This window comes from Ammospiza caudacuta, chromosome 5 (assembly GCF_027887145.1).
Source record: "Ammospiza caudacuta isolate bAmmCau1 chromosome 5, bAmmCau1.pri, whole genome shotgun sequence".
NCBI lineage: Eukaryota > Metazoa > Chordata > Aves > Passeriformes > Passerellidae > Ammospiza > Ammospiza caudacuta.
In genome coordinates, this window is record NC_080597.1 from 43611987 (window position 1) to 43728312 (window position 116326).

General features: G+C 40.4%; 4 protein-coding genes across 9 annotated transcripts; 1 reads left to right on the plus strand and 3 right to left on the minus strand.

Moving 5' to 3' along the window:
• Positions 1-18801: 18801 nt before the first annotated feature.
• On the plus strand, positions 18802-48880 carry CPM (carboxypeptidase M). 3 transcript variants are annotated; one of them, XM_058805558.1, is made up of 10 exons: positions 18802-18866; positions 19933-19995; positions 20557-20713; positions 35703-35800; positions 43020-43192; positions 44662-44846; positions 45098-45268; positions 46081-46233; positions 47284-47432; positions 48102-48879. In XM_058805558.1, exons 4-10 carry the CDS (start codon positions 35786-35788, stop codon positions 48339-48341), a joined length of 1086 nt encoding a protein of 361 aa, XP_058661541.1. In that variant the 5' UTR covers positions 18802-18866; positions 19933-19995; positions 20557-20713; positions 35703-35785; the 3' UTR covers positions 48342-48879. The 3 variants fall into 3 exon arrangements, with proteins under 3 accessions (XP_058661541.1, XP_058661539.1, XP_058661540.1); XM_058805556.1 differs by lacking the exons at positions 18802-18866; positions 19933-19995 and adding an exon at positions 20308-20410; XM_058805557.1 differs by lacking the exons at positions 18802-18866; positions 19933-19995; positions 20557-20713 and adding an exon at positions 21605-21696 and having other exon boundaries at positions 48102-48880.
• Positions 48881-49997: 1117 nt separating this feature from the next.
• MDM2 (MDM2 proto-oncogene) lies at positions 49998-67166 on the minus strand. Of its 4 annotated transcripts, none has more exons than XM_058804654.1 (11): positions 67053-67166; positions 66450-66519; positions 64088-64162; positions 63595-63728; positions 63384-63433; positions 62074-62141; positions 61830-61923; positions 59112-59272; positions 57971-58126; positions 56582-56659; positions 49998-55162 (listed from the first exon to the last, which is right to left on the minus strand). In XM_058804654.1, exons 2-11 carry the CDS (start codon positions 66513-66515, stop codon positions 54593-54595), a joined length of 1452 nt encoding a protein of 483 aa, XP_058660637.1. In that variant the 5' UTR covers positions 66516-66519; positions 67053-67166; the 3' UTR covers positions 49998-54592. The 4 variants fall into 4 exon arrangements, with proteins under 4 accessions (XP_058660637.1, XP_058660638.1, XP_058660639.1 ...); XM_058804655.1 differs by lacking the exon at positions 67053-67166 and adding an exon at positions 66610-66623; XM_058804656.1 differs by lacking the exon at positions 67053-67166 and having other exon boundaries at positions 66324-66511.
• A 15466-nt stretch (positions 67167-82632) lies between these two features.
• On the minus strand, positions 82633-88824 carry SLC35E3 (solute carrier family 35 member E3). Its single transcript, XM_058805232.1, has 5 exons — positions 88381-88824; positions 88183-88293; positions 86491-86649; positions 85482-85564; positions 82633-85083 (listed from the first exon to the last, which is right to left on the minus strand). Exons 1-5 carry the CDS (start codon positions 88768-88770, stop codon positions 84897-84899), a joined length of 930 nt encoding a protein of 309 aa, XP_058661215.1. The 5' UTR covers positions 88771-88824; the 3' UTR covers positions 82633-84896.
• Positions 88825-89642: 818 nt separating this feature from the next.
• Positions 89643-111323, minus strand: NUP107 (nucleoporin 107). Its single transcript, XM_058805070.1, has 28 exons — positions 111235-111323; positions 110427-110512; positions 109349-109438; positions 108498-108613; positions 107516-107651; positions 106896-106999; positions 106276-106403; positions 105876-105924; positions 104573-104644; positions 104005-104093; positions 103140-103218; positions 102070-102183; positions 101099-101189; positions 99880-99956; positions 99324-99383; positions 98838-98983; positions 98677-98725; positions 97511-97580; positions 96945-97063; positions 95279-95317; positions 94698-94848; positions 93591-93697; positions 92554-92656; positions 92215-92375; positions 91897-92022; positions 91114-91227; positions 90663-90830; positions 89643-89971 (listed from the first exon to the last, which is right to left on the minus strand). The coding sequence occupies exons 1-28, from the start codon at positions 111240-111242 to the stop codon at positions 89864-89866; spliced, it is 2760 nt and encodes a 919-aa protein (XP_058661053.1). The 5' UTR covers positions 111243-111323; the 3' UTR covers positions 89643-89863.
• Positions 111324-116326: the final 5003 nt, after the last annotated feature.

Below are 116326 nucleotides of genomic sequence, written 5' to 3' on the forward strand. Positions count from 1 at the left end.
TTATACCAGGATTCCTGATTTATGTCTTTGAGCTGTTCTGTGTGTGTATAAGTATATATACTTGTGGAAAGATGCAGAGAAGGCAGAGGACTGCTGGTTAAACAAAGTGCCTCAAAAATGTCCAGCTGACCAACACCCAGATTAGATTAATGTCTAAAAAAGGTTATAATCTGTACATTCAGGTGAGTATTTTATGATATGTAATACAAGAAACATCTGTGGCTCCAGCCAGCTTTTTGTGAAAGGAAGTTCTGATTACAAAGCTGTCATAGCAGTCTAATGCTAATCTTTGTATTTAATGGAAATTTCAAAGAAAGGAGAACACTGAACAGTTTTTATCCTCTGGGGCTGGGAAGTGATGTGAATTGCAACCCTCCAAAACCCCAGAGACCCAGAACGTGATGATTCACGGGAGTAGTATAAAAATAGGGAGATTAAAATAGTAAAATTTCTTTTTGTTGGTATGTTAGTTTAGGTCTATATAGTTCACATTTTCTGGCTACACAGGCCTGAAATATTTTGAAAAATGCAACTACTTAAAAATCATATAAATAGCAACTGAGGCCATTGTATAATCCCATAAAACTATGAACTTGGTTTTATACTGATGAACAGGGTTGTGACACTGTAAAAGGGCCCTGGTAAGAGCTAGGCTCAGGAATTTTATTCCACCCAGATCAGTATCTTCTACAGGAGGATGATAATTAAACCCACAAAAGCTAGGGCATGAGTTTCTGCTTTTTATTAACAGGAATCTCAGCTGAGAATAAAGCTGGTGATTTTGTCTGAAACACTGAATTCCTGATCCTGCTGTACAGACCATCCTTCTTTCCCAATCCATGTAAAAGGGCCAGCATGAGAAGATGGATGGGTCTGACATGGACAGTCTTCTGCCTGCTACCCTGCACACCCTGAGAGCTTGCCTGACATCAGTGCTGTGTGCTGCAACTCTAGTCTGTCCTTGAAATGCCCTTTGCACTGTGGTTTCATGGGGTTACTGGAAAATGGTCCTACAGATGTTTTCCTGAGTGCCTGTCCGTGCTCCAGAAACCATCTCAGTTACAGAGTGTTAAAGACTCTTCCAAAATGCTTTTTTTTTCAGGGTGTAAAGGCTTTAGGGTGCCAGTGAAGGTCTTGTGACAAAGCAAATCCTGACATCCTTCTTCAGATGTCATTTAGATTTGACTTAGTCGAAACTCCCACTAATTTCACTGAGCCATTTGAGATTTGGCACCAGACATTAGCACATTGCAATCAGCTGTGAAAGCAGCAACAGAGCTGAATCCCATAGAGTAACATCAGAGTACCATACATTATTTCCATCCAAGTAAAAAGGTCTTCCGTGACTTCCTTTTCTGGCCAAATCTAAATCTAAACACATTATTCATCTGTGCACAAGTCTGTTTGCTTTCCAAGCCAAAAGGCACTAGAAAAACAGGAAATAAGATATAAAACTAGGTTGCTCTGCTCTGTTAATTTGTCAAAGCCACAAAATGTGTTTTTCATTAGCTTTCAAGTATGGGGTGAAATGTTTAGTGCATCTGTCTACCCATCCATCCATCCATGCATCTTATTTTTTCTGAGCAGAGGAAAAGTTCAGCACAGTTTTCAACTATATGGCTTAGCATCTTTTGTTTAGAGAAAGCAACTGACACCAAAATTTTGATTGCATTTTGATCTTACAGATTAGTTTGTCCTTGTGAAATGGGAGCAAAACAGAGTCAAGAAACTCATGTTTAAATGTTTGGATCTGTTGGTGACAGTCTCAATGGTTCAGGAGGCAAAGTCCTTCCTAAATGCCTTCCTAAGAGCAGCTGAGAGAAAAGGGGAAAAAAAAGAAAAATCTCATCAATTTCCAAGTGTACTGCTTTACTCCCTAGGAAACAGTGTTCACCCTTTCCACACCCCTTAACTTGCCAAAGCTCCATGCAGTGAGACCCTCCTATATCTCTTAATCTACTGACTGGGTTTTTTAGAACTGAATGAAATTATTTGGTGACTGATGACTTTTGGTAGACTCTTAGAGAGGTTGTAGAGATATGTGTACTGCATTTAAACCTTGGAAACTCTGGCAACTTTGGCAGCCTGTGCTGAAAATAGAACTCCAAAAATTCAACATTGCTGTTTAATTTTGTAAACTCCAAAATTGTACAGATGTGGGAAATGCTCATCACCAAGTCTCAATACACCCAAACACTCCAATTTTAAACAAATAATTTTACTAGAAATACATGGTGGTGTTTCACTTACACATCTATATTCACTGTGTTTGTAAGGACTGTATGCGAGAGATCAGAAAGTCCCATATACTTGTAAGTATATTAATTCTAACTATAGACCTAGGCAACTCTAATTCAAGTTTTCCTCTTAATTTAGTAGTCAACTGTGTGTTGCTAAATACCATACACTCCAAAGAGTGTCCAAAAATCTTAAGCAATTCCACTATTCTTCACAGAAGCAGAGTTTCAAGATAGAACCCAGGACCAAAGCCAAAATATGTCCCAAATTTTACCTAATTTCTGCGGCAGGAACACAGTCTTTCAATTGTAATTAGAATGAGTTCAAATGTGGTGTTGTACTTTGCCCTGGATTTTTCAAATCTGAACCATCATCTATTGAAGACCACATCTGTTCCTAAGGCTGGAAGATCACCAGATCATGTGAAGAACTTTGATATTCACAGTGGACCATGAACACCCTCACCCAAAATCGTTACCCTTCAGACCAGGGCTCAGATATGACCTCAGCTGGGAGGCCTCTGAATCCTTGGCTTTTCAAAGGTTCTGAAGGTTCAGCCTCTGGACATTTGCAGAAACACTTCAATTTTGACAGGGTTCAACAATTTGTTTTCTGTCTCGTGCATGAACTGCTTGTGCCTCACCAGCCTTCAGAAACAAGAGTTTCTGTGCTGAGCTGTGTCTGGGGCTCTGCTCTCAAAGCCCCTCTCTCATGCACCAGTAGGCACAGTCTTGGCTGCTGTTTCCACTTGAATCATGGTGACACTATCACCCCTTTTCCACAGGATTGCCCCAGAGTTGCAGCTCTCTCCTTTGCCTGGGAGCGTTAACAAACTCCTATTTCACATCTCTTTTAGAGACTGCCTAACCACTAATCTGTGACTTACTCCACCTTCCAGTTGAATCTGTGTCCAGTGAATATAAGAATTAATCATTTCTGATGCCTGAGAAAATACCCAGACAGAGCCTGGCTTTGTGGGCAGGATGCAACTTGTCTGTCTCTTGGCTGTACATGAGCAACACAGGAGCCATAACAAGGCCAGTATGGGAAGGGAACCTGCCCTGGGGGCAGCTCCTGTGACACTGGACAGAGACCAGTTCTCACCAGCTGCTCTTTTCCAGACAGTGGCTGAGACATGCCACTGGCAGCAGTGGGACAGCTGGAGAAAGCTGGGAAGAAGGACACTGAGGGGGTGTGGGAGGGTGGGGGTGGGCACCAGCACCAGCTGGAGGCAGCTGGAAGGGGCTATAAGGAGAAAGCATATCAGAGGAATGAGTGTGCCCACCTTCCTCCCCATCCTCTGCAACAAACACAACAGCGTGGCTGGACCTGCTGGCTAGGGAGGAAGGATTTCAGAGTCTTGCATGTCAAAGAAGGCAGCACTGGTGAAAGCCACTTTCTGTGCACTGATTAAACCACAAACAGCTTTCTGGGAGCAGTTACTGGAGCTGAGGTGGATGCCCACCTGGGCAGCACTCCCCCTTTCCACCAGCATTTTTGCTACACTTGCATGTTTCCTGCACCACTGGGCGCTGAGCACTCAGGTGCTGAGCACACTGTGCAAACACTTCCACACTTTCCAGGAGTGCTCCCTAACTGAGGATGTGTCTGCCCATTATGTTGTCTCTGTGATTTATCATTTTCCAGACTGAATACCCTCATCAACATCCTTGTGTTCTCAGTGAGATGTTATGTGCTGGGGGAGGCTTCAGCAGAGTCCTCCTTCCACATTCCTCATTAACAGGCAGCCTCTTTCTTTCTCCCATGCAAAGCAAAAGTTCAACTATCAAGGAAAAAATCTAACTTCTAGGACAAATTGTAAACTTTTGCAGCAAAAAGCATGGACAATTAAGTCCAGTGACTGATTCTTTATTACAGACTTTTCACTCCAGGTTCATGCATGGGAGGTCTGGATTCGTGTGGTGCCTCAAAGTGAGCAAAGGAGCTTAGAGAATAAGGGATTAAATCAAAGGGAGGGCTTGGTGGTGGAAACCGTGGGAGGGAAGAGCATGTGGGAAGAAAGAAGGGAGGAAGAAAGGGGAGGTAGGGAGGTACAGGCAGTGGAAGAATAGAAATAGGTTAGTGGGTGATTGTACAGATTGTGTGAATCATCATGTGCTGATCTCTTCTTCCACTCTGTTGACTGCTGGAGCTATCATTTAACATTTTTTCATGATGTCTTACTGAAAATAGAAGTAACTCTCCTGTTTCCAGAAGGTGAACTGTTGAATGTTAAAGACTAGAAACCAGTAGGTTTTGGAAGAGATGCGGCTTCTTAGTGATCTGAAAGTAGAGCTGAACTGGAAACTTCATTAAGAAGTTTATGTCCTTGCCACCTGGCAGATTTCCTACTTTTTAAAGAGGTGATTAGAGTTCCATAATGTGTTTTGTTAAATTGCAGGAAATTATTATTTTTAATGTGGCATCCCCAAAAGAGTTCTTTTGACTGAGTTTTATTTTTTCGCTCTCATAATTTGAGATGTGCAAATATCAGTACGTGGAATTTGCAATTGGAGCCAAGTGCAGAATTTTCCTGATTTAAATGCACCATCTACTAGGCATCTGAGCACTTTAGTAAGGAACAGGAAGACAAGCTTCAAGGGTTTGTCTTTCCTTGTGGGCTGCAGGACTTGGCTAGTTCAGAGGATATATCTGTCTGAAGACTTTTCTGGATCTGGGCAGGGAACTCTCGTACTTAATTTTCCACCACAAATATCCCCCTTGAGGTTCATTCGTCTGTCCCAGTAGTGTTGCCAAGAAGAATTAATTGAAGTAACATCTAACAGCATTGTTGGACACTGTGATTTTAATTTCCAAAGTGACTACAGTAATTTTTTTCAGCTGAGCCTTGTTGGCAGACATCTTGTTAGAAATGATGACTCCTGTTGTTGATGGTATTTTCAAGTATTGAGGCACCAGCTGTTCTAGTTTGGAGGATTTCAATGAAATCTCTGGAGGTAAATGGGTGTCCAGAGCCATCTGACCCTGGCAGGATATGTCTCTCAAGGCCACACAGCCCACCTGGAGTCCCTCCAGCCACACATCAAACAGAAGGTGGTTTTATTTTGCTTCGGCTGCCAAGCGTAGCAGCAGCCCAAAGGCAGGTTTTACTATGTGATTGTATAATTTCCTATACATCATCATTTAGAGGAAGCTCTCTTGACCTCAGTTTTGCTGATGACCACCAGGGTCATGTCAGGCAGAGGAAAAAGCCCCATTAACTAGATTACACGGCTGTTTCCGTAACACATCCATGTGTTAGGAGGAGCTCTGTACGTACACTACAGGGAGATCACCAGGCAAAGCTCCTGTACAAACCAAAACAAGTCAAGCCCACCCAGGTACTGCTGATAAGGCAGAGCAGAAACAGCCTCCACAGTCTTTGTGTGTCAGATTTACCTCCGTGACTTTGGAATGAAGAGTTCTGGAAACCAGAGATGTGTGATCACAGAAGCACAGTTCATGGCATATTTCCAAATAAAACCAGAAGAATCATCACTTTAGAGCATTTAAATTATTTATGTCTTCTTCATCAAGCTGGTTTCTCTAAGAATGCATTTCATCTGTATCTCATTTAAAAAGGATAAATAACCTATAGTCATGACTGGATGGATAATGTTGCGTGGGCAACATTCTCATGACATCCAACATCAGCCTGTAGAACTGCTGTAATCCAGACCTGGAATGGTTCACTGAGCAACAACAGGCCCTGACTTTGTTCTTGCTTTTTAAACCTGATTGCAAATCCCTTTTTTATTTTTTCCCGAATGCTGTTCATCATACCACTAAGACTGGAAATCTTAATTAATTTATCAGTTATAATTTATCTCCAGGGAACAGTTTCATGCTGTGAAATTTATTTCCAGGGAATAGTTTCACAGTTATGCCTGCTGTCAGAACATTTCAAACTGGAGATGTATCAACTAAAATCATATCATATATTCCTCATAACTGTGTGTGTTGTGACAAAAAGATAGAAGAGAAAGATTTATTGGAAGGAGATTGCCAGATGCTGTCCAGAGAGAAGAGAAAGCCATTAGCTCTGAACTGGGTGAGTCCCTGTTCTTTACCAAGCCAGTAAATTCCAGGCATTGTATCAAATGTTGCATGTGTATTTGAAAGTTTGAGAGGGAGACAATTAATAATAAAATATCTTAACTGGATGGGGATAGAATTACCTTCAAAAGAGGGTTTGGGGGTTTTTGTCAAATTAAAGCACATCTCATTATATATATATACACACACATAAAAAGATCTTCAGCATTCTAATTATATGTTAAAAATATGTCTTTCATAATTTATGGAGACTGTGAGTTTTAGAAATCTGTTTCCCTTTTATGCCCTTGCTACTGCTGGAATAACCTAGAAACTTTGAGTTCCTAGCTAACAGCTAGGTAGCAATCAGCTAGTGGTCAGTGCAAGTAGTTCATATGAAAGATCAGGCTTGCTCCTGAGCTGACCAGGCTGCTGTGTCTTCCACTAAACACACAGACCTTTCAGGACAAGAAAATTAATTTTCTGCTCTCTGTTCTTGGAGTAAAAGGCACAAAAAAGAGAAACCACGTGAGAAACTTCCAACAGGAATATGGAAAGCTATACCAGCCTGGAGAAATATGAGCATGTAAAAGAAAACCTCCAGAGAAAGGAATTATCGAGACAGACTCATACAGAGTCTGCCTGAGGCATTCGCAGTAAAAATTTAATCATTCTTAAGTGTTCACCATTCTAGTGGAATTTTGGGGTGAAAAGTGAACAAGAAGTTCTTGGAAGCTGCTGCATATTAGGATCTTTTTTATTATTAACTGCTAGATATTGACTTATCCAACAGTATGATGAAGAAATCTGTATACAATACATCTATTCTGATCTCAAAAAAAAAAAAAAAAAAAAGAAAAAAGAGGTACATGAAAGAAAGAGAACCATTTACTTTTATTGAGGTCTCTTTTTTTAATCTTTTCATTTGCTGATTTATTTTTGCAATCATGGAACCTGTAACATGACTTCCAAAAATTTTGGAAGAGAGCAAAAAAGTTGTTAGCAACTTTAGGCAATTAAAATGAGGGATTCAAAGTAAGCAAATCTGAGAGCTATCACAAGAAAAAAAAATGTTCAGGCTTAATGACAGTAGTGCTATGAGAACCTTATATATGTTTTCAATTAAATATGTGAATACATGCATAAAAGAGATCTGAGAGAAGTGGGTACATCAGCTGCACAATAGCCAGAGGAGAGAATTTAAAATGAGAACCCAAATAAGCGCTGTTGATTCTGAAGTGGTTAAGAGCTGAGAGAACTGTGGGGATAGCACTATGAAAAAGAAAAAGTGAATCAGTTAGTTATAGAAGTGCTTATTATGGTAAAAAAGTACTTGGTGTAGCATCATGTGTAGTTTTGTAGTACTGAGGTTAGAAAAAAAAGTCACTTTGTACAGGACAATACTGGGGATATTTTAAAATGTTTGTGGGAGGAAACTGATGGAAAGGAAATATATGATTAAAGCCACAGGCTGTGTGTTTTGGACAGTTTTTTGAGATTTGGTTGTTTAGTTGGTTAGGTTTCTTGTTTTGTTTCTCCCTTTTATTTTTTGGCTAAAAGAGCCTAATGGTTATTAGAAACATACAACAATAGTAGAAGAAAAGTGTGTTGCCATTGGGGTCATACAACTGAGAACTGACTTGCTCACTCAGGGTGTGGTAACCCAAAATATGTACTGTTTTAAATTTGTTGTTTATCTGTCAAGATAAATTAGAGCGAGAGAAAACTTTCTGGATGGTTTTAATATCCAGATATTGCTGTCCTAAATTGCAAATCAGTGTAGAATATCTGTCAAGTTCCACACCTACAGCTACCAGATGATTGCTTGTAGTTTAATTCAGTCATATGTGGCCTTATAGATTGTTTAGAAGTGGATGAGTAGTGTAGGCCAACCTTGCAATGCAAAAAGTGACCAAAATGTCTGTATTTGTAGTATAATCTCCATGATGGATCATGATTACAGTTACAATAATCATGGAAATGACCACCAAACTCCATCAGCTAAAGGCAGTTGTGTGTTAACTTTAAACTAATGCCTTTAGGTACCTGCTCAGCTACTGAGGTACATGCTAAAACATCCTGCCTTTACTGGATTCATCAGCTAGGTAACTTTCCAGAAATTACAAATTACTCATATTGCAGCCATGGTGGGAATCCCTGGAATCTCTCCTAAAGGTGGCTTCCCACGTCTGCAGGCATTTTCAAATTGAGCTTTTTCTTTTATTTTAATTGTGACAATGACTTTGTTAACTGTGCAAGTTGCTTTGACGATAAAAATGAAGTGCTTGGCAAGAGGAGCAGTTGATTTTGGTACACCTTAGCTCGGGGTGACGGGCCATCCGCAGGTCAGCAGCTGTCACTGCAGCACCGGGCAGGAAACAGCAGGAAACTCTCAGGAGATCCTCGGCTCAGCCCTCATCAGAAGCTTTTATCTAAAATGATGTTTGCAAAGTCCTTTCTGAAGGGGAAGCTTTGGTTGCCCTCACTAATACTGTGTGTAATGTCAGAAATACTGCCTGCTGTCAGACAGGGGATGGGGAGCCAGATGTCTCCTTGCACTGCTTTCTCTTGGAGTCACAGACTTCCCTGATCATCCTTGTTTTTCACAGCACCACGTTTGTGATGCAACAGGACAGATCTTGTAGAAATTTCCCTTCAAAGAAAAAAAAATATTCTAAGGCCAAATTCATGTGTACCAGAATGGAAAGGCAGTGATGGTGGGAAACAGCATCACAAAGCATATAGTCAGAGAAATGGAAACAAAACTGCAGTGTCCCAGACCTCAGAGCAGTCCAGATAGCATCAGTGAAAGGACAAGATTGGCTTGGAGTGATGTGCATCCCAGAAAGACAGGACAAAAGCCCTACTGTAGCTTATTTCTGTGAGCACAGAGCACTAACACAGTAACAGCTCGTACCAGAAGGCAATGGTGCTGTGTTAGTGGCTTACAGGCAATATTAAATTGTTCAGAACATAGATAAATACCCCTGTAAAACAGAGTGATTTTGGAAAGTGAAGGGTAAGGGAGCCTGATGTGTCAGTCTTCTCAGGAAATTTGTTCAAAAGGCTGTCTAGAGAGTCCTTGTCATTACAAAGATGTGCAGTACCCAGGATCAGCTTGAGGCAGCCCACAAGCCACTAGAGACAGAGATGAGTATTTTTTGATGAGGGACAGCTGTCGTGTGACTCTTCACTCAATGTGTTCATTATTCAGACTCATTTGCACCATAGTTTGCAAGAGCCTGGTGTTCCCAAGTTATCTTCAGCAGTCTCAGCATGACATAAGAGTGGATTCAACAATGTTTCACAGGAAATTTGAAGGGCCACCTTAACCTTTTGTGTCAGGACCTTATCCTGTACTACTGGCAAAATATTCTTCTCAATTGTAACAACACTTTTTGGCAATTGCAACAATATTTTAAAACTAATAAATCCTCCTGAATAATATGCTCACACATTTTAAATCCCCTGTCTGCATTTTTCTTTCTTTGCCTTACCATGCCATTTGTGCAGCTACAGTAACATCAGCAGAGCTACAGCATTTATTACAGAATTAAGTTCAGAGTACCTGTAAGAAAAGACCAAATTGACTACACAGCAGTTTAGACAAAAAGCAGAATTTTCAGCACCCCACGCAGGGCTGTAGTAAACATACTCTCTTTTTCTGTGTTTGTTTGCAGGATGTAACCACAGAGTCTCTATATGCTTCTTGTGTATTAGAATTTAGTGTCTCATTTTCCTAAAGCGTTGGGAAGGTAATTTTGAAATGTTCATAAAACGTGTTTTAAGTGAACAGAGGAATTTTGATGTTTGCTTAAATCTACAGGCTGAAAGACCCAAAGGTGAAACAAGGCTAATTCGAACTCTGTTCTGTGCCCTGGAGCAGCCTTACACTAGCAAGATAAGCGGTTTATTTGATGATTCAATTTAAAGTCTTTTCTAACTGTAATGAAGTGACACTATCATTCTGTGATAGGAGAGTTTGTCATAGGAAATTTTAATGAAAGGCTCTTTTGTTCTGCCTTTACTATTTGTAACATCTGTCAATTTACATCATGCACAGCCTGAGTGTATTAAATAGAGATGAATCTAAGGTTCCATTTTTTTAGTCTAAGTAGGATTTATTGAGTTTGTCCTTTTTACAGAGAAAAGAATGAGTCAAGATAGCCAGTTCCAAGAATGCATTTAGTCTCAGGGTCTGAATTCCATGATTTACAAAAAAAATTGGTATATTTGCTTTGGGTTTTAATATTCTAATATTTTTCCTTCATTAATAATTAAGTATTTTTACTTTAGTGTTCTGATATTGTCATTTCTCCACATACATCCAGCCATTCTTTATATTCTACTATTTAATATAAATACTTTTTACTCTGAGTATCTCCTTCTTTATGAAACCTATTCTCAATCTGTTTCAATTTACTTCAGGCCTTACATAAGTGCTTCTATGTCTCAGGAACTTGAGGGCTCTTGCTTTCATTTGTGGAAACTTGAATTTGACCAACTGCTTTCTTTGCAAATAAGGAATAAGTAACAACAAGGAGCTTAGGTCATTAGTCATGAGCCATGACATTAGAGGGTGACACTTCACAGGACAGAACACTTGTTCCTTGTTTTGGATTTTTTTCATGTGGAAAACTAGATTAAAAGTCCCTTCACGAAAAAAGTAGCATAGAAACCTAAAGTGTCCCTGCAGCTTTTTCCTGGTTTTTCCTTCACACTCCACAGGAGTCACCTCCTGAAGGCTGAGGCCCTTTGCCAATCACCTTGTCAATGCCCCCTTCCTTACAAGGTGATCCCAGCTGCCTGATTTCCCTACCCTGATTCCAAGCTACCAGCCCTGTTCCCCAGCATCCCAGCAGTCAGGTGATCACCTGGGTGGTGGCTGAAATCTCTTTGCATATCCCACAGCTCTCTCAGAGACAGGGACTGAGTGGTTCCCTCTTGTTCCACCTCTTCCTCCTGCTCTTGTGAGGGCCCTGCTCTGTTCTCCTTTGCTAAACAAACTCTCTTGTGTCCATTTCTCCTGGTGGGAAGGGGTGACTGATACCAGCAGGGCTGGTGCTCCGGGGCAGCTGCAGGGCCTGGGGCCAGGGTTGCAGCAGCTGCAGTGCCTGTCACTGCCATCAAATCCAGGCAGATCCTTTTCCCTTGGGGACCCTGAATTAGTGTTGAACTGGGCTCATGGGCCAGGGCCCAGCACACTGCAGTGATTTGCGTCTCTCTGGAACTGCCAGGCTGGTGGCATCCTCTTCCAAGTGTTTTCCTAGTTTTTCTGGATCCTGCGCTTGTTCAGGGGACGTTCCAAAATGCTGGAGGTACCCAGTGTCCTAGGCACACCCGCTGCCCACACTATCCCATGAACTCATCCTCTCAGAGCTGTCCAATCTCAGGGCAGATCTCTGGGTGGTTTTCTTAAGTAGGTGTTCAACAAGACCTGGAGCACAGTCAAAAGACACAGCAATGAAACTGCTGGTTTGAACATCCCAAGGATATTTGACATTTGCAAGAGCTGTAGTAACTAGCCTGGAGGAGAAGGGAGGTGAGAGGAGGTCTCCCCCATGGAGTATGTCCCTCACAGTGGGAAGAAGTGGAGAATAGGTAAAAAGGTAAGACTTGTGCATTGAGGGAGCAGTTTAGTAATTGCAATGAGGTAAAAGATTATGATGATGATGATGATGATAGTGATGGAAAGGAAGATAAGAAGTGAGAGAGGAATAAATCCCAAGAAAGACAAGTGATGCAGAGTGCAATTTCTCAGCACCCACTGAGCAGTGCCCAGCCAGTCCCCCAGCAGCGATCAGCCCTGCTTGTCCAAATTCCCCCCACCCTATATACTGAGCAAGACACTCTGTGGTGTGGAATACCCCTTTGAGCAGTTCAGGTCAGCTGTCCTGGCCATGCTCCCTCTGGCTCCTTGCGCACCTCCTCTCTGGCAGAGCATGGGAAGCTGGAAAGTCCTTGACTCAAGGCGGGCATTCAGAAACTACTAGAACATCATTGTGGAATCAACAATATTCTCATACTAAATCCAAACCACAGCACTGTGCCAGCTACTACTTGGGCATGGTCTTTGCAGAATGCCAAATGATAGTGGACATATTATCTGCATCCCAACCAATAGATCACTGCCAAATGTATGAAAAATGCTGATTTATTACTTTTGCACACTCTTCAATTACTCTATATACATAAATGACAACATAGGACAATGCAAAACTGAGTCTAGAATCTTGGATGGAGCAAAAGAAAAATCATTTCCAGTTCTTTAATTCTCAAATTCTCATGGATCATCTCTATTTTAATACAAAACTATGCAAACTCTACAGAAGGCAGACATTTCCAGAACAGTAGATGCCCCAATATGAAAGCTCCCAAGCCTATTCCATCTCCTACGAGACAGTAGACATCATCTTAACTGTGACTGAAATCAAGACAACCTTGGTATAAGTTTAAAGTTGTTGAACATATGGTTGTGTGATTTACTGGCTCAGATTCTCTATTTACAGCTGGGTAAAGGCTGGACAACACATAGAGATCTTTTATGTAATTCTAGATCTAGACAAAAGCACCAGAATTACCAAGAGTAATTAGGACAATGCTGGTTGGAGAGGAAGAAATAAATTTTGGTTCTTTATAAGGAATCACGTCCTAGATATAAATTTACTCAAGGAATAATATATTTTGTGTTTCCACATGCAGTGAAAAGAAATAATTCTTTGTTTAAAGACAAAGACAGAAGTTGGATAAAGTGGTCACATATTTTGGTTACATTTGGTCTACAAGGCCAAATTTAAAGGTCCAATCTCAAAAATTATGAATCTAAGGGAACCAAGAAAAAATTTAAAACTGAGTTTAAGTTAATATGACCTACATCATAGGATCAGGAAATGATGCAAGTTCTGTTGACTCAGATTCTCCTTTACATTAAGTCTAGTCTTTAAAATTATAGTTAAAAGAAGAACTCTCTTCAGTTCACATGAGAACTGGCTAACATTCCAGTCCTATAAAACATCTGTCTGTCGCCATGAATCTAAGATCTGTACCATGACTCTGTAAACCAGCAATCACATTAAGCTTATACTGTAGTACATTTGTAATTGTGATAGTTACTCTGCAATAATGCCAAATCCTGAAGCACAACAGACCTACGAATATTAGGACAAGGCGAAATAATTAATGTTCAAAGATGGCAAATATGGGAAATGTAAATTTTTTAATGACCAAATGTCTATATCCATGGCAATCCATGGAAATGTTTGTAGTATACAGTGGAATTTGAAGTATCAGCCAGTAACAAGATAGTTTAAAATATCAAATACTTCTCTCAACAGTTCAATCATATCAGACTCCCAAGAATTTAGGATTGCATGGGAGCAGTCCAAAGGAGAGGCTCAAAAAAGCTACTCTCTGTATAATGAAAAGATCAGATCAAGGCTCCATAGATAAGCATTAAAACCCTGTAGGATGAACAATAATTAAAATTATATGAACAACAATCAACTACCAAAAAGGTTTTGTCAGTCTATGCAGTTCATGCAATATTCAGCCTTGCTATCTGTTATGGGGATTTGAATACATGCCTTGAAATGAGGATATCTTTCAAGTTATCTTAATTTAGAGACCTCCTTCAGGGTCTCTGGGGAATTAATGTTTTTCTTGTGTATTTTCAGGCTTCCTGTGTGTGAGACTGCCAACAAGGATTACTAATGCAAATTACATGAAACTACTTTTTCTTAAACACTTGAAATCCTCGTTCCCCTTACAGAATTTTATATTATATTTACAGAGCCATATACTAGCAAAATAAAAATTGAGATATTGAACCCCATTGAAGATTTGTCTCCTTCTGTATCTGGTACAGGAAATTGCTCCAGCCTGGGAATTGCTCAGATGTCAGTTTGGTGCCTGATGACTCTGCTCAAGCCTACTGTAATGTATGTTGTTTTGAAACATCCATACCAAAGATGTGCCAAGAACACTAAAGTGTCCCTTATCCTATATATCTTCTCTGTGTGTGGATTTGGCAGAAGAGATTGCTGAGGGGTTACTTTTAGGGAAGAGTTGTTGTAATAAAACATTTGTTTTTTCATGATCTAGTTTAAGTATAAAGCAAGCTCTCAAAAGTGTTATTTATTTGCAAATAAATAACATTGGAAGTTCAATTATATACAAATTCAGTGAACCAAGACAAAATTAAGGCTTACCTGGTCTTTCTTGCTTCATATAAAACCTTGTCTACTTTTATAGTTTTCTAATAATTCTGTAAAAGATTAACTAGCAGGGAAAAAATTCTCTGCTGTCCGCAAGACAACTTTCTTCATCCTGATTTTGGATTTTCTGAGTAAGATATTCAAGACCTCAAATAAACTACCTTCTAATACTGAGTATTGGAAGATCCTTGCTGTACAGGTTGTGTCTTGATAAGGGCTGCTCTTTAGCGAGCTTCCCTAGCCACCATGGGAGCAGCTTTTCTTTCACTTACAAGGATTTGTGAATGAAAGTTATTATTTCCAGTGCTCTTTTATGCAGGCTGTTGTGTCTGTAAATACTGTCTGGATCAAGACAACATTAATAAGGTTTATGTCTTGACAGTCATCTGGGAAGGCTCATGTGGCTGGAGGAACTATTCTTATATTATCATCATTTTCTAGATAAAACAGGCCACGGTATAAGACTATGCATAGCAGAGGCTTCCATATCTGTTAGAGGGTTCTTTTTCTCAAATTTCAGTTTAATTGGCATTACAAGACTGCTTGACAAGCACTAATTATTCTATAGTTACATTCAGCATTAATATTCCCATGCCATTAGTGGGGGAGGGGAGTGACAGCACTTCATGTATCTCTAGGGAACGAGCATTGCCAGGAGAGAGGCAGAGCACAGCAGTCTCTCTCTCTCATAAGCTCAGCTTGTTCTTCCAGAGACACCCTCTTTCGACCTGTGGCATCCCACATGTGCCCCCCCTCAGCCAGCAGTGCAGCCTCAGCTCACTCTCCCTCTCCAGGAGCCATCTGGCTCTTGTGCTCCCCCAGCAAAGGCCAGCGCCTGCACGGATTGGGCAGCTGAGCCAGGTGAAAACAGGGATTCTTTCAGTGGTCTGTGTGTTTGGGTTAGCTTCCAGATGCACCAATTCCCCAATCCCACTGACCACACAGCTGCTCCAGGGCTCACACTGGCAAAAGAGAGGCAGCAGGGCAGCCTCTCTCAGACACAGCTCCGTTTTAGGTTACTTTAAGCTGGTTACAAAACCACACCCATATCTTCAGAGAAATGGAGCCTACACAGAGCCATATGGCTCAATAAAGGACAGTCTAACCAGTGCACAGCCAGTACAGATTAACCGAAGAATTCTTGCCATCTGCTTTCGCTGCGGTCCAACAAGTGGCATGTTTGTTTATTGCACCACTAAACATTCATTTTTAAACAGCCAATCAGCAAGTCTATAGCTATTGTATATCTGGAAAGCTCCCCTTTCATTTCTTTCCCAAAAGAAAAGGGTTAGTGCCAAACATCATAACATGCACTTTTCACTGAGATTTCAGTGTGCACTGTTTACTCAGTTGTCTGTGTAGAGGCCTATTATGCATAAATCAGTGCAGAGAAATAAAGGATTGGTTCATTACACAATGAAATTTTCTAAAAAGGATCCTAATTTCCTGTTGAAGAAATGGCACCATTGTTTACTTGAAACACATATGCTAAATAGCCTGGAGGAATTTTGATTTTAGGAGACGGACTTGCCATCATTATAAGTAAGAGTGTTGCATTGTTCATGACAATGGCAATTAAAACATATTTTAATTTGAAGGTAATTAGCAAAAATGGCAAAACGCTATTTCAAAGCTTGACAAATTTTCCAAATAGCTAAGGCTCAAATGAGTCCAGTTCTTGGGATAATTTTCAGATTGCTCAGAAGTATTGCTTAATATCAACAAGAAATCAGCTATGAAGAATCTCTGTAAATTGCATGGTATTAACCGCAATGCATTTCATATACAAATTAGCAGACCTGACAAGATGCTATGTCAACATCTTAAATCCCTCAAATTTTGTAACCCTGAGGTCAGATTAGCAAGATGTTAGTGAGCAGAAAGACTACTCTCAGCCCTTTTCCTTATGAACTCACCTGCAAAATCTTCTCAATTGCTCTTTCTCAACCACACTATCTGCAATTCTTCCACTTCCAGGCCACTCTCACCTCTATGGACATTCCTCATCTTCCTTCTTTTTACTTCCCTGAGATGCATCTGTGCCACTCAACCCTTCTGGCTTTCCTATTCTTAGTACCATGCCCTTGCCTACCGAGGGACATGTGATTCCTCAGGTGTTCTGCTGTTCCAAGGATAATTTATTATCAAATTACATCTAATTCTGTGTGGACTGTTGAAAGGACAAGTATAAACCAATTTAAGAGGAGGAAGATAAAGCTGAAAAATGCTACAATTGCATTATAATACCCAAGACACATCACTCAAGACCTTTGTCTTGAATGAGATCATGTTTCCACTTTCAAGCCCCTGTGGAGCAGAACGGACCTGTTCTACCATAGCACATGACAGCACATTGTCATACAGTAGCTCAAAATCTCTGCTGTGTGCAGATCCTGCTGTTTGCAAGCTGGGATGAGTGAGAGGACTGCCAGGCAGCTGGTTGTGGTTCCAGATTCTCCAAGGCTTGTCTGGACAGCTCTAAACAGTACCAGCTGCTAATAGTTCCCCCTGGGATCATTTTCTAATTGCAGATTACGAGACACAGCAGGGCATCCCTTTCTTCTCCAGGGGTAATTCTTATGCTGGGATGGAGGGGGAGGAGATTTTTGAACCAAATATGCTGAGAACTGTCAGCGTGGTAGAGACAACTAATTAGTTGGTGAATATTTGAGAGATTTCTATATTTTAGTGCTCTTTCTTACAGGGAATCTATCTAATCTATCTATATTAATAATATCAGCCTGTTAATTCACCAGTGCAGATATTATACATCAGAATGGTTTCATTGATGTTTATTCAGGTGATTTGTATCTGGGTTTATGCTAATCCAGGGCTGTGCTGTCTTATCAAGTTGATATGTCTGTGTCATCACTTGTCTGAACTCACTTGAGAATTGTGATTTTCCCCCAGAGAAATCTGATTATCAGGTCCTTAATGTTACATCAATGTAGAGAACATGTGGCTGTAGTGTGTATTCCTAGGACATGATTTCAGATGAGAGTTTCAACAGCAGTGGTGATTCGTAAAAACTTAATCTTTGTTAGTGACGTCTTTTTGAATTTCTAGCCAAAAATATTTTGACACTCAGTTATAATGCAATGCACCTATTTTTTCTTACTGATCTTTGGAAAGTGCAGGAATCCTGCATGAAAGATGTCAAAACACTGATTAAGATTTCAAATTCCAAGGCCTCCTGTGTGAATGGCTCTCCAAAGCCGCATATTTTTCCAGAAGATTCTTTTTCTGCCGTTACCCATCTCATCCGCGCCGATGAAGCGTCGGTGCTGGGTGGAGCCCAACCCTCTGCGAGAGGAGCTGCTGGTAGCTGTCTGTTGCTTGGGCAGGAATTTCTGTGCCTGTCACTAGAGGGCAACGCAGCCGCTCCCAGCACCGCGCCGGGGGCCCGGCCCTGCGGACACCGTACGTAAAAAAGATTTGCGGGTTTTTCTCCGCAAATCCCACGCTCAGGCGCTAGCCTAAATAATACCGGTTGAATACTTCTGGATGGACGGTCTGGAATGCCGCTGAGAGGAGAATGATGCTTCCTAAAGCAGGAGGAGTTGGCTTCTGTGTGTGTCACCTCCTCAGGAGGGTCACTGCCCGCTGCTGACAACAGCTGCGGTCACCTTCGGACACGTAGTCCCTGACTTTGGGCCACTGGTGCTACGGGAGATTTACTGCTGGTTCAGTTTCACTAAAAGCAGGATTTGATCTTTGATCTTTGACTTTTACCCACAACTGTGTCTACCAGAACATTACTAGCCCAGGCTGGCTAAAACTGACCTTGTGAAAAGCGATTCAAGTTTCTCTTTGAATTTTGTGCAGGCTGGGGGGAAAAAAAAGTTTTAGATTCTGCCACATGTAACTCAAATATTGCCAAAGAGCCTGGCTTGTCTTAACTCGCAAGCACCTGGCACAGAAACAATCTATCATTTTGAACACTCCTATATGCAGTAATGCTCTCATTTAACCATGACTGTGCTGGCTACGTGTGAGGGTGGTGTAATTTCCAAATGAGATAACGCTGCGCGATTACCCAGCATCAAAGGTGACTTCAGTTATTTCACTGAGGTTTTTACACCCCTTGTGATTTTTACTGCCTTGCCAACACCCTACTCTGTCTCAAAGTTAGAGTTCTCTGATTTCATGTGATTATCTTGGGAAGGTTTCCAGGTAGGTTTATGTGGGATTACCACCTGAGTGTATTTTCTTCCCCGCTTACTCAAGTGGTGTGACCAGATCATCACTGAAGGAGCCTATAAATATGTATATTGTAGCCAAATAAAATATGAAGCTCACATACTCGACTTCTTCCTCCTGCTTCTCTGGAGACATGTTTGCAGCGTAACCCCACAGTTTCTCTCCCATTTCACATAGTAGGTAACTATAACCAAAATCAACTATTAACTTTATATTTTTTACAGAATGTAAAAGACATCCATATTTAAGTCTCACAAGAATTTTGTTTTGTGAATAAGAGAGAGAGGGTCTTGTCAAGTTATAAAAGTTAAAATGAGGTGGAGTCAGTGTATGGGAGAAAGGCCCTGGGTCTGTCCCCTCCCTCAGAATACCATACTACAAGGAACCCAATCCAGCAGAAATATAATATTACACATCTCTTTTAATCAAGTAGCCTTATAATTTGCATACATCCCTTGTTGTATGTCATATATGATTTGGAAGTCCTTCCCATGAACTAAGTGAGGTCTGGATGTGGACATCTTGCATCTTCAGATATATGTTCCTCTGGTACACTGGGATACTACAGATAGTTGCATAAAAATATAATTTCAAGCTTTATTTCTTAAAACTTCATGGTAAAAGAAAAAAGGTACTTATAAATTTAACAGTAACATTTTGTTTAACAAGGACTTCTGTTAAATATAGTGTCTTCTATTTGGAATACAGGACTTGTTATTTGAGGTTGGCTCTTAGGTTCATTTCCTTTATTATCCTTTTCTGACATTAACCGGCATAGTAAATTTCAGAAGAAAGCAGATGAAATCCCACTGGTGTTATAACTTTTTTTCTCAGTAAAATTGTACAGAATTTACAAGTAGCTGCATTCTAATACTCAGCTATATCCACATTCATATTTTAAAATAAATGCAGACACTATCCTAATTTTTGTTGCTGGAAGCCAGCTTAACTTTCTTTCTCTAAGTTCTTTTCAATCTTCAAGACAACAAAAGGTGCTGAAAGAGCCTTTGTGGTGAATTCCAAGACCAAGATATCCCCAAGGCAATGTGGTTAGCGCAGAACCAAGAAAAGCACTTAATTCTGTAGATAGAATCCAGTCCTTTTAGTAAGCAAATACAAGCCTATTAAAAACCCATCTTTAAACAAAAAAGCCAAAGTAAAAATAGCGCAAGGTGGAAATTTAGTTGGATTTATAGGCAAATTCTCTCACGGCTTATGCAGCAGGCTTTGTCTCTGGGTCCCCCAGGCGCTGCCGTTCTGATCACACGCCACGACCACACAGGCGCTGAGGAGGAGCTTGGATTTTATTGTGAGTCGGAACAACACCAAAAGTCAGAACGTGAACGTTCGCACCCCTCCCCAGGTCGTTGTTTGGGGTTTTTTAATCCCTACAGACACCGCTCACCCCCTGCGGTGATAAACGAGGGAAAAGCAGCAGGGGCAGTTGCGGGGAGGGCAGCGCCTGACGGCAGCCGAGCCCCGCGCAGGTGGGAGCTCCGGCGAGGCGGGAGCGAGGGAGGGGACGAGCGACAAGGGGCGGGAGGGAGAGCGGGAGGGACGTCTGTAGTGCCCGGGCCGGGCCCCGACCCCTGGGCGGGCCGGGGCAGCTGAGTGGGTGGAGGGCGCGTCACTCAGGGCAGGGCCAGCGGGGATGGCGGCCCCCGCCCGGCGCGGCGCGGCACAGCCCCGGCGGCAGCGGCGGCAGCATGCGGGCGGCGGCCGCGGTACGGGGGGCACCACCTGCTCCGGCGGGGCAGAGACGGGGACGGGGACAGGGAGGGAGGGAAGGAAGGAAGGCTGGCTGGCTCTCCGCGGGCTGGCCGCTGCCCCGGCGGTGCCCGCGGAGAAAGCTTCATCTGTCTGTCCCTAGGACGCGGTGGGCATCCTCATCCTCTGCCTGGCTTCTGCGGCGGCCGCGCTGGACTTCAAGTACCACCACACCGAGGAGCTGGAGGAGTTCCTGAGGGGGGTGCACGCCGCGCACCCCTCCCTCACCCACCTGCACAGCATCGGCCGCTCGGTGCAAGGTAAGCGCGCTGGGACGAGAGGAGAGACGCTTTTTGTTCTAACTAATTCGGGGCAGGTGTGGGTGAAGGTGGTGTTTCGTGGCTGCTTGCTGGCGGCGGGGCTGCTCTAACCAACCTATGAGAAGTTTCGTGTTCCTCTTGCTTAAGCGTGAATAACACACTCTGGCTGAAGCATCGTACGTGTCATCAGGGTAAAAGTTCTGCCAACACTTATGTTTCTGAGAATTGGAAACGTCCTGAGTGGCAATTTCAGAAAGAGGGCCGTCTTTATGGAGCGTAGAATGTGTGGGACCCCTTTGCCAAGTGCCCGTTCTGGGAAGGACTATAATTAAAGAAGTGTGTTTCCTAACTTGTAGTTGTGTTAAAAATACCTTTTGATACAAGCTCCTGTGGTGTAGATGAAGAATAGGATTTCAGTCTCAAATGTTACAGCAAAATGTACTGAAATCAGTACTTACTTTTCTGACCTTATATTGATATTTTAATTTTTGCCCCTGTGATTTCTTACCATAAATTTGGGGAGAAGTGGCTAATTTTTCAAAAGAGATTTAAAATATTAAAATCCATATGCAAATAAACACTAATGTACATTTTTTTTAATTCTAAGAAAACAAACAAAAAAAACCCAAACTGCTTTACTAGATTTCAGTTCAAGAAACTAAATCACTCTGAGAAGAGCTATAAAACTAGATAGAAAATCCATTCTTTAGAAACATCATCTGTTCCTCTAATCCCATTTTGTACCACTGGAAGGAGACATTTGTAGCATCTATTATCAAATCCATGCTTGTGATTAAAAAATAAAAATCTGTATTCTTCTTTCTAGATGATCATGAACACATTGTCATGCCTTCTCACTTGTTTTACCATGTATCTGAAAGTAGAAGAGGAATCTTAGTTATTTCAACTGTGTTGGTTTTGGTTTCATCAAAGGCAGAATTAGATTGGATTATGTTATTCATCCATGCAAGAGGTTAATTCCTGTAAGTACAGTTCCCTCCAGTGCAAACTAGCAATTATCCACATCCTTATTTTCATACCTTTAGAGAACTTAGCTAACATTCTGATGATAGGAATAGATTATGACTTTTCTGCCAGAAACTCAGCTGGCTTATCTTTGTGCAGGTAGGCAGAAACCTTTCATCCAACCTGAGAGATTGGAACTTTGGCTTTTACATATCTAGATGCCTGAAAGCTGATAACATGAGGTGTTCAACTTGTCTGAGTTCCACCAGCATGAAAACTGGAAAATCATCATCTCTTGGTTGTGATTGAGCAATGCACTGAAACATCATTCAGATTTTGATATATTGCCTTCTACTTTGCCAAACTCTGAGAATTGTGTGGGCTCTCCTCGTTGTTATTCTCAGTGCCACGTAAAGCAGAATGGCAGTGAAAAATGTGTAGTGCTCCTCTAGTCTTTCAGTTTTTTCTAAAAGTTAAGAGATTTCTACCTTTGTTGAGAAATGAGCCTTCAGAGTCATCTGCAATATGGCATGGGACAGTACTGAATTAGGGTCTAATTTGGCGGGTTTTTTTGCTCATGGTAAAAGAAAGTTTTATGATAACAGTGGTTATAGAATTCTGGTGAAAATGAAGTTTCAGTTTTGGTCCATGGGTTGAAGTTCTGTTCCTCTATTCTCAGTTAAGCTGCTGCAAGCAAGGCTGTCTGTGCGTGCACACGCCTGTGTGGGTTTACTAGTGTTGTCCTCCTGCCAGTTAGCTAAACCATGGTAGCTAAATGTACTTCTTGATGATGAGAAACAAAAATTAATTTAAGTACTATAAAACTGAGATCAGTGTGATGTAGTAAGTTGATAGTCCTGATATGAAAATTCTTGGTGATGAATACAATATCCCATGGATCAAAGAAACACCTATAAAGTCAACAGACATTATTTTACTATTAGCATGAATGGCTATTGTTGCCATGTTATTTGTTAATCTATGTTCAATTTTATCTAATAATCTAGTATTTTATACTGCCATCTAGACTTGGATTATGAAGAATGTGAAGTAAAGGCTTCACTTTTGGTCGGTGTGTGTAGATTCAGAGCTCTGCAAGGATATAAAAAACCAGCTCTTAGAAGTTGTGGAGGGTGATAGGGACCTGTGTATTACCACTTCAGAAAGTGATTGTGTGTAGTTCTTTAAGAGAAGTATCTAAACACTCTTCATGTCAGAAGCCTCACCTGCTTGAGGCAGATCATAAAGTAATTTAGGTCTAGAGGCTATCTAGTCTGAGCTCCTGTTCAAAGCCAGGCTCACTTGAAAGTTAATTATGGTGCTCAGGGCCCTCTCCACTCTACTTCTGAATATCTGCAAGGGTGGAGATTCCACAGAGTCTCTAGGTACCTGAGCCACCTTGCAGCCCTTCAGCTGCACAGCTGCAACCCAGCCAGTCTGCAGTCTGTACCTGCCTGGGATTGTTTTCTTGAGTTGATAATCCATACATGGGGTTCTTTTGTTCCAGGTGTAGGATTTTGCATTTATCTTGGTCAAATTCCATGAGTTTGCTGTCAAGAAATTCCTTCAGTTTACCAGGGGCCCTCTGAATGGCAGCCCTGGCCCTGATGAAGATATTAAACAGCATCAGCCCCAGTACTGGCCCTTGAGGAATGCTGCTAATAATCTGCTACCTCTTGAACCAACAGTTGTTCAATCCAGTCAGCTTCTAGCCTACTTTACTGTAGTCTAATCAATAATCCCATATCCATAATCCCAGCTTGTTTACAAAGACACCATGAGGGTGACTGGACACTGGAACAGGCTGCTCAGGGAGCATCCTTAGAGATATTCAACATCTGTCTGAACTCAGTCCTGGGCAGCTGGCTGTAGGTGGCCCTGCTTAAGGAGAGGAGTGGGACCAGGTGACCTCCAGAGGTCCCATGCAATTCCTGAATCTGTGATTCTGTTGAAAGCCTAGCTAAGGTCAAGACTGAATGAATAGGGTGCTTTGCTGCCTTTCACTAAGTCAGTCATTTCTGCATAAAACTTTAACAGTCAAGTGTGATTTGTTAGGGATAAATCTTGAGGTGAGATTTACATAATGTGTTTATTTGATGCATGTAGACTGTAATAGCGGTGTGCACAGCAGAATCTGTACCAAGATCCTCAATGGAAAACAAATGGAAAGATGCCAAATTTGTTTTGTAGTGGTTTACATCACCATATAGAAAATCCCCCCTGCCAGATTACTCGGAGCACCTCTGCCAAGTTACTGAAAACAATGTGTTTTAGACTGGCAAAGGCCTGTTCAGTCTCCAGATCTGATTTGGAAGCTATGATATTTAGTTATTGTATCTCATCTGCTAAGCTCTTATCCTTAAATGAGGGGTGAAAGGAGGTTAAAAGATGCAGCTTATTGGCTGACAAAACAGAGTGTTATCTTTTGGTCTAATTTAGTAGGTATCATCACATCCCTCAAGATTTGTAGGTAATTTGGTCTGTGAGAAACTGATAGAGTCTTAGCAGCAGGTAGGCAGAGATGTGTGATGGCCCAGAAAACACCTTAATTCTTTTACATTGTTTCAGGTGTGTTGTTGAATAAAGTTATAAAAGCTTTTTGTCAGGAGTTCAGTTTTCTGATATATCCAATATCCAACGTCAGAACAGAGTGTGCACTCTATAATAATAGAGGAACCTGCAGGGCTGCATCAGTCTGGGATGGGAGAATGGGACCTAGTGTAATCAAATTAACCCATCCTGCCTAATGCCACCCCAGTGAGAAACAGACTGACTCTTAGCAAGCAAATCTTAGAGTGCATTACCAAAAGGAAAATAGTCAATGTACGTGTAGGATCTGTGGCTTTTCATTGTTCAAGATACAGTGCTGTTGTTATTCTTTGAAAAGAAAATGAGGGTGGTGGGAAGCTGACTTCAGGATTCTAACTGAACTGATGATCTCCTTAGGAGGACAAAAACAGCCAGGTATTGGAAGAATGGAGGAACTTCTGTAGTAGATCCACATTCTAAAAAGCCTTTTCAGATACACTCTGGATTGAGATAAAGTGATAGCATGCTAATTACAGCTTGGTTTAGATCTAGGTTTTCTGGAGGCCAGTCTGCATTTTTAGAATTCCAGTCGACTTTGGGACAGTTGTAAACATCCTCAGGCCAGATTCTGCTCACTGAGGGAAAGGTTGTGTATGGTTAAAGTACCCCTGTCTTTACTTAAAGAAGTTTCAAAGTTGACTTTGTATATTAGTGTCCCTCTGGCAGGTTTCATCACTGGAGAGACAAAAACTAAAAGAAACTGACCAGATTTTGTTCTGGTTCCACTAGAAATTCTCAGAAATACCTTGCAAAAGAGCTGTCCTGAAAGCTTCTTTGGTTGAGAGCTCTGTGGCTTAGTCATCCAAATCTGATGCTTTGTGAACACCAATACTCAGTTGCTCTCTCTGTTGCCCTTGGACAGACACATTCTGTCCATTAATCTTAAACACTTGGCTAACTTTGGGGGGAATTTTTTTGTTTTGTTTTTAAGTAGTGAGTCTTGCTTATTAGCATTTTGCTGTCCCTGCTGTGTGAACAGGAGAGGCTGAAATGTGCAGGGTGTGTGTGTGTTTGCTGTGGGGTTTATAGCTCAGGAGTGCAGGACTGGCCCGTGGCTGTGCGCATGGGTGGTGCTGTGGGCTGCAGGGAAGGTGTGCTCAGCAGGCCAGGTTTCCCAGTGATAAGGTGCCTGTTGGAGCACTTTGTCCCCTTCCTGCCTGCATTCATGTGTTTTTCTCCTTGGGAAACAGGAGGGAATGAGCATGCCCAGGTTTCCATCTGATAAGCAGCTGTGGCTTTGGCAGTAGGGCGTGCTAGGGATTGGGACTCAGGTAGCGCTGTGTGCAACATGTGCCTGATAATAGAGTCGGTAGAAAACCTGGGCACTTAACCTGTCCATCATTGCTCACCAGCATCAGTGGAATGTGTGCCCAAGGTGTGCCAGAGGTCAGCTCAGACCTCCTGACCCCTCTGACTCTGTGCTGTTGATACCCTCAGGCATTTATGGGTGCCTGATACCTTTAGGCATTTATGGTGAACAGGGGAGTGCTGATTTAAGGTTCACTGCACTTCAGTGAAAATATTTAATAATAAAAGGCCAGGTGTTATATTTGTCTCATCTACACATAAATAGTGTATGTATGTAGCTGGGAACTCATTTTAAGTTATTTATTGTGATGCAGTATGGAAGAAGCCTGAGTTACTGCCATCAATAGTAAAGTGCATTGTAAATTCTATTGAATTTACATTACAGACTTTTATGTTCTGGAGGTTTTTACTTTTTTTTTATACTAGAAAACAAGTTTTACTGCTGGGGAAAACAAAGCTGAAATATGTTACCCATAAAATGTTTGTTTTATTGTTTCATTGGGAATTATTTTTGGTTTGGCTCAAGGGTTCTGGCAGTGCATAAAAATAGAATGGGAAGGTTTTATACAGCCCACTGTACTTCGAGGTGAATTTCTTGGTGTTACCCATTATTAAATGCTAGTGCCAGTGTTTTTAAAAGTAGGAAGAAAAATGAAAGGTAACAGAGAGAATTCTTTTTGTCTTAAAAGTAAACAAATTACCTAGATGAAAAATCCATAGCAAGTGTGTTGTCTTTAAAGACTACATTGTAGTTATTTTTTTTTGTGGTTACTTTATGTGAGGTATATTTGTGTAGAGGATTGTTACCTTAGGTTTGTTCCATTTGACTGCTGCAGATGACTTTCCTCCTGTCTTCAGTCCTTGATAATGTCTCTTTTTCCTTTCCCTCCTCCTTATCCCCACCCCACAAATTTCCTTACAGGCTTGTCATGCAAGCATGGTGTGTACAGATGATATAAACATCGAGGCTTTTCAAAGTTTGTTTTTAGAAACAAGAATGAATGAGGCATTTTCCACTCTGGGGGCCCCATGATGCAAATAATACTAAAGTTGCTTAGCTCCAGTCCAGAATTCCATGTAAAAATGGGCATTCTAAAACTTACTGTGATAGTTAAATTCTTATCCATGCTTGCTCACCTCTGAATTTTTTTGCCTGTTATGGGTCACGTGTTCTTTCATGTCTCTCCTCATAACCATCTTGTTCTTGTCTTTGACAGTATGTGTGCCATATAAATGCATGTTAATAAGATTTTAAGTAGGTTTACATGTTCATTTTAGTATTGCAAAGGTCTTTGGGTTCACAGATGGGCTTGATATTAATAGCCTTGTAATCTTTATTTGCAGCACATAATGTCCTTCACTGTGATGGGAAGAGGAAATAAAACAGAGGAGGAGTACTGGCTCCTTCACGGTTTATCTAGTGAAAACTAAATCATGACTTTAAAAACAAGAAATATTAACTTGTATTCTTAAGTCTTCAGCTCCAAACTGAGCTTTGCTCTAAATCATGTGTTTAAATAGAAGTCACCATTACTATATTAGCTTTAGATCTTATTTGTCCTAACTGAAGCTAAAAATTCTTTAAATGCTGAAATATAGATTCATATACATTATCTGACTGCATCCTCTAGCAGTTTGACTGCTGTGGTGAGACTCAAGTAGTTTGTGTGCAATCAGTCCTCCAACAGCCTCCAAGACTAAGATTTTATCTGATGATAACAAGACCTAACTTTTCTTTCCTGTCAATACAACTATGCTTTTTATATGGGTCATTTATAAAAAGCATATAGTTTGGTCAGCATCAGATGTTTAAAAGATTGATAAGCTCAGACATTCCTCTTGGAGATGCAGTCACTGACTCTGCATTCCTATTCTCTTGCAGTGAAAGTAAAATTATTTGCTTAAGTTTTCTCTTCTTTACACTTGCTGTGAATTGGTCAATCATTTTTGTCCTGCCTTCTATGATGTCTCCTACTTAAATACACTTCTTTCAGAAAATTTTGGAGGAAAGTTTGTTCATTTGTTTTTTTCCTGTGGAACATGCTGCATCAGAGATTTCTGTCCCAGCTTAAATAAATAAATAAAGTGTGAGGGGAATCTATCCTAGCAACATAGATCAAACATTTCTCATATATAAACTGTTATCTAGTATTGAAGTTTTAATGTTGTAACTTCAAAATGGAAAGATCTGATCTGTTTAGAAAAAGTACATTGTTCACATGAGTAGCATTTATTTAGATTCAGCCTTTTGAGAAAAATCTCTGTTTTCCTGCTTCCTCTCTACCTTTTGCTTTGCAGTTGTCTGGTTGCAGCATATATGTGTCAGCCTTTTTTTCAGAGCAGTAAAAGTCTTAGGGCTGCAGCCATCCTGTTTCCCATCAGCAAGACTTTGCAGCTTTCTGTGTTTGTTTAGAGACAGGCAGAATTGACTACTGGATATTGTAACTCACACCAGTGAAGTTAGCAATGCTCTGGAGCTTGTGTAACACAAAATCAGGAATTGCAGCTGGTGGATGCAGTATTCATATCCCTTTCTGGTGTTGAGGAAGTAAATATGTAAGATATTTTTCATGTTTGAGGGTTTTGTTTGTTTTAAAACTTAAGTAAAATATAGAACTCAAGGTATTAACAATGGTGCACAATGGACATAAATTAATGGTTTTTCCCCCTCACTTGTTATAGAATTCTGCATTCTGGAGCATTGTGCATACATTTTTAGCCCTGTAAATGACATATGATCCTAATCACAAGCTTACTTAAAGAAATAAAACTCTCAGCTTGTATCTGAGTTTTACCCAGATGGTCAATTTGTCTGCATTCTCCTTTTAGCTTGAGAAGAACTTAGTAACACATCCCTCCTACCCCACTTCAGACAATGACACTTTTTAGTAGCAAAGTGTTTCTGGTGCCTTTCCATTCACTTCCCACAAAAGAAGAAGAGCAGTGTGCCCTGCATCCCTTCTGCCCAGCCTTTCTGCCTTGGACCTCTGGCTGTGGATCCTTGAAGGAACCAGTCTTGCTTATTTTCAGGGCTACCTAATTAAAGGTTTGCTGTGTATAGCTATGGCATATTGTGTTCACATAAGTACATGGAGACCTACTTATGATACATTAATTAATTGTTTGCAAGACTTCTTACAGTGAAACATTTAGTTCATTAGACAGTCTGCACATGTTTTTGTGTAGAAGAGAGATCTAGATAGTTTTTAGGGCTGGGATTTTTTTTAAATGAAATCTGAATGTGCATGTGATTTCTAAACTTTCTGGAAGTTCTGCTTTTGGATCTTTTTATTAATTAGAAAATTAATTTTAAGAAGTGGACATGGAAAAACATAATGCATTGGACTGGCTGTAGATCTCTTCCCCTCACAGCTGAGAGAACACTCTCCTTGTAAAACTGTTCACTCTTATAAGCTGTGCAGTGGCTCAAATGTGAGAAAGAGGGTAGAGGATGTTTCTAAGCAGATGATTCTGCAGTTTGATATCTAGGACTTACTTGTTGTTATGGAAAAGGTCAGACCATGGCAGTCAGAGGCACTTAATTAAATTACTGTAGCTGCTACGTAAGGTGCTGAGCTCACAGTGGATCTAGGACAGTTGAGTTACATTTCCTGTTTGTGCCTGGCCAGTGTGTTCTGCATCCATGGCCTTGCAGTTACCTGGGGCGTTTAAACAGAGCTTGAGCACATCTGAAAAAGTAACATTTATCCTAAATCTAAAATAAAAGCAAATTTCATTCTCAATAAAATATGTACTCCTACTGTGTCCATTATTACGTTTTCCAAAGAGCAGCTAGAGAAAATTAGGGGAATAAGGGTGGCACAGATGCCTTCCCTGCTCTGCACTTCAGCAGTGTGCAGCCAGGATGGTTCTGATGAAGCATTTTTCCTGATCGTGGTGTGCCGAGAGTACAGAGCTTGCTTTGATACACAATTGCATTAGGCTGATCTCAAAATCCCAAGAATAAACAAAGACCATCATAATGTGTTTGTTCAAGAGGCTAAGGACCAAATTACTTTACTTTTTGGGGGTAAGACAGCCTGATCCTTGGTTGCTGCCTTGTGTCTTTGTTTCCTTTCCTGAAAGCTGCTTGCTAGTGTTTCTAGAGACATGTGTTACCTGGTTTAGGAGAGAATCTGGAAATGCTGGTCGGACTAATGTAGCTTGTTAACTAAACCAGAAACAGATGATCATGGCACAGACTGGATTAGTTTTTAAAAATTTATCTAGTCTCCATTTTTCCGCCTTTATTGAGTTAAAAGGGTGGGGGGAGCTACTCAGTGTCTGGATTTGTAGGAGTCTGCTTGTCAGTGTTGAGATGTGTATGGTTTTGAGCTTCCTGTTCTTGAGGCAAACACAATGTCTGAGATCTGACAAGGATTTTTAGGGGTGTAGCAAGTCTCTTGGTGACGTACTTCAGTGAACTCAAATCCTCAAAGTGCACCAGTAACTTCTCAGCCACGTATAAGCCACGGCCTGTAGAGTGCTCCTTCTGTTACCTTCAAGTGGCAGAAATAGTTCTACATCCTCTGTCTCTGGTGGTCAAAGTGTATGCTAAACAAAACTATTGAATCTGGATAAATTGCACTTTAAAAGAAACAACCCCCTGTCCCTTATGACCAGCTTGTGTTACAAAAATCACTTTATTCATGATGATCCAATGGTACTATTGGTAATATTTATTACTTTCAAATATACAATAGCTTTTCTGAAAATTACTAGATGCATACCAGTTTCATAGCTTTATCAGAATATAACATACACCTTTTTAGAACTAGGTTTAAAAACCCTGTGGTGATAGAAACAACAGTTGGTGAAAAGGGAAAAATAATCTATTTGGTTTCTGGGTGTAAATACGAACCCGGTTAGTGTTAATAGTAAAAAATAGCCTGCTCAGACTTCTCATCTTCTTAGTGAGCAATACAGAGTAAGGTTATTATATCTTAATTTAAAACCAGTATTCCCTCTGTGTTTTCTTTGTCTTTTACAAATTTATTTTTATTTATTGATTTTTTTTTTCAAATAACCTGTAAGCTACTATTGTAGAGACTATGTTCTGCATTGGCAATTTTTCATTTTTGTATAAAGATTGTGTTCAACTTGATTATGAGAACTGGAAATGGTACAGTGATGACTCACATGTACATAGGAAAGAAAGGGTTGCTGTTCTCATAAGATCCAAGTCTTGTGAAAGTGTCCAAAGCAGCTATGGATCCCAATCAACCAAAGATTTAGTTAAACGTTTAGGAAGATAAGCAAGCATGTGAACCATGAATTGTTTTGACTCCCTTCTCGTCTCACGTGCTTTGGATACAAATAAACAGTATCTAGTGTTTTTTAGAGTAATTTTTATTCCTTGTCATGTTTATTCCTTCAGTGCTGTTTATATGGTGCTGACTCTAATTTAGAGTGACTGGTGTTATCTCTTGGAGTAGATAGGAGCTGATTAAAGAGTGAGAAATTGATATTTCTGTTTACTTTTGCCAAGAGAGAGCGCCGTAAGTCTGTAACAAGGGGTCTGTGGAAGAGCCAGAAGTGTTAAGTTTAGCAGTGGCCCCCACATAGTGATTCAATTGCTGTCAGTGGCTGTAGACAGTGACAAATAATAAACCTGTAGCCAAATGTTACCTTGGGTGCTTTTGGCTTTTTTTCTGCTTACTGAGCAACATGCTGAATATCACCAGACATACCTGGTTGCTGTATGTGATTGATCTCTATCTCCTTATTCTTTAAAATAACTTGAAGACTTTCTTATATTTGAAGTGTTCTAGCTCTTCTTGGCATATTAACTTTGTTCATTACTAATGCCAGTGCTACTACAGGCCAAGTCTTTAGCTAATCCATTCTGTCTCAGTATACCTCACAAAAGAATTTGATGTTCAGTTGTTCTTACAGATGTTTATCTGATTTTAGCTTCAGGTATGTAGCTTATTTTGGCAGTGTTTTACTCGGTCTGGCTAGATTAAAATCACATATTTGTTCATATTTTTAAGGCAATACTGCTACATCAGTCATTCTGGTTAACCATTTCTGGTTATACAAGTAACGTACTGGTACTTCAAATTCTCTTAGAATCTAAATCAAGCCATGTGTGGTTTTTGGCAGTCCCCTTGCAGAAGAAAAGTTCCCAAAAGGCATTAGACTTTCCAGCTTGAATTGGTAATGACAAATCAGAGTGCCTGAGGGCAAGGGTGCTGCTGATGGTAGTTTAGCAAAAGGAATTACTCCTTGAAGTACTTCATTAGCTGTGGCAGTGTTTTGCTGGAAGACAATGTTGCCCTGAGGAGGCTCATCTGCCTGGAGAAGAAAATGCTTAGGGTGGAATCTTGTCACAGAATTCTAGCACTTGAAGGGTGGCTATAAAGAGGACGGATCCTCTATCTTCTCAAGAAGCCGTGTGCAAAGAAGCAAAGGGCAATGGGTACAAGTTGCACTATGGGAGGTTTCATCTCAATAGAAGAAAATTTTATACAGTGAGAAGTTGAGATTTTATACAGTGAGAATGACTTCCCCAGAAATAAGGTAGAGTCCTCCCCACTGGAGGTTTTAAAGATGCAATTGAACAAAGTGCTAAATAATCTTATCTAGGTTTCCTTTCCCATGTAGGGTTGGCCCAGATGATCTCATCCTTCTAACCTGGGCTGTTCAATGATTCTGAGATTTGTTCTATGATTTAATTGCTCTGGGACCTTGCATTCTAATGATAGTTAATCTTTCTTCCCCTCCTCTCTGTCCTGCACCTTTCTAGGTGGGGGCTGCCTCAACACAGAGCAGCATTATAGCAATTCCTGCCCATGAAGCCAATGTGCCAACCCAGCAGGACTGTAGTCAGTCTATTGCTTTTTCTTGGTCAAAGTGGTCCTCCCTGCAAACTCTTGAATCAGTACTCTAGCCTGACTGCTACTGACAGTGGGTCTGAGCCATTCCCCAGTCTTTTCACTTCATTTCCTAGCCATAACTTTCTTTGAAATTAGGAGTTTTTCATAAATGAAACTGTAAAGAACAAAGTGAAGAAAAGCAGAAATAAAATTCAGAACAAAAACAGGGAGCACAATCCAGATTCTAACGTCTACACATTGATTTGATTTCTTTCCCAGTAGATCTGGAGATCAGTTTCAATTCTTCATTTTAATTACCAGGTTTTTTACATCTGCAGGATATGACACTACATTGTGAACTAGTGGCAATGCTAGAAAAGTTTTTAAAAAATTAAAAAGGCTTCTCAGTCTACTAGAAGCTGTGTGGTCTGGCTCTGCTCCAATACAAGTCTTGTTACTTGTCCTGAGACACAGAGTTAGAAATACACGTTTGTCTTCATCACTTGAAATATAGTTCACTAATTAGCTGACGTCAGCTTTGCTTTGGCAATTTGGCAGTGAGAAATGGCTTTTCAAAGCACGAGAGGAAGCTTAGCTGTTCCCTTCAGGTACCAAACCAGTTATCTAGGCTTTGCTGATTAAAGGAAACCATCCATATGCTGAATCTTTTTACATGCAGTTAATTACAGCCGTATGGAAAGAAATCTTACATCATCCCTCCCAGATACACTATCCAGTACTGCAGGCTGAGCAGACCCAGGAATGTATTTTAATTGTTAATGGAAGGTTTAGTACTTCTTACAAGCTGGAAATGCCAGGAAATAATTGGTATCTCAGTTCATGGAAGTGTTTATTGTGCGGATGGCCCTCACACAAACTCTAAACAGTCTGAACACTAATGCAGGAACAACCAATTTACATCAGTACTTAATGTTAGTCTATACTTAGCTCTTCCTTGTGTTTCCCATGAGTGCAATCCACAGTGAGAGCAGCAGGAACAAGTACTGCTGATGGCAAGACACTGGAGGTATTATTTTTTAGTTTGATATCAGAATACGCTATTATTTGTAGAAAATCTTAAATGATGGAAACATCTAGAGCACTTTATCTCTGTGTGGACTCTTTGCTTGAGTGTGTGTGATGAGCTGCATGTTGTAGGGTTGCAGCAGCCGCCTTTGGGCTGGGCTGTGGCAGAAAGGCTGCAGTCACTGCTGTGAGCAGGTGTGCTCCTCCTGGTGCAGAAGCCCACGTGGCAGCTGGCACCAAGGAGGGATGTCTGAACTTGCCTTCCAAAAGAGGGAATGGGAGCTGGGAAGCAGGCCTTAGAGGGCATAAGGGCGAAGAATCATAGGAGCATTCTGGAAGGACTCCTTGGTAATTCATTGCAAGTTGCCCCAGGATACAGCTATAGAGAGAATGACACATTGCAGAATTGGAAAATTGAGGTTGTTGTCCACACTTGATTATGAATAACAGTTTTTTCACTACCAGGATTGTTTTCAGTTCCAAACATATGCTACTGCAGCAAGATTTGTCATCTGTTTTCGCAGAGCTGCAGGACGGTTGAGATTAGAGGGGCTCTGGAGGTTTTGGAAGGGAGAAGGGCTAGGGTGAGAGGATTTGTGTGTTCTCTTTCTTTCCTTTTTGAACAATAATGTGATTAAAAGTTAGTGTCTTTGGGTTCTCCACTCTGCAACTTGTCAAGGCTTACAGAAATCAAACTTCTTCTTTTTTTATGAGACAGTGGTTCTACATACAGCAAGGCCAAATAACTAGCTTTCTTTCTTACCAAATCAGTTGCCACAAAATTATTTTTAAAAGTATGGATTGCTTGCTCACATTGTCCTTTAATGAAAGAGTAAGTAGTATCATCTCACAGCTTCGTGCATGGCGTGGTTACAGGGGTTGAACAACAATGTCTTCAAGAGCAGCTGTGAAACCAGGGGATACTGAGATCGCTCTTGGTTGAATCTCTCAGCACTGTCTTGCTGCTTCTTGGTCCCAAGACTCTGATTCTGTTAACTGAGAAGTTAGTTTGGCAACCACTGTCTTCAGTTTTGCCTCTCTTACATGTTTCAGTGCATCATCCAGTGTTGCTTTGTCCACTCCAAGTTTTTCTCCCATTCCCAAAGCCATGACCCTTGTGGTAGAGCTGCTGTGAGCCAGTTGCACAGCTGGAAAAGAAAACAAAAATGCTGTGGCATGTGCATGACTACAGTGGTCGTGCCTTTGGGAATGGGAAGCTGGTACGCTCCAGAGTTTGTTTTCAGTGCAGATTTGATGACCCACAAAGCCTTAGGAAATAGGGCTTTTTATAGCACTGCATGTAGCAGTTCCTGTGTTCTGTCTGTCCTGCCAGCAGCAGTGGTGGCTGGGCTCCTCTCAGGCAGGCTGTGGGTCCCAGCAGGACCTGTGTGGAGCTGGGGGCAGCTGCCACCCTGCAGGGCCTGGGCATTGGCAATCTTTAGCCTGTCACTGCTTTTATCAAGTCACTGGTCCAGTTTCATTGCTGCCATCTGCTGAAACTTGAGTTTTCCACCTCACTGAGCAGACTAGTGGGAAGCACAGATTTGCAGATGAGGTCTGAAATGCCACAGTATCACTAAAAATAATAACAAAAAATTTCCTCTCCTCACCCTTTCCCCCTGCTTAAATGTGGACTTCCAAAACGTATGTATGTATGTTTATTTTGGTGCTTAAAGTTCAGCTTCTTGTGCAGCTTTAGTGGTCCTAACTAATACTCTTGCTGTAGCTTTTAATTCTTTCCCTGCTGATGTATTTGAAATATGTCTCTGATACTGCTCTTTCTGGTACCTCCTGTTTTCTGAGTAGTAATGCATGAATATGTTTAACCTTTTTGTGTTGTCTTTAGTACAAAACCAGATGTTCTTTCTTTGCGATAATGAAAATTTCTGTATATATTTCAAAAAAGCCTTATGATTTAAAATTTGGGGGGGGGGGGGAAAGAGTGGTGTTATTTGCTAAATTTAATTTGAAAATTGTTTTTTACAAAAAAAAGAAGAGCCTTCTTTTCTAGTCCTGGTTAAATGCTTTAGAAATTGCAGGGTTTATTAGGTACTTGGGCAGAAGGCAAAACATATTTATTCCTATAACTAATATTGCAAATATTCATAGAATAAAAGAACCCCACAGTCTACTTTGATATGCTATATATAGGACTGAGTGGGCACCAATGAAATACGAGGATTTGTACAATGGTCTTAATGACCAACTCTTTTTATTCTTCTAAGGCTTGTATAATTTTACACATGTTTTGAAAAATGTCTTTTCCCCTTCCCCTCCTAAAGGTAGAGACCTGTGGGTTCTTGTTCTGGGAAGGTTTCCAACCCATCATAAGATTGGCATTCCAGAGTTCAAGTATGTTGCTAATATGCATGGGGATGAGGTACGTTTCAATTTTTGCAATGTCATTTATACCAAATACACTGTACCAGAGGTTCAGAGTGAGCTTCTCTCAGGCATGTTCTTTTTATTATTGAGATATTTCATAACTCAAGGAAGACAAAATATGTGTGTATTTATTGAGGAATTTTCAGATAAATAAAGTTCCCTTGTTTTGGTGGAAGGGCCTTAGGAGACCTTACATCATGGTGCAGAGTCCAACAATCCTACACTCAAGACCTCTCTTAAGGAGAGAGCTTTGTCTTCTCCACCTGAGCAAACCCAGAGGCTTTACATTTCCCAGCAACGAGTCAGATGCAGTAGTTTGCTTGTACATTGTTATTGCCTAGGCATGAAATATGACTGATAGAACTCTTTAAATACATCCTAAGATTAAACAATAATTGCTGTGAAGCATCAAATTATTTATTGTAGGAAGAAAATTTATCTTGGAAACCTTAAGCTAGGAACAGCTAGATTCACCTGAGATAACACAGAGTACAAAAGAAAAAGCAATGCCAGAACAATAGACTTGCTCTGGGAAGAATGCCCACTTATTAATGATCAAGGAGGAATTGTGATTATGAGCCTACCTGGTGCACTACCTGAATCTGAATCAGAAAGAATCAAAGCTTTACTGTTCTCTATAATACTTTTTTGCTTTATATTTCTTTTATTCTTTGCCTTTACCTGATTGTATTAGTCATCTGCAGGATAAGTTTAAACTGCACAATATGTTTTTATGCAGCCTTTCATGTGAAGGTTAAATAATTTAACAGGAGTAGCAAGGTATATATATATATATATACATATGTGCTAGACTGTGAATTGCCAAATTAAGAAAGGTGGATGTAGTAGAAGGTGTATCCTGTGCAAAGGGTAACGTGTCAGGAGTTATTGCTGTGTGTGAGCACTTGCACGCCTACGGGCACTTGTGACATTATGTGCCAAGAATTTTCCCCAAGTTAGACTAGTTTCACCTTGTTCAACACTGGCCTTGCTCAAAGTGCTGCTGGGAGTTTGACTGCTTGGGAATTTAACTCTGTGTGGGAGGAGGCTGGTTCGTGGTGTCAGGTGGGTACCTGTGTTACCGGTGCCCAAGGTAGGGTTTGCAGCTCCCGGAGCACACCTGGTGTGCTCACCAAGGTATCCAGAGGCTGAGGCTCCATCCCACGGTCCCTGCAGGCTGCTGGAGGGCATGGCACACCTCTGTCTGTAATCAGCCAGCTTTGGTGGGGAGGAGGTGGAGGGCAGGATATGATCTCATCCAGGATGGGCTGGCTTGCAAATCCAATATTGCTGGACTGCAAAAGGCCACACGTACTGAAGTCTCCCCAAGGAAGCACCCCTGTCATTATCACTGCTGGATGTGCATGAGGAGCTTTGGCCATAGGAACACACATTGTTTGCACACCCACAGGGCTGGGAATTGCTGGGGTTTGGCAACTCAGATCACTGCCTAGGATCTGAGTTTTTTATTGACTTCATGAGGAAATTAGGCTAGATTTTCTTTTAAAGTCAGACACAGTGCCAGATGGTGTGAGCAGGGTTGATCCTTGAGCTGCCTGGCTAAGGTGTCCAACATTCCAGTTGTTTGTCTGACCAAGCTCACACCTAGGGAACATTCCAGAAATAGAGCTATTCCTCCTTTTCAGACCCTCATCATGATTTTTGCTATATGTGGTTTTTGGGTACATACAGGTGAAACAAATAAACATACAAACACAGTTGGTGTTTGGGGCTTTTTTAAATCTCATCATAAATGTGTTTCAGATGGCAGGAAATTAATTCCTCATATAGAGAAGCATTGGAGAACTTGAATATTTTTTCCCCATAATCTAAGATTTTGCTGGACTAGTCTCTGGGGATAGATTCAACTACCCCTACAATATATTAGGCAGATAAGCTTTGCACTAATTATACAACAAGCTTCAATTTGTGTGCCAGAGTCTTTCATAAATTGAAATTGTGGGATTATGGCTTTATTGATCCAGTCAGGCCTTTTGTGCTTCAGTGACGTTTTCCACAAAAGATAAAAAATTAGAAGTTCTGTTCTCAAGTGTTGTTTGGTGAAGCTGCCCTTCCAGCCTGTTATGATCATGCATATGACACTTAACTTTGACTCAGCTGGCCCACTGCTCCAAACACATAAAAGTTGGGGTGGAACCTGAATTACATGTGTGTGGGCTGTTCACACGTGCTGCTGGAAGAAAATCTAGGTTATTTGGAAAGCTGCCCAATAGGGAAGTTCTAATAAAGTAATCTGAGTATGCAGTACCATGAGAGGAGTATTTTTTTTCAGAACTGAAAAGATTTATTTTTCTAAGCAAGTTTATTTTTCTTGATACTGTAAGACATAACCAGCCAAGATCTAAAAGAGTGTAGTTTTGTGTTCACTGTTGCCAGATAGAGTGAACTTTTGCCCCAGATCCACTGAGAGGCAACAAAAAACTTCTCCTATTCTTTATGTTGCCTGCATGAAGCTGGACACCATTTTTAGCAGTACTTTTTGTTTAACCTGAGCCAAATGAAAACTGATTTAAGCTAACTTTAATCAAGATGGTGGTAACTGACTGCACAAAATGCATAAGCCTGTGAAATGTTGTTGAAGTCTGCAGGGGGAAGGTGAGGGAGAGGTTGCCTGATCTTCTGGGGCAGCTCCCATTCTGAATTAGACAGGAGCCTCTCTTGTCCCAGTCTTGTGCTCTTACTTGAAAGGCCCTCTCTTTCCAAGTCACACACCCCTCCCTGGGGAGAAACTCCTTCTGCTCAACACCAACCACAACCAAACCCCCAGATGCTCCTAAGTCACGAATGGAGCAAAACCATTTGGGCCCTCTGTGCCAGTGACTGGAGTGCTTTCTATACAAACAGGATCTAGCTGGAGGGCTCTTCCTGAGCCATGGATATCACTGCAGGGAAACCCCTTAAGGAAAAGCACATCTGAACAAGCTGTAAACTTCCTGTGTGCTTCTGCTCTCCCCCTTTCATGTGCTGATATATGGCTTTAGCTTTCTGCAGCTGTAGTGTAACTGTGTCATCACAAGATAAACTCTTTCTCAGGATGGCAGTGCTGATATCAGTCCTTTTCTTTTAAAGTGTCCACTTCTCATCACTTTATTTTCTCAGTATATGAAATAGCAACAGTGCAAATAATATTAAATAATATCATCACTTACTTATAATAAACAATAGTTTATTTATAATAATATAAATAAAACACTAATATAAATAATATAATAATATCGTAGTATAAAATATTATTAAAAATAGTAGTGTTTTTCCTTTTTCACTGTGTGAAACTGAGCCTATACTGATAGGTCTGGACTAGCCTATGTGAAAGGATATGTTTATCTGCTGCCTTATCTTGTGAAATAAGTTAAAGCAACTCTACCCTATTTTCCATGTCATCATAGGCACAGTCATATCCACAGTAGGGTTTCCTGAAATATTAGAGCTTAAGTGATTAAGGGCTGGAGTAGATTTATTTGTGATTAATATAAAATATAATGGAGTCTTAAAAAATCATCAAACAATAAGCTAATGAGGCTTGTGCAGAATTTCTTACACTTATTTCTAAAAAATTAATGGAAGCTGCATTTACACTATCAAAATACCACTGTTGAAAAAAAGGATGTTTTTATCATCTGATAAGAAAAAATCATTGCACAAAAAGAATACTGCATGTACTGCACAACTTATAGAATACTTGCATATACTGCTATAAGGAATCCTAAGTCCATATTCCCGTGTCCCAGTCCTGTGTGATATGTTATTGAAGTGATATGCAGGGAAACAGCATTTGCTCTAGGAAAACCCCCACTGTTTATAAAAACATTTATTGTATAGTAAACTGTTTTCCACCTAGCTTCAGTATTAGCTGATGTGATGTGAAAAAGGTCAGAAGCACCAGAAATTTAAAAATTCAAATCAATCAAATCTCATTGCTAACAACAGACTTTGAAAAAAGCTGGATGTTGCTGAGGTCTATTTCAGCACATTTTAACTCTGCCTCGCTGCAGTTACTTTTTCCTTATCTTTCTTCACACTCTTCTGAGTGGGAAAAGAAAAAGCTGCCCATGTCTCACCCAGGTAAATCCTGAAGCTGGTGGAGTTTGTCCAGGTGGTAACAACTTGTGCCAGTTACTGGTTCAGAAGCATTTCCTTCAGTGATAAACCAGAGAGCTGCAGTTCCTGTCGCACATGTGGTGTTTTTCAGATGGCCATAGAGATTGCTGCTGCAGCAATGAAGGGATGTGTGCCAAACTTGGCACAAGCCAATGGTGCGTTTTAGCCAAGAAGGGCAGCCCCAGTGGGGTGTGTCCCAGCAGTGCATGATAATTAGAGCAGCACAAGTGTTAAAAATAAATAACGTTCTGCAAGTGTAGCGTTTCAGTGGGAAGCCAGGCTGGCCTGCTGCTCACACTGAGCTTCCTTAGGTGGGGTTGTTGTGCCTGGTACGCTGAGCCTGGCCTGTGGAGCAGCCAGGGCTGGAGCAGGGAGCCAGGCAAGGCTGTGCTGCCCTGGAACAGGTCCTTCCTGACTGTTTGCATCTTTCTTTCAACATCGTTCAGCTTAAAAACCAGGCCATGTTTAAGGAAACAATTTTAATAATAAAAATGGGCAGAGTCCATCCACCCATAGTCCCCTGGTATTAGGTCTCTGTCATGTGGTAAGAGCACTGCTCTAAACCCAGGGCTGCTGCAGTAAAGTGTTACAGCACAGGTGCAATTGCTCCTCACCCTAATCTCCTGACTGGCTGCTGCTCAGGCCTCTTGGGTAATCCTGTGGCGCTGAGCAGGGTGCTGACACAGCCCTGCCAGCAGGCAGAGTCAGGATAAAGGATTTGTGTACAGAAGCAGCAGTTGCACCCTTTTCTGCAGCATTGATCCATGTCCTGACACACGCACGCTTCTTCATTCGAGGCTTCCCCGAGGATCACTGGAAGCCTTTCCTGCTGACTTTCTCCCTTTGGGGCACAGGAGGAAGCTGACAGCTGAAAGTGCACAGAGAAACTCAATGTCTAATTGTATCCCTGAGGTGGGAGAAAGGGATTTCCTTTGCTTTTCTGTCACCCTTCCTGTGAAACACAGTAGCACAATCTTCTTTGGCATCTCATCTCCCCTGGGATACTGCAATCAAAGCTGAATGTCCATGTCCTCTCAAAGCCCAGAACACATTCATGCTGTCCCCTGCTCTTCTCTCTTTCTTCGTATTAAACCTGAGGCTGGTAAAGGTGTCTGTCCAGTAAGGTTACTGTCAGCAGCCTACCTTCAGTGTTTCTAGATCCTTTATTTGAAGCTCTAAAATAAAAGTGACTCATAATTCTTATCCAGAGACACTCCTGACCTCTGTAGCAAAAGGGTAAAGCTGGACTGAGCAGCAGATGCTTTCCAAGGGCTGATCAGAACTTGACCTTGAACTTGAACTTTTCCAGAAACAAAAATTTCCCCTCAGATACTTCCAGATGTGCTTTCCCAAGCAATGCAGGGTGCTCTGGACCAAAACAAAACCACCCCTCTGTTACCACACCAAAACAGTGGTAATAAGTATATTCTTCTCTCACGGTGTAATCACTCAAGTGCTAGCACTTCTATGATAATCTGAACTGCCTAATGTCCTGAGTACAACTACAGCTATACCAAGAATCCTATAAAATAGTTTGTAAAACACTGTACATGTAACTAAATCTGGGATTAACTTTTAATTGCAAATAATATAATCTGTGAAAATCTGGTTATCTTTCATTCTTTGTAAATATTGTTCTTTTCAACCACATTCTTTTGTTCCTTTTCTTTTCTCCCCCTTCTGCTCCTGCTTCTCTACCCTTTCTTTTTGGGACTTATTTTGGTCAGGCACTGAAGAGCAGTACAGCAGGAGAAGAGCACTCTGCCAGGTTCCCAGGCAGCAGTCCAGTCTTGTCTCTGTGGTAGAGCTGTTCTTGCTGATTCTGAGTCTGGTAACTTCATCTCTCATGCCCAGGGCCATGAGTTGGCTGATTTCTCTCCTCTCCTGTCCTCTCCTCTCCTTTCTTCCCCCACCCTTATAAAGTTCCCAAGATGTCTATCACCCTTTTCAAGAGCTTCCTGTACAAGACAGGTTCTGTTGCATCCCTTCTTGGATTTCACAGAGTGTACTTATCAAACCTGCAGAGCAGTCTGTTTTCACATACTCAGGTGCTGGTTTAGATCCTGTTGTGATATACCAGGCTTTGTTCTCTGAGATAAAGTAGAGATAAGTTATCTCTAGAACTCATCTGCTTGCAAGTCTTGGTTTGTTCCCTTTCCAGACAGGGTTTAGGAACCTAAAGCATCCTTGAGGAATGGGTCACAGTGCTGTGGAAAGTTCCCCTGGAAAGCAAGGCTCAATGAACACTAGCACTGCTTTCTGGGGTAGAATAGAATTGTCCTTAACTCTTGACACTATTTTGCCTAAAATCTGATAGACTAAAGGGAGATGTCAGGTTTCATGACTTACACAAACTTACATGAACAAAAATGTTTAGCTTTTTCTCTGCAACTACCTCTCCTTGATCCAAAGTCTGTATCCAAATGTCTTTCCATGTCCTTTTCTAAGGATTTTTTTGATTTCCCCAATGCACATGCTCGTGGCATTAAAATAAAGCAATGTAACAGAAGTATCTAGTGGCCTCTTTGATCTTGTATTAATATTGACTTCCATAAAAGAGGATCAACAAGAAAAAATCGTGCTCTGTGGCATTCTGGAAGATGTGGCAGACTTGTCCTCCCTTCCTTCTGAAGCTCCACTGCCAGGTGGTGCCACACAGTGCTGGCACTCGTGTGTGGGGTCCCAGTGCAGAGCTGGGACCCTGCAGTGGGACTGAGAAATTGCAGAGGAGTGTTCCCAAGCCCACATGATGTTTATCAGGCAGCTTCAGTTTTTGTTATAGCTGTTCCTTATCCATGCAAGATTTAAGCAGTGCATCTGACACCGTCAGCTTCCCATTATACAAAAAGGTCTGGTTGATCTGGGTTTAAAACCCTTGTGAAAACCCTCTAGTGATTCCTTTAATCTACTCAGTGGCTTTAAATATATTTAGGGGAGAGCATAAAACAAAGTAATGTGGATCAGTGTGCTCTCATATGCCTTGTATGTCTGTGTAGTCCATAAGAAAAACCTGGAAGTTAAGGCAGTGGGTATTTATTTATTTATTTTCTTCTTCCATATCAGACTTAAAGTAAATTTTGTGCTTCTTTACACAGACTGTTGGGAGAGAAATCCTGCTCCATTTGATAGATTTCCTGGTGACCAGCTATGGACGTGACCCAGTTATTACCCGCTTGCTCAATAATACCCGGATCCATATCATGCCAACCATGAATCCTGATGGATTTGAAGCTACAGAAGTGCCTGATTGTTATTACACACCAGGAAGGTAAGGGTGGCTTAGGAGGGTGGGAGAGGTAAAATAAATGGGTGGGGAGTAATAATTGCAGCTAGCCAGAAGACTGAATCACACTTGGTGGAGAGCAGAGTCTACAGGATGTGCTAGGGCTAATTTTTGCCTTCTGAAGACACATTGTTATGGCATAGAGTTTCTGGAAGTTTGAGTCAGACTGGTGTTTATATGTGGTGGAGCCAGAAAAAGATTGGTCAGAATTGGTGTAATGACCTCACCTTTTAGGCAGGAGACCCAGATTGCGAATACAAGCACAATTCCCCATTCTGTAGCTCCTTTAGAGTGCTACAAGAAAAGAAGGAAAATTCCACCCACAGGGATCTGTTTCAATTGGAGAATTCTGTAACCCTTCTTAATGTGAAAAGGTGTGTCTAAGTTTGTTGAATGGACTTTAGCCATGTGTTTAAAAATAATGTTGGATGTGGATTTAGTAAGAAGGAGGAGTTACACAAGCAGAGCTGGCTATAAATAGGTTCTTTGCTAATAGTGATGGTAGGGAAGAAAACCTACACAGAGGAAAATATAACTTGACATTGCATCCTGTGCTGCTTTTGCATTCTTTATTGTGACTATTGCAGAGACCAAAAAGGGGATGAGAAGCTTAACAAGCTAGAAGAGGGAAAGAGACAGTGAGAGAATGGGAATAAAAGCCCAAAAGACAGATTTGGGATGTGCAGAAAAAGCAAACCCATGAGCTGGAAGTTCTCTTGGATCACTGGCCTTGGCAACACCAGAAACAAGTGAAAAGAAAGTTTAGGTAGTTTAGTTCTTCTTTAGGTGACCAGTGTAGGCCCTCCTTTTTATTAAGAAAAAATGTATTCCTCGGCAAATAGATGGGACTTGTATGGAGGCGGGTATTTTTTATCCCCTCACTGTCAAATAGACAGAGTTTAACAGACTGAGCTCAAAAATTATCACAGTCAACAGTGAATACCCTCTTCATTCCTGTGCTGACCTAACTGAGAGAAAAAGCAAGAGAGTATTTGAACAGGCTGGGCATTAAGGGTCAGGGAGAATAAATGCATCCTGTGTTTGACTCCATTTTTTTCTGTCTGTTGAGAGTGAGAACAGCCCAAGGGATACGGCCATTCAATAGTTACCTTGGGCCTCTATACAAGCAGGAAAAACACATACAGGAAGAGGACAAAGTCCTTCTGATCTGGCTCTGGTTTTACTGATTCAGTTATGAGTAGGTGTGCATTCTGTGTGCAAGTTAAATATTCTCTGTTTCCATTTAGAAATGTTTTATTGTGGCCTATGAAAATTCCAGTGCTGCCAGAAAGCAAACTGGACTCCACCACTGTAACGCTTGAGAAATAAAAACTGGTCATCTTCCCTGTTCCCTGAAAATACTAGCACACCACAGACCTGGAGAAGTGGGAGGCTGGTGATGTGGGAGTATCCACAGGCAAAACAGAAATGGGAATGTCTTCTCTCTTTCTAAGGTACAATGGGAATAGAGAAGATCTGAACAGAAATTTTCCCGATGCCTTTGAGGACAACAGGGCCAGCATTCAGCCAGAGACTCAAGCAGTAATGGACTGGATCAAAAATGAAACGTTTGTTCTCTCAGCTAACCTGCATGGGGGTGCCCTGGTTGCCAGTTACACCTTTGATAATGGTAACCCAGGTAAGCTGCTGGCAAACTCTGTTCTCCCACAGCTGACTGGGTTTAGGAATATTGGCTGTACCAAAGGGAAATTTATAAGGATTCCTGCAAAGTTCCTCTAGCTTTTGAGCTGGGATGGGCAGAATTTTATAAACCCCATCAAAACTCACTGCCTAATATGGCCTTTTGGGAGATGTTTACCCTGCATGTAAGCCAACACTGTGTGTTTCACCAGTAATGAGAGTTGCACAATGGCTATCTTCACTCTGCAGTTACTGGCTCTTTGAAAGGCTATAGCAGATCTCCAGATGATGATGTCTTCATTCACCTGGCAAAAACCTATTCTTCCAACCATGCCAGCATGTACAAAGGGACGGGCTGTGACAGCAGGCAAACCTTCCCAGAAGGCATTACCAACGGGTACTCTTGGTACCAGCTGGAAGGTAAGAATGGCATTGATATTTCATTCAGCTGCTCCTGGTAAGGTGTTTTCTCACTTTCTCCTGCCATCTCTGATGATGAAAGGGCAGTGATGTTAGTCAGAGTAGAGGGCTGATGAGGGAAGCAAGTCAACTCATTCATGCAGATTCTGTGAGCAGGACCTGGATGTTTTCAGACTCCTCCAGCCAGCAATTCCACAAGTGAATGAGGCAGGCACTGCTGTTTGCCTGCTTCTGTGCCCTTGCTTAAGGCCTGCAGTAGCTGTATACATTACATACATGCGCACACTCTGCTTGGCATCAAGATCTTTCAGAAAGAAAGCCAATCTTCTATTCATATGTCGTACATTTTTAAATGTTTAATTACAAAAATAAAAGTTTTCTTTATTGTTTATGTGTAGCCAGATAGAATATGGGGCTTGTGCACTGTCTATGTTGTTTTCATTGTATTAAAAGACCTAAAAGGGTCTTGGAATGGCTTTGGCAGTGGCAAATCCTATGCCAGCCTATCTGTCCCTTTTTAGATGGAAAAGCTTGAATGAAGTCAAAGACCCATCCTTTCTCAGCCACAATCATCATCATTTCCAAAATGAAATATGTTTTAGAAAACAACACTCTATGAGTAACTAGAGTTAGTAATTAAGTTGGTTTTTCACAGGAGGCAGTAAATACAAGTGTGGCATTGAGGCATAATTTATGTGAATTACTTTTCTTACAGGTATGATGCAAGTACCAACATTTTAACTCTCCTATTTGTCTTTTATTTGACCTTAGTGTTTCTTTGCAGCTGAAAACACTTTTATTTCACTTTTAAGGTGGAATGCAAGATTACAACTATGTCTGGGGACAGTGTTTTGAAATTACACTGGAGCTGTCATGCTGTAAATATCCTCCAGAAGACCAGCTGGGAAAGTTCTGGAGAGACAACAAAGTTGCTCTGATCGAATATATCAAACAAGTACACCTAGGTGAGTATGGGAGTGGGGGCAGAGAGAAAACTGGGGCCAGCTTAGAGGGAGCTCTTCAGCAGCTGGGGCAGTGTCACAGCTCACAGGGGACAGATCTGGTGGTAACTTGGGAACTTCTGAACAGGAACTGCTACAAAGCCAGGGTGGGTGAGGCAGGAGAACTTACAAGTGTGTCAGGTGAGGGGATACTACAGTGTGCAAGGGGTTAAAATGTGCTGGGGCAGGAGCAAGGGGCTTGCCCTGGGAGCTGTCTGACCATGCACTCCCCTCCTCCCCTCTATTCCTGAGCACCCTTGGGACAATAATAATTTCAGTGGTCTCTAAGTGTATGTGTGCCTCAGCACTCATGCCATGGGTCTTTGCTGTTTGGATTTTGTAAACTTGAAAGGCTTCTCTAGGCGTGATCCAACTTCACATTTGGAAGAGAACTGCTTAGTGAAGCTGTGGTGCTTTACAGTGAGTTGAAGGGTTTGCACAAACCTGTTGCTTATCTTGCATTTTTTTACCCTAAATATCTGACTGCTGTTTTATCTCTCCCTGTGTTGCCTTGAAGATGGTGTGTGGGAATTAAGGGAAACTACTTCATAAGCAGACATTGTTGGTATTCTGCCTTTGGGAAATACTAGACAAGAGGCTGACTTATTTTAAATCACAGAAAAGAAGGGGGGGATGGGTGTGTGTGTAGGGGGGAGAGTGTGTGTGTGTGTGCGCAAAAATTGCCAAACCTGTAGCAAAGATTGAAGCCCTTCAGTAAAGGACATACAGTAAGTGTGTATGAATGATACCTTCAGCAAATGAGATTTGGAATATTAGAAGATTACAATGCTGCTTTCTAACTTAACATGGGGGTAAACTATTAACAACAGCCAAAGATTTTCTGGTTTAATTCCCTTGAGCAAGGCCGAAGTGACTAGGTGCTAATACTAGATGTGCTGAAAAGTGGTGAAATAGCCTTTGAGGGCATCCAGCAACAGAACAGTCTGCCTTTCTCAGAGAAGGAGGCTTACCAGTTACACTTCATGATCTTTCCCTCCTCTCCCTTTTTCATAGGTGTCAAAGGCCAAGTTACTGATAAGAATGGGAATCCTATTCCCAACGCCATCGTGGAAGCCAAAGGAAGGCCACATGTCTGCCCCTACAGAACAAATCAACACGGGGAGTACTTCCTTCTCCTTTTGCCTGGGACATATGTGATCAATGTGAGTACATATGTGATCAATGTGACTATGCAGCCTTACTGAAGTATTGTTTCCAATTGCATTGAGGTCCTGAGCACAGTGAGATTGCAGCCTTAGAGGTGGGTGAGCTGAGCTGCTCAAGTCATAGATAGGAGATGTAAAGACTCTTTAGCAGACTTTAAAAAAAATGTATTTAAATATTAGTCAGCTGAAGGGGAGTTGTTTGATACAGTCCTCAGTGTCCAGAGCTAAGCACTCCTTGGACCTTGGTGGTGGAACCAGCTGGGATGAGTCTGGAGCAAGGCAACAGGAGCTTGAGGTGTTTGAAACAAACCAGGAGCTCTTGCAGGGTGAGAGGGTGGAGCCTGGGATCTGCAGCAGGGGCTGACACCACCATGGGTGACTGTCACTTCCTTGTGCCAAAATGGTTTCCCTGTGGAAGTCCAAACATCCATGCCCTGTAGGCTCTGCCTGCTGCCAAAGGCTTATGCTTAAGCATCGCTGCAGGATTCTGGCTCTTGTACAGCAATAGTCTTACTGCTATAACATGAAAACTTTACTTTTCCCAGTCCACATTCTCAATGTATCTTTAGAATATTTTGCCCTGTACATTTAAAGTGTAAATATTAATTGTTTCACACTTGAATTCAGTGTTTCAAACCAAGGAAGAACTCTTGTGTTTGCTCCTAGGCTACTGTACCAGGATTTAAATCCATGCTGAAGACAGTGGAAATACCTGACAACACTGGAAACTTCAGTGCTGTGAAACAGGATTTCTCTTTCCCAGAGGTCTCAGATAAGATCAGCTCAAAAGTTGCTTCATGTCCCAAAACTCCCCTCTACCAAGAGCTCTCACGGGCTTCGGCTGCAGTAAAACCAACTGTACATCTCTTGGTTTTAATGACCGTTGTGCTTGCAATTTTCAAATAAAGTCAGGAATGACAAAGGCAAAATCTTCCTGCACAAATGTGGCTTTTCAGAGAAGGAATTGTATATGCAAAAGAAAGTATGTTTTTATAAACCAGATTCTCAGATTCACAATCGTGTTTACTGTATTTTGTAAAATACTGGTTTGACAAATGAATGTTTTACTTTACTTATAGTAGACATATTTTTAATTGTAACAGACTATCATATTTTTCTATGTAAATATTTTACTCCAAAGAAATTTCCTACACTCTATGCTGATAACTGTAGAATTTTGATGCAGAAAATACAAATACATTTTGAAGATTTTTCCCAAATTCCAAAACATTGTGAATTGTACTGCAATGTTTCATGCAAGCTCAGGTACCACACGACTAAGTCATCAGCTCAATACTAATTTCTCATAATAAAGCCACTGCTATAAATGAAGAATGGCATTTCTATATATGCTCTTTCTTACCTGGGCAGATGAGATGGCTCAGGGCTCAAATGAGGTAAAGGCCAGTGACACAGACATGTTTTAAGACAAGAAGATGAAAATGAAATTTGAGTATATAGCAAAGGGCTGTGCTGTGGAAGGTAGATAATAATCCACACCAACAGGGAAAAGGGAGGAATTTGTGGCTCTGAAAACCATGTTCTCCTATGGCAGAGCTGCTGAAAGCAATGTGGAAAGAGTCACTGACAGCTTTATACTGTGTCCATTTTTAACTGAATTTGTTGTGGCAGAGAACCACATACAATTCAGAATTCTTTGAATAATTTTAGCAATGGCTTTATACTGCTTCAACAGCCTCACAGCCCTGCTGCTGCACTGTTGGGACTGTTTAACAGCCTTGCCAGGAGCTGACAGGCACGTCAGCAAGGCACCAGCCAGCTCCAGTCACAGAGGGTGCTTTCAGTGCCCCCCTGGCTAGGCTGTACTGCAGGCAGGATTAGCAGATTCCTTTTGCCTGGCCAGTTGTGAGTCATTTTCAGAGCCCTTTGAAGCTGCCCAATTAACAGAAAATTTTTCAAGAAAAGCCAGTTAGTACCATCTCCTGTGTTTATTTTAAAGCTTTATCTGCCAGTAATTTTCTTGAGCAATTTCAAAAGTAAAGCAGCAAAGATTATCTTTGGAAACATCAATCTTTTCCTGTATACAGTAAATAAAAAATGCAGGAATTCAGTTAATCCTTTAATGCCTTTTAAAATCTCTCCTGAGGCATTGCTGCCTGTCACACCAAGCCCTTCCAGCTGGGCTGTGGCACTTGGGCACCAGACATTGCAGTGTGCAAATTCACTTCAGAACTTGAAACAGCAATGCCAATAGCAATGAGGGCTCTGTGCAAGAGACTGGTGTTTGAGTATTTCCCTCATATCCATTTGCATTTTCTACCTTTCCTCACCCTCTGATCCGCTGTGGGTTGTTTACCACACAGAGAAGTAATTATCCACTAAATCCCATCACTGCTCCTGCCACTTGTAGCAGGAAGAACGAGATTCCTTGAGTTAAAATCTCCCAAACCAAAGAAATCTGACAGAAGTCAGCAGTCCAGCAGCTGAGTGGGGGCAGAAAGAGCCTGTGTAGTGGTTCACAAAAGTAAGAATCTGTGTGAAAGCAAAGTACCAGAACTTCTAACAATCAAGTAACTGACATGAAAAAAAAAGAGCACCATGGAGTATATAAACAAATCTTTATTTAAAGCTTTTAAATGGAACACAGTATTCAATTTTCATCAGAAAAGGAAAAACTGAAAACTGAAAGATAAATGCAAGACACGTGGAACTTCTTGCAAATAGGTCTATACTGTGTGCAATTGGAGTGGATACTTGCATTTTAATGGTTACTGACTGTGGTCATACGTGCACTGGGTAGCTGGAAAGCAATGCACCAGGTCAAGCTCTTGAAAGCATGTTGCATAGTTATTTAAATTCACTATGAGCTACTCTATTCAACAGTCATCCCAGCTATGTGTAGTCAGACAACAAAGACTCTGGTTTTAGAAAAGCTATTGGTATTTTAGGTATAAATTAATCATCATCCTGACAGCCACTACTGTGGCTCAAGACCAAGAACCATCCTTTAAAAGCAGGCTGTTAAGCTAAAACATCTACTCAAAAGGGGAGCCACCACCTTTTTAAGTATCACTGAAAAATTTCACATGTATAATATAGCTCTAGATACACCAAAGAACCATTCACTTGAAGCTTTCAGTGCATCTATGCTAAAAAAAAAAAAACCCTAAGTAAACCCCCACACTGTAGTTAAAAGCAACAATTTTTCATGTTCTGTAAGTGCAATCCACTATTAAAACCTCAAGCTGGGTTTTGTGCTTTGCTTGTGCAACCTTTAAAGCACAAGCTGTGCCTTGGACTCCGGTGTGGAGGAGCTGGAAAGGCAGGGCAGGGCAGGTAATCCCCTGGAAAGGAGAGGGCTGATGCTCCAGCAAGGACCAAGGCTGCCCTACAAGCCCCTCCGTGACAACGCTGCCTCTCCTCAGGCCCCATCAACTGTCCAATATAATCCTCCCCACAGGGAAACCTCACAACAGCAAATGCCCCTTTTCAGGCCAAATGTTGCACAACAAAATGCTGTACCTTCCTGGGAGAACTCCTGCCCCACCGTGTGTGTGGTAAGTTAATGTGCTGAATAAATTACCTGCTTTAAAATTATAAACTCTACCTAATGTTACACCCCAACACAACAGCAGCCTTAGATTAAGATGGAGAAGAAAAAAATCTTCACCCATATTTCCATCCTATTTATTCAGTTTCATTAGGGTCTTAATAATTTTCTAATCTTTCTTTTCTAAGATACATTTTTCTGAAACAATTCTTCTTATTGCCACTCTGTAAGAACGAGGAATTTTCCTCATATTAGTCATAAGAGAAAAAAATCTGAAAAAAATCTTCATGCCCACAGACACTTCAGAGACAGCAACATTTGAACAAATGTACAGCAAACAGACCTCTGATAAAATCGTACCACACTCTTAAAAGGAATGTAAGCTTTTCATCAGTGAGCATTTTGAAGCACCTTTACCCTTTCTAAATCATCTGCTAAGGGGAGAGGCACAGGATGACACTGCTGGAGTGAGGTGGATTTCAATACTAATATAATGGCAATACTAACAAATAGGTAAATAGTTAAAGACTTGTATTTAAACAAAAAGTAGGTTTATTGTACTTTCTAAAAAAAATAATTGCAAGTTCTTGCACCATTTGTAGATAACTATTGTCTACCTGATGTGCAAGAAGGAAGAGACTAAGAAAATTACTGAAAATCACATACAGATGCATCCTCACAGTCATGTGTCCAAAGGCAAAAGCCATTTGCACCTTTGCAAATTAACCTGAAAGCCTCTCATCATCATCCTGCATCTCCTGGACCATCACCCCAACGTTACCAGCACCCAGAAGCAGTCAGTCAGCTCCTTGCCTGTACTGAGGGATGCAAAAGCATTCCAAAGGAAAGCAAAACACCACCAAAATATTTTCACTAAGCTGAGGTTGGACCAGCACCTTCTCTATTCAATAAATCTTGTTCAGGTTCAATGCAGAAATTGTTTTAAGGAAGGAAAAAAACCCCATAGACATATATCTCCCTTCTCAATATAATACGAGTATTTCTCTGAATTTTAATGCTACATTTCTTAAAATAATCCTCTTGTGCCTGTGATTTACTAAATAAGCATATTTATATAACTACACATGTAGCAGTAGACTAATTCAATAAATTAGAGCTCAAAACATCAACTGTGAGCACAAGTATATTTACAAACAGCAATAAATTATTGATTAAAGTGTGTACGATATTGCATAAGGATCTCTGACGTTTTGTACCAGTGTTTAAGGGCCAGAACAAGCAGGGTGCTCACTGCTCGTGCCCACACAGGAGACAGGGTGGAGGCAGAGCCAAAGGAGTCCCCACAGGAGCCACTGTGCCACAGCCCCGGGCACCAGCCCTGCACTGCACTGGCCTGCCAGTGTCCCCTGCAGGAACAGGCATCAATTCCCATCACTTCCACTTGGAAGGCATGCACCCACACCAAACAATTCAAAGTTGCACTAGAAGTCATTAAGAAAAATATTAGGCCATAGAATGTAACTCAAACCAAAATACTGACACAGTGATTTGCAGATGCAGAAATGAAAATGGCCCATTTCCTCCCCATTGTAGGGAGTGGAAGGTATTTCCAGGGCTATTCTCTGCAACAGAAGGCATGTGACTGGAAAGGATTGCCGAGAGGGATGGCACAATTTGTCCCAACAGGAAGAAGATAAGGACAGCTGATCCCCCAGCATGCAGTTACACAGCCAGGGCAGCCACTGCAGAGAAGGCATCGTGCTGAGACAGGGGAAGACACGGGAGACAATGCAGGGGACAAAGCTTCATAAGAACAAGATGAAACTTTTTAGGTACAATTCCCATGTTATTGATGCTTCTGCATATACACATCTATAATTATCTCTCACCTGTAGGTGCAATGAAGAGCCTCTGCAAGCCTCACAGCACCTAAGTTTATCAAATCAAAAATTAAAAAAAAATTACCAGGAAGTGCAAAGTAAGGCAAGTAGCTCTGTAATAGTATCTCTCTTTGAAAAAACTAGCTATCTGCCCAAAGGCCTTCTCTATCTGAGGCTGAAGGATTATCAAATCCTACAAAACCCATGAAAGGTTTCTGCTGATCAAAAAGCTTCCAAAAACTTCAAGCTACCTGATGTCCCTTTACAAATTGCAGGAGGCAAGAAACTTGCAAGTAAGAACGTGAATGAATACAACTGGAGTTTATATTTTGTTTGCTTAAAATGAACTATGTTAGAACTTTGGTACACCACTTTCTTTCACTAGCAACAAAATAACTCAAAAAAAAAAAAAGTATGAACAAAATGTGAATGATCCCAATAATTCAGTCTTTACCTATAAAGTTACTACTTTTCAACCAAGTCACAATCAAAGATTTACTAAGTCTTTCCTGTATCCCCTTACGTCCTTTTCCTGAGTACTTCCAGGCATTTGCAGCCCTGCAGTTAAGGAGGGCAGGAGGAGTCTCTGTGCCAGCTCACAGGCATCAGCAATTTCATACTGCTGGTGTTAGGGAAGCAGTTGAGCCTTAGCCTGTAAGATGGTAACACTGCACAATTCCTGCACTTGGACTACATCTCCACTCTGGGCACTCCCCTGTTTATCTGCCATTCCCTATTGGTCACACAATCAGCAACCACATGTAAAAATAAAAGGTACTAAAAATATACAAGTCCTCTTGTAGCATAGTTTTCCAAAGGAGTAAGAATCACTCGCAGGGTACAGAAACTCCTTGTGAAAGGCAGCCGAGTGATCTTCACTGCATCCTGGCTCCCACACTGTACCTTGCCTTAAGGCCCCCAGAACTGAGGCAGGCAGCAAACTCCCTGGGCACAGAACTGGTAAGTTTCACCAAGTTTTTGACAAAGTACAGTGAGGAGGCAAGAGCTAAAAGCAGTAAAGGACAGGTCTAACAAGACCAACTTTGAATGGCCAAGCACCTTGCAAAATATTTCCAGAATTCTCAAGATACAGATAAGAACAGTGAGTTGGAAAGACTACTGCACTTAAAGAATGTGAACTGGAACTGCACAGCTTAAGTGTTTCTACAGGTGAAGGGGAATTTCTTTTCTATTTTTATTACAGTGAATGTAGTAAGGCAGCTGAATATATTCTGCTAAGTCAGAAACAAGTGCAGAAACAGAAAACAACTGTTCCCTACTACTACCTGACATGAGAGCTCATAGCATATCCTTCATTTATCTTGTCTGTTGAGACTTGTTTCACGTGCACATAGGCAGAGGAGTCTGACTGAGCCTTATGTTTTCACCAAGCAACAAAAACTGGAACCTGGATAATCATATATTTTCTTAAATGAGGAATTTGCAGAAATACATACTTCAACATGTCTCTCCTCCAACAATTATTGAATTTGGGGTTTTAATGCACGTATTTAATTCAATAAAACAAATTTCACTAACTTGCATGGAACATTAAAACAATTGGAGAGGAGGTGGTTTAGAGGATCTGGTTACTTCTACTGAGAGGGATTTAAAATCTCCGAGTTGACTTCTGAGCATTAGGCAAACCTCTTAATAACTGCAGTGCAGTTATGTCAGCAATTATTTTTCACACAGAACGCAAAGAGACACAAAATATTAATTTTCCAATAAGCATACAAAAATAATTTCTTACTCTCTTAACCAGTTTCTGAAGTTTCTTTTGCTGCTTTCCAGTCAACACATGTCTAACTAAAATAAGTTAGCACAATCATTTGTATGGGCTGCCTGCACACTGGGCAGGGTTTGTTCCTCTTCTTGAGCTTTTTTGCACAGGTAAAACATGACATGAGGTGTCCCGTTTTGCCATGTACTATGCAGCCATTTTTAGGTCTGCTCTGACATATGACACACGGCTCTATGCTGGTAACAGGCAGACTGGATTCCATGCTTTCCTCTTTGTCTTGCATTTCTCTCTTCTCAGGCTCCTTGAAGTCCTCCTGACTGCTACAGAACATGCTGCTTGATGTTGATGGCTGGGAATAACCTTCACTTTCCTGGGACTCAGAAAGCTGTACTGATTTATCCTCATTCTCATCCACAGCTGGTTCTTTATCTTCAGTCATTTTTGTTTTCTTGCAATCAGGAACATCAAAACCTTCTCCAGACTCTGCAGGAAAGGAGGTTTCTAATTTGCTGTTTTCCAATTTCTCACTCTTTTGATCTGGAAGCCAATCCTCACGAAGGGCCCAGCATCTGTGGCAATGTCGTGGAAGTGGAGGATTCATTTCATTGCATTCGGGACACTTCCAATAATCCTTTAGAGAATCAAAGGTTGGAACAGCTTAAGCTACTTGGAACACTTACAACTGAAGTATTCAGACATTATAAACAATTTATTACTGCCAAAATAATTATGTTGAGCTATCAACTTGTTTACAATTTTAAAATTCCATTGAGTGGTTTTGGCCCCATTTTACAATTCTATATTAAAATGGTTCTTCTTTTAAAAGGACTCTGGCTTTCCTTTGTTTTGCAATAGGTTTATGAATAGAACAATTCATTATTTCCTACGCAAAACTGCAGAAACCAGACCACAAAATTCTTCAGAGGCCCTCATGAAAAACTCGTTAAAAAGGTCATAATTTCCCTTTTTTTTGGCTACGGACTCCTGCGACGGGAGCTATTCCAGGCGGAGGGACGGGACCCTTGCCCGGCGGCCGGCTGCGCTGCTGGTGCACAGCGCGGCCGGGAGAGGGCGCTCCGACACAGCGGCAGCACGGAAACGGCGGCCAAGGCAAACAGAAGGGGGAAAGGGAAAAAATAAAATGGCAAAACCAAGCGATGCATCAGCCTCTCACAGGTTACTCCACGGAGTACAATGAAAATAAACCACTGTTTCGTTAAAAATAAATTTTGCTTTTAAGTACAGAGACCCTTCTTAGAAACAATGCAAGCTGTATAGAAAATCAAAACAAAAAAAAAACCCAACCCAAAACTTACTTAGGCAAGTCCTGAAAAAAAAAAAATCAGTAACATCAAAAGCTTATAAAACAAATTTTAAATCCTAGAAGTAATGTACAGGTCTCTTTTCCTACACATAAGCACCACTATCTTTTCAGAAGGTGGCCAGCCCTGTCTTTAACACACCAAGTCCCTAAGTCCTACAGACTATCATGGGACTGGAACACTTCACAGTTCCACAAAACAGCTTTAATTCAAGTATCAAATGTGAAAAATATAAATAAGGTGATAGGACACACTAGAATTAAAATGCAGTGTTTTTTCACAAAAACATCTCCATATTTTGCCTCAAGACTGTCAATTTCTTCCCACACCTCAAGAAGGGTCTCACAGAATGTAGTGAAGGCATGTACATTTTTAAATGTACATGACCAAGATTAATTTTTTTCCATTTTGTTCAGAAAGTCAGATTTAGGCTCCAAATAATTTTCTTCCATTAAGTCAATGAAATGGTAAATTAGTGTGGGATTGGGGTTTTTTAAATAGATTAGGAAATTTATTACCCATTTAAAAAAAACCCCAAGATTCCTTAATAATCACATGTTCCTTAATAGACACAGTAATTAAAATATTGTATTGGAACCTTCACATAGACAAAGTCAATTTAATTATTAAAAAATCACTGGTAGCAATAGAACTCATCTATACTTCTTCATCTATTCCATGTCAGTTTACCCAATTTACGATGCTTCACCAGACAAGTTTTTACTCACAGCTAGAGAAATCTCTGGATCTTCATCAAATGAATCAGCATCACTATCTTCATCCTGGTAAATAGTCAGCTGATAAACCTGGTTTAAATTTAAAAAAAAAAAAAAAAAAATGTATATAGAACTGGCTTTTGGCATTTAATTAAAAATGCAAATATTTTTAACCTGCTAAGATTTTCAGATAGCGAGCTACTGGAGAGTCTCCAGGGATGGACTATTAAGATTATTAATGGATTAGAGGAGCTCTCATGTGAGGAAAGCTGAAAGAGCTGGGAATGTTCAGCCTGGAGAAGGCTCAGGGCAGGAGGTAAAGGATGGCATCAAGAACACACAGCCACGCTGTTTTCAGTGGTGTCCAGTGGCAGGACAATGGCAACTAGCACAAGTTAAACACAGGAGGTTCCCCCTGAGTATCACCTTTCACTGTGAGGATGAAGGAGCACTGGCATGGCTTGCCCTGAGCACCTAAGAAGCCTCCATCCCTGGAGATATTCAAGACACCTGGACATGGACCTGGGCAATCAGCTCTGCCTGAGCCAGGGCAGGTGGGTAAGACAACCTCCAGAGGCCCCTTGGAACACCAGCCATCCTGCAATTCCCAAAACTACTGCCTGGAGCAGGGGCTTTCCTCCTCCAAGACACCATCCTCTCTCAGGGTGCAGCTCTGCTCTACACTACAGTTTGGTGTACATCAGTACAGTCAGTCCCATTCAGCCTCTCAGCTACCACAATCATGTATGTCCCTGGGGAATTCTGCCTCTGGTACTCAACTAATCTTGCTATGAGCTGATTAACCTCTTTAAAGTAACAGAAAACTAACCCAGGAAGAAAACCCTACATACATTCTCACTTCATTCCCGTCATTCTAGAAATCTCTTGAAAATTGCAGTAATCACAATTTTTCTGTCTTTCTGCCTACTAACAAAGATTCCTAAAACTTTGGTTCAACATCTCTATGAAACATTTGGACATATCCCTTTGGAAAGAGTTACTCAGAAAGGTTTCCTTTGGTCTCAAGGGTTGTCAAATCTCAACATGTACTTCTAGAATTAAAAATGCAGTAAGGCTATAGTACACATGCGGCCACTGACTTCAACAGCTGGTAAGAGCAGTTAAACACCCAGACTTTTCTATCCAGCCCCTTTCAGAGCCTGCAGAAAGCCTCAGCACCATTTCAGTAGCTGGCTGGTGAGTTGTAAAAAGGTGACCCAATTGCACCAACATGTATTTTGATTTAATGAACAACTGGCTGCAGACTGTGACACCAGCACATGCAGTTTGCAAATATACCTGAAGAGTTCTCCTTGGAAACTTGCAGGAATTTTTCATGTTGAAATTCCTTTTCCTTCTCATCCCCTCCCCCCAGGGTCAAACAAGGAAAGCAGATAGTACCTCATCATCTTCATCAGTGAGCTCCTGCCCTTCTTCATTATGGCTGTAATCTTCTGAATAAACAGACTCAACTTCAAACTCCACACTGAACTGGTCTGATACAGAACCATGGTCAAACCAATCTGAGTTTTCACTTAATGAACTAGCATCAAGATCCTGAGGAAAACAAAAAAAGAAAGCACACATTCAACCTCACCAGTCCATATACACAAGACTACTGATAAAACAACTCTCAGGATAAAACTGTACTACTCAGTATAATTAGCTATGGAAGAAAAAGGACCAGCTGCTGTGAGACACAGTACTTTTTATGAGATAAACAAATTATAGGGGGGTAAAAAGAAAGCTAGGCCTGGAAGCCTTTTGCTGGCTCTAGTAAGAAACTGCACTCAGCCTACAGGCAGCTGAAAGGCTGCAGTCATTATTTCAGAAAGTCCCTCCTAAAAAGTGAAAGAACAGATGAAAGAAGATGGTATCTTTTGGCTGCATGTCATTCAATTCCCTATTCTCATAAACTTTGTTTAATCTGAAATAATTTTTTAACATCTACAAAACATGAAGATTGAAAATACAGTATTAGTGCTGTCAATTGAGAACACAGTATGTGACCAGGAATACTGTTAGTTCAACTCTTCATGACTTAATCGAACCACAAATTTGCCCTGGTATTGGCTAGAAACAATACAAAACTTCTGAATAATGGCATGGCAAATTAATACAATGCACCATCAGCACCCATTCCACTGGGTAGTTACCAAAGCTGTACCAGAACTAACACCCAACTCTGAATTATGGAGTATCTATGACTCTTTTTGCTTAGCATTCTAAGAAATATTTATTTTAAAACACAAAATATGTCTGACTTTTTTCCATACTGTGCCAAATAGCGAGAATCTTGGTTTTTAAAGAATATTCAACATTAATATTTTTTAAAATTTCACTTCAGCTTTGCCAGAAGACCTATGAAAAACCCCACTCCACCCACACGTCTACTTTTCTTTCAACCTCTTTTCTTTCCTCACACACCACTGAAGGCACTGCCGCTTTTAATTAAGAACACTGTTTTCAGATGCATGTTTGCACTTGTGGCATCTGCAAAATTTGTACCACAAAAATACTTTACTTTTCTATTTTGACTTACAGGAATGGAAAGAGAATCTGTTGAATCACTGCTATTGCTTCTTTCACGGCACAGACCACTGACTACACACCATGAGAGACTTTCATCAAATGTCACCGAAATGTTCTCTGACTTGTGTCGCTTTCTTCTGTCACTGTGCAGGTCATCTGAAGAACTTTTTTCTGAGCATAGTCAAGAATTTTTTTTATTACTCAAAAACATCTATGCAATGTGCAGTTTTGAATTTTCTAAACAGAAGCTTAAAACACAATTTACTACAAAGAAATCTAGTAAAGTACAATATTACAATTTTTTTTTTTTTTATGGGGCAAAAAGGCACTAAGACTTATTTTAAAAGACACAACAACTCTTACATCCACACAGTGTGAAACATTTCTGAAACCAGTATTTCAGGGGCTGGCTTTCCCCACTTGTCTCATCAGTACACTTATAAATGGCAGTCTCCACATGGAAGACAACAGCAAATTTGGAAGAATTTTTACTCCACACACAACATGTTAAACCCTTCCTAATTTTTAAGAAATACAATTAAAATCTTACTTGTCCTCACTCCCTCTATAGGCAACAGACAGAAAGGCACTTTAAGAGGGCTTTTGTCCACCCCAGAATTTGTGGGGAGATAGTGCAATTAGCTCCCAGTTCACAGGCATCCAGAACACCTTGTGCTAAGCAAGGTAAGTTCAGGTTCAAGTTTCAGACAACTCAACATATTTATCAGTGCACTATATGTAATTGTATTTACCCAACAAGATTTTTGTAACAAACTCTTAGAACTTTCATAGCACCCTAGCAGGAAAACCTTCAAGACATACTATGCAAAAGCTGAACTCTGAAAGCATTGCTTTAACTCTGCTTACTAAGCATGCTTAGTTTGAGGGCAAAAAGGCAATGCTTTGTAAACACATCGTGTTTTGGAACAATCACCTACAGCAGCATGAGGACTAAGGGCACACCATTTTAGGGGTAGGCAAATCAAAATTTAGCTCCATTGACTTCTAGAGCATTTGGTAAAAAACAATTTTATATAAAAATGTGTTGCAAATTCAGCATGTCAGCACAGGGGAGTGAAAACCTCCCAAGACGTCAACAACTTTTGGTTCAACAGGCCTTGGTACAAGCCTGCTGGCTCCCCTGCAGGTGCCTTTTGCACCCACCCTCTGTTGTCCACCTTCTCCCTCGCCTTGTAAATCACACTGTGACAATCCAAAAGTCTTCAAGTCTTGAATCTTTCATTATTAAAAAACAAAAAGGAAAAAAAAAAGGAGAACAAAACACTTGTACATACTTTGAGACTTCTCTTACTCTCCCTTGGTGCTTCTTGGCTCAGCCCCTTTCTTTTCTTTTCTTTTTTCCGCCCTGAGAGAGCCCCACCAAACTTGGTGCCCCAAGGCCCAAAGGTTGCTCCTGTCCATCGTTGTCCTCATTTAGTTGTCATGGCTCCATGCCGTACTGATACTGTATCACCACAAGGTCTCTATACTCTATTTAAGGGGCTCCAAAAGAGCCACTACTATCCCAATTTAACAAGAATAGTGGTTTAAAAGGAAGATTTCCTATAAATTAGAAAAAAAGTGTATATAAAAACACTATATTAAAAGAACTCTTAAGGTTGTAACAAACTAATAAATGGATGCAAGGCAAGAGTTAATAATCAAACCTATAATAAGTAAGCACAACCCAGGACCTTATGTGCTCTGTGCCATGCCTAAATATTACAGGTTGTGATGTTTAACCAAGACTTTCCATCCTTTCATCAGTTTTAGTTACAACATTAAAATGTTCTTTTAATTTAGTGCAAACCGCTCAGCAACGCAGCACTGGTTTGGGACTGACTTAACATAACAGTGGCCTATGAGGGACACAAAAAATACTACTTGAAAGATGAGGAACAGAAAAATGCTCCTGAGCAAGTGAAGAAAAGGAAGTTCTATGCAGTGACAGAAGGTTATCACTGCCCAGGTAAGTGAAATCACCTAGTCATGAGGCAAGACAGTAAGTGATGGAACAAACTAATGTAAGAAATTCCACTGAAGAATATTTACATAGAACTGTAGAGAACACTTCCATTGAGAAACTAAACCAGGTTTACAATGACCAGATTGTTATTGCTACTAGAAGAAACATTCTGTGTTTTGAAAATGTATTTGCCAGTGATTATTGAATAACCACAGTAAAGACAAACGGGAGGCCAATATGACACTTAGGTCACCAGATGTTTTAACAAGTGCTTAATGAATGGGGAGGTACCTGAATATATCCAAAATCATCCTGTGTTATTACCACACCTTTGATGCCTCCCACCAGTTGAAATCCAAAGAAAACTGGCATTAGTGAACAAACAAATTTTCAAATTTTGTGGCTGTCTACAGAGGGAATTGAAATTAATTTGATGGTATCAGTAGATTACAAACAAAAGTGTTCTCATAATGAAGATAACACAACTGATATAAGTTCTGCTGATGTGAAAAAGTTTAACAGAGCCATGGAGTAAGTTATTCCATCATCTTACTAACAATTCTAGACATCCAAACTGTAAAATGACATTGGAGCAATGCAAGAAATTGTGTTTTTCTTTCAGACTGAAATTTTGGTTTAGGTAAGCAGAGAAACATGAGTAGTATTTGCAGCATCTTCCAAGTCAGCAAGGCAAGAGAATGTAGCTTTTCCCTCTAAGTGGCCATGCTACTGGAAAGCCCTGCACCATAAATCTGCAGATACCAGATTCACTGTGTGTCCTCCTCCTAGAAGATGTAGTTGGTTGGGAAGTCAGGCTTGATGAAGTCTGGTTCTCTTCTAACTCTTGCCTAGATTCCTGAAAACAGAAATACTGAGTAAGCCTGAGCATAAATATGAGGTAAAATTCAAGAATCAACTTACTAAATTAAACCATTGCTACGATCATGCAAAACTGAATAGAATGTACAACTCAGAATAATTTATTCAAATAAAATAAAAATGGCACCTTAACAACATTTTCTTCTTCAAGCTGAGATGTGGCATCATCCTCAGGTGTGTCACCAAGAGTAGAGTCTGAAACCAAACCAAAATAATACTTATAATACAATATAGCAGAAAAACTCAATTTCAGGCTGAAAAAGTAAATTCTAAGTAAAACTTAAAATCCAGACATTTTGCAACAATGGAAAAAACACACTGCTCCTTTGTTTTCCAGGTGTGTGCAGCACCTTCCCTGCAACATTACTGAAGTGGAAACGTGGGGAGAAAGAAGAAATGTCAACTGAAAGCAGCTCAGAATTCTGTTACAAATGGCTTCAAATGAAGTCTGTGCATAAACTGTGATTCTGCAGATATGAAAGAATATAAGCAGGAAATGTAATTACTTGCTCCTCTCCAAAGTGCTTTTTACTACTTATGGGAACCCTGAGTTAGAAAGACATACAATAGAAGAAAAATTAGTTATTGTTAAAGATATATGCTTAGTAACTGACAGATCCTGAATTAATAAAGAGTCTTTCCTGAAAAAATAACTGGAAGATAAATTTAAGTTTGCAAGCTTAACAATGGGGATGACAAAGAGAGCAAGTTTCCCATCTTCAGCAGTTGAACACTTGCCTTTAGGAAAAACCAGAAACAAAGGGTGTCTTTAAAGAGATTTAGAGGCCAATTTACAAAATGGTTTCCATTGTTTAACTTCTGTTTCAGACCCCATATTAGGCAAAAATTACAGCTATACTGAGCATTTTTATACTGCAGGACTGTGTGTAACAACTCTGCATTCAAGGAGTGGCTATCTGCAACATCACCACAAAGATACTTTTTAAAAGTATACAGCCCATTTAAAACAGGGCTGAGTATAGCTCAGAATGACCAGTCCAAATGTACTTCACATTCAGTTGTGAAAATTAAAACAGAACTTTACCACAAGAAAAAAAGCCTTTGCCCTAATTTCATTGCTGGCATAAGTTTAAGAAGTTTATTTTTCATATTCAAACCTTGTACGTTGTTGAGGGCTTTATCAATAACAAATACAAGCAAATTACTTAAGTTTGTAATTTAGTAGCCTTTTTGTTCAGCTCTGTGTTTTTTCTGGTTCTAGTCCAATAAAATTACCCAATTTTTTTGTTCTACTGAGGAAACAAGTGTTTGCTTTGGTTCACCATTTGTGATTGCTCTGGACTATAGTGAGCAAAGCCAAACAGCTAATAATGGAGAGCACACTGCTGTCAGATCACTGTCTGCAAGATTCATCATGAAAATTCTATTTTCCCTACTGCTGCTTCCCAAACAAATCACCCTCCTAAGCTAGCTTACCTTGTTGATTGATTGCTATCAGATTTCTGGAAATCATTGAATATAGCCTCCTTAAATAGGGATAAAGAAAGAGATGATACAAGTTAGCTACACGTAACCATAAAAGAGAGCTTACCATCTTTGAAGATGCGGAGAGTTAAAAAAGGGACATATGCATGATGGTCTTCATTATTTCCCAACCAGACTCTCAGAAAAGAATCCCATTTTTTACCTGTGTTCTTTTACTGAAAAGCTTGTTACTCCAAATAACTCCCCCAGGAGATCATTTGCACAGTGTACAATATGCTGCTGTTTTTCATCATATAATTGCTTAGACATAATATATTGTCCAATATAGAATATTACCTGTGAAATAAATTAAACACAGATGTTAAATATCCAGGTTGTTTCTTAAAGTGTAAGAGACAAAGCATATTAAATACATTCAAATTTACTCTTCAAACTCTGCCTAAAACTCTCTTTGAGCTGACAGATTTTCATCCATCATTCCAGAAGAACACTACTATTCTACTGACCACCAGAAACTTTTGTTCAGATTTTTGAGAAACTTGCTAAATACCCAACTACAAGTCAGCAGGAGAATAAACACTGTCTTATCTCAATTTCTAGACAAGCTATGAAAAACACTGCCCTCCCATTTACCCAACCCAAAACAATCTATCTATACTCACTGTAGTCTACCTTTAGTGGTTAAAAGTTCTCACCTCCTTCATAGTAAAAGTGTCCTTTTCAGCACCAGCTAACTTTAACAATTTTAACAACAGTGGCTTTGGCTTAACCTGTGTATGAAAGGAGAAAAAATACACTAATTATTCACAAAAAACCCCCATTTATTTATACCAGCTGTCTTCCTCCTTCTGTATTAATCTGATATGCAAGCATACAACTGCATTAAAACCTATCTTCATTCAAGTTTTTCACCTTGCAAAGTTCAAACTTAAAAGCAAATAATATGAACCAAATCATACTAAACTTCTCATACACTGTTCATCTTAGCTCAAACCCCAGTTCTGCACTGTCCCCTGGTTTCAGCTGGGGTAGTTAATTTTCTTCCTAGTAGCTGCTACAGGGCTGTGTTTTTGATTTAGAGGGACAATAATGTTCCCAGCACACTGAAGTTTTTGTTGTTGCTAAGTAGCTACACTAAATCAAGGACTTTTCAGTGTCCCATGCTCTGCCAGTGAGGACATGCACAAGCCCTGAGGGAACATGGCCAGCACAGCTGACCTGAACTGGCCAAGGGGATATTCCATACCACAGAATGCCAGGCCTAGTGCTATGAACATGGGAGTTGGCCAGGGGGTTAAACCTCAACACAATGGTAAATACAAATTCCTTAACTGGAGCTACAAAATTTGTTTATTAGTTCCAAGTCCAGGGCTAGGTCCTGGGGAACTCAGCTTCACTCCTTTAACCATTACCACAACTCCCAAAGGGGAGGGAGGATGGAAACAGACCTCTGTGACAGCTAGGTCCACAGTGCAAGTCATAAAACACTGGTCCATCTCTTTCTTAGTCTCTTTCTGTGACAGTTTCTGAGGTTTTGGTTTTGCATTTGCCAGCTGGGCTGCTTTACCTCTCTTAGCTGGGACCAGCACACCCTGTCCCTTCTGTCATACCTCACTCACACCCACCTCCCACCCAATGTCCTCCCACCCAGTCACCGTGCCAGCAGTTTAATCTGCAGTCACTCTATGACAATTTCCAAGGCAGAGGAAGGAAAAGTTAAACAAAATCACTTCTCCCATACATACATACACACAAACTGCACTGTCCCACACAGCTGAGCCAGCACCAGTGCAGCAGATGAGAACAAGCTGCAGCAAAGCCTGTGGAGCCACTGATGCTCCCAGAGCAGTATATTCCAGTCACCTCTTTAACAATAGTGCAACCATTCTAAAACCGGGCTAATATTTAGCTATCCTGATATATTACATAAAATAAAATGTAAAAAATAAACACACAGAAAGTAAAAAAAAAAAAACCAAACCAAAATAGGGAAGTGTGAACAAAATATCATGGGACAAGGAATTAATGTTTGAGGAAGGGTGGAGGAGGGGAACCACCCTTCATTCCATTCCAAAGATCGACTAAAACCAACATAAGTCTCAGTGAGTTAACAAGATATTAGCTGCAAGAATTACACATTACAAAAAAAAAAACCGCTAAGCTCCTGGGCAACATTAGCTGTCCATTCACCCCCTCCTAAGAACTGAATTATTTAGAACATGTGTCACATATACTAGTTTCATAAAAGAAGCAAACAAAACCTTATTCAAGCACTACTGACAGTTAAGCATAGCAAGGCACAGTTTCAAAACTGAATCCACACCTAAGCCCACTTTTAATCCCCAGCCCTCTCCTCCTGTCTCCTCCAAGTTCTGCAGCCTTGCAGCTCTGACAGCAGACAGTACTATCACAATATGATGGTATAAAAAAAAAGGAAGACACAAATTTAAAAAATCAATTTTGAACAGTACTGTTCTGCAATTTCACTTTTTTGAAGTTCTACTGTCAAATCCACACTTTTAAGCTTAACCCTTCTACACAAGATAATTCAGTTCAACCATCATTGTACATATGCATTTCAGGTGTAAAAGGCTTCAATCCTCAGGAAAACTAAGGACAAAACAGCAGAACTATCACTGTATTATGGAAAGTCTAGAAATGCAAAGCCATAACACAAGTCGAAAATCTTCCCATTATTTCACCAAGAGTATGTTTTGTACGATGGAGATTTTCTAAAGCTCTTCAGCTACAGGATCTTTAACAATTACCACCCGAAATACTTACAACTATCAAATCTGATCATAGGATCCTTTTTATTAAAAGAAATCAAAAACCATCAAACGTCTCCAGGAAACATTCTAGACCTATACCATTACCCTGTACTCTCAATAACGCTGAAGGTTTGCTTCCTACAGAAACAAAGAGAACCACCTTCTCTGGCTGGACTTCCTGGCTTTTCTCCAGCCATCGCTCGGTAAGCACAGGATTCTTCTGAATTAGCCGCTAAAAACTCTGCAAAAAGCACGCAAAACAACCACGCGCCCAGCAGCTACTGACCAGCGCCTCTTGCTCCGAAGCGGCGGCAGAGGGATCCGTAAGGGAGGACATCTTGGTATTGCACATTTGCCTGCAGTGAAAGGAGAGTAAGCTCAGATCGCGGCACACAGCGACACAGCTCGGGCGGGCGGCAGCCGCCAGGCCGGCGGGGCCCACTCACCCGGCGCCTGCTCCAGCCCGCACGCTGGGCTCCGGCGGCGGTGTCGGTGTCTGTGCCGGGCCGGACCGGGCCGGGCCGGGCCTTATATAGCGCTGCCCAGAGGAGGCAAGTCAGGGCTTAGCTCCGCCGCGGCCCGGCCCGGCCCGACATGCCTGAGCATGACCCGCAGCGCCGCCGCCGACTCACCGAGGGGGGCGGGCGGGCGCCACTGGCCCGCGCTGACTCACCGCGGCCGGCGGCGTGGGGAGACGGCGCCGTAGAGGAACAGCGGCGATCCCGCGCCCCGCACCCACCCGCCCGCCCGGCGCGGCCTGCCTGGCCTGGCCTGGCCCCGTTCCTCCGGCGGGAGCCCCTCCCCCCAGCACCGAGGGCCGCACGAGCCACCGGCGAGACCCCCGGCGCCCCCTCAGCCCCCGAGCGCGCCGCGATCGATCCCCACGCACCGCCAGCCACGCCCGCTCCGCTGCCCGGCCCGCGGCGGGTGGAGCGCCGGGCCCCGGCCGGACCCTCTAGCGCGGCCCCGGCGCGCCGCGCACGCCGCCCGCCGCCATGTTGGTGCCCGCAGCGCCCCCTGCGCCCGCTGGCCGCGGGAAGCGGCCCCGGGGAGGGAAAGGCGGCCCCCTCCCGCCGCGCACCGGCAGCGACGCAGCCCGGGCCGGCCGCCTCAGGCCCAGCAGCGTCTCTGGGCACCAGCTCCGCTTCAGCGGCCGCCCATGCCTTCTAAGTTGGTTTCATTTCCAGAGGTAGTTAAGAAATGAAACTAAGAGAAAACTCTGCATCCAGAGATAGTTGGACGTTGTCGTTCTATGCTCTTGTCATCTCCCATTCTACAATTTTCTGAATCTTTCAAATGTAAGGCGTTTGGAAGTATGTTACTTTCACAGGTACTTATTAGTTGTTACACTTCAACTCGAACTGGTTAGTTTTTAGTCCGTCTTTTCTAATTCTCAGGTTTTTTCTTTGCCCATGACGTTTTGAAATTATTTTTGAATAATGAAAAGCTTTTTTCAGAGAACATGAGTGGTGCAGACAGTGTTTAAAGATAGGCTAGAGCAGAGGGAGTGTAATGCTACTTTTCCATGACAACTAACTTGTCCAAACAAGCAGTGGATAATTGCCTGGACTTGTCTGAGCTTCTCGGCAACCATGGCACCTTGTAAAAATTCCACAACGGTTTAAATCCAGATATTTGTGTGACGACGGATTTTCAAGATGACCTTGTTATCTCTCTAGAGCATAAAGCTCAAGGTCTAGTGAGGGACAGCCGAGAAGCTGCCAGAATTTTGCAAAGCCTGGTCACCTCTTTTTAGTGCTGGGATTTGAGGGCAAACAGAAATCTCTTTCTAGTATAGTCAAGAATGTCCTGCAGCAGGCAAAGTCTGATATCTGCTCTTTTCCACCCAGTACCCCAGTTCCTCAGACCCTTAGCTAGCTAATTTCATTCTTAGGAGAAAACTCCATCTACACAAAAATGCAAGAGGAAGGAAGTGAATGGCTACTAAATACCTCAACTACTGATGCTCAATCTTGTCCTCATGCAGACTTCACAAAAACTATAATTCCAATGCAAAATGTATTTTACTGAACAGAAACCGAACCAAACAAAACTGTTTATGTAGTTCTCCCCAAGTTATCACATTATTGATCCTCATCTTAAGCACAGTATCATTTTGCTATGGCTGTGTGGCAATTAAAAGAGCTTTTTAAAATTAGCAATAAATTTTCTGTAGTCCAAGACTTGCCAAACTCATAACTGACTTTCTTTTTCCACTTCTCTACCAGTAAGCATCTTCTGACCAATGGCTTTGAGTCTGAGATTATTTAAATAACAACTTCCCTTACTGATTCATTAACTGCTAAGGATAAAAAAAACCCAACAGTTTCTGTCTAGATTTTTTATCAGCCTTCAAGGACAATCTTATCTCTTTTCTCCAACAGACTAAACTTGAGTTAAGGGAGATTGCAAGTAGGCAAAATATGCTGTCTGTGGTAGGATAGGGAAAGGGGGATATTTACTGATATGCAGTGCTGCAACACTTGTTTGTCACTAATACAGTTAGTGCTGCTATGTGATCAACATACATAATTATTTTCTTGTGCTTGATTATTCAGGACAAGTATAATTTAAAAGTTTTACTTAAAGGGTGAGTAATAAGCTTCTATAGTTACAAGAGCTGACTTCTCCACTATTTGAGGGTTGTAAAAAGAAAAGGAGATACCACTACACCTGTGTACTTTACTTACAGTGCTACAGAAATTTTCTGGAGTAGTTAAGGCCCAGCTGCCTTAACTGGAGATACTCACTTTACACTGTGGTTAGCTAACATTGTATGAAACCCTTTTTAATATAAACTCATATTCTAATTGTAGACATTTTACTGTTTAATGCTTACAAGCTAAATTATTTCCTGAGATGGATCTGGTCTACTTATAGGCACATGTGCCAGAGGAAAGGCAGGCCCCAGTGCTGCAGGAGTGTCCAACTCAAGTGAATGGACAGACTATTAAAACACTTCAATTTCTGATTTTTGTTCCTCACTGTATTTTTTTTCTCCCCAATATGTCCTACTTACCCTTTCCTGGCAGCTGCCTGTTCAACATCCAGCACATGCACAGTATGGTCCTTGCCAGATGCTGATTGGTGGCCAGGGTTTGTCAGGACTCATCTCCAAGCCATTTGCTCCTAATCAGATAGAATAATCTCATACTGTCTGTGAACTGCTCCCAGACAAAAAAGAAATAAATTCAGAGCAACCCTCCAGGGCTTTGCATCGTGCTGATGTATCCTTTCTGAAGCCTTAGGCTGCATCTCTATTACTGTGGCATAAAGCTGGGATCCATTGTGTGCTGCAGATTGCCAGGCACCTCAAGGTGAAAAGACAAAGGAAGGAAGATGCTGAAATGCAGCTGGAGCATGTGTTGCTTGATGTGGCTTTCTGCCAGCTGCAGCTGTGACCCCTCGTGCCAGACAGTGGGTCAGTACAATTCTGTACAAATACAAAAGAAAGAACTTTGTTGCTTTCTTGAAACGGCTGTTGTGTAAGAAAAAGCACAATAAGAGATCCTCATGCCAGTAATAGCATATTTGATTCAGGGAAATTATATTTCACAATCTAACACCTATCCCAATGGAGAGATCTGTCAGCACCTCCACCAGAAATTCATACTAGAAATGACACTCAGGTTCTACTAAGTGAAAAGCAGATGCAGCCTTCCTGGGAGCAGGTTTGGACACACAGGTAGGAATCAAGAGCATGGCTCAGCAGCAGTGGGAACCCAAAAACCAGATGCAGTGCTGTTGCAGTGGTTTAACAAGGAACACTAAACTCTCCTTGCTGTCCAGCTTGTGTTTTCCTGGTGTGCAGGAGCCATGTTTGAGTTTCCCTGGGCTGCACTGCCCTTCCCAACAACCCCAGTTACTCTGCAGGCTGGGTGGCATGGCAGGCATTCTACACCTTCACCTGGGTGCACACCCTGGGCTGTGGTGTCTTATCACAGAATCACAGAATATTCTAACTTGGAAGGGAACCCAAAAGGATCATCAAAGTCCAGCTCCTGGCCCTGCATAGGACACCTCTGAGAATCACACCATGTGCCATGTGGGTGCTTTGGGTACATGATCATCAGTTTCCTACATTTCCATAACTTCAGATGTTTATTTTGAAAAATGTAAAATTACTTCAGGTGTACTGGAAAAGAGGGTCTCAAAAATTATTTTTTTTTTCTGGCAGCTGTTCATGAGCTCTTACCTCCCTCCCACACACACTCAGTTCAGGTGTGTCTGCTCTCCAGCACGTTAACTACAGCTGCTTCAAAACCACCTGGACGTGGAATAATCCCACATCAGAAAACAGCAGCTCTTCTACTTTTGTTTAATTGGTGTATTTATTCCTTCATCCATCTGGGAGAGCTTGGTAATCTGTCTGCCCAAATCTGATTCCTATTTAGCAGAGCACAGTCAGCCACAAGCACAGTTACATGAAACAATAGTGTATGCCTTTTGAAGGGAAGCCAACTGGTAAAAATACAAACCAATTATTTTGAACTTCTGCTCAATATCTAACACAGAATGAAAGGGTTGGGTATTTTTTCACACTCTAGTTTTCTGTTTAGTCCTCGCTTTTGAAAGAAGCTCATGGAACAGTTCTAAAGAACTAAAAGGGAGAAATTTCAGGAAAAGACTCCTCTTACTATCAAACAGTTTTTGTTAAGCACATCACTGAGTGAAGAAACAGGCTTTTCTTCTTAAGCAGGGGTGAAGTATGTGACTAGGTTGTGACCAAATCCTGCTTTACTAAACTGTGAAAATTAAACAATCCAATGATCTCTCCTTTCCTACAAATACTTGATTGTATGTAATTAGATCAGAAAACCCCCAGTATAATCATGCTCATCTGCCTTATGTAATCAAACTAGGATGATGCCAATTCAGTTTAGAATTTTTCTTTTAATTCAGTGCTCATTTGTCATTCAAATGTGCTGTTCAGTCCAGCACAAAAAAACATTTCTGTTCAAGGGAGTGGCACAGAAGGGTGTGTGGGGTGTGCACAGGCTAATAGGACTCATGTGAAACACTGAGGTTTCTTTCACTCTGAAACTGAAATGTATTCAGGGACAATCTAGATCCAGAGAAGCTGAGAGCAAACACAGCATGCAATCTAAATCCAGTCTGTTTGGAATGCTATGCCTGGAGAGAACTACAGCTGATGATCAGGTCAAGCCTGAAGTACTATTCAGGTCAGGCTGCAGGTTAGAGGAAGAAAAGACAAAAAATTAAATGTCTGGCTGTTAGTTGAACTGTTTGTTTCTAACAACAAAACCCAGAAGGGATTTTATTACACAACCAGCTTCTAACTGAGACCCATTCTATGTACCTGATTATTTATCTCCCAGAATTGTCCCAGTCTTGCTGACCCAGCTGCCCACATCTCCTCTGCATGCTCCATTCTTGCTTTCTAGCTGCCTGTTATACAAATAATATATGCTTTGCTTTGAGTTACAGCATCTATAACAACCTTCCTTGCAGACCTTCTTCTGGTCCGCTCCACAATTTAATGTTTGGTTGATGAAGTCTTACTGACTGGTGTATGATTTTACTTGACACAGGATGAACCATCCATTCCTGACAAAACCTCAGCCCTTTTCCTTTCCTAATACAATTGATTTACTGATGAATTACAAACTCACCTTTCTGCTGGCTCTCTATGTTTGAGAGCACAACTTCTTCAGTAGCATTTTTAGCATACACTTGTAGCACATGCAGGTAAAAAACAGTGCAAGTAGCTAGGCAGGTAAAGAACAGTGCAAGTAGCTAGACAAGTAGTTTGGAACATTTACTAGAGGCATTAGTATCATAGCCTGGCCTGAAACCCTCAATGCTGATTTGAGTAGTTTCCCTCCACTAGTTCATTGCCATCACAAACAGGGCTAAGTTATCAACCTTGGATGTATATTCTGAAGCCTGCTTTGAAAGTAGATTTGCTGTGAAGAGTTTCCTTGAGATTAAATATCCCCCTCATTCTTGCTAAGTCATCCTTCTGAGAAACCACATTGTTTACCCAGTCTTTTTTTTTTTTGCCCATATGCCCTCTCTTGATTCAGGTGGATCCTGATCACAAGTCACCTCAGCACCCAGGAGCTGGCATGCAATAACTTGTTGCCAAGTGAGAGAAGTGGTTTACAGTTGCCTGCCTGTGAGTTAGTACCTGTTTAAACACAAATATGAAACAACAGCATGTAAGCAAGGAGCACATCATGACACCAAAACAGAAACAGAAACAGTTGTCTCTCTAGAGCAGGAGAATAAATAGTAACCTCAGCACAGCACTCAGAACTGGTGTAGAACTGGGCATTCCTGGGAGGAGTTTTGTGACCCACAGAGATGCAGCACAGTTCCACTGCAACAGCAATAATGGTTTACCTGCTTGTTCTGAGCTGGATTCCAAGGCCCTGGAACATGACAGTCACAGAAATCAAGGGAAAATGTCATGTTTTCCTCCTGGCTCAAAGAAAAAGCTCTAACACATGTTTTACATTCTCATATCTGCAGTAAGAAACACTAAGGAAGGGGAATTTGGCATCTTGCAGTTCAGGTGCCAGACACTGGTTGGGATGACCAGCACTCTCTTGAGCTTTTTTTTCATGTTCACTTCTGATTTTCTGTTTTACTTCCATTAGAGTTTTCTTCCCAGTACTTGTGTATTCCTGTATCCTTCTCTCCTCCATGTCAGTTCTGCTTCTCAGATTTTGTTAATATTTCCACAGTATATTTTATATATATAATATACACTCTAGAGATATAAAAAGTAGTTTCATACAAAGAGCTCACAAACTATTCTGCAATAGTTTGTTGCTCTTATTGTGTCCTGATTTTTGGTAGTTATATGTGAAAATGTTTGTAGAATTGGATCAATAAAGAAGCATATAGCAAGAGGGTTTGCTCCTTTTTTAAAGTATATCCATATCCATATATTTCACACTCTATTTTTCTTTTTTCATTGTAGATTTTTAATTTTTCATAACTTCCACCTGAAAGCCAGCTGGTGGCACTTTCCAGTCTGTGGCATACATTAGCCTGAGAAGGACTGTGATGGGGCCATCTGCACTAAAGACATTTGAATAAGTAGCAGATAGTTCTTGTCCAAATCCATGACTTGGGTTTTTTACCAGAATTTTTTAAAAATAAATATGAAATAGCAAAGTTAAGGGAAAGCCCCCACCCCAGCTGCCTTTCCAATTAAAATCTAAGTATCAGGGGGAAGTACAGATCAGGATAACATCTAGAGTCTTTATCAGGAAGGCAATATTCGAAGAAAGGAAGTATTGAGGCAAATGGTACATGAATTTTTGAAGGTTGTGTGTGCCACTAAACTCTTTTTCCTGCTACCTGCCCTGATTCCATTAGCCGGTCTGACAGCCACCACCGCAGTTCGGAGCCTTGGGACTCGGAGCCTCCGCCCCGCTGGGCTCGGCAGGAGCTTTGTTAGGGGAGTTTCCCTGGTGGCTGCGCCACCTGGTGCAGAAAAGTTTTATTTCCATCTACAGCACCCAAAAAAGGCTCTTGGAATTAATGCATAGAAGTTGCACAAACCCATTGATGCCACTGGAAAAGCAGGACACAAACTAAGCTCCGACTGCACGTGATGAAGCCGTGCAAAATACTATTCTGTGCTTTGTTTGGTTCCATTGAAGCATTAATACCTTGGTTATCTCTTGTCTCCACAAAAAGCAAGTGCATGGACTTTTTGGTATTGCTTCATTCAGCTGGTTTTGCAATATCCACCCTAACATCTTAGTTTAAATCACCTTTGTACTTTAAAAATAATTTGGAAATTTCTTCTGCATTTGTTTGTGTCCTGGGAGAGATATGCAGGCACTGAGCTTTGACTTCTGACGGACCTTATTTATCTTAACCACATGTTGCTCACCTGTGAGCCAAGGCCAAAGGGTAGGACACCTAGAGAGAAACATACCATGTAGTGCTACTGACAAGGGAAAATCCCAAATCCACTGTTGTGGGACTGAAAGGTATTACTGCCTCATGCCTTTGCTGCCAGAGGACAGGCTACAGTTTGCTCACACAAGCAAAACAAACCTCACACAAACACACGCTGAAATGCACTGCAGGGAGACATCTGAGAGCACAGATCTGGTTTTCATGCCAAAATACAGTTTCAAAAAGACTCTCAACTTTTCAAAATAGTTTTTCTCAATTTTCAAAATATTTCAAAAACACTTTCCCCCATATCTTTTGAAGAGAGTCTGTTGGAATACAGACTATCCTTTTTGGCAGGTAATTGCCAATCCTGATCTTTAACTCATTCAATTCAGAGGATATCACAATAGCTAATTTCCTCTTTCTTATTGGATGGTGTATATGTAGAGGTGCAGGGAGTCTTTGACTTGGGCCTGCCTTACCATCTCTCTGATCCTTAATCAGCCACATAATCTGCTCGGCTCAAGAAATAGAGCAGTTGTGGGGCTTACTCAGCTGTACAGCCACAGTAAAATGGTTGTGTTTAACGGCAAGATGATGAAGACAGCATGCATCCCTTTGTAAAGGTGTTGGTGGCATGCTACTTCAGAGACATCTGTTCCCAACCATTTCTTCCATCCTCTTGCTGCCCCTTGTTATTTGTGCACCTATGGTATAAAGTGGATAAAGTGACCTAGCACACCTGAGAAATAATGCAATTTTTTTTTCTGTGGATAAGTTCCCTGAGGCAGTCCCAGGCAGCTACATAGCAGCTGGCCCAGGATATCACTGGAATGGCAGCAGGCAGGTAGGCAGGGAAAAGGTGGGATCTGCTTCAGCTATTTTATCAGCATTACTAGGAGGAGGAAGATGCTTGGCTGATTTCAGGGCACACCACTGCCAGAGATGCTCCATTCTCCTCCTTGTCTCCTCACTTAAGGCTGCAAACTGATGGGGAGAACTGATGGAAGAAGTGTGGTGTTGGATTGCCTCAGCCTCCTTGTAGTGTTTGGTGATGCAGCTGGGCCCATCAAATACCTCACCGAAAGAATGCCCCAAGCTCATCTAATGCCCTGTTGAAACAATGGCCTTGCCAGGAGCTGTGCATTCCTAGCCAAGTATTTCTTTGAACTGGCTTTGGCTCCTTTGACCACAGATTTATCTGATTCAACAGCAGGATATTTACTTGTATTTGCTGCTAGTATGTCAGCTTGCTTTATCAAGAACACATAAGACATCATAAAGAAAGCAGCAGGGACACACAGCTGGAAGCAGAGAAATGGAGATGGAAATGGGAAATAACTCCTTCTGAAGGCAGAGAGCCTCACTGGTCTTTTCCTTATCATCTAACTATACCTTGAATGTTATCTCCTGTATCAGTCACCTGGGTTGATAAACCAGTTAGAACTGTGACCATATTCCCAGAAGTTTCCCTCAGGTGTTACTCAGGGAGAAGCAAAGAGTACATGTTGTATCACTGGTAATTACTTTAGCTCCCCAAACCCAGCTTTTCCTGTGCTGCAAAGGAGCCAAAACGTTTGCAAGATGAGATGTGTTGATACTACCAAAGAAGGCACTTCTGATGGTAATTTGCAGGCCGTTGTGTTTTATAACTCATTTTCTCCGTACTTCAAACTGAAATTGTTCTTTCTGTGAAAGCTGATGTAAAAATACAAGACATCACCCCCTTCTGCTGTTGTTGGGACTTTGTGACAAAAGTTACTGCCTTAGCAATGCAATTTATGTTGGAGGGATTTTTGGAAATGATACAACTTTAACATTTTTAATGTAACTTCAGTCTGTTCGCCTTTGCCCAGGGGGAGGGGAGTTGAAGTTTCTCTTCAAAAGATGCTGTTCACCGGGTAGGTCTGATGAACTCAACATCTACAGACTGGGAGTGGCCACAAGATGCACAGGAGAGAAGCGAACATTAACGAACATGACCCGCCCCGGTGCGGGAGATAGGAGACACCTGGTCAGGGAAAAGATCGCCAAGAGAACTGAAGAATGAGGACCAAATTAGCATCGAAGGCAAAGGGATAAATAAGTAACAGGAAACAGAATACTAAGACTTGTGTAATTTAAGCCCAATGAATGTGAATTTCTTTGGGATTAGTCTGTATAAATATGTGAAATGTGTGGTGAAAAACCATTTGTGATGGAATGATTTTCACTGCACAACCCAAGTATGTGGGATGAAATAATTTCTATTGCACATCCTGGCCGAAATGACATCCTGGCCAGAATAAAGTACTGCCTTGATTCCCTAACAGTGCAGAGATGTTGGAGAGTTTCTGTTTTTCCCTGCAGTCTCAGTGACAGGATCACTACCCATATCTCAGTTCTCACTCTGGCATGTTAAACTGATACCCCAAGGATTGTATCCAAGGGAGACCACGGCATGGGCACACATTCCTCTTTGCTGACACAGACAGGAAAAGGACAATCAGCTCTGGAAAAACAGAAGCCTGAAGTAGCTGGGGAGCAGTACTGGTACACACCACCGGCAACCTTCGCACACACACTGAGTCCTTTCGGTTCATGCAACCATAAAATTATTTTATTCAACACTAAAACGATGACTGGGCTAAAACTAAGACAACTGTATGGTTTTATCTATGTTTTATATATGCATATCAGCTCTCCATTTTTACTAGATTCTGATTCCAGTTTCCAATGCAAACAACCCTCTTCAGATCTCAGTGTCTCTGGCTTCTACTACAATCCAATCCTGCCAAACCACTTTTGCAGCAAAGTAAGTTTTTCTTCATCTCAGTTATTCCTACCATTCCAAATTTAAATCTCATTAGACAATTAGGACATCACATCATAAAATAATTTCCTCAGACATCTTTACATACCCTGATTTACATTAATTTTTAAAAGGAAGTTCCTAAGATGAGGGGATTTGCTTATTGTACTTTTACACTCAATGAAAATGCTGAGAATACTTAACTTGAAGGCATTTAAGTGCTGGCTTGCTTAGGGACAAGTAACTGATCAGAAAATTAACTAGTCTTTATAAGTAATATCCCAGTGATTTGTGAAACACCCAGTGAATTACTATAAGCTATCCAAGCAGCACAAACAGATGATGTAGCACAGACTGGTTCAGCTAAATAAAGCACACTGAAAAACAGGATCAACATCCAATTTACATTCCAAAGATCCTCCCTTTATACGGGGGACAAGGGGAATAGAGAACTGCCAGTTCACAGGAGGCTGCAGAGCCTGGAAGCAAACTACTGAGGCTCGGAGCAGAGCCTGTCTCCCAGACTTCAAGGCCACTTAAAGGCTCATAAATATGTTGAGTGCTTAAGAACCTCTTTGAGGGCTTCCGTCTGAGAAGCTGGTAGCTGTACATGCAAAAGAGTATTTTCTCACCATTCCGTTTGTGTGTGACACTTCCTCCTTCAAAACCTGTCTTGTGAGGCCGGACGTCCCGTCCGGACTGCGGAACGAGGCGCCTCCCGCCCCGCTTCCCTCGATCCTGTTTCCAGCCGTGTGGGGTCACCCTTCCCCCTTCTCCCTGCACGGAAACTCGCCTGCCCGCACAGGAAGGCTCTCAGAATAGCCAGTCGTGGCCATTCTGCCTAGCAGAGGGCCATATAATCCTCCCAATTCAGACAGAACAAGGGGCAGAAGCAAAAGCCCAAGCTGGGTCCAGGGGAGACACGTGCCCTTAAGCAGGAACACGGTGTTCCACTGATGCTGCCATCTCATATAATGTGCGCTAGGAGCGTGTCTTCAACTACATCTGCTAATTTCTCTAAGTTTCTGAATTTACATTCCTGTCTTCAGCATCCAAAATGAGGTTTGAATGACATCCAAGTACTGGATGGTATGGTTCTGTAAACTTGCATCTGTTTCTGTAAAACTAACTTGGTGCAGGTGCTCAGCAACCCCAGCTCAGTGCCAACCTCCCACGTGTCCATTCACACTGCTGTCAGCTGGAACTCTTTGAGACTGGAGGTTCAGGGGTATAGAATGAAGGTTTACATGTCTATCCCAATAGAGAAAAAGTTATTAATGAACTGGAAAATGCTTTGTGGGAAAGTTTTGTTTAGGCTTTGAGAAAAAAAATCTACTGCATCTCTGGGGAATGATACTAGCTGAAAAACATTGGTACATTGTTAATCCTGATCAGAAAGACCACCTTAACAGTCAGAAAAGCAAGACTGTGTTTTCAGAAATGTATCATAATTTCCTGGAGGGCGTATGATCACCACTGTCAGTTTCTGCTCTCAACTGGATTAACAAATAGGAAATGAATTTCTGACTAACCACCACAAGAGATGCACTTAACAAGTAAACCCCTTTGGATGCCAGACCTTAATATTGCTTTGGACTCTCTAGAGAGAAGCATGTATTTCACAACAGTTGATGCTGCATAATAGGAGCTGGAGAGGCTTTTTCCATTCAGCTTAAAGACAGAAGCTTGATTAAGAAAATCTTAATCCAAGTTTTAATACACATCTTGGTGTATTGCAAAACAAAACCCATTCAGTCACTCTAGTTAGAAAATAAAGTGCACAAACGGTTTCTTTTCCCCAGAGAGTAAGGAGGATTAAAAACATTGTGGGCAGAGTAAGGAAACAGAACAAGGACTTAGTTTCTTGGTTGAGTAGGATACCAAATTTAGTTGGAGACAAAAAAAATGTCAAACTTGACAACTATGCAGCTTTCTTTCTGGAAGTGCTGAGCGAATGCCATTCTCTATCAAGTTCTCTTGAAAGGGAAGAAGTTCACACTGACAACTCTGGCCCTGTTATTGAGCTGCCTAATTGTGGAGTTAAGCATCTAAACTTAGACCTTATATTTAAAAACCTGCCTGGATGTGTATTTGCTGTTTACTCAGTTGTTTCTTAATCCATTGTCTCACTTTTTTTTCCTTTAATCACAACCACCTCTATTCTATGATCTCAGTATCTATGATTTTTCCATGTTCTTCAGAACACAGCTCCTTTAAATGAGTTTGCTTCTCAGTCTTTGCTTAATAAGAAAATTAAACACAACATTTTTTTGTGCCAAGGTAATTAAAAATTACATTCTTATGCTCTGCTTCAACCAGAGATCTCCTCCCTGCACTTCCTGGATGAGACACAGCCATCTATGGTTCTAAAAATAATCCTGCTCTTTTCTACAGACACACTGCTTAGCCTGCATGTGCATCCTGCATGTGCGCGTTACCCGCACAACCGTGCTGGACTTCTTGGAACTCCTTGAATGTAACCACATACCTTCAGATGAATGGCTTGTATTCATGTTCCAGTGAAGCCAGAGATCAGAAAACATCTTTGCAATGCCAATCCTCCAAGCAGCCTTTGGATTGTTCCCCCTACTTGCTTCTAAATATGTAATTTACTTTAATTACATTTTGTTTAATCTGCCCATGTCTGTTCCTGCCTATCCATTATAAAGGCATCACATTGTGCCCATTTGATACTGAGCAAGTGCAGCTGGGAAGGCATGTGAAACTCCTGAGCTGACTAATTACCTCTTAATTCAGGTTAACCTGACTGCTTCTGTATTTTAGGCAAATAAGCTTTTCTGGATTGGAAGGCAGACAAGGGCCCCGATGTAAAAAATCAGCAATAGTGGGGGAGGTCAATGTATTTATGTGAGCAATGATACAGTTTCTGTCACAATTACAGAATTCCATAAGCTGTATCATAACTATATAGAAAGGATAGATTGGAGTAAAGGGAGTTTACTTATGCACCTACTAAAGGGAAATTACAAATATTAAAACTGGAAAATATTAGAAACTGCGTGGCAACTAAAACAATGAGAAGGGATCAATTTCTTCCTTCTTTAGTCCTTGCACTGTAGATTGTAACTATAACCCCTCGGGCTGGATTCCCTGCTGCTGACTGGACACTGCAGCTACACAAGGCAATGGAGTATGTTCCACTCCCCAGGGCCACAGAATCACAGAGCAGAATCGCTAGGTCCATTAGACCTTTCAGGTCGTTTTACACGCAGAAGGAAGACAGGAGAACGATCCACGTCAGCTGGATGTAAGCAGAAACAGCAGCTTCAGTGAGACAAGCCCTACAGGGAGAGGTGATATGTTTTCATTGGACCAGCTGACAGAATGAAAAAAAGCAGAGCAGCTTTCAGGAACACAAACCCTCCTTCAGCAAGCCCAGCAGCATTGGAGCAGGGAAGAAACAACAATAGCTCCCTTCTCTCAAGGAAGGTTAATCACTGCTGTGGAACAAGCTTGGCAAAGATCTTATACTCTCTGAATCTACCTTTTTTTTTAATGGCACTGATATTTTAAATTTTATATTATTAAAAACTACTTTATACTAAATTTGTCAACTACTACAGCACAGTAAGAATGCAAGAAATTTACCTCTTGCATTCTCTGCAATACCTGCTTGGAGATGAACCCACACCTCTCCCTGCTGCTTAGCACAGGCCTGTTTGGTGAGATGTCTCTATGTCTTACAGCAGAATTTCTCATCACCCAAGATTATATCAGCTTCTGCTGATAGTTTTTTCCTTTGTATTCTTAACGCTCTGCAGCTGACATCCCAATCATCTTTGCAACAACTGAGCTGTCAATCAGAAGGCTGACACTGTGATCAGAGGGAGAGCACCTGCAGAAGAAAATGAATTTGTATGAAGCAGAAAAGCCAATGTTTCTTTTTGGCTGCTTGATTGTAACAATAGAAAAACAAAGAACTGCATCTTCAAAATTAGAAGAGTGAAATTCTTTTGCAAAACATATTTCCATTGTATATACACAATAGACTTTAATTTATTAACATAATTTTCCTTTTTGTTTTCTCATTAAACAGGGAATTTGAGTTTTGAAAGCCTAAAATAAAATTTGAAGAGGGAAAACCTCACAACACAAACACCTGCAAGTCTTTAATCCAAACTCTGATTCTTTCATAATCTAGGTAAGACATAACTATTTAACTGGACTCAAAACTGACATCTTGTAAGAAAAATCTTAGTATGAAAGGTGATAGGAGGAACTAAGTCCTGCTCCCCAAATTACCTTCACCTGCAAGCCTATTGTTGAAAGCAGGAACATAAAAAGCAGATGTTAAAAAGCTCTCACCAATCAGTGAGTTCTCTTCCTTTCCCAGGCACACTGGCAAATTTCAGGCCAGATGTTCTTAGTCCCTGCCCAACACCCGAACAGTGTGGCAGTACTGCTCAAGTCCAGTACTGCTCAAGGGCAAGCCTCTCCTCAGCAGCCCAACTGTACCAAGGTGTACAGCCAGCTATCAAATCCAGCATTTTGGACACATTTTGCAAATCTGACAAACTAGATATGGGTTAGACATTAGCTCAACTCCAAAACGTTAAAAACCACTCTTTTGAAACTCATTATATAAGAAAACATTATAAAAATGAGATTTTACCTTAATATTTATCGTAATATTTTTTTAAAGTTTAATAAAATACTGTCTTTTTTTAGGGTAACCTATACAAAGTTTTAATGTTGCTTTAGTCCCAGGCCATTGCTGGGCATTCATTTCATGAAATGAGACAGAGAGAGGATACAGTCCTGCTGAATTGCAGTTCTGTCCTGAGCGCTGTGGACTTCCTGCAAGACAAACCTCCTTTTCATACATGTAACAGCAGCAAACCACACTCCTTCAACCTCAAGCCTGAGAGAGTAGCCATTCACCCATCTAGAGGAAAACTCCTCTGGCACTCTGCCCCAGAGCCTGAGAGAACTTTGCCAGTTGTACAAAACCCCATGCAAAAGCTGTCAAACAAGAGCCAAGTTACCAAAGTTAAAGGCAACACAAAGCTTTACACTGACTATCTCTTAAATGAAGACATACTTCCTACTGCTTTGGGGGAAATGGGGAAACCTTGTGGATGTTGGCTTAAAGTGTTTTTGGAGACAAGTCTAGATAACTTGCCACCAGTCACCCACATTTTAACCAGAATCATTGCTCTCATTTTTAAATGCCATCTTGGTATCTTCAGTTCCATTTGAACTACATCAATGGTAGCTTTATAAAGTAAAGAATGCTAGTATAGCAGCAAAGCATGGCATTGCAGAAAAGGACCAAAGCCTACCCTGTTACCACAGTTTAGTCATATAAAGTATGACTACAAAGTAAAATGAAAAGCAGAAAGCAAACACTAGGGCATGTATGGTACAGCCTGAATTGCAACAACTCACACAGGGAGATGACTACACATTGCTGAAGATGGCAAGTCTCTGATTTCTCTTTTAGAAAAGCCAAAACTGATTGAAACACACATAGTTAGCAGGAAAACACATTCAAGGGATGTAGTGAAAATCAGAGTAAACAAGTAAGTATCAGTAATTTTTGTAAGACTCCAGTTTTGCCTCAGGACTTAGTTTTCCTCATTTGTGCCATGAGTCTAAAAAGTTCAAACTCCCTGCTGTATTCATGTGGACAGAAATCCATGTGGTACCATTTTGTCTTATACACACCTAGACCCCCAAAGTTATGTAATTCCAACAGAAGATGAAAAAAGACAAGAACTCCTCTCTTCTGCAATAAGCAGGAATCAGACAAATGATTAAAAATTTATTCCCACCCTACACATGGTATCCAAAGAAACAATACATACAAAGATCTATTTATCCCACAATTACACAAGCATCCTGGATTTAATATTTTGAAACAAATGACAAAGTTCAAGATACTTTATTTATTAGATACAAGAAGTAAATCTCAAAAGAGAGTTCTTGAATGCATGAAAAAAATACCACATCACTTAAGTGACTCATACACACACACACCTTTCAGCACCAGATTATATTTATAATGTACTTTTTAAATGATGCTCTTAACTTTCTCTTGCAGATCTGCTCCTCTCCTTACAGAGTCTTTTGTATTTCCAGGCATGGTTGTTTAGTTCAGTCTACTACTTCATATATATATATTTACATCCATCTCATCTCAAATATTTTTGTCACACAGGCATGTCATTCAGTTGTTTCCTAGCTGTTTCTCTGCAGTCTATCTACATCTCAAAAGAACTTGTGCACAGCACAAATTAATGGAAATGGCTTTCTCAGTGTACATACTGAAGGATATGCATCCAGCGCTTGACCATCTGAACACATCTTTCAGTAGCCCAGGCTGTATTTTTAAACTAATTATACAGATCTACAAAACTGTACTTAATTATTCTTGGACCAGTACAATGTCCAAGAAACAGTTGATAAAGATGTAAAATTTTTCAGGTATTTGTAGCTCTGAAATGATATAGAGTGTTACTGTATAAACTTAGGTTACACAGAGGAATAACTTTTTCTTAAATCAAGAACTCTGTAACAGAATAAATAAACAAGCTTGAGAAAGGTTGCATTGTTTCCAACACAAAGACTTCTTGCCTCTATTGTAAAAAACTTAGAGGAACTAAATATTATTTCTGTCAGTGGCTGCACAATTTAAATACTTGGTTTTGTCCACACAATTGCCCTCTTTAAATCTAACAGAGGTAGATGAAGACTAAACAAACCCCAACATGTAAGGATTAAGATACTGCAATTAAATTCTAACCCTGCAAATCTAGTGAGCATATGTTCTCACCGGATTTACAGAAAGCAGTTATTTTTTCTTTCCTTTTTTTAACTAGAACAGCACTGAACTTCTTCCATCCACATTGTCAAAACAAGTGCCTGATACTGTCATGAAAAAAATTTCAAAGCATTTTTTAATTAGAGCAGCAGGTCCCACCTTGCACTCTTCAGTCATTCGGATACATTTCCCAGGACTGTCTGTTGAGGAAATGCTGCCTCACACCCAGCATTGTCCAGCCAGCCCCTGGGCCTCTCCCCAGACGATGACAAACCTGCAGATCCCACCCAAGGTAACTCTTGGGGAAAGGCGTGGGAGCAAGGGAGGTGATGCTGAAGGCAAGACAGAGAACTGGGCAACCTTCACACCCATTAAAGACCTTTCCAAAGCCTTCTCAAAAATATTTTTTAGCATGGGTGTCTGTGTGCAAGGGCTGCAAAACATTTGGTTACTACCACAAAACCAGAGATTTTATTAGGCTCACAGGTAGTATTTACAAGATCTTGTGTAAAGTCTTGGTTTTGGCACAGAGAAAATGATAAAGCAGTAACAACATTTTCAAAACGTCAATTACTTCATGAATGTCCTGACAAATTAGAAGAAAAAATTAAGATGAACTGTTTAGATCCAATTTCCTACTTTCCCACACCTTGGCCTGTGGCTTCAAGTTTTCTGTTTTTCTCTTCACCTGTAATTTTATCTACTTTCTTCAACTAAAAATCTACCCCTGTGTTGAAGCCATACATAAGAAAGCAAATACAAGAAACAGGAATGAGTCTGGCAGCCTTTTTTTTAAAATGATTGGACAAAGTATGTCTCCCTCTTCATTGTTCATTGGACAAAAATGAGGAAGCATCACGACACACCAGAACATCTGCATAAAAGTGTCTCCAAATTTCTTCACAATGGCATTACTAGCTTGATCACAGAGAAAGGATTATTTTTCTTTCTCTCTGTACTATAACTGTAGCCATCATGATCTCATTTGGTATGCAAAAAATATAATTACTTCAATACAATTTCCACAGCAATTTGAAGTGTGCCTTTTTCTCTTTTAAGTTAGTGTTTTAATTTAATGAAAATGATAGGACAGACTGAGATGGCAAAACCCCAGAATTTTACATCCTTCAGTTTGTTTGGTTTAGTTACAGAATAAGAATCCTGGCACTTAAACTAAAACCATAGATCTAAGTGGATGAGGCAATTTTGTGCATTCTAAAATCAATGCATATTTAAATACTTGTTTTCCTTCACAACAGTCTTCAGAAACTCTTGCTCTATGGACGCTGGGCCAATTTACTCTTATTGCTTTCCTGCTCACTAAGCTTGAAGTGGGTGTAGGCTAAAATGCCAAACAGTGTGCACAGAATCCCAAGGCCCTGGTTAACAGACAATGGATCCTTAAATAACAGGCACCCTCCCAGGAGGGTGATGCAGAACTTGAAATGTCCAAACATGTTATACCTAGACACCTGTTAAGGAAAATAGCCAATAGCAGTATTATTTTTTGTAAAAAGAAACCCTTGGAATTTTCATTAGTTCCACTCAAAGCATGCAATGGTACTGTGTTGACTCAACTCAATACAGTTTTCTCATACAGATCTCTGTGGCTGTATTTACCCCCACCTAAAGCCTTTCACCCCTTTTCACTGCAGTCTGATGGACATGCCAACACTTCCCCAAGGCAGCCAAAGCATGAGTTAATATTCCTTGCAGGTATGAAGGTCAGCGAATGAACCATTACCTATACAAATCCCAAACCAGGAAGGTTATCAAGCAATTTTCCCACATTAATCAGCCCAAATGAATTCCAACATAATTAATCTGGAAACAGGAGAAACCACCAGTGTTACAAAGGATACGTGACAGGTGACGTATTTCCAATGATCCAGTAAATTGACAAGTTTACCATAAAGGCTATTATTCCAGACAGCAGTACCATTATCTGTGGATTAATGGACACAGTCAGTAATCTGACTTGCTTTTGGCAGTTTGTAGATACATTCCAGGTTATTTATTTAGTTTCATTTACTTTCAAATGCAAAATATCAGGCAAGAAAAACATATGGAGAACAAAAATAGAAACAGTTTCAAACCAGTACAGACACTGGTGAGGTGTATAAGCAGCTCAGTAACATGTATATTTATGACATCCATAAATATACACTGACAGAGTCACAGGCCTTTTCTCCTTTACTCTTGGTGAACATTTAAGAGTGATTTGGAAAATCTGGATACTCATTCACATAGAGGTTGTATACTTTAACTTTGAGATAAAGTCTAATTTATGGTCACAACAAAAACTATTTTAGTAAAATATCTGATTTTATTACTGTGAATACTTGCTATCCCATTCATAAAATACAATGCTACAAGAGATGACCCATCACTGAGGGGCACAATCAGCAGTAGTAAGAATATGTCACTGGCTCTTTTTTGGACAGAAGGATATTGAGAGAAACTATAGTCTCCTTGGTGAAAATAAACTACTAATTCTAGAGAACAATCAATGTTGGCATCCTTCCACAGAAGAGAAGTTGAGAGTGTCCTTCTCTGAGTGGACAGTGAGAGCTAGAAATAGAGCACTTCATACACTAGGGGAAGCTTCTGGATTTTGATAGATTTTCCTGTTGTTCAGATGCCCTCTAAATAGAAACAAGAATAAGGAGATAAATCAATTGACAGACTCGCTCCTCTCAGAGGAAGCAGGGCAGACTCAGCAAGGGGCTTTTTGTCCTGCACATGTCCCTCTCATCTCACCATGGACAACAGCTGGACAAAAATCTTTCTGTTCCACAAAGAAACAGATCTTACTATCAAATTTAACTATATCAGTGATAATTATTTAAATAAAGTCAACAAAAGCCTTACCACAGCAGAAAGTGTCCAGGGCCCAAATATTCCCCCCTCTCCAAAGACTGGCTCGAAGAAGGGTATGATGAACAACAACATGGCTGAGGACATCGGTGCCTGATAGTACAGCAGCTGCATAGAGTTTACCTGCAACTCGTGCTGCTTAGCACCTACCCACTAAAACCAAAAGAGAAAGCTGTTAAATATGAGAAAAAAACCCCATAAACTGAAAAACCTGAGCAAAAGCAAACTGGCCACTAACACAGAGGGAGTCTCACGTGGACAATACTACTTAAACAGGCTGTTGAGCCTCACCTTTGCCTCAGTGGAGGCCCCATGTGTTTGTCTCTTTCAAGTGAAAAGGCCATGAGAAAACTGTATGCAGGGGCAGTGAAAAGAGTGCCTCAACTTTCCTTTTCACATAGCCTGGGGGTAAATTATCATACTTGACAAAAAACAAGTAGATTGAAGAGCTGGGAAGAAAATAGCAGCTCCCCTTTATTTTATAAATTCCAGATCCTGCCTGTGTTGGACCTGAGTATCCTTTCCTAAGCAGGCACTGGATTCTGCTCCTTTCTTCCTCATTTTCCTGTATATACAAGCTAACAAAACCAGTACACATTTGTCTCTTGTCAGTTTATCCAGATTTAACGGATTTCATTTCAATATTGATTATACTTGACTCGAACTTCAATTTCTAAGGTTGCATGCTTACAGAAATATTACTTATCTATGGCCATGAAGACAGATGTTACAGCCAAAAAGACACATCTTTCTCTTGTGCTGAAAACTGACATTTAATACTTAAATCACATTAACTGGTAACATGGATTCTGGCATATAAACTTGCTCACAGTTTTTAATCTAGATAATTTTACCCAAGTACCATTACTTCTCCAGTACACAAATCATCACTTAATATCATTATGCAGCACCTCTTTCCTCCTCCTGCCCCAAAACAGGCCAAGAGACCATTATTTATCATCTACATACACACAAAGAGTCAAAGAGCCTCACTTTTTTTTTTGAGGCACAGTATGCCTCCTAAAAGAAATTCACGTTTAAATCTATCACATTGACATGACAAGAGTTTCTAATCTAGGAGGCTCTTACAGTCATGGTTAATAGCAAATCGGGTGAGCTATTAGCACAATGTTACAGCAGAAAGGGCTGAGGCAGTCCTTGGACATATCAATTTTTAAAATCATGATTATCCAGGAAGGTTGTATTGTGCGTTTATGTGTTAATTCATCCTCTACAAAAACACTTTAGAATGTATATAGTTGAAACTGAAGAAGGATACTGATAAAATGCAAATAGCTCACGGATAAACCATGGGATTGAAGGACTGGAAAACATCCTTTCTAGGGAAAAAGCTCAAACGCAAGGCACTTGCTTCAGCAAGGAGAGCATCTGTTCCCTCTAGAAAAAAAGGAGTTTTACCGCTAAAGCAATCTTCGCCCCTTGAAAATAACGCTCACGTTAAAGATGACACCCCAATTTTTAGCAGCAAGGACGATCAGGAGTTTGTCTCCTAATTTATCAGGAGTTATGGTGCACTATCATAATTTGGTGGGGGTTATAAAAAAGAAATAACGGAGCAGGGAAGGTTTCCTGCGGGGCTGGGTGCTACTTAAAAGCTACCGAAGCGAGGGGCAGCATCCCAAGGGAGCCCAGCCCCCGCGGGCTCCCGCGGCCGCCGTTACCCACCACTTGGTACAGCGAGGTCACCAGCACGCCCAGGGTGGCGAACGCCATCCCCAGAACATTGAACTTCACGTCGTAGTAGGAGTTGAGGAAAACACCCAGCGTGATGGGGACCTGTGGAGGGGACACGGCGGTTTTAGACGGGGTCGTCGCCCTCAGCGCTGCCCCTCCCCACTCCCCTGGGCCCCTCCGCCTCCTCACCAGGGTCAGCTTGATCCGCAGAGGGAAAGTCTTGCCGTAAGCCACGCTCTGGATGACCACGATGACCGGCGTGGTCATGGCCTTGGCCAACTGGTAGGTACCGATGGTGTTGCTCTGCAGGGAGAGGTTGGTGAAGACGACGAAGCCGCAGAAGCTGAGGGCCAGCGGCAGCACCTGCGCGGGCTGGAGGCTCTTGGGGGAGAAGGCGCCGAGCGCCTGGCACAGGTAGAGGCCGAGCCAGGTGATGGCGAAGTGCACCAGGGTGAGGCTGAGGTTCGGGAAGCCCAGCCGCACGTACAGCCATTTGTTCAGGAAAACGATGCAGATGGAGGCGGCCAGATTGACCAGCAGCCCCGCCGCCAGCCGGCCCTGCGCCGGCAGCCAGCCCATGGCTGAGGCAGCCCGGCGGCCGCCCGCGCACCGGCCGGGCCCGCCGCCGCCTGCCCGCCCGCTCCGCTCCGCCCCGCCCGCCCGCCGGGACACGTGGGCTCGCGCCTTCCGGTGGCCCCGCCCGCTGCGAACGGCTCCGCCCGCCCGGCCCGGTTTGCAGGGGCGGCCCTGCGCGCGCGTGTGTGTGTGTGAGTGTGTGTGTGTGCGCCCCCACAGCCGGCCCAACAGCCCCGAGGCGCAGACACGCACCCCGGCTCCAAGCCACGAGTACCGCTCCACAACGGGACTGGGCATTTCCACAAACACGGCACTGTACGCACGGATGTACAGCACGAAGTACGTTCCTTGCCAGGTGTCAAGAGACACCGACTCGCGTGAAGGAGCCAAAGTCCTTGCCTAACTGCACTACGTGTCCGCTGCACTCTGTCTTGTTAAGGGAAAGGCAGCTAAAAGTGTGTGTGCACAGATAAACGGGGGCAGAACAAGCTTTCAAAATAAACTACGAAATCTCAAATGGGGGGGTTTCAACCTATTATCATCTTTCCTCTGGTTCAGGATTTCATCAGCATTTTAGCAATTCCTTCATGTACAGCAGAACAGGACAAGGCTGCCTTCTCTTCTGAAGGGCTGGAAGTAACCCCTCACTTTTGCTTTTTGGTTTTCCTTTCCTCCAGTGTGTCCCTTTTCCTTCTCCCCTACTTTCTCCATACACCTTCTGGCAGTCTCACTTTCCTTCCCCCTGTATCCATGCAGTCTATGGGCAGCCTTTGTGGCATGTAGCAAATAAATTAAGGAGGTTCATACAATCACCAAATTTATATAATGCTATTTTAGATTAGAATGAACAAACATTTTCTCTTTTTCAAGCACTTTTATTAGGAAAAAAAATATGAAAAAGGTTGTGTAACAAATAACATTCTGAAGTTGGTCATACTTTTTCAAGTTTAAATTGAAATCTGAAAGTTGGGGTTTTTCACCCTACGCGAAGACAACACTTTGTCCAAGTAATGATTCTGTTGGGGTCTTTTGTTTGTTTTTGTTAATAACCAGAATGTCCATGCTCAGAAGTTTTTGAAAGTATCTGCATGAAAACTTATGACTGAATTTCATATCCCAAAGGATCAAGATCCTGGTCCAGAAGTATCAGAGAAGATTCCCTCAGCTTCTGTAGAAGCTTTCGGAGTTCTTCTTTTGAAAACACCTGAGAATAAATAATTAAAAAAACAAACATCATAAAGTTATATTTATTTGCAATGAATAGCACTGATAAAAAAAGTGGTGGTTAATTAAGTTGCTATTTTTCTATTTGATTATTTATTTCTATTTAAGATCATGTGATCATCAGGCATTTCAGAAGGACATTAAGTAAGGCATGGGAGGTTAGACACAGCATCCAAAACCTGAACAAAGGCTCAAGATAGCTCTGTCTCATTCTGGGGGTGTTTTTAGGCATTTGGAGGCAAAGATGGTCATGACTAAACCAAATGCTCTAAAGCAAAACCTGCATATATAGTGTTTGAAATGTAATGGAAATAAAGAAATCAATTACAATACTACAGCTAAATTTAGAATCACAGAATCATTTGACTGGTAAAGACCTTTAAGATCACGAAGTTAAAATTCAATAGCCCCCATCCAAAAACTAGTAATTGCAGTACTCAGAACTGGTTGTAAGAACACTGGTCATTACCCCCTATATTTCAAAGTTAACTCAGATTCCTTAAGTCATAACACAAGGAAACCTTTTACTACTGCAGTGAATGGGAAGCGATCAAGAAACTTATGATGCTAAGGAACATATGGTGTCTTCCTCCCTATATAGAAGCTTTTTCCACAGGCAGCCCACAGAGCTTTCAGTGTAGGCCAGGCTGCTGCAGCCCTGCCCAGCTCACCGTGTAGAGCTTGTGGCGCTCGGAGGCGACCATGTCGGCGAGGCGCAGGCACTCCTGGTGCTGGCCCGTGCTGTGCAGCACCGTGTGCAGCAGGAAGCACATCATGGGCAGGCACAGCTTCCGCAGCAGGCTCATCTGGTGCGCGCGCTCCGGGTCCTCCTCGGCGTCCTTACCAGGGCAAAGTGACATGTCAGTGGTAGGAAAACGGACCTTTCACAGGCAGCTCAGCATAACCACGCAGTTGGTGCTGTCAGAGGCAGACAATGGCCTCGGCAGCCTGGAGGGGACTGTCAAGTGTGATCTGCATGGTTACTCAGGGAGCAAGCTCTAAATGCTCACAGCAAGGCCAGAGCCAATTGAACAGGAGCACATGAAACTAAATGTCACAAAGGTACAACTACATGTGATCTGTGCTTTGTGGTCTGCGTCATGACATAAAAATTCATTTTACCTCTCTGACATCAACCATCCATCCTCCATCAACAAACAGCAACACATTGTACATTTTCTCCTTAACATCAGCTGTAAGAGCATCCAACAGGCCTTTCCAAATGCCATAATCCATCTGGCAAAGAAACAAAAAATAAACTACTGCAGAACAGGATAATTTCCAAGGCTATTTTAAAACAGACTGCAACAGGCAGTGCAGCTCCAATTCAAATTAGAATCTTCAGTCAGTGGCTAAAACTTAAAGCCTGCTGCTCGCAACTATTTCCATCCTTTCTTAATGCCCTGTCCACAGTTAGACAGGTTGTTCAGAAACAAAGTCACGAGAGGAAGATAATTTTAAACAACCTATTCTGCCAAGCTTATAAAACAAATGTTTATGTTAACTGAATAGGGTATATTTTTACTGACCAGACCTGCAAAAAAAACTTTAATCAAAACATAACTGCAGCATCTTTTAGAAAACAGAAGGTGATAATACTTAATAGAGTTAATAGCAAAATCAAGTGCTCACATTCATTAATAACACTGACAATCAACACACGATAATATTTACTATTACAATATTTTATGTAAATAAAGTAAAGCTGAGTTATTAAAAAAACAGAATTTATTGTGCAGTTGCCTTATAATTCTGTTGTCTCATACTCTCTCAACATAAAAATAGTTTATAATAGAGTCCTTAAATAATATGAAATAGCAGTCTTCTACTTTCTTTCATTGAACTAGACTGCCTCTAAAGCAAGAACATAAAAGTTTACAGTAAATAAGATGGACTTCCACCTACCTCATACTTCTTTTCTTTATGTTCATGGGCCACTTTTTCAGTGAAACTTGCTTGTGGTAACAAAGACGGCTTCTGTGGAGCTGAGTTCATGTGTTTAAACCATTCATTAAAGGTTTCATGGGCTTCCTGGATTGCAGTGGAAACAGTGTTTGGGTATTTTTGACTCATCTAATAACCAGAGTGTCATTGCATGCACAGGTTTAATGAATCAAAGAATCAGAAGTTAAATCAAATGGACAAAGCTAAAGTTTCATTACCAAGGCAAAGCCACCAGTACTTCTAAACAATAACTTGGAATATTGCATATTTGAAACTCACCAAATATGCACGAATACATAAGTGTTCCCGGATAGCATTGTCATCTTCAGCTGGAAGCGGAGTATCCATTCCCTGTTCCTCCCACTGGTTATATATTTCTGCTATGGAGTCTTGGGGAATCTTCACAAACACATCTTTTGCAGCTTCATGTTTCTTGGATGCTATGAGAATGTGAACTGGGTATCAGAGCTTTGCAATTTCCATACCTTATCTTCTTAAGCTGGCAAACCCATGCTTTTTAATAGACTAGATCCAGTTATATCAAATGTACTGCCAAGAGCCAATGAGAACAAAACCAACATTTAAAAATAAGTCTACAATATTTGTGAAGCTTAGTACCCAAGAACTTCCTCATGATTGCATTGCTTTGTTTAAGTGCTTCTGCCCTCTGTGCAGGATCGAATACGAGCCAGTCAATTACATCTATTTTCAGCTGATCTGCCTGTAAAAAACAACACAGAGATTCATCACCATTTCAAGCACACAGCTGATGCAACACACATTACATCTGGTCAGGGAAATACACAAGTTTGGAAAGCATTGCAACACAGTAACAAGGATCACTTTATTCAAAAGGCTAGAAAACCTCTGCCATCTGGAATAATTAAAAAAAATTAATTTCTAAGTGTTCTCAAGATATTCAGAGCATCATCTCTCAACATTTTTTATGGATTATGATGCGTTTTTCTCAATTTTTAATACAAATACACTGTACCAATATGGTACATTTATGGAGCTCTTGCTATAATCTTCAGGGGCGCCATCAGCCTGCAACCACAGTTTTCCAACTCCTGTTAGATAAACTACCTTTTTGTCTTAGGGAGCTTAAACTTTGTACTGAACAGCAAAAACATTACCACAGTTTTGCAAACCATCAGTTCCTTTCTAAGCAGTACTTTGAATAGAGCCTATTAACATTACCTTGCTGTCCCTAAAGCACTGAGTTGGATCCAAACAATGCTCAAGAGCAGTGACAAGGAAACTGTCAGCAAAAGCAGTGTTTGCTGTAGCTAGAAATGCCACTTTGGCATTTTAAAAGGTACATCTCAGATTCAAAGTACTAATCTTCATAAACTGCAGAGGCTACAACAACACCCTACTCCCAGCTACAGCATAGGGTGCTGCAGTCGTTTCAAGGGTCTTATCTTCACCTAATGTTTGTATACAGGTAAGCACACACCCAAAGAGCAAGGAAAAGCAGAAACAGAGTTACTTATTTGTGCACTGCCCTCACTTGGTCACATGGAAAGTGCATTTCCCTCACAGGCTATTTCAAGGCAATTTTCACCATTGTTGAAAGAAAAAGATGGCTCATAGATGGTCAGAGACTCCACAGCTGATTGCAAACTGGACTATGTGCTCTGTAAAGCACTCACCTCTGTTGTGCCTGTGTCCAGCACGTGGTCGTGGTGGCTGAACTCCCCGGCATCCTTCTTGCGGATGTTTTCAACAACGGTTTTTGTTATGGTTGCAACGTCCAGACCTGAGTTAAAAGTGAACTGTGTAAGAACTATCATGAATTCAAACTTAACACAAATTGAATTTCAGATTCCAGTTGTTCATCTTATTCCTTACTACTGGTAATTCTTATCAGTCTGTTCAAACACATACTGTCAGAATAAATTACAAGCTTTTGCGGTATCTCATTTATTGCAGATATTTTACAAGAATGAGATTTGATATAATACAGAATACCAAATATAAGACAACCAATAAGTTCTTCAATCTGTGCTGAAGACAGCATATAGATATATCTGCAAAGATCACTGATTCCTACAATTCTGACAGCAAGACTATGATTTGACAAGATTGTACCAGGAAAAGCTCAGAATAGTTCTTTTACAGATGCTTAAGCAGGATATGTTATTTTTGAAACCTTAGCTGAGTTTAAAAGAAAATGATTGAAAAATGACTGAAGAGAAGTTAAGACATGAAATCTGCAGGAAATCTGCTTCTTTGTACATTCTGAGTTAGCACAGAGGCATTATCAAGCAATGGACAGTGTGCTGCTTCATTGTAATCCCCTTCTAGTTTCATGTACAGGCCCTGAAGGAAGTTTACAATTAATGCAAGAAAGTTACCATGGCTAAGAACAAGCACTATAAATTGGACAAAAAATTTAAGATACTCATAACCTTCCTAAAGCCACAAATAAAGTGTGCATTTTTATAATTAGTTCTCTGAAATAATATGAACATGTCAAGTTTCAAAGCATACATTTGAGATAGACAGCTGACTTTTACTTCCTGGTGTATTTGGACATAACCAGAAGCAGTGATATTTAGTTTAATTCCAGGTTAATGAAAACACACCTATACACCTACTTGAAGAAGTGATCAGAAATTAATTTTATTTATCTGAAAAAAAAAAAAATAGGGGACGGAAAGAGTGTCATATTCATAGATAGGTTTTAGAGCAAAAACTACTGAAAGACAAAATAACTCAGGATATAAAATGATAATTGGATTATCAGAGTCTCTCACCTGCTTGTTTTGCTAACTCCAGGCAGTGGTGGCGTTGATCGCTCTCAGTAACATCTTCAAGGAATAAAGCGTACTGAGCCACAGCGAGCTCTGGGGGCAGGTGGCTGACATAAAAGGCTATTAAATCTGTGTGCTTCTCAGACACCAACCTCTGCACAGTATGAACCAAACACACAGAATGAGAAGCACATATGTAAGAAGCAAATATACAGAAGATATCCACTGATATATAAATATATTTACAGATATGCATACTATATTCCTTGGTGTAAACACCAAAGTGCTTACACTTAGGCAAAAACATGTACTGGGTACACCCAAAAACGTGTAACCAATTTCTGATTAATTTATTCTGACACAGGAAGATTCCACTCAACTTCTAAACAAGGATCAATACAATTGTCTCATTTAAGAACTGCAGACAGAGAATTTGTGTATTAGGCAAGCTTCCATGTATCTCCTGAGAAAAGAGCATTAGCTGCATCATAGCTCTTATCATCCTGTAACCTTAAGTCTGCTTTTCTTCCTCCTTTACATCTAAATCACATCAGAGAAAACAAACAATATTTCTGAAAGCTTACCTGAATGTACGTCTTCAGGACTTCAACAGAAACTTCCTCCTTATTGCAAACAAATACAAATTCAATTTTAAATCAGATAATGTGGAAAATAAAATAAAAGATACTTGACAGGCTATCACTATTAGAACAGACACAAGGTTATTTGCCTATTCCTGCTTCAGTAATCTACACAAACAGGCTCAACTGGAAGAACTGTTTCTCTTGGAGCATGATTAAAAAAGCATGTCTTCTGATTCAAAGATTTAGTGTTCCAAAGATTTTCTTTTTCGGCAACTGGATAATACAGCCTTTGATCTAAGTGGAATGTTACTTTTTACAGGATTTTAAAAACTTTCTATTTTACCGTGTATTTTAAATTAATCACCAAAATGTCAGGTACACAGATTACTACCACAGTGTAATACATGCTCTGTTTTATTATGGAAAATGATAATGTAACAGGGTATAAATATCACCTGATTCATCTGGCATAGCCTATACTAAACAACCACTATAGGCTGAGCACCTGAAACTGCTTTAGCCAAGACTCAAGTGTTTGTTGCTGTCATGAATTATAATTTTAATTTTATATGTGTAAATTGAAGACCTTCATGTAAGAATTTACCTATATGAGCTGTATACAATCAATATATAATAAACATCATAAAAGCTTGCATTTCTGCCTCTTCCCCATGAAGTCTACTGAGGGTTGACTGAGTAATCATACAATAAATTCATCTACTCTAAAACTGTAAAGGCAGAATCAATTGTTACAAATTCCCACAATGGAATTAATGTTGGAAATTACATGATTTTTGTCCCCTCTGTCAAGCATATGCTAATGGCTAGTTCTACTGCACTTCAGCTTAAACACCTACTCCATAAAATTTTGAGTCTGGCTAAAAAATTAATATGTATACATGTACACACATACACACACACACATTCCTCTTATTTAGTTAAATGTTAACTGACCTCAAAACAGATTTCCACAAGGGATTCAAGCAATGATTGCAAGTATGAATAAACAGTAACTCAGAGCTGTATTTAAATCATCTAATGAAAACACATATTTGTGTTTTCCCAGAAGAGGTTACATTCAGAAACTTACTTGACACATAACATCTTCTAAATTTTAAAATAGAAAAGGAGAGCCCCAAATTATTTGTGACATTGTCCAAAATGAGTAACTACAGCTATGTGACCCCTCTGTGTATTTAGCATAAATAGGCCAAATAGGTAGTAGGCTATGCCTTCTTTATACTTGGAGATAATAAGAAAGTTGCAGCTGGTACTAATTACCTCAAGCAGAAGCATTTATGAGCTTACAGCAGCAATAGGTACTGTTTCAGCAACTGTCTATAAGAACAGGTTATATTTAAGACATCTTGGCTACTATGAATAAGCCTAACATGAAGTTTGACCAAGGACCTTCTCAACAAAGGGTTTCTGAGTAAAATCTACCATCCTCAAAACCCAGTTTTTAAGCTCAGCTGGAAGGGAGGAGGATGCTCTTTTCTCCTTTAGGCTCCAAGATCAACAAATACACTATTGAAGCATGCAGCTCCTCCTCAGCCTGGCAGTAATTTACCATCATTCTATGTTGTCCTTGTACTTGCACAAAAGAATTTCTACTTCCAAGACTGGCCACTGCTTGTGACAACAAATCAAGTACAAGTGAACTGACCTTGGTCTGCATACCCAAAGTGCGGAAAAACAGAATAAGATGTGTCATGAAACGAAGGAGGTGTCCTGGGAGCACACTTCTGTCCTTGGAAAGCCACCTGCTGACTTCCTCCATCAAACCTATAACCACCAAGGAAATGTCTGCATTAGCCATATCATGGAGAAAAGGAAAAAAACACCCAAGAAATATTTCCAAATTATGCATTTATTCAACAAATGTAATTTAGTCTCAGAAGTCCAACAAAACAGAACAGCAACAATTGTGGAAAGATGTAGCTGTTTGGCTTAAAAATGTACTGCATGTATCCCATCATTTCTCAGAAGTTATAGCTACAGTCTGGCATGTATCCTGACACATCTACACGATTTCATTACTTCTTTGAAAACTACCTTGCAGGTCAAACTGCTCCTACAGTTCTTGATTAGAGTACAGCTTTAAGGCAGAGCTTGCCTACTGTGTGCTTCTAAAAATCCATTCATATAGAAGTTTCTGGAAAGGTTCCTCAAAATAATGTAGTCAGTTAACAATAAAAAAAAAAAAAAAAAACACTTAAGAGAAATGCTTACCATCCACATCTCCAAGTATAATGAATTTCTGAATCACATGATAGTGTTCTTGATTCTCCTCTATAACCCTCTGGAGACAAAAAAAAAGAAAATTCAAACTTTGAATAAATCTTCTAGCATAATGTATGAAGAAAACAAACTTATAAATAAAGCAAAGGTTCCTCAGGGGAAAAAAGCTATCTTATTTCAAAGGGTATCCTTCATAAAGAGCAAGAGAAAAGGCACTTGCTGTCTCTGCATCAAATTACAAGAACACTGACAAACTAAAAGAAAGAACTGGAATATAGATCTGTGCAGTTAATACTTTCATGGAAAACTGCCAACTCCAAGGGCTTTTTGCTCTGAAGAGGAGAACAAACAATGATGTTACAGATCAGATCCACAAAAAGCACAGAAGAAACAACAATGTGTATAAATCCTTAAAGAAAAGGCCTGTGAAAGTTACTTCAGGAAGAAATTCCACCCTCTCCCCAGAGGAATCAACACATTAATGCATGAAATGCAATCCAAATCTAAATTTGCTTTATGGTGAGGATTGCACTATGTTGCAAAGGCAAATACAGCTGGGTGTATCTGTAGCTGACTGCATGTCTTTGTCTTGGCAATATGATAAATGCTATGTGTCCATTCCATCATATAAATGTAACTGTAGTTTCAATTTAATCACTGCAAAATAACCTTTAAGTTTTGTATCCCCATCTTACACGAACTGAGTATTTTGGGTGCTAAAAATAACAAAGAATCACAGTCTAAGCAAATATGCTTTTAAATTTTGAAAGGCCTGTTCTAAAATATGCACACAAATCTCCTATGAAGAAAATAGAATGAAATCGATTTGGAACATTTTACTGAAGTGTTGATTTGTCTGTCTGCTTTGTATGTCTGACAACATTTGACAGCCATCTATTTCTTTAGCACACCCAGCTAGTTTGGCAGATACAGGGCAGGGCAACATAATACCTGCATCACTTTCACTCTTAAGGGTGTAGCATGAAGAAAAATCTATTTGAATTTGGAAATCACACTATTTTGGGGATAGAAAACATGAAACAAATTAGTCATTGTGCATATTTGAGCATTTCACTAAAGAGTGAAGTAAAAAGTAGAACCCAGTGAATAACTAAAAATGGTAAGCAGTGAGGAGAAACATGGCAATTACTACATACCCTTTTGTCTGTTGCCTGAAGTTCTTCAAAAACTTTTTCTGAAGTCCAGCTTCAAAGCAAGGGAGAAAAGACAAAAAATGTTACCTTGAATAATTCCACAGAGATTCCATACAGGATACTTTGTTGAGTGTAGCAGCAGCATCATTTCACTTGAAACTTACTTTGTTTCTAAGTAATCTCTAGGGAGCTCTTCCATCTCCTCTGCAGTTACTACTGAGGTTCGTATTTCCTGCTCAACAAGAGTGTCCACCATGACCCTGAAGTATGCCCAAACAGTGTCTTCCCAGGTATCACAAACTGGAAGAAGCTACATAAAAAAGAGTAAAAATTATCAAGAGATGGAGAAACACCAGAACCCAAACAGAGCAACTATAATTTAGGATCAGATTTTCAGGCATCATAGCAGTGTAGTAACCACCTTAAACAGCAGCCTTTCCTTGACTGAGAAGTCTGTAATATATTTAATTAAGACATGTCAGTACTACAAAGAGCATGTCTACTAAAGCAATGTTTGTTATTGTTCTGTTTCCTAGATCTTTAAAAGTACAGAAACCAGTAACTGCAATATTTCTGATGATATCACTGTCACATATGAGAATAGAAATGCACAACTACCAAACACTGTTTATTTAGGATGCTTGACATACCTGTTTGAGGTTTCCACTCAGGGCTGCATAGATTGCTCTTTCATATCTATTAAACTGCTCCTAAGAGAAACAGTAAAAACACCCAAACTTTAAATTACAAAGCAATTAAGTTTTCTAGTCACTTTACATTTTATTAGAGATTAATTCATTGCAAAATGTTCCATCTAACAGATTCCAAGTAAAGTTGGAAAATCCAAAATAAGAAAAGCAAGTGACACTCCCTTCACTAGCATCCTCTTGTAACTTAACTGAAAAATTTACATTGACCTGGAAAGAAAGCAACATTTTCTTTCCCATTCAATTAAGTCAAGATGAAAGTCAGTGTCAGTGGTTTTACTTTCAACCAGAAAAAAGGCAGACGCTTCCTGCAAAAGTGATGTTGATTATGTAGACTTCTCATAATGCATAAATATGGTATTTCAGAAATCCTCTTAGAAGCATTAATTGTGAATCCTCTGAGCAGCACAGAGCGGCTGTGTTTACTTAAAATCCCATTTCAGAGTTCAGAAAAGTTCAAATTTATGTATTAACAGAAAACATAGCAGCATTGTCTTACCTCTTCAGCCATGCGCCAACAACTAATTTTCCAAATGCACCTGTATGGATTGCCTTCAACAGGCTCCAGCTCTTTTCCTACATGCAAAGAGTAATTAAAACAAAAAGGAAAAAAAGATAGGGAAAGGAAAAAGAGAGAAAATGTTATTAAAAAAGGAAAATCCAGTAACGTCTAAAAGCCGATAAAGTCTATTTTCGTTTCATAGCTCAACTTCAATCCCTTTAGAACTCTTCCTAAAGCATTTTGATGCTTTTGACTGGACTGCAAGATGGCTTTTCTGGCTAGTTGGGTGAATTGCATCTATAAGTTACAGTAATTTAAATACTTGGCTGCTATCTAGCTTTTTAAAAAAAATGGTTTTGGCTGTAACATAGCTACAGTGTCTACATATGAAAAACAGCAAAGTTAAGGGGAAAAAATTATATCTTAATCAAAGCTTCTTAAAAATGTCACTGCTTCAGTGCTGCTATTTTGCATGTATCGCCATGGACATTTATACTCATGTAACAACAGCTTAGGTAGGCAGACTTAAAAAAAAGCTAGGACAGTGGTGTGGCATGCAGATAAAAGCTACAGGCTATCAGGATTTGAAAAGAAAGAAATCATTAAGCCTTCCACACCCAGCTATAAACAACATTTAGACTCATTCTTGAATTCCTTGCTAAATCCTGCAATGTACTGAACACAAGAGAAGCAAGGTACTGTGTTATAAATGGGGAACCATGTGCAAGGAACCAAGGAGAAAGGTACTTTACAATTTACAATTTTAAAAGCATCTCTTTCTCCTGCATTTACATTTGCTGAACTCTAGTCCTACTACACCTTTCTGAAGCTGGGTATATCATCCAATTTGAGTTTGTAAGCAACAAAATGTCTGCTAGGTGGCATAAGCCAGATGTTAAGAAAATACAAGACCCAATTTATTGTATGGAGGTGGAGAAGATCTGTACAGACCTCTGAGACATCTACTTCCTAACAATTATGTCTGACTTTAAGAAAGGAAGTGGCTTTAACATGTGTAGATGGATACAATGAATTCACTTTCAACTAAAATAATTTCATGTTAGTTTTTACATGTTCAACAGATATGGTAAAAAATTCCAGACATCAAGAAAGGCTCATCTGGTGAAAATAAAGAGCTATTTCTCTTTGCCACAAATAGATACTATTAGATCTTAGTATTTTTATATCTGTCTCAAATGCACTTTGGAGCAGATACCTCCATTTATGTTAGGATCATGATACAATTTCCAGCCTTCCAAAGTTGCAGCTCTCCAGGCCTGACCACATCGTTTGCATAAGCGCTGTGCCTGAAAAATAACACATTTTCTCAGCAACACACTTCAAGGTAAGAAAACCTCCAGCTGCTTCTTTAAAAATGAGAATATTATTAAAACAGTTAATTTTATAGAGATACTTCTACGTGAAAAATAAGCACAGAGGATCTTAAACTCAAAACAACTGAAAGATTTCAAAGCAAATGTCATCCTTTATTCACCTTCCGTCAGTATTTACAGCAATGTAAGAAATGTGCTGTAGCCTCGTCTTTGTTAGCTAAACAGCTGTTATGCATCATTTTGGTAAGTCTAGTGTAAAGCACAGCCCTTTTGCTTATATGCTTAATTGTTGTCTTCATGTTGTCTACTTTCCTAGTTCACTCAGCCTTTCCAATCCCAACTGGAGCTGCAAATCTGTACTCACAATGCCCTGCTGCAGCAGTATGCTCATGTTCCATACCATCAGAAAATGAATATATGTGCACCATATTGGAACAGAATATGAGCAAATACCCATAGTTCTCACTTAAGGTCTTTGGCACGAGAATCTCAAATCCCCTTTCCTCCCCATTACTCAAATGTCATTATGTATACACACCTGATAATCCATTGATGATTAGGGACACAATTAGGAAGCCCTTTAAAGCATTCTGTCTGTTTGTCTTGGCAGTATTTAGTATCAAAACACAACAGTGAAAAAACATCATCAAACAACCCAAACACCCAAAACTACATTTTTTCCATAACACCTATGCTACACCCAAAATTATTTAACTAGAGCAAGTTTAATTACAATGCTAATTTGGCAGTCAGTATTGACAACAAATTGAAAACTGAATCACTACAAGCCAAATTTAAACAGACATTTTAGTACACAGCTTATTTGCTTTTACTTCATTAAAGCTTACACTACCTCATCTGTCATTCCTGCTCTGATGAGAGTGAAGAGATACTTCAACAACCTTGCATCATCTTCTTGGTCCAAATCATCAAGTGGCAGTTTCTGTCGAATAGGAGCATCTGGATCCTGCAAGGAAAAAAGGCATCACTCAACCTACACAACAGATGTCATCACATCTATACAATACCTATATGTCTCTTCCATTAACATCCTGCCCTGTTTTATAATTTGGAGTCACTTTTTCATGTTGGCACAATAATCTGTACAACTCATGTAATATTGAGCATGATACTTCTGTTTTTCCTCTAATTTCTCTTATTCCTCTTCTGTCACTGTTCCTATCAAGAGTCAATGCAAATAATTTACTCCACTGCCTTGTTTTTTGCCCCAAATTTCTTATCTTCCAGCTCTTTGCACCTTCAAACATCCTTTGTTCTTCTATCTGCCTACCAGACTGTTTCTCCTCCTTCACCTTCTATCTGAGAAGGATTTTCACAACAGTTGCACTTGCTTCTATGTAATCCAAAGAGATTTTCCAAAGCCAATCAATACCTCAGATCACTCCCCAATTGAATTAACCTTCTATGGCTGCTTTACTGTCATTGAGGCAGCTTATCACCTTGCTCTAATGGACAGCCCTTTCTTTCCTTGACTTCTCTCCTACTAGCTTTTATTACAGAGCTCTCCAAGTACTGCACTAGGACTTGGTTTTATTGTACTTGTTACTGCATAAAGACAACACTCCCTTATCTGCAAGGGCTCCCCAAAGAGTTTTATAAGCTTTTCTGCTTAGGAACACAGGTTTGTTGTAGTCATAATAAAGCCATTACTTTGCCAAACAGATCACAAGTACTTGTGTGGGTGGTGGGGTTATGGAAGTGACTGCTGAAAGAAAACACAAGTCCACAGTGATCCATAAAAGAATTTTTGAGGTGCCCTGCCTCACAATTTCTGCAGCCATTTTTAGATACTACAATTACTTTTAGAAAGCACAACTATCTAAGAATTGGTGGCAATCTGTGAAGATAGCATATTTCTCTAGCCCATTTTGAAGCCAAGCTTTATTTTCATATAATACTTACCAACTCTGTCACCAGAGGACGAGAACTTCCCATGTATGTACTTGACTGTCGCTGCTTCAGGGCGTGTAGTGTGTTATCCCTGAAAGCAGCGAAATGTTTTACAGAAAAATTACTTTTATAGCCAGCATCTTTGAGTAACACAAATATTGAAAGACATATTTTGTTACATAGAGTATGTTTACAGAACAGACACTTGGTTTAGCTGATATATCCATGGTCTCTGCTAGTGTTGTGAAAACATACATTTCACAAGTACAATATTAGAATTAATGCACATATATTTGATTTCTTTCAAAAGCATCCATTATTTCAATCATTCATAAATTCCACTAGTAACTGACTTCTGCAGAAGCAGATTTTCCCATTATCATTACTATAAAGTCAGTCTAGGGCAGAAATTTAACTGAGGATAAACACATAATTCCAAAAGCCTGTATTCACCAGCCATTAAAAGCAGGTTAACTCTAGGCATCTAGCATGGAAGGTAATCTTTGGTCCATTCTGCCATAAAACCCATCAGTGATAATACAGGTGACAATAATGGCTTCTGGTGAAGGGTAAATGACACCAAGTGATTAAGAACTTGGGCAAAAACTAAAGCCAAACAAAGATTAAATTACAATGGTTTGATGGTTTTTCCTTTAATTTTTGCCACCCAAAAGGCATTAACTGACTTGTGAGATTTACTTCAGTGGATGGGTAAGAAGTCTCAATGTAAGAATTAAAAGAAACATGTAAGAATTAAAAGAAAAGAAGTGAGTGAAATGAACAACCTAAAAGACCACTTCTTTTCAAGAGTGATTCTGTGACTGTGAATTTTATGCTTGATGGGAAATGTATATAATCAAAGAAGGTCTGAACTCACCAATATACTGTTTTTGCATAAAACTCAATATTATCGGAGAAGTCCCCAATTTCATCCTTAGCAATGCTCTCTAGCCAATCCACCACCAGCTGGAATAAAATTAAATTGCATTTTTAAAACAAACATGTAACAAATAATACATTTACTACTTTCCTCTCCTCTCTGGATCCACTTGTTTTCTAAGCAGCAACCAAAAGGCTGACAGATCCAGAAGACTATTCCACTTGCATTCTAAGTATCCAAAATGAAGGTGGTTGGCACTTTATGACTGTTTCTCAGTGGATACTGCAGTTTAATACAGTGCTACTTAACAGCTTATCAATCACCATCAACAGTAACAGATGCTGCAAATGGGAACAGCTCCCAGCCTTTCATCCTCTGCAGAACAGCCAGAAAAATCCTTCTCATTTCAGCAACTAAGGAGCACCATTTTTATGCATACAATTCACACACACTTGAGTGAATGTTAAAAAAAAGTATCAGAAACAATCCCCAAAAGTGCACAGAGCATTAGTATTATGAACATTTAATCTATTTTCATTCCCATATTAAAAACTTTCCATCATACCTGACTTTGTCGAACAAGAGAATCTTTCTGAAACAAGTTGTCTACAGTAGTTTTTTCACTAGCAGTTAAAGCCTATGTAAGAAAAAGCTGATTATTACTTCATGGAAAATAAAATTTCCGCAGAAGCAGAAATACCAACTCGAACACATACTAATTCAGAAATTTGCTACAAGTTCAGTATGCTGTATTTCCCCTCCCCTCCCAATGTATCAATGCCTTATACATTATTTTATTTGATCATTTACATCCAGTTACACTGAAACCATAAAAATGCGACTTAGAATATAATTCACAAATTATATTCTAAGACCACAAGTAGAAAGATTCCACACAGTAGATTGATTCCTTGACTGCCAGCATATTATCTTAAATCCCATTTGCTACCTCAAATTAAAAGAAAAAATAACTTTTCAATGTCATATACACATTTAACAACAAAAAGTGTGAAAAACAAAAAAATACCAACCCCAGAGCCCTGATCCTTCTATTTGATCTCCTGCATTAATTTAGCTTTCATTAGACTTTCAATAAAAAGAGAACAGAAGATGTGCCTTCCTAAAAAACAGAGGTAGGAGGAAACTGGGTATTTTTGGCACAACAGTGATTAACACTGACAACTTAGCAGTGGGAATTGTAGAGGAAGCTATTTTGTGACTGAGAAGAAAGATCTGCAATCATAAATTTTACAAAGGCAGAGTCACTTTACTTATTGTTTTGTTTTCCTAAGCATATTCTGGCAGCAAAGGCTGGAAGCACTGTATTGACATAGACAAGATGACTACAGCTCTAACATGAATGCTAAAAAATTTGGATTTCTCTTCAGGTAAATTGGAATCAGGACTGCAAAGGCTAGACAGCTAGAGACCACATTCTTCTTTTAAGCAAAGCAAAACTATCTCTGATCTATGGGAATGTCACAGCTACTGATGCAGCTTTTAAAAATAAATAAATAGTTATTTCTAGTAAGTTTAGGGTTGCCTTGTGTAGAGCCAGGAGCAAGACTCAATGATCCTTGTGCATCCCTTCCAACTCAGGATATTTAAGGAAACAAAACAAAGAATAGTTTGCAATAATTTTTACATTAGCAATCTCTCTTTAGAATGAAACATTTAGATGTACTTTTCACAATAGATGAAATAATTTAGTAATTGTCTTGATAAAAATCAGTCTCATTTTTCACTTTTGAATTTTAAGTGACTGCCACTTTGAGATTTTAAAAGTAAAATACAAGCATGGAGCCTATATTTTGCTTATTTAGCTTCTTATATCACTTTAAAAAAATGCCAAAAGAGTCCATGCTTACAGTGATATCAAATGCAGTTTCATCTTCCAGTGCAGACTGTATTCTGTCTCTAGAAATAAAAATGCAAACCACTAAAGATTAAAACAAAAGCTGAGAAAATTTAGCAAAATGTCTATGCATAAGTGCTTAAAAAACTTTACAAAAATGTTCTTAAAAATGCTAAAAGTTGCAAAGGTAATAAGAACACTCCTATTTATAACTTTAATTTCTGTAAACAGATAATGAATAGACATATATATCAGAGCCTACTTCAATAAACAGCTCTTAAACTTAATAACAACTTAATAAACAGCTAATTAAGCTTAATTGCTTGACTCCATATTTATAAACTCCTAAAAAATTTGTCCAAGACAGTTATCTCAGTACAAAAATGCAGTAGTGTGCTTTTCTAAGGAATTACCTATAAAGTGAGGACAGCAGTCTCCATGTTACCATCTCCTGCTTGAGAAGCCACAAGACACTGGCAGTTTTGGAAAACTTCTGCTGTCCAGGAGTTGCCCGATAAACTATTTTCCCTAATATATTCACCTGAAAGAAATACATTTATACAGAGTTAATATTGCCAGAGTTAATTTTTTTGAATTTTTCTATTTTTTTCCCAAGCCATTACAGCAATCTTTTTACTATCCTGAATGTTTTCCAACAAATGGGTTTGATTACCCATTCAAATGATGATTTTATTTATAAAATAATATGATTATTTAATTTATTTACATATGAGAGAAATAAGTACATTTTAATCCATCTTATTAATAAAAACATTTATACATCTGCTAATGTTTATTGCCTCTTGACACTTTCAGTGGAACAGCAACCAGATGACAATTTTAGTATTCAGCAAGCCACACCATGGGTACTCCCATGCCAAAGCAGTGTTTGAGGAAAGTGAGATGCCACTCCATGCTAGTGTTCAGCAACTCATAAGCTGGAGTATGTATGTTAAGCACTGTGACTTCCCAGCAACACTGCCTGGGGAAGGGAATGTAAAATAAAGTAAATAAAAACTAAGTAGCTACTTACCTGACTGTTACAAATATTTTCATACTCATCCACAAGATCAAAAATGGTAGTTGATGTATGCTTCAGAAAGGAATGCAGAAAGTCAGAGTACATGCTCATAGTAGCTAGGACAAATATAAGAAGAAAGAGCCATATTAGTGAGCCACAACTTGGTAAAAAAGCCCCCACTGAAGTACAAAAACATCCTTCTGATGACATCTCAGTTTTGCAAATTTAAATGAGTACAATGATGATAGAACTATCTCATGAAGTCAGAAGCATTTTTCAGCTAAGACAGTAAGATCTACAGAAGCTATGGGCTTTCTCAGTTATAAAACTTTAGTTGTAAATATGCCACCTGCAAGAATTTCAACAGTAAACTCATTTGTGTATCTCCACAAAACTAATCTAGTTTGCTTCCCACATCACTAGAGCATCACCTTTATTCCATCAGAACAGGCTCCATAGAAAGCACAAACTCACAAAACTCCAATAAATTGGAACAGAGTAATTTTCTGAACTTTTAAAAACAGACAGAAATACCAGCAAAATAATACCGAATTTTTTTAAAAGGACACATATATTTATACCCACAAATCAGAACTGGGATCAATTAATAATAAAACTCCAGATTGTCTCACCAGCTTCGCCAGGATCATCCTCACGTAACAAGACAGCACTCATAGTGACATCTTCTGTCAGATTGGATATGTCTGCATTTACAAACATCCCTCTCTGCTGAGGCGAGAGTGCCATTGTCCAGTTACTTTCATCCAACTGAAAGCACAAGAACATACTGAAAATAAATTTTTGCCTTCTATATGAATGGTATATAAACAGAGAATCATAAAAAACTAATATTGAAATAGCTGCCTTTAGATAACGTACAACTATGCCATAAAAGTTACCAGTGTGTCTGGTTTAGGGCAAATTTAGTCACCCCAGGATACAGTGAGAGCTCTGTATACACACTGATCAACACAGAAGCTGAAAACTTATGAAGAAACAAATGGCCCGTATCAAACCACGGAAACTAAAAAGGAGAATGAATTAAAATGTAGACAGAGAAAAACACCTTAACTTCTTTAGAGTTAATTTAAAAATAAATGGAGATAAGATACTTCAGAGGTCCCTACTGATAACTTTTCCAATCAGTATTTTTCCAAAGACATTGAAGTAGAAGATAGTCAATGTCCTCTAAGAAGTCATCAGAAGGGCTTGTTCTTTGAAGTCTAAACTTCAACACTCTAGTGAAGCCTAATACTGGAGAATGCTAAAATAAGAAAAATCCCAAAGTTTTAACTTGCTAACATAAAACAATTATCTTTGAAGAATTTGTAAACAAGCACAGTCAGGATTTTTGTAGTCACAAACCGATGTTGTGAGGACTAGCTTAACACACATGGTGTATTTGGAAAGTCCTTGAAAACCTCTATTACTCCTCACTGCATCATCTCAAAGAACACAGTAATAATTAACACCAGCAGTAAACAGCAACAGCAGTACTAGCAAGATTGTACCACTCACAGTTTGTCTTTGGAGCAAACAACACAGAAACTCTGAACTTGGAGTTTCCTATGTTTCACAGAAATAAAAGAGAAAAAGATGCTCTAACCATCTTACCATTGACAGACTGCCAAAAAGTCCAGAATTTGGTAGAATAAGAGGAGATTTCCCTCCTGTTCCCAGCATGGCAGACATATCTGATGGCTTCATGGAGCTGCGATGCAATGCAGTACCTGAAAGAGAAAGAGGCTTTTCTGAAAAATATTTAAAGCTACTCTGCTCTACCCAGAAATTCCAAAAGAAATTTTTAACAGGGACTGAAGTACTTATGCAGTGCAGATAGAAGCCTGAAAACAGATTATATATATGCACCAAACAGACAACATCCCTTCAGCAACTAGAGTTCATTATAAACACATAGGAGCATAAAGAGCAGCACATCACCACTCATTCTTTCTTGGAAATTGGTCTCAAAACCCTTAAAGCAAAAGGCAGCCCAAAGATATGTCAACTAGAAAAGATTGCTCAGGATCTTGTCCAGCTTTATTTATCTCCAAGGACAGAGACTCCATAAACTGTCTGGGCAACCAGTTCTAGCATTCAACTACCATTACAGTAAAAAATAATGTGTGTTTTTTAATGTTCAAACAGAATTCCGTGTATATGCTGTTGTGCCTATTGCCTCTTGACTTTTCAGGGCACCAAGAAAAACTTGGCTCTTTTTTTACTCCCTCCCATCAAATATTTATATATATTTACAAGATCCCCCAACCTCTCTCTCAGGATAAACAATCCCAGTTCTTTTCAGTCTCTCCTCATATGTCAGATACTTAACCTACTAACCAACTTTGTGGGCCTTCACTGGATCACATCACATCCACGTCATTCTTATGGATTGTAATTAATTATTAAGTACAACCACATAAAACCTTTAACTAAATAGTAAGCAAACAAGCAAGCAGTCTTACCTGGCTGGTGAAGTAATGAATTAGGAGTTCGGGAAAGAAACTGGCTTTTGGGTGTCATGTTCCCAATGGTGTCATCCAGGGATGTAAGAACTGATTAATAAACTAGTTAAGAAACACTCTCCTAAACACACATTTGGATTTATTCTAAATGAATGGGACTACTTGGAAAGGAAAAAAATTGTAACTCAAACGTTATGAAAATTACACATCTTGTCTTTCAAAATAAAACAGTTTCATAAAATGCTTCATCACAACCTTAAAAGCTGGAGGGTTAAAAGGGACACCACAAAGTGAAGTGCAGAAATATGAACACAACAGGTCTGGGACTCCTCACAGTGGCTCAGGTCAAAGAGAATCTGCCCCATGAGGAGCTGCTTCACCCTACATCAACCATAACAAGAAAGTCTGAGCCTGAATATATTTTTTAAAATGTTCCCTCTCTCGGTTCCAGGTGCTCCATTGCTCTACTTTTCTTCTTCCCATCAGTAACCAGGTTAGGTGCTCTAGGAATGATTTACTGAGAAGCAGTTGTATAAAAGTTTCAGTAGCTTGTGCTATTAGCATTCAGAAACATTCTGATTCGTAGCCACAATATAATCAGGGCAAATATCTCACTAGCTTTATTTTAGATGCAAAATCCCTGAGAACAAGCAAATGTACTGGATTCCTTTGCTATCACAACCACGAAAATACCACTATCTTAGCTGTTAAACTACATGATAGGGGAGTTCCTTATTGTAAAAAAGCAGGGGGGGAAATTTCTATGGAATTTAAATCTATGTGTGCACACTACTCGTGCTATGACAGTGGATAGAAAGTTAAGATACACTAGATCATCATAATACTCTGGTACTACAATACCTGCAAATAAGCTTACAACCATAAAATTAAGATATAATGAAGGAAACCTATTTTTCTTTTCCAAAAGCTCAGAAATGGAGGCACAGAGCTCTCAGATAGTTCTGGGTGGAAACCCACTTGAGTTCATCGACACATGAAAATCTAAGCAGTATTAAAAATATACACACCTGGTGAACACAACAGTAAAAGATAAAAATTCTTTACAGAAAAAGGATACTAGAAACTCTTTTCTGAGAGCCTTGCTTTCGTCCAGGTCTGACCATCTCAGGATCATGGGGGGATGACATGTCTTCAAAACCATTTCTACAAAACAGCAGCACAGACCAAAAAAAAGCAAGTGAATTCAAGCAGGACATCCAAGATCTTACTGTCATTCCAAAGTAACTCCACAAGCAGGAAACTTAAAGCGTTAAGTCATCTCCAATCTTAGTTGTTATGCCCAGCTTCCTCTGCAGAAATCCAGCACTGCTTATTAGCTCAGGGAAACGAGCTTGTACGAAAACCCAGATTTTGTTCCTCCTACACCATAATAAACATTTTACTGTTAAAAAGAAAGAAAAAAAAAAAGGCTAGAAAAAGGTGCAACAGTGGGAAATTCCAATTTCGAACTGAAAAATTAATTTGAAAGAATGGCATGATATCACTACACGATTTTTTGCCCCGGATAACGCGATCAGCACAGAGCAGCAAAGCTCACGTGTTTGCGGAAGGGAAAACACCCACTCGCTCCCAGTTACTGGGAGCAGAGCAGCCGCTCCCGGTGGGCTGTGGGGACGGCGCGGCCTGGCAAAGGCCCGGCGCCGCGACCCCTCAGCAGCTCTCGGCTCCCGGTGAATCCAAAGACAAACCCAAGAAGCAACAGCCAGACTTGAAGCTCCCGGCTGACAAAACCCCTCCGGTACGCTCAGAAGCCGCTGCAGGCTCGCTGCGTTCCGCAGCCCGCACTGTGCGCACCCACTCCCGCCGCCGGGGCGCGTCTCACGGCCGGCGCGGCCCAGGCCGGGGCTCCGGCCGCCGCCCCTCACCTGTCCATGGCAGCGGCCCCGGCGCGGCTCGGCCCGGGCTCAGCCTTCCCGCCGCCGCCAGCGCCGGCCCGCGGCCCGGAAGGACACGGGCGCCTTCCGCCCGCGCCGCCCATGCGCCCCGCCCGCCCGGGCCCGGCGGCGCTGCTGGGGCCCGGCAGGCCCGTGGGGAGCGAGCGGGAGCGGCGCGGGCGGCCGCAGGGTACTCTCCGCTGTCAACCCGCGTGGAGGCTCAGAGCTTAAAAAAGCCCCGTAGTGTAAAAGTGTCAGGTGCTGTTGGGTTATCTCGCCGCACAGAAAAGGGCTCATGAGGCGCGCCAAGGGTCTCATACACTGGGCTGCAGCAGCCGCCGTCCCGGCCTTGGCAATGACGGGTTTTTCACCAGGCTGCAATCGCGCGTCTGTTTCTTTCCCCTTTCTGCCAGTGTAACTCAGTCTACAGGCACCAACATAAAGGGTAAAGCAAGCACCACACAGCATCACTCAACTTTTCAAGGCTGGACAAACTTAACAGAATTATGAAATAACCTCTCCCTTTCCTTCCGTAAATTTACTTCTTACCTAATACTTTTTACCTAGAAAAAAACATTGTTACTACTTTATAAGCACAAACGACTGTGCAACTGACCGTGGATCGTTTAGTTGCACTCTAGGACAAGGGAAAGTGTCCAAACCGAATCTTTTCACGTAGACAGGCAGGTTCTGAAAAACACTTGCAACTACTTGAGTATTTTTAGGGCTACAGCTACAGTGGGATACTTCAGACAGAAGGATACACCTGACAACAGCTGCAAAAGGCAGCAGAAGTGCAGCCCTGAAGTCCTCCAGCTTGCTTGCGATACTGATAAAATACCATGATGCCCAAGCATAGGGGTTCACTGAAGCTGCCAGAGAGTCTAACTTCAGACGGCTTCACAAGAAGAAAGCTGATGAAGACTGGGTGTGCAGAAACACAAGCAAGCAGACCTATGGAGAGTAGATTGTCACTCAGGAAATGTACTGTTGGATTAAAAACACCCCAAAAAACCAACGACCAAAAAACAGAAAAAGGTTGCTCTTCTATCTTGAAGACTATCAAGAAAGCACAAGCAAAGGCAACAACCTTCATGATGACAGAAAACTAAAAGAGTGTTTAAGGAATTATTACATCCTACTACTATATATTTCATAGAATTTACCTCTCAACATATCCTTCTGAAACAGCGTAGCGTTATCGTCTCCAGGGCAATGGGAAATTCGGAGTAATGCACAAATCTGTCTGGTTCAATCATTTGCTAACAGCTCACACCCTCAGGCTAGCCCTGCCTCAGGGCACAGGGTAAATAAGTGAGAAATGTAATGATGACAGAGCAGATGCTTCCTTTGTGTGCCGTCTCAAGTTTATTCAAAGCACTGACAAATGAGAACAAAGCAAAGGAAATAAGTCTGAAATTAAGAGGGCAGGATGCATACCTTAAGAAAAAAAATCCCCAACCCGACAAACCTGTAAAAGTATATGAACGACTGGGGCCTTTGAGAGAACTTGTCTTAGCCTCTTCTAAGTGCAGACTGGAGAAACACCTTAGAGGCTCCAGGGGGAACTCGATAAAATCCTAGAGGTGTGTTTCAGTACTTTTTGACTGGGATCCCATTTTATATTTAGCTACTAAGATGGAAATAGGGGGTAAAAATGAAGAAAAAAATAACTGAAAATCTCATTAAAGCATCTTATGCTTCCAAGAAGCAGAAGAGAATGCATTTTTTTATTCAGTGATATAAAGGACTGTAAATTCAAATTTATAATTAAAATTCTTAAATCTGTCCTAAAGTTTCACATATTTGGATCAGATACACTAATCTTAACTCCAGTTGTTATCAAAAATCAAGGGAGGTAGCAATGCTCCTTACTTAGAGGCAGGACAACCAAAGATGACCCAGCAGCCAGCACAACTAACACTAAAACCTGGCATATTTATTGCCAATGCCTAAGGTTCCTCTGCTTCCTTGTACCTTCTGCAAAGTTAACAGAGCCTACAGGATGTAGTACACTAGGCTAATTTTGATCTAGTATATCCTGAACTTTAAACAAGTAAATTAACTCAAAACTCCAATTACCCTTTACAAAACACGTTTTAAGACAGTTCATAAATTAATTTTCTTAATGCCCTGCTAAGCTGCATACATGTCATCTGCATTTACAAAATTGTTAATTCAGAATTGCCAAAAGCAAGAGCTCAACAAAGTTCAAGTGCAATGTGTGACAGCAGCACAACTGCACTCAGTACAAAGAAAACTGGAAACTATACCTTGCCTTTACATTACAGAAGCAAAAAAGGTCATGTTTTAACCCATCTTTTCTTAGCTGAAACACATTTCTGGAAGTATGTAAACTTTAATTTTTTTATTTAAGTGCATAGAAACTTTTAAAAAACCAATCTCAAGAATTTAAGTAACGTGTTCATGTGATTGCTTAGTATTTAAATACATGTTGACCTTCAAAATGTTTGCCCAGGTTCTTACCAAAACAAACTGATTCTCATGCTCTATTGAGGCAACTCAGCTAAAACCATTTTTTAATTAAACAGGAGAAAGAAAGAGACAAATTTGTAGCTCATTTTATTTGTGTCTGAAAATCATGACAGTACTGCCAATGGTCTTTGTTGCTTTTGGGTGCATTACAAGCAGTAAACCCAGTTGATAAGAGCTGGAATTCCACATGTAGAGATTTTTTTGTACTTAGTATGGGAGTGAAGCTATGGAGCCCTCCCTGCTAGATTTGGAAGGTTAAAATGTCACATGGTATGAAAAGGTAAAGTATACTGACAAAAGAAGGAACTGTAACGTCCACTAGGATTTCACTCAGTATTCAGGACTGCAGAAATGGCCCACACCTCCAAGTTCACAGTAAACAAAAGACATTACATGAATTAATTAGAAATGACAATGATTCTCAAATGAAGTTCACCTCAGTCCCAACTTCAAAGAAAAAAAAATCCTGGTGGTAGTAAACTTTCTTAAAACAATGAAGTTGTAGCGCTCGTTGTTTGGCAGAACTAGGATCTCTTAAGACTGAAGTGAGTACAGTGGAAGTGCAAAGACATTCTTTTATCCATTCACAAATCTCTCCCTAAAGAACAACTCTTTGAAAACAGGAAGTCACTCTCTGCTTGATAACTCAAACTTCTGAAAATAAATGGTTTTGGAGGTTATTTAAAGCAAACAAACAAACAACCATCCAAACCCCCAAAGACACAAACCACAGCAAAATCCACATTTATATGTTGTTTGAAGCCCAGATATTGAAATATTGTGAACAAAATCAAGACTACAAAACAACTTTGCTTGTCTTTTAGTTCAAGACTCAGAAAGTAAAGTTTTCCACAAATATAAGCATCATTCCAGAGTTTACTTTATAAAATGGAAAATATATATAGATGAAGTTTTAGAAATCTTCAAGTTGCGCATAAGCTTTTGAAAGAAAAGCATAACATGCTTGAGATTCAGAAATATAAACCTAATTTAATAACTCTGGTACTCTAGTGCTACCTTAGAGAACAACTTACAACTGCATTTTGTTATATACCTAATCAACTTTTTATTTGTCTTTATTCTCCTCCCCACACGTAGGCAAAATAAAAGCAATAAATTGAAATATAGCCTAATGCTGTTGGGACAGCAGTATAAAACTGAACAAAAAGCTTTTTGTCTACACTTGGCCACATCATCAGATTACAATTTAAAAAGTGCTACGTAGGTGTACATAGACTATTTTTGACCATTCACATCTAGTATAAAACTTTCTACTGCTGATATATCTAAACTGAAGTCTAGAACTAGTGCAGTATTGTGGACAAACTTCTTTCCAACTAAGCTCTTTTCAAAACTGGCAAAAATGAGAAAACTTGGGGAAAAAAATAATTATGTTTGATTCATCCAGTTTGTTGACACCATTGTAAAAGAAGAAAATTTCTCATCTTTACTGTTGACCTGTAAGAAAATGGTAATTTTACTTAAAACATTTAATCCCAATTTCAAACTCCTGCCACCTTTAATTTCTAGCATGACAGAATCAGTACGTCTTATGAAAGAACTGTAATATCTAATTCCACAATACCTTTCCAGAATTTAAGTCTCTTATGCAGGAGAGCAGAAGTAGCTTGAGCTTACACTTAATTCATTTGGACATCTGAAAACATCTTGCAATGTCTCAAATCGTCTTCTAAATTTCTTCTAAATTAGGCAACTAACATTCATTTTATTTCAGAATAATTTGAGAATGAAAAGGGCACTAGGATAAGGTAAGATATAAGAGAAATTTATATTGCAAGGAAAGAGTCCTAATATGAAGAGTGCAATTCCATTAAATAATACTTAAAATGTGCTGGCTTTACACATCTGAAATTAGTTCTAAATACAGGGGATGGGGGCACATATTTCCCTTCTTTAGCACAACATTTAGATATTAAAGCCTAGAGATTGTGAAAATTTGACTTCCTTAAGGGTTTGATCCAACTGAATACCTCTAATGCTGAAGAACAGAACCACCAAGAATGCTTCAGTACAGAGCTTTTCAGGACAAAGCCTGATCTTCCCTGTCAACAGTATTCTTTGGCTGGACACCAAGACCAGACCAAGGCCCCTTCTATGATGTTCTCAAAAGAATTTTCTCTTACTCCCATCCAATGCTATCTGTACAGCTGCCTGGAAAAGAAACACATTAAAAGGACCAATAAAAGGACAGCCAGGACATAAAAGTGTTACAAGCCCTGAATAAGCAGAGGTTGGAAATGAAGGGAAGAAAAATTCTGATTAGCTCACCAAAGAAGGTAAGCACCTAGTGAAAAAAGAACTAGGGCATCTAGTGCTCCAGTCTCCTTACTCTGGGGACCAAGCAGGATGGGGATTATCACATCTTAAGATTTCTAAAGATTAATGAAAAAGAATTTCCCTGCACAGTAGAAGTATATTGCCTACATTAAACATCAGTGATGACTGATGAAACTAGCAGCAGGAAGGATCAGCTGGGCTTCTTAATTCACTTTGGGCAACATAAACTATCTCAAAGTTTACCAGTATTAGCTAACCCAATCTGATTGAATTTGCAGGAATGAATTAG

Excerpts from the sequence above, each read along its gene's own strand:
- CPM (XM_058805556.1), top strand. Across the intron at positions 20,714-35,702 it reads CATCGGCCGCTCGGTGCAAG|GTAGAGACCTGTGGGTTCTT; the intron begins GTAAGCGCGCTG and ends CCCCTCCTAAAG. Across the intron at positions 43,193-44,661 it reads TGTTATTACACACCAGGAAG|GTACAATGGGAATAGAGAAG; the intron begins GTAAGGGTGGCT and ends TCTCTTTCTAAG.
- MDM2 (XM_058804654.1), bottom strand. The coding sequence starts at position 66,515 with ATGTGCAATACCAAGATGTCCTCCCTTACGGATCCCTCTGCCGCCGCT. Across the intron at positions 56,660-57,970 it reads TCACTGATGAAGATGATGAG|GTTTATCAGCTGACTATTTA; the intron begins GTACTATCTGCT and ends AATTTAAACCAG. Across the intron at positions 55,163-56,581 it reads ATCCAGAGATTTCTCTAGCT|GATTATTGGAAGTGTCCCGA; the intron begins GTGAGTAAAAAC and ends GATTCTCTAAAG.
- SLC35E3 (XM_058805232.1), bottom strand. The coding sequence starts at position 88,770 with ATGGGCTGGCTGCCGGCGCAGGGCCGGCTGGCGGCGGGGCTGCTGGTC. Across the intron at positions 88,294-88,380 it reads TGCGGATCAAGCTGACCCTG|GTCCCCATCACGCTGGGTGT; the intron begins GTGAGGAGGCGG and ends TCCCCTCCACAG. Across the intron at positions 85,565-86,490 it reads CCTGGACACTTTCTGCTGTG|ATAATGGTACTGCTGTCTGG; the intron begins GTAAGGCTTTTG and ends ATTAATCCACAG.
- NUP107 (XM_058805070.1), bottom strand. Across the intron at positions 105,925-106,275 it reads CTGCTGTCCTCACTTTATAG|AGACAGAATACAGTCTGCAC; the intron begins GTAATTCCTTAG and ends TTTTATTTCTAG. Across the intron at positions 92,376-92,553 it reads AATCATGAGGAAGTTCTTGG|CATCCAAGAAACATGAAGCT; the intron begins GTACTAAGCTTC and ends ACATTCTCATAG.